This window comes from Paramormyrops kingsleyae, chromosome 5, assembly GCF_048594095.1.
Source record: "Paramormyrops kingsleyae isolate MSU_618 chromosome 5, PKINGS_0.4, whole genome shotgun sequence".
Lineage (NCBI taxonomy): Eukaryota > Metazoa > Chordata > Actinopteri > Osteoglossiformes > Mormyridae > Paramormyrops > Paramormyrops kingsleyae.
Window position 1 is genome coordinate 5,272,541 of NC_132801.1, and position 117,112 is coordinate 5,389,652.

The 117,112-nt window shown below is 49.1% G+C and overlaps 3 protein-coding genes across 5 annotated transcripts; 2 read left to right on the plus strand and 1 right to left on the minus strand.

Moving 5' to 3' along the window:
• Positions 1–25,537: 25,537 nt before the first annotated feature.
• Positions 25,538–29,453, minus strand: LOC111860613 (transcription factor Sox-8-like). Its single transcript, XM_023844458.2, has 3 exons — positions 28,794–29,453; positions 27,979–28,226; positions 25,538–27,869 (listed from the first exon to the last, which is right to left on the minus strand). The coding sequence occupies exons 1-3, from the start codon at positions 29,210–29,212 to the stop codon at positions 27,124–27,126; spliced, it is 1,413 nt and encodes a 470-aa protein (XP_023700226.2). The 5' UTR covers positions 29,213–29,453; the 3' UTR covers positions 25,538–27,123.
• Positions 29,454–31,150: 1,697 nt separating this feature from the next.
• lmf1 (lipase maturation factor 1) lies at positions 31,151–60,501 on the plus strand. 2 transcript variants are annotated; one of them, XM_072711954.1, is made up of 11 exons: positions 31,151–31,411; positions 32,118–32,427; positions 34,303–34,313; positions 42,389–42,537; positions 49,716–49,781; positions 56,446–56,613; positions 57,315–57,498; positions 57,955–58,108; positions 58,235–58,335; positions 58,695–58,810; positions 60,034–60,501. In XM_072711954.1, exons 1-11 carry the CDS (start codon positions 31,192–31,194, stop codon positions 60,310–60,312), a joined length of 1,758 nt encoding a protein of 585 aa, XP_072568055.1. In that variant the 5' UTR covers positions 31,151–31,191; the 3' UTR covers positions 60,313–60,501. The 2 variants fall into 2 exon arrangements, with proteins under 2 accessions (XP_072568055.1, XP_023700219.2); XM_023844451.2 differs by having other exon boundaries at positions 31,156–31,411; positions 58,235–58,418; positions 58,698–58,810.
• Positions 60,502–61,879: 1,378 nt separating this feature from the next.
• Positions 61,880–116,754, plus strand: LOC111860604 (ras-related protein Rab-26). 2 transcript variants are annotated; one of them, XM_023844438.2, is made up of 10 exons: positions 61,880–61,981; positions 63,069–63,274; positions 65,316–65,426; positions 75,806–75,847; positions 76,163–76,229; positions 82,890–82,942; positions 111,045–111,110; positions 111,515–111,571; positions 112,587–112,663; positions 113,168–116,754. In XM_023844438.2, the coding sequence occupies exons 2-10, from the start codon at positions 63,095–63,097 to the stop codon at positions 113,268–113,270; spliced, it is 756 nt and encodes a 251-aa protein (XP_023700206.1). In that variant the 5' UTR covers positions 61,880–61,981; positions 63,069–63,094; the 3' UTR covers positions 113,271–116,754. The 2 variants fall into 2 exon arrangements, with proteins under 2 accessions (XP_023700206.1, XP_023700205.1); XM_023844437.2 differs by lacking the exon at positions 61,880–61,981 and adding an exon at positions 62,215–62,909.
• Positions 116,755–117,112: the final 358 nt, after the last annotated feature.

Consider the following 117,112-nt stretch of genomic DNA (forward strand, 5'->3'; position numbering starts at 1 on the left):
ATCCAAGATTTTACGGTACATGGCCCCATCCATCTTTCTTTCAATGCAGTGCAGCCATCCTGTGGCAGAAGAACAGCCCCAAAGCATAATGCTTCCACCTCTGTGTTTGACAGTAGGGATGGTGTTCCTGGGGTTACAGTCAGCATTCTTTTCCCTCCAAACACGGCAAGTAGAGTTGATGGCAAACAGCTCTATTTTGGTCTCATCTGACCACATCACATTCTTCCAAGCCTCACTGGAATTATTCAGGTGCTCACTGGCATACTTCAGACAGGCCTGAACATGGGCCCTCTTGAACTGGGGTACTTTGCAAGCAATGCGGGATTTAAAATCGTAACGGCATGATGTGTTACTGACGGTTTTCTTGTTGTCTGTGGTCCCTGCTGCTTTGAGATCATTAGCGAGCTCCTCCCGTGTAGTTCTGGGTTAGCCTTCACTGTTCTTAAGATCATTGATGCCACATGAGATGAGATCATCCTTGGAGCCCCAGACTGAGGGTAATTGGCAGTTATTGTGAATAATTGCAACAACAGTTGTCACTTTCTCACCAAGCTGCTTGCTGATGGTCATGTAGCTCATTCCATATTTGTGAAGGTCAACAGTCTCTGATGTCCTTAGACAGCTCTTTGTTATTTCCTATGGTAATAAGGTTGAAGATGTAGACAGGTTGGTGACCCAAGAATACTGTATAACAAAGTAATGCCATTAAATGACAATGCTGGTTTAGTATCTGTCAATACTTAATTAAGTACTACTTGTGTTGTGTTAGTGCACATGTACTTGACCTAATTTCTTGCTGGCTTGTAGGGGATCAAATAATTATTTCCCTAGATAAATAACAAATTGATTTGTACCTGTTACATAATGATTTTTTTCTTCATTTTGTTGAAAATCTCTCTTCTGGCATTAAAATAAACCTACCAGTGGAATTACTTCTCATTTTTTTTTATAAATGGGTCTAGTTAGTAATTCCACAGGGGGTCAAATAATTATTTCCTTACCTGTATTTTCAGAGTTGTCGGTCATTGGGGGAATTGATCATTATTTGTTGAGTTGGTTAAACATGGCCACCTTCTTGATGGAAAGTAGCATAACTGACAGTGCTCACAGAAAGTCTTGGAAAGCCTGCTAAATTCAGTAAAAATATTGCAAATGTATTGGTTTTATAACAAAAAAACGAATACTTTATTAATTTGTTTACAAAAAAATGTATATATCACATTAGAAACCAGAAGTTTTAAGTATAACATTATTTTCAAGTAGTAATAAGCTGAAACCCAAATTATAGTTGTGAAAGAGCTGTTCTGAGGTCATTGCCAAGCTTTTTAATGAGGAACACCTTCACAATGACATAAAACACCAAACATCTGTGTTTAGTATCACTTTGGAGCCAATGACTTGTGAGACACAAAAATTATGTCACTTAAAAGAAAATGTCTGTGTGAACAATCTTTTCAAATATGTTAAACACTGCTTGTTAATGGCTTCTTGTTATGAAACCAGTAAATTAGCGACTTTGTTACAGAATTCAGTTGCGTCCTAAGACTCTCTGTCAGCACTGTGTATTGCTCTATGTGGGCACTGTGTATTGGTCTATGTGGGCACTGTGTATTGGTGTATATGGGCACTGTGTATTGGTCTATGTGGGCACTGTGTATTGGTCTATGTGGGCACTGTGTATTGGTGTATATGGGCACTGTGTATTGGTCTATGTGGGCACTGTGTATTGGTGTATATGGGCACTGTGTATTGGTCTATGTGGGCACTGTGTATTGGTCTATGTGGGCACTGTGTATTGGTCTATGTGGGCACTGTGTATTGGTGTATATGGGCACTGTGTATTGGTCTATGTGGGCACTGTGTATTGATCTATGTGGGCACTGTGTATTGGTGTATATGGGCACTGTGTATTGGTCTATGTGGGCACTGTGTATTGATCTATGTGGGCACTGTGTATTGGTGTATATGGGCACTGTGTATTGGTCTATGTGGGCACTGTGTATTGATCTATGTGGGCACTGTGTATTGGTGTATATGGGCACTGTGTATTGGTCTATGTGGGCACTGTGTATTGATCTATGTGGGCACTGTGTATTGGTGTATATGGGCACTGTGTGTTGGTCTATGTGGGCACTGTGTATTGGTCTATGTGGGCACTGTGTATTGATCTATGTGGGCACTGTGTATTGGTGTATATGGGCACTGTGTATTGGTGTATATGGGCACTGTGTATTGGTCTATGTGGGCACTGTGTATTGATCTATGTGGGCACTGTGTATTGGTGTATATGGGCACTGTGTATTGGTCTATGTTTAGAGCAGGGGTGGTCAATCTTACCCAGAAAGGGCCGGTGTGTATGCAGGTTTTTGCCGCCACTCCCTAATTAGATTACTAATTAGAGGACTGATTGGCTGAAGAGTCCTCACATCTGGGTTTGAACAGCTGATCGAAAGGTTATCCTGAAGACCTGCACAGACACTGACCCTTTGTGGATAAGATTGCCCCCCCCCTGGCCCTTTATGGATAAGATTGCCCCCCCCCTGGCCCTTTATGGATAAGATTGCCCCCCCCCCCCCCCCCCCCCCGGTATAGAGTTTTCTCTGAGGACAGCTTTTGGGAGACGCCTCTTCCCCTGAGTCATAGGGACGCTCAATATTCAGGCTTTAAGATTGACCCTGCTTTCGTCAGGGTGGGGTGGGGTGGGGTGGGGTGAGTCCCAAAGCAGGAACACAACTGACCTACAGGAAAATCCATCCCATGGACGTGCGGAGATCCTTCCCCCAGCTTTCTCCATTGCTAGAGAGCTGTAAGTGCTGAATATGTCAGAATTGTTCCTCACTTATCAACTTATATCTGTTTTCAAGGCTTGTTGGGGTAGATTTGGGAGGAGGTCAATGAAAAGTGTCCATGAGAATTGCAGGCTCATTCTCCTGTGATGCCACCCCCCAAAAGTGAACTGGGTCAGCTGGGGGGGGACAGAGTGTTTGTTCTGGACTGTGGTGATGCGTGATGACTGGCAGTGGGCAGTTTGGGCCGGTTTTGCTGAAACACAGCCAGAAATAGACTTCTGCGCTCCTCTGTGTGCACATGCGCGTGTCTGTGTGTCTGCGTGTGTGTGTGCGTGTGACTCACCCCCTTAGGACAGTACTCCTGCAGTCGGAATCCAGATGCTCACCCTCAAAATGCACTCCGTGTGCCGCCGCTGTACTGAGACGTGGCAGATGCAGCTGTTAATTAAGCGGGATGTGTCACATGAGGAAGCACACATTGGTGTGGCATTTCAAACGTGCAGGACATTGGGGGTGAGGATGACTGTGTGTCTCTGTGTGTCTGTGTGTGTCTGTGTGTGTCTCTGTGCCTCTGTATGGAGGCTAAAATGGAGACACTTTCCTCCTCCTTCATTAACCCCATTAAGGTCTCACAAGACAGCAGTGCCCCTCCCCTCTGCCCCCATTCTCAGAGTTGCCCGGCCGGGGCCCTCAACCGCAGCCCAGTAACCACTCACAGCCCAGGCTCTGGGCGCGTGACTTGGCCTCTCCAGACTGGTTCCGGACTTTCGCAGCCCATCTGCTGTCCATTCAGGGAGGTTAGCGGGCTGTCTTTGATACAAACATGCCCGGCGAGAGAGCGGGTGAGCTACAGCAGAGTGAGGAAAGCGATTGCCGGAAAGCAGGCTATTAGGCCGGACCCGTGACCTTTGACCTCCTTACACATGACCTGCTGCCTCTGCATTTGCTGGGCAAACGGGCTGAACCCAGGGGATCCTTGGCCACGCATCCTACATATGCTGCTGCCTTGCTGAAGATGCCGTCCCCTTGTGGGATGAGGGGAAAGATGGAAAATTCAGTTTATTTTTATATAGTGCCTTTCCCAGTGTGCTCAGCTTAAGGTGCTTAATGTCGAGTCAAACAGTAGCTGACCTTACTCACACAGCAAGGTTTAGGGTACATGGAGAGTCTGAAATGAGATTTCGATAAGAGTAGATTAGATGACCTTTACCGGTCCCAAAAGGACATTCTTGCGAGTGCAGCATCATTGAACACAGAGTACAGAGGAGCATCCATTTAATACAAAACAGACAAGGTACAAGGATGACACATATGGGGCGAAAAGGTAAATATAGTGCAAAGTAATTAAAAAGTGCACAGTACACAGAATCCGGAAAGCAGAATATTATTAAGCAGAAATGAAATAAATGTTAAGAAAAAATGTAACATTAGCAGATGGTATATTTGCAGTTAATAAATAGAGAGCACTGGACTTTTTCCTTCGCAAAAACTGGAATTGTTCTTGCTGTGAGAAAATTATGCATGCCTGGGGACCCCAATCCCATAAGCCCCCCCCACCCCATAAGAAAGAACATTTATACCCCACAAGAGCCATTGATCTGCTAGAGCACCACACACAGTCTAACAAATCTGCTACCCGATTACTGATGCCATCGACCCAAAGAAGTCCTCACTGATCTTACGGGAAATGTTGCTGTCACCGAGGAGCTCGGTGATGTAACGCTGCAGCACAGCAGGTAAACAACTCTTGGACAGTCATGTAGAAGCACCTTATAATGCTCACTGTACTGTTTCTGAGGGAAAAAACAAGCCTAGTAACAGTGTTTGTCTTTCCGTGAGAGAGAGGCCTCCTCGCACAAACATGGACCCATCTGCCACAACAGGCGACCTCATCACAGCCACACATGCCGTCTTTAGGCCTGTTTCTGTGGCTCTTACTCTGCCTTAGTTACGAAACAGGTTCTGGCCAAAAGGAGGGAATCAGGCCATATCCAAACCCAGGCCTTCACTCTGGGAGTTTCACAGTCACGTGACTCCATCTGCGTCTCCAGCCAATCAACCTCTGGGAGTGGAAGCCTGGACCAATCATTTAAAAGCTTGAAAATACTACAGAGGGCCTTATAACTACTGGGATCAGTGTTCATAAGGGAGAGAAGCAAACTTACTTTGTAACGACAGTCATACGCGCACATGCTAACGCCCAAGTGACCACAGAAAACAAATATCTGGCTGTAGGTCCTTTGGCTGACGGTCTAGTTGAATATTCAGCACTGTTTATGGTCTCACAGTGCCCTCTGCTGTCACGTCTTTGTAATTGCAGCCGGCTCATCTTCTGCCCGCTTTTCCGTGATTCATGCTTGCATGCTCTCATTTGTAAACCAGAAAGGAAATTCATTGAAGTAGTATCACTATGCACTGCAGCTTGGTCAGAACCCCAGCCTCACACCTCCAGGGTTGGGGGTTTGAATCCCACTGTTATTAAATCCCTTTTCCTGTCTTCTCAACTGTTCTTCTTACCATCCTCACGCTCAGCTCTACTTTACCCTAAACACACATCTGGCACTGTGGTTATTTATGTCTGTCAGCTGGGATGAGTCTCAGATGTTGTTGAAATGCATTGTGGGTAATCCGACTTAATTAAGCAGCTTTGTGGGCTGTGGCCCAGTTGTCATGCATGTATATTTTGGTTTTCAGGAGTTTGCAATTATTTCTACTTAAGAAATCTGAAAGATTGTTAATACCCATGAAACGGACCCTGTCACCTCTCGCAAAGGGACGTGAGGACAGCCACTCCGAGTGTGACGGTGCCGCCTGGCTGAACAGGGACACGGGCACAATGGAGATAAGCTTCTGTGTTTCACTCTGTACTCGTTCCCCCGTTTCTAGCCTGCAGCTGTGCCCCACAGAGCAGAGCCACACAAAGCCATCAGCCTTGTACCTTCCAAAGAGACAGTCGTCCCCCATCTAGGTGACCTTGACATAGACATGGGACCAGAAGCAGACCTCACTGAGATGGCATTAAAACTTGGGACTTCAGAGCAGGAACACTGAGTCTCGAGAACGTCCGTCTCTCTGTCATCATGGCACCGTCATTGGGATTGACAAGGGTGACCTGCATTAGGATAGGTGGCATTCTGGCACATTGTCAGTTAGGGGTGCAAAACAGAAGAAGAGAGTACAGAGGGGACTGTTAGAGCGGACGGCCAGTGGACAGAGAGAGGGAACCATGAGACTCTGAGATGCTGATATGCTGAGGTGGGGAATTCAGGTCCAGAAAGAAAAAGTCCAGACCAAGATTTTGTTTCAACCAACCAGTTGAGTACTTGGAGTAACTGTAAGTCTTTATGCTCAACTGGTTGGTGGAAACGAAATTTTGGTCTGGACTTTTACTCTCTACCTGAATTGGCCCCCTCTGCTGAAATGAACTGTTAACCTTTTCCTGTCTGATTGGGTTGGGAGGTTTACTGGTTTCTGATGACTATGTACGCAAATTAGAGTTTCCCTTGTCTTGACTCCAAAACGCCTGTCTTGTTTTTATTCTGCCTCTCTACTCCACTTCTTCCTCCCACCCTGAGTACTCAGTTATCTCTCCATCCCAGGTACCTCAGCACTAGTAAGCAACACTGGTCATGTAAGCGATGCCGGCCATTGGTCGAAGATTCCAACCTGCGCCCAACAGGATGGGCTCTTATAATGAATTATTATGTCCCTAGTTGCTCTGTTGCTTTTGTTTTTCATCAGTGGCCTAAACTGATGGCCACCACCTAAACAGCCACGGATTTTCTTAGGGATTTTTTGCCGTGCTGCCCCCCACCCCCAGCCCATCCACCCCTTCCAAACTTCCCTGGATCCGCCTCAACCCCGTAAACACCCAAACCCTCCCCCTACTCACTCATCCACTCTCTAAAGTCATACACAGTTCTATTGCTATATTTTCTCTCTGCTCTTCCCATAACAGACATCTGGTATATAGGAATGTTCCCAAGCTCTGAACACCTACGAAGACCCAGTTTTGAAAGTTTCCTGAAAATTTTTTTACAAAGAACAGGAAATGAAAAGTTCCGCTCGTTAACTTGGTAGCAGGTGGATGAACGGCGCTGTTTCATAACCTCAGCGTTTCCTGTCCGTGGTCGTGAGTCTGGACGCCGGCCCCCTGCTCCCTGACACTGGAGATTTCATAACCCCCATCTGATGCTCGGTAAGGACTACTTTGAGGCAGAAGATGAAGGGACTGGCTGATTTCGCTCAGTCAGTCGCAGTTCCGGTCAAGTGCCGAGGTCAGGATGTATCTTCCTAGAGGCGGAACAGTCAATGGGAGAAAAATATTCGCGTAACGCCGACTATCTGTACAATATATTATAATGCAGGATGCGTTTCCATGTCTGTGGTGAATCGCTAATAGGCAGTTAGATGATCTCTTTCTTACAAATAACAACAAGCGTGATTAATGTCTGGGTTTGCTTAGCAGCTGAGTGTATAATTAATCAGGACTTTGAATGTAAATATGACCAAAAACCACACAACGCTGTCTTTAACGAATTCATATATTTTATAATCTTTTGTGGCACGGTGTTTATGCTCTCAGCTCTGTCTCCCAACTGCTTTTCTGATTATCTTTAGATTTTCGGAAATCGTGACATAAACTTGGAAATCTCAGACTGCGCCCTTTCTCATGCGGCTCATGGACTCACACGCAGGACGTGTGCATGGGTGACACGTATAAGGCCCTACATTCCTACTCAGGATCAGAGACCAGAGGAACCTGTAAGATTTGGTTTTCCTGGTGTAGCTTATGAACGAGAAGAGCAAACAGAAACATCAGATGTGCTGAGGACCACATTCCCCACCGTTCCTAATGCTGCTGCTTTTTTCAGACGGCTTTTCTGAAATCCCACAGGTTCTCAACGTAATTTAAGGGTCGCCTCGTGATTAAGATCTTGGCCCGACTGAAAGGTGACCTTGCGACTTCAGCGCGCTCTCCGTGAGCGCAGTAGACCGCTCAGGCTTGACCGTCCGCGTGACACTGACCAGGTAATCCTTTGCATTTGGACCAAAGCATTCCAGCTCTGACCACAACATCACTGGATACATTTCAGGCTTCCTGATGCTCTCATTATTATCACTGTCACGGTAGGAGGCAGCTAAGCCTCCATGCCTATGATTGGAAGGTCGCCGGTTCGAGTCCACCCTCGACAGAATAGTCACATGTCTGCAGGCCCTTGAGCAAGGCCATTGACCTCCATCTCCATGGTCCCTGATGCTGGTGACTGCCCCTCACAGCCAAGCTTACTCTCACCCAGACATGTGTCTGTGTGTCATGGTTAAAAGGAGAATTTCCTCATAGGATCAATAAAGTGTCATTATTTTTTTTGTTGTTGCCATTCAGCTAAACTATCCATATTACTGACGGGGCACATTTTCTCCAGCCTTGGACACTTGGAGCTCGCTGCTCCTGTCACAGCTGTCCTTGACCTGCCAGTAATCTGCCACCTGGACCATCCCTTCGAAGTACAAGCTGACCCAGTGAGTGCCTGCATGTCAGGCTCATCCTGCCTCCTCTGAGAGGATGTTGTGCTTTCTGCTCCCGTCTTTCAGATCTGTACATTTCACTTACGCCATTTTCAAAGATTCCGGGTAATAATTTAATGTTGCGGATTTGTCGTAGGAACATGGGAGAATGTTCCAGTGGGAAGGTAGCTCGGTTTTTACGGTACTATGTGAAAAAAAGGAGTAACATAGTTGCAGTGAGAGTTCTCTCAGACAAACTCTTTTACTGAAACAATGGTTAATGTCGAAGAACCAAGCTATAAATTTTGAAAATCCATCCATCCATTTTCCGCCGCTTATCTGGGGTCGGGTCGCGGGGGCAGCAGTCTGAGCAGGGATGCCCAGACCTCCCTCTCCCCGGCCATGTCAGCCTAACATCAAGAGCCTTTAAGAACTCAGGGCGAAAGTCATCCACCCCCGGAGCTTCCTACCGCTGAAGAGTTTTTTGAGCGACCTCAGCCCTAGAGATGGGCAGGTCTTCCTCTGGGTCGTCCAGCTCTATTTCCTCCAAGGAAGGCATATCAGTGGGATTGAGGAGATGCTCCACTGCCACACTATATCCCCAGTTAAGGTAAGTAGCCCCCCGACCCCCCGAGTCATCTGACAGTCTGCCAGAATCTTTTTGAGGCCAACCAGAAGTCCTTCTCCCTAACCCTCACCAAACTCCTCCCACACGTTCAGGCTCCATGTCCCCTGACTCCCTCAGGAGAAAAGAGAAGTTCTCCTAGAGGTGTGAGATGAAGATCTCCCAGACGGGGGCCTCCGCCAGACACTCCCAGCAAACCCTCACTATGTGTTCAGGTCAACCAGGTCTTTCTGGCATCTGCCCACCATCGGATCCAACTCGCCACCGGCCAGGTGATCTGGTGACAGTTCAGATCTTCTCTGCGCCCAAGTGTCCAAACCATGCGGACGGAGATCCAATGATTCATTTACAAAATCAATCATCAAACTGAGCATCCTTATGCTCGAATACGGTGTTTGATATGGACCAACTGTGGTTAGCATATAAGTCCAATAACTGATCACTGCTCAGATTCCATTCAGGCAGGCCATTCCTCCCAGTCACACCCTTCCAGGTTTCACTGTCATCATCCACGTGAGCATTAAAGTCCCCCAGCAAGAAGGCCAGATATTCTGAATCAACTTTATTTTGACTTGGTCTTGTGTCGGTCTTGGACTCAAGGTTTTATTTCGAGACCACTCACCAAAACGCCTCCATATTTATCACAGCTTAATATTTGTCTGTTTGTTAACCCTTAGAACCAGACAAATGCAAAATGTGTTGATTTTCGGACCCATTAATCTTAGGCATGTGACTTTGGATAGGTACACTGCACAGACATGCATACCTTTGCAATCGAGAAAACTTACTCGGTCTGATCGTCCAAGTTGCAACATTGTGCGCTAAAATATTCCAGAGTAATCCTGTACATAATGAGACATATATTTCTTGTGATGTCTTTGCTTTGACTGAACTTCTAATGTTTTTGCTTTGGTAGTGAGCACTTGAGTAGAATGTGCACCATGATTGCTTTGGTATTGAGCACTTGGGTAGAATGTACACCATGATTGCTTTGGTAGTGAGCACTTGTTTAGAATGTGCACCATGATTGCTTTGGTAGTGAGCACTTGGGTAGAATGTACACCATGATTGCTTTGGTAGTGAGCACTTGGGTAGAATGTGCACCATGATTGCTTTGGTATTGAGCACTTGGGTAGAATGTACACCATGATTGCTTTGGTAGTGAGCACTTGTTTAGAATGTGCACCATGATTGCTTTGGTAGTGAGCACTTGGGTAGAATGTACACCATGATTGCTTTGGTAGTGAGCACTTGGGTAGAATGTGCACCATGATTGCTTTGGTAGTGAGCACTTGGGTATAATGTGCACCATGATTGCTTTGGTAGTGAGCACTTGCGTAGAATGTGCACCATGATTTCTTTGGTAGTGAGCACTTGGTTAGAATGTGCACCATGATTTCTTTGGTAGTGAGCACTTGGGTAGAATGTGCACCATGATTGCTTTGGTAGTGAGCACTTGGGTAGAATGTACACCATGATTGCTTTGGTAGTGAGCACTTGGGTAGAATGTGCACCATGATTGCTTTGGTAGTGAGCACTTGGGTAGAATGTGCACCATGATCTGGTTTATTGCTTTGTGCTCATTATTATCTGTCTTATACAGGAATATTAGCTCGTGTTTGGAAAACAGATGGATGAATGGACGAATCGGTGGATGGATAGATAGATGGTGAGACATTTTATAATATAAACAATTTATGGGTTTAAGCAGCTAATATGGGAGGGAAGGAAGATGACCATAATCAATCCAACTGGGTTTTTTAACAAGACATTCTCATTTACCATGAAATTCTAGGAACCCCAAGATGTCCTGTTAATGGAAGTTTTCTCTGTGTTCACTGGTCACGTGAACTGAACTACAGTCGTGTTTTTGAGCAAACATAATTTCCACCTTTGTTCTTTTCTATAGTAACTGTTGTGATATTGCAGCCACATCAATTTCCACCCATCCATCTTCAAATAGTCTAATAGTTACATTCATTTCCTTCATTTCGTCAAGGTCACTTTTCCCCACAAGAGGGAGCTATACACCAAAGACTGATCTACCTTGCTCTTACAATAATGTTGGAATTTGATTACCTGTAGGCCTATCTGTATGTGAACGGCCCACTGTTCATCAATCTGCTCGTCTTTGCCTAAGGTATTGTTCAGATAACCTGTTATTTTTTCAGTGGCATGAGCAAAATAATGAAATCCGTCAAAACGGTGCATGAAAAGAACGATGTGTAAGAATTCAAAATCTGCACTCTGTGTGACCTGGTGTGGTCTTGTCTTCGGTTTCTGGAAAGAACCGACCCATTGCCAGGAAATGGACACGGTTTGTCACATATTTCCCCTCCCCCATTATACACACAACATGGCAGAGTCGTATGAAGTAACCTTAGCTGTTCTGGGAGAGACTGGCAAAAAACACATTTCATTCTCTGCTGTCAGGTTAATGAGCATCATCCATGAACGGCTGACCCCCAAAAAAAGGGGGGGGGGGTGGTCTCCCTTGTGCGTTTTCCCTATGCAGCCCTGAGACATATACCGTGACGGATAAATGCAGTACAGGTGACTTTAAGGAGCGGAAGTGTAATGAAAGTCTTGATCCCGAAATGAAACCACGTCAGCGTTTTGTGATTATTGTGCACCGTTGGACATGAGCCCTAAACGCCAGAGAGCCAGTGACCAGTCAGCAGGAAGGGTTAGACCACACATCCTGGCTGTGAATCATCTCTGCGCGCTGCCCGGACTAACAGGTGGAATCTGCCCCCTGTAGCCCCACCTGTGATGCATTTGTCTCGGAGCATGACAAACACCGCCCCCGCCCCCCGTCCCATATCGACTGCAACAACACAATGTCATCCAGCTCTTTATCTCTTTTTAAATTCCGTTTCCCTTCGCCTGCGAGATGAAGATGTTCCGCATGCGAGACGTTGAACCTGGAATTGCTTTGGGGGGAATCATCATCAAACCTCTTACTTACTTACTGTTGGCTTTCCGTCTGAAATGCTGAGGGACAGTATCGAGGGTGGGGGTGGGGGCATGGGGGGCGACAGCTGTTGTTATGGATGGGGCAAACAGCTGCGCAGCCTGGAGAAAGTAAAAGTGACTGAGGAGCCAAACATTTGGTTTACCGCCGAGTAACGTTTTCACAGTCTGCTCCTCGGGGCACGAGACGGAGCCGCCTAGTTGCCACGGCTACAGCTGTACATGCGCAGCTAAGGCAGCCGAACCGCGCAGATCCGAGGTTCGTGCAGGCGAGCAGTGCAGGTTAACGCCGGAGCGCGTGGAGATCGCAGTCCGGAGCGGCTTGCATGCCTACTTACAGTCTGCTCCGGCATGCATAGGAAGGGGGCTGGGTGGTCAGCAAATGGGATACAGACCTTACTTAAGCCATTTGTATTCATTTATACAGTGCAGAATAAAATACATAAAAAGCGTATGACCTGAAAAACACGTTTGGTCACGGTGGAGGAAAACTTTTGAAATATATCAGTCAGCCGTAGGTGAATACAGAAATTCTCAGAATAAATTTTACAGTTTGATGTGAGTCAGGTCTGTATAATTACAGCGTAAGTGACTATTTCTGATTAGCATGGGAAACTTATAAAATGTGTATGTTCTGTAGCAACCAAATACAATTCATATGTATGCTGCACAAATATCGGCATATTGTGTATCTTACATGAATGAAAGTGACCATACTAAGCTTTAACGATTGTTTGAAGTGAAACAAAGTTACAAAAATAGCCTTACATTGAAATGTGTGAGGGACCATGACTCCCATAGTTCCTGTGTGTACGGGGGTGTCAGCGACTGGCAGTCAGCACCTCCTCTCTCATACTGTGGGACAGTGGGTCTAGAGTCTATCCCAAGCAGCGTAGAGCCTGAGGCAGGGGACGCACTGGACGGGATACCCGACTCTCACACACCCATTTTACACCCTGTGCACAATATAGAGGCGCAATTTAGTCACACAGGAAACCAGCAGAGCGTTTGGAGAAAGCCCACAGAAATGCGGGGAGGATGAGCAAACTCCACACAGGCGCGGCAGGAATCGAACCCGTAACACCGCAGGTGTGAGACGCGTATGTAAAACACCCAGCACTGAATATGCAGATACCAGCCCTGAAGCAGGAGGGCTTTCGGATCACAGACAAGGTGGGTGCTGACATTCATGAGACTGTTTCTGTAAATGATCTATATTAGGCCTGTATGGCAGCATCTCATGGAGTCTCTGCTCAGAAACACACGTCTGTGCCTCTCCATCTGTCCATCTAGGGGCCCTGCTGCTAATATGAATGAAATTTCACACTAACTCAACAGCATCGTTCTGGTAGGGTGGTGTGCCAGCCAAGCCCCGCCTCCCCTGGGAAACTCCACCCATCCCACCCTAGCTCGGCCAATCGCAGGCCGGGGTATGGTAATTTAACACCCAGGCAGAGGCCACAGCTGTGGCCAGGATATAATTGATTGGTGAAGGAGCATTGTCTCTCTCCAGGACACCTCAGAGAAGCGCGGGACGCAGCCTGGAAGGCCCTGGAGGAACATGTGCCGCAGGACGGCAGCCAAATTAAGGCTTTCACAGAACCGTCATCCTAAAGCAGCACGCCAGGGCCTATACAGAGCTGGTACTTAAGTCCTAATAGGGTGCCTGTTTTGACTGTTTTATAATGTACTCTGGTTAGTGTTTAGATGCAAACTCAAGCAGTCCAGTCCAAACTCGTAACTTTTTGTGTCGGCTACTTTTTACTAGTGGCCCATTCCCTACAGGGCGGTTCTGTTGTTTTTGGGGATCTACTTAAAAAGTCTCTTTAGGGCCCCCCCGGTGTAGTGACCGTTTGTGGCCAACAGGGGGCCCCCAAACCCCAGGGACCCCATGCAGATGTGTGGTTTGAGTGGTGGCGAACAGAACTTCACCTACACCTTTCTGTTCATGGATGCTGCACTTCTAAAGCACTTTCTAGTCTCTGTTGTTCCTGCCAAATTTTTGTATCTCAACATCCTTCTTGGTGTCAGGTGCCTGAGAGACAGCCAAACATCTGAGGTGAACCAGTAGGGCTAGGCTGGAGTCTGTAACCTGCGGCTCTTCTCAGAACGAAGGCCGCATTCACATAATTATGATAATACTTTCATAAAGATAAATTATTTATTTATGGGTTAATATTATTTTTCATTTAGATATTTCTTTAGCTATATGTGAATGAGGCAGTCCATCACGCACTTCTGTGATGTTTTAACTGCATCATTTACATCTTCCTCAAAGTCATTCTCTATGACAAGAGTACCTCTCCGGTCAAATGGTATGCTTTCCGGAGTTTTCTTTAGCATTGGGTGTACGCTTCAACGTTTATTGGGATTCCTAATTCTTTCATACACTTTTTGTAGTAAATCGTCACCACGTCTTCCCGGGTCTTCGTAAAAGATGATTATATTTCCTCCGATTTACATATTATAGCCAGCCGAGTTGTGACTACATTTGCGCTGCTCGTCAGCACAGCAGTAGTGAAGAGGAGAGTGAAGGGCAGACGACTGCAGAGCCGAACGAAAGGAGGGCTGAGGGTGACGACTACTGCTACAGAACTTTAACAATGTTGTAATATTAGTCACCTTTACTCTGTTACACGTCCGAGTGATTTAAAACTGAGAGCCCCCCCGAGAGCCCCCCCGAATTGGAGGGACCCAACTCTGAATTTCAGAGGCCTGGAGGCAGGCATCTCAGTGGAGAAAGACCTGGTCACCTCACCAAGTCTCAGAGAGTTCGGTGTCTCACTGAGTCTCACAGAATCAGTCAATTCATGTCATTTACATGTACATTTCCCTTTTAGCATAAGCTTTTATTAAGGTGATGTGCAATTGAGAAAGAAGAGTCAGTCCCTGGAGTAACTGGGGTTAAGGGTCTTGCTCAAGGGCCCAACAGTGAAATCATAATACAGACATAACATCAAACAAAACTAGACATCACACGTGGTCATTACACTGCAGTTCTGCATCTTGCTGAGTCACAGAGAGGCCGACATCTGACTGAGTCACAGAGAGGTCGCATCTCAGGCATCTCATTTCACTAAATTGTGTGAGGACTATGGTGGTCAGTGATCTTCTGTTCCTGTTTGTCAAAATTTCTCCCCAATATCTATATACTGTATCTCTTGACTAAAACCACACTTATTGAGTCTCTCCTACAGCTAAAGGCATTGAATGGGGGACAGATCCTGGCCACAGAGCTGTCGGTGTGCTGAGCTGTTAGTGTGTCACCCTACCATCGCGTGTGATCACCCCTGTCACCGGTGCTGTGTCATACTGTTGACATTTTCATGGCTGAGCTGTGAATAAATCAGACTGTCCTATGCTGGCACAGGGAATCATTCATGCTTTTATGGCATGTCTGGGAATGTGTGTGCATGCATGTGGTAGTAAGGAAAACATATGTTCTACATGCATTATCCACATATGTGTGAGTGCTACAAATGTGTAGCATATTTGTGCATATATGGGTTATATCTGCTGTGTACATGTCATATATCTGATAAGCATGTTTCCTACGACTGGAAGTGGATCGGAGGTGTGCATGTGCAGGATGGAGTATGGAAACAGCATGGTCATGGTCCGTATGCATGGTCATGGTCCGTATGCATGGTCATGGTCCCTATGCATGGTCATGGTCCGTATGCATTGTCATGGTCCCTATGCATGGTCATGGTCCCTATGCATTGTCATGGTCCCTATGCATTGTCATGGTCCCTATGCATGGTCATGGTCCCTATGCATTGTCATGGTCCCTATGCATGGACATGGTCCCTATGCATTGTCATGGTCCGTATGCATGGTCATGGTCCCTATGCATGGTCATGGTCCGTATGCATTGTCATGGTCCCTATGCATGGTCATGGTCCCTATGCATTGTCATGGTCCCTATGCATGGTCATGGTCCCTATGCATGGTCATGGTCCGTATGCATGGTCATTATTTTCTTCTATTTCCACCACCACAATCCTCCATCACTGTCATACTAGACATCAGGGAGTGTATAATTCAGATGTTGCCCACATTCATTCTTAGCTCCTTCTCACAGGGCTTACAAGTTACGCTAATTTGTCCAATCACCAGAATGACTAGCTATCACATGACCTGAGAGTGCTTGTTATTGGACTAAACATCCCCATGGGTCAATTTCTCCTTTTCATCAAGTTCATGAAGTAGCCAAGTGAGTGATGTGCAAACATATGTCACCCCCCCCCCCCAAGAAGAGGCATCAGTTTGGAGTTACTTTGTTCTTGGGGTACATCTGTGTTCAGGGGGGCGCCTTTGAATTACTATACCCCCCCCCCCCCCCTGCAAAAGCTCATTTAAGTGCTGCAAATGACAGATGGGCCACGTTCTTGTCAGTTTCAAGTGGCATTTAGATGATTTTATGACATAATCCCATGCAAATTAACCCCTAGGATTGTGGAAACAGAAAGCTGTGGATCTGCTCTCAGACCACAGACTCCCCGGCTCCTTGAGGCTCCCCGAGGCGTCTCTGGGGCTCTGAGGGTGACGGGACCTCAGTCGCTCTCACCCCCCAACTATCGGAATCAGTGGACAGTCTGAGTGATGGAACCCATGGCCCGTAAACCGCATTAGACTTCTGCAGTGGAGACTGCAAGCTCGCTTAGGGTGTGAAATGCATTTCCAACTGCCCCCAAGGTCAGCACAGACTCACTCGAACCCTGACAGGACACCTCCAAAGTAGCAGTACAGCCATCGAGCTGTTTCAACTCATTGGTAGCCATTAAAGCACACAGATCATACAGTGAGACTTTATTGACTGAAAGATTGTAGCGCTGATAGAGGGTGATCAATACCATTCAAACTTCTTCTGGGAAACCCCCCCCCCCCCCCGACACTTGTTGAAATAAACAGTACGGCCTTCTGACTGTTGTTTGCTATCTCATTTGCTCTTTACAGCATACAGTGTTCAGATATGCCAGTTTATTAGTTTCAAAGCAAAGCAAACCACATATTTGTCAATGAACCTTCATCACCTAATGAAAGAGGCATAAACAAAGTTCATCCTGCAATACTGTGGCCTGTACTACGAAGCGGGGTTACTGGCTTATCGGGGTAACTTGTCGGATTTAAGGTACCACAGTTTAAATGGACTTCATATTCGTTCACTTACATTTTGCCCAGACTACCTTAAATCCAACAAGTTACCCCGATAAGCCAGTAACCACTGGTCTGCTCACATGGCCAAAAGGTAATTGGATAGAATATAATGCCCATCCATCCATCCATCCATCCATCTTGCAGCTCATCCTGGGGAGGGTTTTGGGGAGACTATAACTTACAAAGGCTTATTACACAGAGGGAGGGCTGTTTGTGTTTATATGTTTATGTGGGGAAGGGGGGGGGGTTGCACTGGTGATTGGGGGTTTGATTGTACCAAAGGGTAATGGTTTGGTGAGTTATGGGAAACAGGAAAGAGCTCTGGTGTGACACTCGGGTGGTTTGCTGATGCCCCCCCACCCCCAACCCGCTGTGGAGACACGGCGCCTTAGCGACGTGCCGCGACTGACCTCACCGACCACGGTCGAGCCCCTGCGGTCTGCGCTTGCTCTCTGCTGCCGCGGACACAAAACGACCACTGAGAGGCAAGCGATTCTGCTCTCCCGGGGGCCGGCGGGGCGGGTAGGCGGAGCGAGGGGGACAGAGCCCTGGGCTTTGGGGAGGTGCAGCTTAGCCTTGCTGGAAGCCTTCAGCTGAAGCTCCTGAGACGTAAATCAAGCAGCCAGCTTTTTATTCTTATTTGTCTGTTTTTAAAGAAGTGTTGTGATAGAAATAGAAAGTCTGGAATTTATTATATTACACCTATTTTTGAGATAATATCCATCTATACATTTCCAACCGCTTGTCCCTGTGGGGGGCTGGAACCTACCCCAGGCATTGTGGGCCAAAGGCAGGGCACACCCTGGGCAGGATGTCACAAACCCACACACAAGGATCGGGTGCCCTCGTCGGCTCTGCGATTTCGCTGTGCTTCTTATCCAGAGCGAAGTGTTTGTGGATTAGAAGAGGATCGCTGTTACTGTGATTCACATTAACGCGTCCTTGTTTCCTTATAAAACTGGGCTGGCCTATTTTGATTGTCTTCACTTTACTGCCGCTTGTGCGAATCAAGTCGTCTTACACAAGCGTTTTGATTGCATCGATTCCAAATAATTCTGTACCGCAGGCAAACCGTTTCGCGTAACACATAAATCGGATTTCTAAATGGAAAGCGGGAGAATGGCTGGGTAGCTTAGAAAAACAAGCTTAACAAATGTTTCCTCCCACAACCACCGCTCCAGCGTGTGAGACAGACCGGCCGTGTGGGCGACGCAGGAACATGTGCTGTGCCGGCTGCTGAGAGCCCCGCACCAGGGACAGCGCGGCGCACACCCGGCGTCCCCGGGGCCCGGGACGATGGCGATCGCTGTCGCTCCTTACACCGCCAGCTGAGAAAAAAACACCCTAAAAAGTCCGTCTTTCAGCTTCTCAGTCGGAGCATGAAGGGAGCTGAAATGTAAAGCTAATTTTGCCGTTCCGCCCTGGCTTTAACTCGCATGACGTGAGTTAAATTAGGGTCCGCGGTCAAAAAAATAACCAGACACGGTTCATTTTTTTAATGTCGTGGTGCAGGAATCAGAAAATTTACCAAATTAGCGCCGATTGCCTAATGACTCTTAATATGGGTTCGGAGCCCAGTAGACGGGCGGATATTCAGAAATTTCAGGTGCACTATACTATTTTTATTTTTAATTTCCTAAATTGCATAGCACACGACGGCGTCTCTTTCGGATGTGCTTTATATATGACCATGTTATTACCTTGTAATTACCGAGTTAATGCCCGGCATTTCCAAACCCAAGTCCTTCCCCTCTGTATCACAGAAGCGCTGCGGAAAGGCTTTAAAAGTGAGAAAGTTACCATAGTTACTGCTGTTATCCCGATTTCGGCACAAAAGAAAGAGCAGATGATTATTCTCAGGGCAGTCGATAGCCCGGTGCCAAGAAATGAAGGCTTTAACAGGAGGACAGAAGGAGAGACGACAGCTGGCTTCATCCGTAAGAAATGCTCAGCGTAACATTGCGTCAGGGGACGGCTGAGGAGCCGCAGGGACGCGTGTCCCGTAACCGTATGGAAACGCGGCCAATATCAGTCACTCACTGTAGGGCTATCGGCCCTTTCTCAGAATCGCTCAGTGACCAATATTGACAAATTCCAATATGTTGTATTATATTATATGCATGTTCGACGTATGTTTGTATTTCACCGTCCGAGTGGTTTAGTCTTGTCGTTTTACCTGCATATTAAGCGTTGCCAATTCCATGCAAAAAAATGATAAAAACAACGTAGACTTGAGCTTGTTGTTTGTACCCAGGAGGTGACATGTGATCAGCGTGAGATCAGCTGTAAACAGTTGTTGTACATCAGATAAATTATGTAAACGTAGAGTCATTAGTGTGCCGGCGGTTTTTGCACGCGCATACACGCGCACGCACACGCAGAAAAGAGAAAATGGGTGATAATCGATAGTTCCTCATATTTTTTTCAGCTCTGCTATTTATATGTGAGGTTGGTTTCTTCATGCATGATTCAAAGTTTTCAAATAACCTGGGTCACCGGGCGCATGCGCACCATCACACACTAATAGCTAAGAGATGACGTCAGCGATATGTATGTGACGATGTTTACCAAGAATAACAACTTAAAAAATATATATAATTCAGTTAGATAAGGCAAAAAATCAAGTAATGAACTTACTGTAACGGGAATAATGAAAGTTATCAGGAGATGAATAGCAGCAAGAGGGAATTGGTGAGAAACATTTCTCCCTTTATCTGGGTGGCTTCCAAACAAAAACATTTGGGTAACTAAACACAAAAGTGAAATTAGTTGCTAATTTTTTAGTTACAGTGAAAACCAAACATTTGTGAGCCAAGGGCATATCAGTAAGAAAAGGATACTGCCTGGCCTTCATTTTAGGATATATATTCTGATGAACTGTTATATCTGATCTCCCATCACGTGTTAATGGCCTTCGTCGTTGTACATATTTTATGCAATAATCTCTATGATTTGGATGCAACTATCTATCAAACAAATATAAAAACAAATGCAAATACACAACTTTGTGTTACCTCTCCCTTTAGATAGATTAGAGGTGCTGATTGATAAGCCGTTACGAAAAGTATCAGCCTTGCTGATGAATAGCATCTTTTACATTCTCCTGATTGTAGGCAACTGGTACCAAAAGCCCTTTAAAATGCCAAGTATCCACCTTAATACCATTTTGTTTTTCAAGGAAAAAAGTTATAGCCATCCTGGGAAGGGGGGAGGGTGTTATTTATGTAACGTTTAGCACCCATTTCATTTTGCGTTAACAAGGCAGTAACTCAAAGCCGGGGTGGGGGTCTGTGGGGGTCCGTGGCCAAACACGGGCTGGCCGCGGAGGTGCCAGGCCCAATTTAGTACCTCGTTTTAGTGCTGCGGGGTGGAGGGGGGTGAATTCCTCCGGTTCCCCGCCAGCGGCCGCCATGTAGGTAAATAGCGGCCCTGTCTGGCTGTTTGTTGCCTTTGGCCGGCGGAGGGAGGGCCGTCCCAGGAGCAGATAGCGTGCCCCCTAACCACGCCAAGGTTTCCTGCTGCGTCAGGAAGGCGTTGCGGGTAAAGATGCTGGCCCTGGACTGGGTGCACTGTCTCTGAAAGCAGGCCACCGCCCCCCACAGTGCCCTCCCCTCCAAGGTTAGGGGAGACGTCCAGCTCTGTGGCTGTCCAACTGCAGTTCTGTGTAGCAGACCTGCAAGCCCTCCAATAGCTCAGCGATAATCCCCTTAGCGCTCCATGCACTGTGTTCCCTGCTGGCATGTGGGCAAACAGCAGCGTTTCATTTACAAGCATTTGAAGTTACTTACGGGTGCAGAAACAATGCGCTAATTGTTTTGTTTTTGAGGCCCAGTTATAAGTCTCATTCAGGTAGGTCTGGATTTGCATACACGTGTGTATGCCTGTCCCCTGCCTAGTGTTCCCTGAGCGTTTCAGACTTACTCTCACCCTTTAGATCTAGTTAGGTAAGCAGTTATGGATGGATGGATGTGTGGACGTATATGTGAATCTAAATATATAAAAATGGGTTTGCAAAAAAAGAAAAAAAAATGTAATGTAATATTGGAGGTTATGAATGTAGGAAACGCAGCAGCTCATTGTTACAAAGTAGGACACAGTCCCCCAGACTCTTTGGGCTGGATGATACCAGCTTTGGGCAACAGGTGGCATGATGGTTAAGGGATTGCACATATCACCAGTTAGCGGTCAGACGTTTTTATACACGAATGGGTTCCAATTCAATATATGTGGCTTTCCATCGCAAATTTATGCGTACCTAACGATGTTCCCATCCGCACTACTCAGCCTGCAGGATTGTTCTCCTTTGCAGATCCCCGGTTCTTCTGAAAGTTCCCCGTGGAATGAGTCTGTAGAACACTGGGCCTTGTTAAGCCAGGGATTTGGGCTTTGCCTGAGATTTGCCGCCGTGGTGTGTGGGCCTGTGTTCGTAAGGTCCTCCCATGTCTTTTTTCCACCTCTGGCTTGGCTCTCTTATGGTCCACCAGGCTTTCCTCGCTTATGAGAACTTTGGAGGGCTATTTCTCTTGGAACCTTAAGGTACCCAAGTTGAATTACTTCACAAAAAATGCAGCCTTGTGTCATTTCAGAAGCATAGTAGTTGCTAACCAAAGAGACTTAAGTGTCTTACTATGTGTTTACGCTTAAAGGTTGCCACAGCGACATGCATCCCGGGAAAGTCTGGGCCCGTCACCAGCTCTCCGCCTACTGTCTCTTTAAAGGGATGAACCGCAAACGCATCAGTTTAAGTTTTGAAAAACAACACTGTCAGCGACGCATGTAAATATTAAATTAATAACCGTCAGATCAGCACAGAGGAATCTGGACGCCGTAACTGTGCCCCGTGCCCCACCCCAAGTGCCCGTGACCCATCCCCCCCCCACCCCCCTGCTGCCCCACAGCTGCTCAGTTAACGATGCAGTGCCATGGCCCACACAATAACTGTAAACAAGTATCCAGCTGGAGATAGCTGGAAGCGGGACCAGAGAGCGTCTCTGAATGCTCCTGTCTCGGCTGGGGGAGGGGCGGCCATTGTTTTGTTCAGTCAGTGCCAATTGGGTTCTTGATGAGACCGGAGATCTTGGAGAGCGCGCTGTAAAAGAAGCACTCACATCCCTCGGAAAAGCACCTTTCCCTACCAAACCCACTCCGTAATGCAGAAAAGAACCATTGGTGAGCAAGGGGGAGGGTAGACGTCTCGTTGAAACTGGGGGGGGAGAGACGCATCCGTGCAATGTGTCTCTTTCAAACCCACATCCCATCTGTTTTTCTATTATTGTTACATGTCTTTTTTTACTTTAAAGATTTTCATTTCGAGGGTAGATAATTCCATTGTTCCAAACGCCGCTGTTGTTTTTGTTTACGAAGCGTCGCAACACGAAAAAGATGAGAGGAGCTGCACCGTCGTGCGCGTCTAATCGCCTATTCACCGGCCCCTTAATGACTTGTCAGTTCCTCTGCCCTGCCATTTTCTGTCCAATTAATTCTTTTCTTTCTCTCCGGATAAAGGGGGACAAAAGAACCCCTTCCACAAAAAATAATAATAATGAATCATTAAAATTCAGCGGCTCTAACTCTCCACGCTCGCTGTCCTGGCACTTGGCTTCTCCTACAGGCGCTTGGTCACGGCCGCTTGGCACCGTGCCCCCGCACCCCCACCTCGGGTCCGGACGTGCCTTCGCTCCGCTCCTCCGCCAGAATCGGCATCCGCGGTTCTCCCTCATTTCCATGCGGCTCATCCCATCCAAATTAGCGCCGTGCGCCGATTCCAGTACAAGGAAACGCGACCTGTTGCTGTTACTACCGGAACCAGCTCCGTTTTCTTTTTTTTACATACGGATTTGCATTTGAATTACAGGCCTGGCACTGCCCTTCTGAAAATGACATGCGGAACATGAATTAATTAAAGTCTAGATAAGTATCTACACCGAGAATACGTCGTCCTCACATTTTCCCTGAGTCATCATTTTGGGGCACATTTTACCCCTGACCAAAACCGACAAATATAAACACTCCACTTTGGTAAAGCTCATCCAGCGTCACTCGTCTCAGTTCCCATGCTTACAGAATGAGTTCTCACTGTGATAACCAACGTGACATGAGTTATTATAAGGCACCGCCAACCTTAACGAGTTGAGGGTTTGCGTTTCTTTCCGTGGTCGCTGTCCCAAAGCATCCTACCTAGAAAAAAAAGTCACCATCCTTTGTTTTTAATGACTTCGCGTCATTGAATTGTCTTTTTAGGTTCTTGTTTTGTTGGAAGATGCGTAGCTTGTGCTGCTATACTGCTTATTGTGACTGGGCTTTCACTGGAAGCTCAGCATAGCTGAACTAATGCTTAGTCGACAGTCGTATGTTGATAGTAATTTGTACGTCGCTTCGGTCTGCTAAATAAAATTAATGCAAATTTAATACCAATTCAATTTGTAATCTATAGCGTCCTGCAGTTCCATGTTCATCGTCTTCAAAGCTGAATATGCGCTATAATTTCACATACAGAAGAAACTGATAATAATAACAGATATAATTTACCAAAAAACTTGGATGTTAGCCGCGATCTCCTTCCACGGCGCAGTTTGTAATTTATTGCCTTATTTTGTCCCCCCGAAACACACACAAACACACACACACACACACACACACACACACACACATACACACACACACACACACACACACACTGCACTAGGCAGAGCTGAGTTATGTCGCCTGCAATGATCCTGCGGCCACTATGTAGCCCCACTGACATACGTGTCACAGAGCCTCTGACGTGTCACAGAGCCTCTGACGTGTCACAGAGCCTCTGACGTGTCACAGAGCCTCTGACGTGTCACAGAGCCTCTGACGTGTCACAGAGCATTGATTGCCAGAATGTCATTGGGTGGGACCCATAAGTACATCTCAATTAGAACCTTAATATTAACACATACACACACAGGTTTGTAATTATATCTTTGTGGGGACTCTCCCTTCATTTCTATGGGAAAACTCTAATCCCAACATGACGACCTTAACCCCTACCCAGCCCTAACCTTAACCATAAGTAACCAAACAAAACACGAGATTTTTGGCATTTTCAGTTTTTCGATTGCCGTGACAAGTCTTTGTGGGGACCTGAAAAATGGCCCCCACAACGTAAAAACAACAGGGTTTTTTTTTTTTTTTTTTTTGGGGGGGGGGCATTTATTACATTGTGAGGAACATTTGGTCCCCACAATGTAATATAAACATAATCCAAGCACACACACACACACACACATAGTAGTCGCCTACTCACATGTGTGTGGAGTTTGCATGTTCTCCCCATGTCGTCGTGGGGTTTCCTCCGGGCACTCCGGTTTCCCCCCACAGTCCAAAGACATGCTGAGGCTAATTGGAGTTGCTAAATTGCCCTTAGGTGTGCATGTGTGAGTGAATGGTGTGTGAGTGTGCCCTGCGATGGGCTGATGTTATGGTTGACACATGTCCTTCTAAGCTGAGTTTAAACTGAACGAAACCACTAGCCTATTACTACGAGCCCATACTACTACAAATACTAGTGGCGCCTAACAAGAACAAGAACAATAATAATAATAATAATAATAATAAGAAGAAGAAGAAGAAGAAGAAGAAGAAATTGTCACGGCCGAACTAGCTTGCCAGTTGTATGGGAGACCTTCGAATATGGGAAAGTCCGATTCCAAGAAGCAGCTTGACTTCCTGAAATCGAAGACAGCTGCCTGTTTGAAACCACGACAGTGAGGCAGAGACTGGGAAGGGGATCGCGATGCAGCTGTTATTTCGGAAACGCTCCGAGAAAAGACATGACAAATGTTCAGGCGGACCGCAGCAACACTGGTGCCACCTGAACTTATGAACCAAGATTTAGTTTTTCCTTTTGTAACCATAAATATGTCTTGTGACATTTTGCAAAAAAGATGGAAGCTTTGATTTCCCACCTGGCCCTTGTTGATTCAATTACTATGCACAGGTATTATAATAATAGACCATCGATTTTTACCAGCCCAATATCCATCTCTTCAGTTTATCCTCCAAGGCGCAACGTCTCCGCAAGAGTGAGATTAAATAGGCATAGTGTAACGAACGTGCATATTGTTTCGGGATGAATTAAGTCAGGGAAAGTCCATAACAAATGAACCACATCTCGGAATCAACCTCCTTAACAAGATGTTACTGGAGACCCATGTAGCGCAGAGCTTGAAAGCATCTGCCAAGGATTCAACCGCAGCCCTCACCCAGAAAGATACAAGTAATTAATCGGAAATAATATGGAAACAGACGTGTTATACATTGCACGTGTTCATTCAACATGCCATGACTATACACGCCAGCGCGCGATAAGTATCAGTAGTTAAAAGCAGCCACATGGGCGTTAAGCGCAGGATCATGCGCACTAAAATCTTTCCTGCAGCTACGCACGAAAGCCTAATTTAATTTAGCCTCAATGAGACGTGGAAGTTATCAAAAAGCCAGACTTCATTACGGATAGTTTTATGCATTTTTTATTTTTAGAAGCGGACTGGCAAAAAAAAAAGTTAGCTGCGCTTTGTGCAATTTTCCTAGTAAACAGATGAAAAACACCTCCACAACCGCCGTATTTGCAACTATACTGTGAGAAAGTAAATACATCAAAAACAAGAATTATGCTTCTCTTGAAAGTTTAAGTAATGACAAACGGTTATGCGTATTAAGGTCCAGAGCAGTTTTAGTGTTTGCGTTAGGTACGGAATGCATTCAGTATCTGACCGCTTCAGAGATTTTCTAAAATGTAAGATTGCAGAGATTTCTTTTCCATCTTTTATCAGAATATTAGAAATAATATATTACACGATGCATATGCTGTTCACATAATATATGAATAACAAAAGTAAACCCTGTATAAAAAAAACAAATATCGAAAAGGCACAATTTGTTACATGATAAAGTTATATGCACCGCATACAAAAGAATACAAAAGAATCAGTAGCGCGATACATTAATACAAACGCACGCAGATAGACGTGTTAGTCAAACCCGATAAAATCTTCACGAGGGATTCCAGTTTTTATTGTCTTAAAACTTTAATAGCCTATGGGATTTTAATGAAGTCCGCACTTTTTATAAGTTTGTCCGTGGATCCGCAGTGGGCTTCCAAAGTCTGTAAATGTTCCCGCCCAGTTCTGCGCATGGTCCAGCTGCAGGGCTCGTATCCGTAAAATGCTGTGTATCACCTTACCGGCTTCTCTTGACCCACAGATCGTGACTAATCTCTGAAATTAATGCAGGGTGTTAAGCACCTGTTGAATGCAATGGCTTTTCGTTCAGCCATTTTGGTTTGGTTGTTTTTGCATTTAATTTTGCTGGAAGTCTGGCGTTAGTCTGCATTTTTAATAGTTTTTAAAGAAAGGATCATGTACCGCAAAAAATTGCTTCTTACTCTAATACAATTTCGGTTCTCTTATTACAATCCTCTTACCAAAACACACGATACGTAACCATTTAATTAACAAACCATAAGTGTCATAAACATAAATACGCATTTAATTAACAAAAATTAAACTGAAATTAGATTACATTTCTCTCATCCACAGTTTCGGTAAAACTGGGCGGGGTCCATCAAATTGCTGAAACTGTAAGACTGGTCAAGGGGTGCGGTCGTGGCTGCTTTGGGGTGACTTGGAAATAACGATATTTGTCTCTGTATTTCAGAATATGTCCTGATAGTCAGAAATCATAGTCAGGACTGGAACAGCGGCGTTTTCGGCATTGTTCTGTATTGTCAAATCAAATGGAGCCCCCCCGGAGGGCTCTCGGGTGTGGGTTTGTACATGTATGCATATGAAATGCAGAGTGTTCTCGCAGAGGAGTTAAGCATTCAGTCTTCGTTTTTAAAGCGGAAAATTCCATTAAATAAGTAGGAAAATGTATCAAACGGGCGTTTTCTTCAAGGGACAACCGGATTCTCACAGACCCATAAAAATCAGCAGGCACTTAAGTATGTTCTGTTGAATATAATTATCGTCCTCGGTTAGTGCAGAAGTACAACGGAGTCCCGGTGGACATGGCCCCCGAAATCTGCTCTTGGCTGACGGATCACGGCCTCGTAAGGGTGGTGTACACCGGCTGCTCCCAATTGGTGGTGGGACTGTGAGAAGGAGGGATTGACAGGCTGTTTAGGATGGGGGTCGCATAGGGCCGGCGAGAGGAATGGAAGTACGGGTACTGGTAAATACTGGAGGGGTACCCGGAATACGGGTTGTAATAACCGGGGCTCTGCAGGTCCGTGTAGTCACACGGGGAGCTGGAGTATGAAGCGGCCGCAGATGATGATGATGATGATACACAAACCGGAGCGCTGTAGGAGCCGTAGTCGGAGTGGGACGGCGAGCCGTGGGTACGGTCGTTGTAGTGACTGGGACTCAGCTGCTCCGTTTTGATGTGCGGTCGCTGCTGAGCCGAATCGCCGTCGCTGGAGGGCGAGGAGGGCGCGGTGCCCTTTTGGCTCCACGCCGAACCGTTGGGCTGACCGTAGGACGCGCCGTAGGAGCCGCCCCCAGATGGACTTTGCCCATGAACCTGGTCGGGGGGCAGGGCACCCGAGGGGGGAGGTGGCGCATGACCGTTGACGGGTAGGTACTGATCGAACTCGTGGACGTCGAAGGTCTCCATGTTGCTGATGACCTCGGTGCTGAGCTCTGAGATGTCCACGTTGCTGAAGTCGATGTTTTGTCGACCGCCGTCCAGAAGGCGCCGGCCCTCGGCTTTGAGGTCGTGCTTCGCCGCGTACTGCAAATCTGTTTTAGGGGTGGTGGGGGGGGTCGGTGGACCATGAGCTTGACCTTTGTGATGAAAAGAAATATCTCAATACTTAAACAAGCACAGTGTATTAATTGTCCACTTACCATGGTGCATTCATGTGATATTTTACCAACAAAGCATGCCTCTCACCTGCATGATCCTGGTGGGTGTGTCTGTCTCCCAGGCCCGCCAAGCCGCCCATTCCGGGCTCAGCTTTGTAAATCTGACCCACCGGGTGATGGTTGAGCTCAGCTCCGGAGTCCGAATCGCTCTGGCCCGGCTTTACGCTTTTCCGCCGGCGTGGCTGGTACTTGTAGTCCGGGTGATCTTTCTTATGCTGGACCCTCAGCCTTTCCGCCTCATCCACAAAGGGTCTTTTCTCACTCTCCGACAGCAAGCTGCGTGGGGTTGTTAAAACATAATTTTCATTAACATCATTTTAAGTCAATAAAGCGAGGCAGGCCAACGGGAAAACGGGGAAAATATCCGTCTGTGATGAAGATGAGCTTTAATGCCTTAGGGGATATATGTGAGGAATCTGCGCGATGACTTGCCGAATTCGAATCGCATAAACTGCTTAAGTATGAACATAAATCTACGTTATTAGCGATGTCCTTCATGCCAGACGAATACAGGTTTACGGACATGGTAAGGTATTTTAACGATGAATAGGCGATTGCCAATAAATGCGAAGATAGCACTATGAAAGCGCATGTCAACGTGGACCCATTTGTAAAGAGATTATTGTGAACAAACAACATACTGAAAATTAGTGTTTGGTGAAGTGACAAGCTTCCAAAATAGGCTGTTTAAAAATCACAACACGCTTGGGAAATAAGGTTCCATTACTTCAGCATCTCCAGAGTTATACAGTTCTACTTATAATGATCAATGAAGTCTGAAGAAATCTTTTGATACGCGTCATTTTCAGATATGAAAAACTGATGCCGGTCCAACGGACTTACCGCCACAGTCTGCCCAAAGTTTTGCTCAGTTCTGCGTTATGGAGATGGGGGTATTGGTCCGCTAATTTCCGGCGCGCAGCCTGTGCCCACACCATGAAGGCGTTCATCGGTCTCTTGACGTGCGGTTTGTTCTTCAGCGATCCGTTGCCCCTTGCTGGCATCTGGACCAGCGACCAGTCGTATCCCTTGAGGACCTGCGACACGGCATCTCGGATGCAGGCTGGAAAGCGGTCATCTTCCACGCCTTCCATCTTCTTGCCCAAGTCGGACACCAGTTGAGTGCCGTGCCCGTCGGATCCTGCTGGGGACAGGGGGGAATCTGAATCGGAGTCACCTTGAGACATGGAACTTGTGGTCCCGGCAGGACTGCATGGATGGTCAGCAAGAGATTTGTCGTTCTCCTCCGTCATTTGTAACATCGATGAAAAAGCTTCCAAACAATGAATATACTCAGTTGACTGTGAGACTAAATCAAATGCAATGCAAATAGAACCAAATGCGTTTTAGATACAGGAAATCATATTAAATCGAAATGCCGTTCACGCTTGCTGCTGTCGTACAATCCAGTTAAATTGTATTTTTCTTATTTCGCCTGTTTCTGGTCCAGCGGCCGCCACTTGAGGCTTCGGTCCCGCACTGGGTTTCACTGGATTAGCTGTGAGAGAACTTTGGTTGGAGTTCCATCCCTCTGCTCCACCTTCTTGCCTATGATTGGTCACATCGCATCACAGTTTCTGTCTCTGATTGGCCCATTTAGTAGTCTAAATGTCCCAAGGTGACAAAGAATTAGGTGTCATATAGTGATGCACATACCGCTGGTATTTATCGGATGCAATGAAATACATCTGCTTCGTGGGGTTATTTTGGAAACCTCTGCTATATGCTTAAGGTTTCGTGTTGAATTATGGCTTCCACAGTAAATCATCTTCAAGCCAACACATTGTATTTAATTTTATGATTATAGAACCCCATTGTAACAATTTCCGATTAAGAGAAGCAATGCAAGGCGTTTTAAATCACTTTTGACCTTATACAGTGTCTATATGTAGGTATAGACTGAGGGTATGGACTATAGCTGGCAGCCAAAGAAAAGCCCACGGATTCAGGGTCTCTTCTCTCAACCAAGGATACAGGATACACCATACGACAAGTGTTGCTGATCCTTAAAAACAAGCCGTAATGCTTAAGAGTCAGCCATAAGCATGCGGACATATTTATATAATTTGTAAACTAAATGCATGACGCTGAAGATAGAAATTGTTACTGTAGCGCTCTATAATCTAAAACTAGCTTTATTTTGTTGGAACGAAATGTTAAATAAATGTCATTTTACATGAAGCATTAAACTGTTTTTCATTATATAATTTGTTTACAGCTGTTTAAATAGTATTTTCAGTTTAATGGCCGACTTCTTAGCTGTTGACACCTTCAGAAACTAACTGTACGCCGTATACCTTACCTGAACTGCAGTGAGCGAGCTGGTACTTTGCTATTCAAATAGCTTTAATATTAAACATATGCAAAATGTTTGCAACCGTCCTAAACCGTGTCACGTCACTGTGCGTTTAAATTCGTAAACAATCTTATTCATTTTAGGCTTGCGGTCTATATGCACTGCATGACAATGAATGTGTTGAATGAATGTGTTTAAATAGATATTTCTGACAATTTTATATAGTTTACGAAGTGAGTAGTTGATTAAATATAGTACAATTAATAACGTGAATCCATTCAAAACGTTCTGATGATGAAAAGCATATTCTTTTGCTAGCACAGCGATTCTAAAGGGGGGGGGGGGGGGTTATGATGATTCTAACGGCCCCCGAAAGAAAAAAATTGAAACATAATTAGATTGGTCTGGGTCGGGGGCCCAATATGATGTGCTTTGTTGGGGCCGAAAATCTCTAACGCACTGAACTATGACGTGATATCATGTGAAAGACTAGGTTTTCTTGGATTTCATAACAAATGGGTAACACTGCAATTGTAAAACAGTGCAAACTGAAATTGCCGGACATCACCTCTAGAATCCCACGTCGTGCCGATACTGAATCACTAACTCATTTATTTTGTTCCCCTCTGTTACCAGGAGTTCGGCAAAGTTAGGAGGTAAGTTTGCAATAATGTTTACTACCATTTGCAGTATATTCTCTGTAGGCCTAAATCAATACAATAAACATTTGAGTAGCCCATACAATTGAAGTATACAGTGAATTATAGTAAATATAGTAAATATCGCAACTTAAAGCATACAGTCATACATTTTACTGCCTTTTTTATTCCTGCTGGGTGGGACGTGGGGCGCAGTGCCCCGAGAGATGACGCTCTTTAGGCAGCTAATGACAAGGCGCCCTGTGCGCAGACACGCCCCCTAAACAGCGCATGCGCGCCAGGAGACATGGCAGCTTCCACAGAGGCGCTGGGCAGCCCTGGGAGTGCGCTTAGGAAAAGACGGACCGTTTCGCCGAATGAGTCTGGACACCTAACAGAAAAGCGGAATAATGGAGATGGCAATGAAGGACCTGCAGAGTGTGATAAAACAAGTGACGTCACTTTGCAGACCGGGACGTTTTGGCTGACGCGAATTGTGATTCTTCGGTCCGTGGCGTTTATTTACTGTGAGTGTGATGCGTTACCTTTAACCCACTCTGAAACAATTGAAGAATAATTACCCTTCTCGCTCTTTACTAAATGCAATAGATATAGAATAATACACTTAAAAAAACTTGGACACTATCCAGTGCTGTTGAATATAAATCCAAGCTTTCCTTTTTGGTAGCTAAACTTTGCCCGTCACGTACATTCTTTTGACTACTTGAACCCTTTTCAAAATAGGTTTATTTATATAACAGCTAGAGCAATATAAGAACGATACTAACACGCGCGCGCGTGCTTTTAAAGACCCCTAACTCTTAAGGTAAATATTCTCGGCCCATGTGACCATTTATACAATTCCCGAAACAGACCCTTCATCTCGGTAATATGAGGTTGACCAGTTTTACCTCCATAAATTGTTACAGCTCTTTGCAGACTGAGAAAAAACTAAGATATTAACTATATAGTTGGACGAGAATAGTCTTTAAATTGTGGGTGTCCTTTTGTGGCCACCACTCTGAATATGAGTCTCCACTTGCTGTTGCGTATTTGTCTACGATTGTAAATATGCTGGCATTAATGTCTGACCCTATGTCTCATGGGATATGTGGAAGTTAAAGCATTCCTATGTAAATTAATGTCATTATTATCATCATTTAGCCCTGAGATTGTGATGTCGTTGGCCTCCCATCCGACTGACCGACGTTCCTATGTGTCCCTGTGTCACAGTCGTGGCGTTTTGCGTGGCTTACAACCAGAACAAGCAGCTCATCGGTGACCGGGGCTTGATGCCATGCCAGGAGTACCTGAGGAGCGTGAAGCATTACGTGGGCGGGAAGATCGGGGCAGCCGCCCTGGCCTATGCTCCCACCATCCTCTGGTTCCTGGACTGGGCTGACATGGACGCCAACCTGGACAGCATCGCCCTGGCTGGCCTGGCACTGTCGGGCTTTGTGCTGCTGGCAGGCCGGGCCAACATGGTGCTCATGGCACTGCTTTGGGTGCTGTACCACTCGCTGGTCAACGTGGGCCAGCTCTGGTAAGTGTTGACTGCTGAAACACATGGCGGCAACCTTGAAAATATGGGTTTACGAAGTGACTCTCAAGTGAGTCCAGAGTGACTCCGATGTGACTCCAGCTTGACTTCAGAGTGACTCCAGACTGAGCCAGTTCATAAACAGAAAACACACCAGGTAACTCTTTACTTGTGGGGCCACAAACAATGCAGCAGTACTCTCTTACTTAATGTATTAATTAACCAGAAACCAGAACGTTTTAGTTGCGTACTAATCCCATGTTTGTTCATAATGGTTAGTAACTTGTGCTCCTTCCAGTAAAGTGTTACCAAACACTGCCTCACACATGATGTTGCTGCACTGAGCTCTCGAAGGCTGATGCTGCACTTAGAATAAGAAACACTGCATTCTTAATCTCTAATTCAGCCTAAGCAATGGTTAAACAAATCAGTCCGATTAAATCATGAGAATGCGCTTAATTGCATTTAATGTGACCTGTAAATTTACATCACATCCGATACAACTGGACGTTCTTTATGAAGGTGATTCAGAGTAGTTGCCCTTTTACATGGAGTCGGGGGCTAATCTTGCAACTCCCACTGGCATCCAACTGGTCCTCTGAAAACTCAACTGTCAGGCACTGGTCTGGCGGAGCGGGCTGAGTGCCGTGAAGGACTTGGTCAGTTCTTCGTGTCATTTGTGGTCAGAGTTAGAGATCTAGAGCTGCGGTTGTATGCAGTCATGAAAGATCTTGAGTGCGTGGAGTAGAATTGGTGAGAAATCACAAAGCAGAGCACTTTCGGAGGCTATATGGGTAATACTAGCTGGCAGTGTCCTGCAGTTTGCAGAAGCCTTTGGAATGTGTCCAGTGAAATCCCTCACGGCCCAGCTTTACAGTGCTCTCAGCTTTACAGTGCTCTCAGCTTTACAGTGCTCTCATTCATCATCTCTTTTTTTGTAGTTATATAAAGATTATTCTTTTGTAGAGAAATACCCTCTGAATACTGCTTTTTAAGAAAATCAGGGTTTCGAGTTTTAAGCCATTTAAGGAAATATGAATGGAAATTAGGTCCTGTTTTTGATTACCGGTGTTGACTTTGATGTCATCTCAGTTGCATGTTGATGGCTGATTGAAAAGCAGGCCTGAAGGGGTTGGGGGGGGGGGGGGCTGTCCTGTGCATGCCTTGTGGTCTGTCCCTATGGAGACTCCTGTCACATGTGAGGAATGGTTACCCGGGCTCTTGGCCTTCTGTGTGGGGTGGTCTTTAGGAGCGGGGGGAGGTCTTTACTCATCATATCTGTGTGTATTTAATTAGGGGGGGTGGGTGATGCTGTATGACAGCTGGTTTTGACTCTAATAGAGGTGTGTGTGTGTCTGTGTGGTGGTGGTGGTGGGGGGGTGATTTCTGGAGAAGTCAGTTTGGCGCTGGGACAGGTTCTTGCAGGTTTTACAGATAGCTTAACGACAGAGGTGAAGGGTTGTGGGTTTGAGTCCCCGAAGGGGCCCTGGTACATTTGAATGAATTTAAACCCACAGTTGTCTGTATTACAAAACCCACATAATGTTTTTTCTGCTTAATGAGTGCTGGGGCAAATGCCCAGACCCTTAATTACCCAAACTACTATTTGTATAATGGTGTAGTAATGAACAAGTCCCCCCTCCCAATTAACACATAATGTAAAAGCCCGGGTCTGCGCCTGTTTGGTGTGTGGGTCACCATGACGACTGGCAGGGCAGCCTCCACACTGGATTGTGGTCTGGCCTGCTTCTCACGGGGGTGGAGCTTAGGCTCAGGTTTAAAGAGGGCAGATAGGGTGAGGTGTCTCCCCCCTGCCCTTTGTGTAGTAGCTGTGCTTTTTCTCTCATTCATCTTTTTCTCCTTCCCTTTGTTTTACAGGTATTCATTTGGTAAGTGAACTTTTCAAATAATTATTATTATAATATTTGCACATTTACTCATGCATCCAGTTGCAGTTTGAGTGTCTGTACTCACTGTGAATCCAGAACACTGCACATACAGCACATATACTCACGCAGATACACACACACACACACACACACACACACACGGGTGATCAGGGTTGCATGGAAGCCATAACCAGGAACCCAAACATTTTAACGCATGCCCCCTCCCAATACCAAACCTAAGACTTTGTCCCTTCCCATGGTAAATGTGTGTTTGGGACGCAGCCGTGGCTTGCCGCCGATTTCCGCCCCCCCCCCCCCCATTTTCACACAGGCTGAACATGCCGCATCCGCTATGCGGGGGCCGCCGGGTTGGGCCCCAACTACCACGGGACTGTAATGGGGAGGGCGTGGGCCCTGCGGCAGCTGCTGTGCATTAGGCCGTCCTGCTGACCTTTGACCCCACACCCCAGAAAATACATTTAGCAAAAACAACTTAATGAGAGCTTTACTGGTCCACTTAGAGGCTTTATTACAAGATATTAGCGCGGTGGGGGTGGGGGGGGGGGTGGTTTTGCCCTGAAGGAAACAATTACAGTAAACCGTGGAGTTTGTGGACTGGGGACCAGGCTGTTTATGCATCTTATTTATTTTATTTCTTTAACCCGCTAACGCTGAAGTACTTCCAGGCGGCGTTCGCTTCCTGTCTGGCGCCCCCCCTCAGCCTTGCGTGGCGCGGGGCGGCTCGCCGTGCAGCTGGGGCACCCCGCGTTCGGGGGAGGGTGGGCGACACCCCGGAAGGTCGCCGCCGGGCCGTGTGACGTGTCCGCATGCTGTTCAGCTGACGGACATCCTGAGTGTTTCCTGGGAGACGAAGCTCATCGCCTGATTGTGTTTCTCCCCCTGGCTGATGTTTCGATCCAGGGCGATGATGTACACTTTCCTGGCCCCCTGCCAGCGTAACGGGCCCTTAAAACCCGCACTGAGTGGGGTCACCATGTCACTGTCACCTTTGATCATTATGCTGTTGGTTACTGTATCAGTACTCATCCTTACGGGGGGGGGGGGGGGGTAACTGTCTTTTGCAGGGCTTTGAAGCCCCTTCCCGTAGTGTTGACACATGCCTTCTGCCCCTGTGAACTTTCGACATACTGGATGCAAGTCTCTCACCTTCACCGCCACGCCACCTGCAGTTCATTATGTGACAGTGGTGGCCTGGGAGCAGCACACAGGCCCTTTTAGTGTGTGTGTGTGTGTGTGCTGTCATGTCTCGCATCATGGGAATTGGCAGTAAGGATCTCTCCCCCCTCCACGCGGATATGTTTTTCATCTTTTCCCTCCCCCCCCACATATGTTCCGGATGATTCTTGCGGTGCATTTGACCTTCCCAACTGTCTGCCACTTTTTGATCTTGGCGTCTTCCCATAAATCATGCTTCTCATTTGCCTCTGAATTAGACGGTGTGGGACACCATGGGACCGGCGGTGGGGAGTGGGGGGGGTCCTTTACTGGAATCGGGGACTTTTCCCGCGGTGATGAGTCTATAGACATGCTCTATCCCTGGGGATCTTTGTGTATCGCTGTACCGTGTGCGCCTGTGGTCAGTCTTTGACGCTGTTTAGTGGTGTGATTTTATTTTGTTTATTTTTTAATGCACCACCCCACACCACTTCGCAGTGGTCTCGCCCGTCCTGACACAAATGGACCCCGTGTCGATGCTTTGGTATCACCTCAAGCCACAGCTGTGGTGGATTTTACCCATAATTCCACCACCTCCCCCTTCCCACCAATCATCTCCGTATGTCATCAGCAGGAACCGCACATACAGTCTCTGTGAGTGAAAACCGCATTAAACGAGCAGCGGGGGGCAGGGGCCCAGCCGGCCTCACTCACCCTCCGGAGAAGCATGAGTCTATCATGCCCCGTGAACCCATCAAATAGACCCTCAAAACTAACATGCAAGGTATCCACTATGGGTGCTGGGACGCGATATGGTATCTTCTAGATTTTTTGTTCTGTGAAAGCAATTTGGGGGGTGGGGGGGTTTGGTTCCACATAATTTAACTGAGTTTATGTTGTGTATAACATCCGTTCCCAGAGGGTCACCTCTGAGGGTGCAACTGCAGACAAATCATATCAGCCTTCGCTCCCGTTACGTTATGCCCGTCTTTAACCCTCTCTGTCGCTCCCGTTACGTTACGGCCGTCTTTAACCCTCTCTGTCGCTCCCGTTACGTTATGGCCGTCTTTAACCCTCTCTGTCGCCCCCGTTACGTTACGGCCGTCTTTAACCCTCTCTGTCGCTCCCGTTACGTTACGGCCGTCTTTAGCCCTCTCTGTCGCTCCCGTTACGTTATGGCCGTCTTTAGCCCTCTCTGTCGCTCCCGTTACGTTACGGCCTTCTTTAGCCATCTCTGTCGCTCCCGTTACGTTACGGTCGTCTTTAACCCTCTCTGTCGCTCCCGTTACTTTATGCCCGTCTTTAGCCCTCTCTGTCGCTCCCGTTACGTTACGGCCTTCTTTAGCCCTCTCTGTCGCTCCCGTTACGTTACGGTCGTCTTTAACCCTCTCTGTCGCTCCCGTTACGTTATGCCCGTCTTTAACCCTCTCTGTTGCTCCCGTTACGTTACGGCCGTCTTTAGCCCTCTCTGTCGCTCCCGTTACGTTACGGCCGTCTTTAACCCTCTCTGTCGCTCCTGTTACGTTACGGCCGTCTTTAACCCTCTCTGTCGCTCCCGTTACGTTACGGCCGTCTTTAACCCTCTCTGTCGCTCCCGTTACGTTACGGCCGTCTTTAACCCTCTCTGTCGCTTCTGTTACGTTACGGCCATCTTTAGCCCTCTCTGTCGCTCCCGTTACGTTACGGCCGTCTTTAGCCCTCGCTGTCGCTCCCGTTACGTTACGGCCATCTTTAACCCTCGCTGTCGCTCCCGTTACGTTACGGCCGTCTTTAACCCTCTCTGTCGCTCCCGTTACGTTACGGCCATCTTTAGCCCTCTCTGTCGCTCCCGTTACGTTACGGCCATCTTTAGCCCTCTCTGTCGCCCCCGTTACGTTACGGCCGTCTTTAGCCCTCACTGTCGCTCCCGTTACGTTACTGTCTGTCGCTTCTGTTACATTATGGTCTTTAGCCCTCTCTGTCGCTTCTGTTACATTATGGTCTTTAGCCCTCTCTGTCGCTCCCGTTACGATACAGCTGTCTTTAGCCCTCGCAGTTGCTCCTGTTCCGGTATGTTATGGTCTGTTTTGGGTTGCCTGGTATCCATCGTATCTGTTAGCGTAGCTGACTCATTATGTCACACCTCCGCTGTGTGAGCCCCCCCTCACTCTCACTCTGGTGGCCTGACCTCCGCTCCTGCTGCAGATGGTCCCCCCCATACTTTTTGGATTGGAACACATCCCTTGGATGGTGGCGGGGTGGGCAGGAAGCTGCGTCGGTGGGAGTCGCGGAGGGTCACGGGGGTAACTTCCTGTTTCCTTTTACGGCCTCAGTGTCAGTATGGGGGGGGGGAGGGCTCCTGTGAGGGCTAGCATATTAGCATTTTCCTGGACATGTTTTTGTGAAGCCTGGTCTCTGTGGCGCCGGCTCTTTGAGGAGATGAAACCGCCTCTGATGGCGAGAGATGAAACCGCTTCCTGACTTGTGCGCCCTCCAGGGGAGCCAGGCTGTGCTCGTCTGCTCTTGCTTCATCTGTGACCACAAATCCCTTGGGGGCTCGAGTCGAGACTCAAGGCGTCCCCAGTGTCCTTACCGTGGTTTAGCCACCCGCGGGGTGCCTGAGGCGGAGTTTCCCTGGCCCATCGTGAGAAAGCACCGTAAGCTCTTCTGAAGAGCGTTCCGGAACACAGCGTCCCTCCCTCGGGAGCCCCCCCACCTCCCCCCAAAACATGGAGCCCTGAGATCTTTCCCCATTCTTTTTGTTTTCCCGGTGACAGCTCTGAAACCGAGAAGGAACGTTTTTAATCGATGAAACCCAAAACGGGACTGGAGGGGGGAGAGCCTGGAGGTGAGCGAGCAGGTTTCAGGAAATTGTTTCGAATTGGCTCTGGTTCATGTCGAAGGATGGGGGTCCCAGCTTTTGTACCCTTAAGAAAAGCACTTACACTAATTATGAGGTGTGTAGACAGTGCACCACTTCTGCACTTTTTCTACAGTTTTTTGCTCTAGAGGCTGCAGGTTCAAGATCAACATCTGATTGGCTGCCAGTCTGGGTCCCAGGGGGGGTACCGCTGGGCAGGGTGCGTGACCCCCAGTCGCACCCACTAAACAGGGGAGAAAAGTGCTCCAGTGGGTCAGCTGGGAGGCTCTAGGCTCTATCCGTCCACCTTTTCTATGTCTGCCCCCCCCCCCCCCCCGATTTCCCCCAATTCTGTCGCACTCCCCCATATCACTTCTGCCCCTCCCCCCATCCCCGTGTCTCTCCCTCTCTCCCTGTGCCACACTTGTGTGTGCCCGGCTGATCTGCACCATAAAGAGGGGCTTTGTGGTGGGGAACAGCTGCCGATTGCCCCCCCCCCCCCACCGACCCAGCTGAAGAGACGGGACAGCAGGTGGATCAACAACACGGCCCTTCAGAACGTTCCAGAAGGCCCCACACGGTTCCACACGCGCCGGCGCATGCGGATGCCACCTCTGACCCAGCCAAGATGCACGTGTTGACGCCAGCTTGTGTGTGGATCCGGACCCACCGGTCGGGGTTCGATGGCATTTCTTTAGTTCTAAAGAGCGGTGGGATTTCTGTGTTCCTGAAGGGAGCTTTAAGTGAATGTAAGGATGATGATGTTGATGGTGCCAACAGTGGCTCATTGGGTTAGCAATCTTTATGCGTTATCAGAAGGTCGCTGGTTCAAATCCCAGAGTCAGCAGCATGATTTCCCTGTATTTGTGTGACCGGGACAAGTGGCACTGAAAACGAATAATAATAATGATTATTCACCTTTCAACCTCTTATTTTGGCTGGGGTCATATGAATAATAACTTATATGGTGTTAAGTATATGGTATTAATAATATGTAATAGCAGCACTGCAGATATTAGAAGAGTTTTATCCAAAATTGTTGACACACTGTCGTCAGTGGATTTCCACTTTACCTCCTTTCCCGCTTAAGCCCCCCTGGGTCTGGCGGGCTTTGAAAGGGGGCGAAAGGTGTGTGAATGTCCAGCATCTCGTCTCCGGCCCGTTCGAGAGTGAGACCGGCTTTGAAAGGGGGCTAAAGGTGTGTGAATGTCCAGCTTCTCGTCTCCGGGCCGATCGGGTGTGAGACTGGCTTTGAAAGGGGGCTAAAGGAGTTTGAATGTCCAGCTTCTCGTCTCCGGGCCGATCGGGAGTGAGGCCGCCTTTCCCTCAGCAGTGCCGCCTCACCCTAGCATTCACACCGCTCGCAGACTCATGTTGGACTGGGGACGAGTGCGTTTTGCCCGACCCAAGGATCACAGGTTGCTGGCGGCTTTGTGGGAGCAGAAAGGGGGCACTGCTGTGTCTCCCAGTCATTACCGCTGCCGCGTTGGAGGGAGCAAGATGCTGGTAGGGGTGGCGGAGACATGTCTGTACACCCCCCCGACACCCAGTGCGCTCAAAGGCCCTAGTGTTTCACCCCCCTCCCCCTTAGGATCAGCACAAAGACCAAGAATCCAAGCACCTCACAGCGGTTTTATTATCAATCAGCAGATGTTTACTGAACTGGCGGCGCTGTATTTTACAGAAACCAACTCCTCAACCGCCAGGCCCCCTGCTGGTAGGGATTCTTAAGGCAGGTGCATGAATGAGCTGTGAAGCTCAGGTCACACTAACCTGTAAGCTGTCACTGTCACAGCCCTAGTGTCACCTTCAGGATTCGGCTGGGTCCCTTTTGGTCTCAGTGACCAAAGCGATACCCTCTTTTGACGCTCGGATGGCTGTGGCTGGTTTCCAGTATGGGGGCAGGGGATTCCACTGGGGCATTAATGTCCTGGGTGGGTGCAGCACTGTAGTTACAGGACTCATGGACTGGCACCGCTGGATGCCGAGTTACGTAAGAGTGTGCGGGGGGGTGGGGGGTGGTATTGTCTGCCAGCACAGAGCACTGATGTTTCCATATGAAAATCCCTTATCTGGCCCATGTAATTATGTTTGCGTGAGAGCTTTGGGGGCCTGGGGGAGGCATGGCTTACCCTGGGGGGGGGGGGGGGGGGGGGGAGGATCTATGTCAGCAGACGGTTCAGTCCTCTTAAACTTCTAAACTTTCCTGTATTTACCATGGGCTGTTTGTCCCTGTGTGTGACACTCTAAGGTACATCAGCAGGGCCGCCTCACGGGATTTGCCAGCCCCCCCTGCCCCACTGTCAGTCCTGATCCCACGTCGAGCTCAAACCTGCCTTACTGTCTCTGGATAGAAGCGGTTTAGAATTTGACGTGTGTGTGTGTCTGATCATGTAATTATCACGTTGTGGGGACCATCTGTGACTTTTACATTTTTTACTCTAAAAGAGAACACTCAGTGGTAACACTTATCATAATGCATTATGATGCCTTTTTATAAATACACTGCCCGTCCAAAAAAAAAGTCGCCATTTGAATTTATATCAGCAAATACTTAAAAGCCAATGACTAGATCATTATTACAGTCCTGCAACGTTATGCAGCAATAAAGTGAAGTCAGCTGAGAACCTGAATCTACTGAATGGCCAGGTTACACCTCCATCCATCATCAATGGATTTTTCCTTCCCTGTTGGCATGGGCATATTCCAGGACGATGATGCCAAGATTCAATGGGCTCAAATTGTCAGAGTGTTTCAGGGAGCATGAGGAGCCATTTTCACGCGTGACTTGGTCACCACAGAGTTGTGACCTTAACCTCACTGAAGGTCTCTGGGATGTGCTGAAGGAGTCTTTACGGAGGTTCAACTCACTTGTCAATACAGGATCTTGGTGAGAAATGAATGCTAATCTGGATGAAAATAAAGGATGAGATGTTGCATAAGCTTGTGGAGACAATGCCATGACAAATGTGCACCATAATCGGCCCAACTAAAAATTCAAATGGCGACTTTTTTTTTTTGGACGGGCAGTGTAGTTATAGCCGTATTCATAGTACTTTATGAATGCATTATAATGCCTTATAAAGGTATCTATAATGCGTTATAATGAAGTAAAGTGTTACCAACTCAATTTTATAAAAATTTGTGACTGCAATAAAAAAACCAATGCCAAAAGTATTTTGTTTGGTTACTTATGGTTAAGGTTAGGGCTGGTTAGGGGTTAAGGTCGTCATAGTTGGGATTAGGGTTAGAAATGAATGGAGAGTCCCCACAAAGATATGACCGCTGTCCCCACACGAACTAGGACAGCAACATTACAGACTGTCTGGATCAGGGTGGGAATGGGCCTCATTTGGTTATTCAAACCGCCAGCCCATCCCCCCCCCCCCAACCCCAACAGGCCGCTATGACCTCACCTCAGACACGCTCAGGCAGCATGACCAGCATGCAAAGCGCCATGCAAACCCCAGATTTGCATCAAGTCCATTTTGGCTGAAACTGTTCATGGGCGTGTACACAATCATACGTGTGCATGTGATGCATGTACCCAGGGCCTCTCCAGTGGTGCTGTGCCTTGTGTCTGTGTATGAGTCTGTGTGTGTGTCTGTGTTTGTTTGTCTGTCTGTCTGTGTTTGTGTGTCTGTGTATGAGTCTATGTGTGTGTGTGTCTGTCTGTCTGTGTGTGTCTGTGTTTGTTTGTCTGTCTGTCTGTGTTTGTGTGTCTGTGTATGAGTCTATGTGTGTGTGTGTCTGTCTGTCTGTGTGTTTTTGCCTGTCACTGACCCCGAAATCAAGCTCCTTTACTGATTCTTTGAGCTCTTGGCCTCTGTGTTAGTTTTAAGCCCTTTTTTACTGGGTTACCAGGTTACCATGTAAATCGGCGGCTGTCCGCTGTAATTCAGGCCTGTGTGGGTTATGTTTACAGGATTAACTGTTTGGGGCTTACAGGTGATGTCCTCCATCTCCACTACAGCCGATGGAGGTTGAGGCCTCGCTGTCGCCCCCTGCAGGCCGTAACCCCATCTCCCTGTGCCATCCTGTCCTGCCCTGTCTTCCCCAGGTTGGGAGAGCCAGCTGCTGGAGACGGGCTTCCTGGCTATCTTCCTGTGTCCTGTGTGGAGCCTGCAGCCAGTGCCCCCCCACTGCCCGCCCTCCCGCCTCTGCATCTGGACCTTCCGCTGGCTCATCGTGCGCATCATGCTGGGGGCTGTACGTGAGCCGCGCCGCACCTCCCGGCCTCCAGGGGGAGCAGAGTGCCCCGTGTCTGTGTGTGTTTGTGTCTGCACCTTCATGGCTCCTACGGCAGCAGGGCAGCCCAGACCCCCGTCTGCCGAAATTAAGGCTCGCCGCCATCGCGATCACCAGAGTGTGTTTGCAGTTAGGCTGGCGCGGACCCCGGGGCACTGGGTGTGTGTGGCGAGGACGGGAGCAGCCGGTGCCAGGGAACACTGTCAAATTAAGAGTCTGTCTAAAAAAGGGGGGGGGGGGGGGTTGCATCAGACAGTATCCCTGGACCTGAGGTAATTACAGCTTTTTTATTCTGTATAAAAAAGGTGCGAATGAATGGGCCTTAAATTGCAAGAGGATCCCTTTTTACTGCCATTGCGCTGCCATCGTATTAATCCTGCTCCGCATCACATCTCGCCGTGGCAGTGTGAAGTGCTTGTGGGCAGTCGGCCATTGGGGGAGGGGCCTTATTGGGGGAGGGGCCTTATTGCGGGAGGGGCCTTATTGCGCCCTTATGATCTGATGAAGCCTCGCATGGCCCTAACTTTAGTGAACTTTCCAACCCGCCTGTGTCGGCCCCCCCCCCAATGAGCCTCTTCCGTCAGGCACCAGTAGGTGTTGCCGTTATGGTTTCCCTTGCTCTGTGCCCCTGCCCCCCTGGTGACGGGTGACGTCACCTGGCCGGCGTCCTTGGCGAGCCCCCCCCCCGTCTTGCAGCTGCGTCTGTGGATGAGGATCTGTGCTGTAGGTTTTGTTTATTTGCTGCGAGCTGACCCCCCCCCCAGCTGGAGATCACATCCGTGTAGGGGGGGGGGGGTGGGCTAGTAGTGACGTAAGCTTCTCGAAGTGATCGAGACGCCAGGGGGTCATCTAGTGATGATGGTCCCCAGATAAATAAAATAGAAGAAAATAAAGTCAAATAAATCAGTGAAATCAGTGAAACTGCCCCCCCCGGTGACCCATAGTTCCCCCTGCCTCGTCACTCTTGGTCATTCATGGCTCAGAGGGTAGGCTCCTGCACCTGTTGTTAGGAGCCTCCAGGGGGCGCTGCATGTGTGGGTGGGGTGTGTTCAGGAAGGGCGCAGCACTGTGAAAGCCTGCGACCACACAACGAGAGCCGCTGGGCCGCCGGGCCGTTCCTGAAACACCACCCTGCTTTTTCGTGGGGGGGCCTCTAGCTTTATCCCACTTTCCTTTCCCAAAAGGAAAGCAGAGCCATGAATCCCCCCCCCCCAGCACCTATTCAGCGCTCTGGGACAGCTTCAGTTGGGGGGTCCCAAACAGATTTCAGACGGCCGGACATCAGGCCCGGCCTCTCGCTGCCGCCTCTGTTTCCGTTTATACCGTTAATAACCCCCCCCCCCCCACCCCGCTAGTGAGATGCACGGGGTGCTGAAAATGTGAGACCTCACACATTTCGTCTGACTCCCTCCCATCTTACGGCTGCTGCAGTTTAACCCTCTTAGTGGAGATTTGGGTAACTGTATCCGGCACGTTGGCGTGAATCACATTCCCTGATTCTGCCGGGGCGTGTCCCCGAGATGCGGCCGGGACGGGACTCCCTGTCCTCTCGGACGTGAGTCACGGTCCCGCAGATGCCATGTGACACCAGAGGCGGTTTCGTGCGGTCGAGGCTCACCTCGCTGTGCTGGTGTCACTGCTCGCTAGTTTGGGAAAATCCAATTAAGGGTGCGATTAAAACGGCTTTATTTTTCATAAATAATTAAAGCGGCGTCGGATTGAGTGAAGCTGCTCGCTGGCGTCACCTCCCAGCAGGTCCTGGTGCACGACACGGCCTTGAGGGGGAACCTGGAGCCTTGGGTGCCAGCGCCGAGTACCAGAAGAGTAATAATAATCATGAAGGAATGATCTTTATCTCTGGCTAACACGTGCAAGAATTAAGCCCAGCTTATGACTTGGTTATGACTGAATTAATTGGCTGCTGATGTCATAGAGGGTAGCCGTGACAACTCTCCATGGCGATGGTGCGGTCTGCGCTGGGCAGGGCCCCGAGTGTTGAGCATAGCCTGGCCATGCTAACGATTTCCTGAGGGCCTGACTAGGGGGCTCATGGCTGGTGGGCTAATGGTCCCGGAGCTGGGCTGCAAAAGGGCTTTATTGTCCAGCCATCGTGCCCCCCCCCCCCCCCAAACCGGTGTAAATCTTTCAAGAAGATCAGGGGCTTCCTCTGCGGTGGGGGGAGGGGGTTAGTAACTGCAGTGTGGTATGAAGATGGCGGTATTGCATGATAAGCGTGTAGTAAACACATAGTAAGTGTGTAGTAAGCACATTGTAAGCGTGTTATGTGGCCCGCCTGCTCTGCTGGTCCCCGCTGCTGGTTTGCCCAGAGTTGGCATCCCGACAGCCATGCATGTCCAGCATGGTGTTAATGTAACCCCCCACCCCACCCCAACTCGAGTATATGAACCCAAAACCTGCTTTGAATCAGGGTGACTTGTACTGGTATAAGGAAACTGGTCTAGTCAGTACATATGGGACAGTTTGTAAATGGAAACAGAGAGAGTGTGTCTGTGTGTGTATGTGTGTGTGTGTGTGTGTGTGTGTATTTGTCTGTCTGTCTGTGTGTATTTGTCTGTGTGTGTGTGTGTATGTGTATGTGTATATGCATAGCGGTTCCTCACTGACTTGCTCTAGGATCCCTGCCCTTTTACTCCGCTTACTCCCAAACAGAACACTTCCTGTGCAGGATGTGATTCAGGTCTCCCGGTGCTTCGTCAGGGTAAAGGTCAGGCAGCTCCCCCACAGTGCCCCCCCTTTGGCAGTCCCCGCGCTCCAGCCTGGTGGGGCTGAGGAGGAGGAAGGCGAGGCTGCCTGTCAACTGAGCAGCACGCTTTGGATGTAGCTGGAGGTCTGGCGCCGATGTGCCACCTACAGGGCGGATACAGAACAGCGATACGTCATCTGGGCCGCTTGGCTGCTCTTCACGCCTCAGGCCCCTCGTGTCGGGCCTTCTGGAGCGGCCTAGCGGTCCTCACCGGGTCCTGTCCCCGCTACCTTCTAGGGGGCCCTATCTTTTGCCCTCTTGGGGGTCGTCTTGTCAGCGAGCCACACTGTTCTGTTCCTAGGACTTACGTTGAACTTGGCTCAGCTTTCGAGACTTTCTGAAACTTCCAAAAGAAAATGAGAATCTGCTTTGAAATGCCTGTCGCCTCTGTATGGCGGCAGGTTATTACCCCTGACAAGCAGCACTCAGCTCTGTTGTGGTCAGAGGTGCATTTTTTTCTGCATTCTGGAAGCACTTTGCCGACGTGTCTGCATTCAGCAGGCTCCTGACCTTGAAGGCCGGCATGGTGTGGGTTCGAATCCCACAAAACTGTGACTGAAATTAAATAAAAACTAAAAGTCCCGGTGTTAGTGGTGGTGTGTTTGTTGCAGTCAGTAAGAATGATCAGTGGGGGTGAAGTGTGGGGGTGGGGGGCATCCTCACATTAGTGGGGAGTTACATTTTTGAAGGAGGAAAATCGGCATTCCAGGCCTTGTCATTCGATTATCCCTAACGTGCTAAATGCAGGAATGTCCTCCCATCTGCCGCCTTTGTTTTTCCCGTCAGCAGAATCCCCCCTCCCCCCCCCCCCCCCCCCATTTACGCGCATCTCTGTGCATAATTGCGCTAATTTGCTTCAATCGCATTTGCTGCGGAATGGTCTGAAGAAAGGGGCTCTATATGCACTGTTGCCGGGGGATGGAGGGGAAGGGGGGGGGCAGTCTGGTGCCCTGAACCCCAACCCCTGAACCTTGACCCCGTCCTCCCACTCCCACCCCCCCACACGCATTCCCCAGTCCCCCTCCCCGCTTCTGCGTGCTCCCCTGCAGCTCTGCCTTGTTTTCTGGAACTTTCTCTTTTCAAGACACAGCTTTCCCTTGACCCTCTACTTTACCAGGAAGTGACAGGACGGTGTGCTTGTCCCCAGTTTCTCCCTACCCCCCCCCACCCCGACTCTTGCCTGTTCGCCCCTTGGCTGGTCGATCAAAGGCCTTCAGCAGACAATAAATGGGGAATCATTAGATCACAGAATTTCACCAGAAGCGCTGAGTGTTTCCAAAAGGAGGAACAGTGACCCCTTACAGAACGACTGCATTTGATTTCCATTCTCCTCCGAGTCTCAGCGTGTGGTTGAATCCGTTTGTTGGCTGAGCTCTGTGAGTGCAGATTTCTGTGTGGATTTTTAGGGTCCTTCATCAGGATTCTGACTGCAGGGTTTGCTTTCACTGCCATTATTATCAACCTAGTTGCATCCGAACAGAAGATTGCCGGTTGAAATCCCAGAGTGATTTCAGCACTGGGCCCCTCAGCTAAGCCCTTAGCCCCTTAAAACCTGGGATCTCTGCATCTTGGCTTGAGTTCGCCACCCGTTTGAAACGTCAGTGCTGTTAATTTTGCATTTTTAATAAAGAGCCCAGGTACCATTTGCAAATTTTCACATTCACAGAGATCTTCCACCTCTATCCTTTGCAAATGTCAAGGGGAAACTATATTTTACAGATTCTTTTTCTAACTGCAAACACCTAGACTTAATCTATGGGGCATTATCTAGGATGCAAACGCATGACCTATCAGTAAAATGGCCAGTTGTGTAAGTCCTGGAGCACGCGGCATACCATTCCACAAAGACCATATTATTTGGAGAATGAGGTCGTCGTCTTAAATGAAATTTGGACACAGAGTTACTGAGAAACAGTGTGTATCCTTGGTCACCCGTAATTACAATTACTTCGTTAATTAGGCCTCTCTCGCTGTGCCTTGGCACCTGATAATTCTCCGCTAATGCGGTGAGCAGCCATTGGACGTGTGAACTTATTACGGTACTCTTAAAACAGTTCCAAGGAGGACATTTCATAAACAGTGCCATGCAGAGAAGTGTAAAGCGGCTTTCAGACCGAACCGGGCATTATTTTCTATGGATTCTGCAGCGTGAGAATGGCTTTGCACTGCAATTGCAGTGCCGTGCAGCACAGGAATGGTCTCACGCATCTCTCAGGGAGCTTATGTCCACCTCGTGGTCAAACTTGAACTTTGTTGAGCTTTGATCGCTGCATGCTGTGACGCATTGTTGCGGCGACCAATACAAGCAAGTCACCGAATCGGGCACAGACATCAGAATGGAGGAGAAAGTATCGTTCGTGTCCGAGTTCCCAGAGCTATATGACACTAGCTTGCCATCCTTTAACATGCGAAATATACACCGTCATGAATGACCGCGAGCCGGGACAACAACGAAATGACAGCACTGCGTTTTGAAAACCACGCCTACTTTTTGCACTGCGCCCTGCAGCGAGCGCAGTGCATTGAGCGCAACCTGCTGTTTTTTCCAGTCTGAAAACCCCTTAAGAGTCCCTGGACTGTGTGAAGAGGGAACCAGGGTGTGACCCCAGAATATACTGGCCCAAGGTTCCTGGTGTGGCGAAGTGCTGAACATGTCGTCTTGGTTTCTCACACAGAAGATGGCAATGGAATCCCAAAAGTTTGAGGAATACTTCAGTACTGCTTAGTATGGGTTAACAATTGAGAAACGCCCCAGCTGGTCATGGTTGGGTGGAGATTTCTGGGGGAGATGTTGCCCTGGGTGATGTTATGGTGCTTTTTCCCCAATTCCTGGCTCGGTCAGCCAGTCCCTGGAGCAGTTGGAGGTCAAGGGTCTTGCTCAAAGACCCAATGGTGAAATCATTCTGCCGAGTCTGGGATTTGAACCAGCAACCGTACTTGTGTTCCCGCGTACCCTTTTTACACCACCTTCCATTGTTGAAGATCAGTTCCAATACTCAAGAACAGAAGTACGGAGGAAAGTAAAAATCCCCAGATGTCGTTCTTGCCCCGCCCCAAATATCAAGGATCCATCGGTTCCTCGCCAAATGATCCCAATCCCATGATTCATTGCGCCCCAAGTTCGTACTTGGGAGGCAAGTTCGCTAAGACCACAAGTACGGTATTCATGTTCATCACGTTCCTGGTATTAAGAAACACTCCCTGTTTTTGTCTTGAGATGCTCAAACAGTTGTGTGGTTCTGCTGTCCCGGTTTCTGCGCAGGGGACCGTGGAATGTCACGTAGACCCAGTTAAGAGGATACATCCCCCTCTGTGTTCTAGACAATGCTGAAGTTTGGATGGGCTAACAGGCCCTTTCCCATAGATACACGTGACCCCCCCCCCCCCACCAGGTATTTGTCGTATGTGAGATATTTGTCTGCTCGGGTCAGGCTTGGAAACCTCGTCCCTCCTCTGTGCTCAGACTCTGACCCTCTGCATCCCCCGGCGAACGCCAGTGCCGGCTGCATGTTTGCTAAAGTCTTTACCAGCCGCTGGGAATGTAATACAGCTGTCAGTAGCGTCTCTGGAGATGCCTCTTGCTGTAAGAGTTAAGGTTGTTTTACTTGGCAGCCAATTAGGAGGAAGAGGGGAACTGAATGGTACTGGGACGGAATGGTACTGGGGTAAATCCAGGTCCAGCCCATCATTGGGGTACTTAACCTAATCAAGTTAATTATATCTGCTGCGTGCCTGTGACCAGGATGGTGTGGGTCCAATGCTAATGCTGATTGTGCCATTTGGAATCCTTTAGGGTCAATTAATGAGAGCAGAGATTGATCCTAGAAGAGGAATTCAATTTTCAGCATTATAAAAAGAACTCCTAGAGTAAGAGCCCCCCCTCCCCCAAAACAAAAAAGCAAATAAATAACAATACAGACAAACATACATGCATAAACAGACAAACAAGCAAATAAATAACAATACAGACAAACATACATGCATAAACAGACAAACAAGCAAATAAATAACAAACAGCAACACAGACAAACATTCATGCATAAACAGACAAACAAGCAAATAACAACACAGGCAAAAATTCATGCATAAACAAACAAGCAAATAACAAACAAACAGGCAAATAGATAAATAAGAATATGGACTGTCTGGCAGTGCAGACCATCCAGAGTGTGTCCTGCCTTGGACCCTGTGCTTGTGGGACCGTCATCCTGAGCTGGATTAGCGGTTATGAAGATGGCTGGGTGGTTTTCCTGGTTCATAAGGATTTGGTCTGAGCTGAAAGTCGAGCTCATAGTTGGGGAGGAGAATGTGTTTGATTGGTGATGTGGTTCGTGGGTTCTTCCAGTTTCATGTAGTTGTTTGTTTTATTCCACAGGGACTCATCAAGGTGAGGGGAGATCGGTGCTGGATGGACCTGACCTGCATGGATTATCACTATGAGGTGAGAGGGCCTGGGTCTGGCCTTGAGGTGGGTTTGCTTCACAGCTGAGAGCCTTAGTTTGGGTCAAAGCCCGACTGAACCACTGAACACATCAAAGGAACAAGTGGTGCATGATTAAAGTGAGATTCTGTGAGAGTCTGACCTTGGTTGATCCACTGCAAAGATATGAAAGATTTGTCCAGTATTTTAATTGTGGATAGAGGTCTCTTGTTGGTCAGTCCGTCCTGATCATATGCAAAGCCTTTCATTGATTGGTCTGCTTGGTTTAGATCTGAGATCTGTCTCAGTGAGATTCGTGGTACGTCATTGGTGGACCATTACTCATTGAGAAAGTAGGTCTGTCTGTAATGAGTGGTATCTCTCTCTCATCTTCAATGGTGAGATCTCCCAGTGTCTCCTGCCCCCTTATACAACTTATGTGAGTGTCTTTGGTTTTGTCTTAGGTTGTTTTTTGTCTGTGGAGCAGCTTTTGCCGTCTTGACATAGTGGTTCACACCTCTTTGGTTTAGAAGCTGTAGTCTTCTAGGCTGATAGACCTCCTTAACTGCTTCGCCACCTGCTGGCGCGTGAGCTCTAAGCGCTGGGCATTGGCCCTTCCGTTCGGAGTCCCCGGCAGAGTGTCCTCCAGCAGTGTGTCACTCACGCTGAATGCGAGGAGAACACGCTCTTATAAGCAGAATCGCTCCAGTCTTCAGCTTCTTCAATGACCCGGGGGTGGGGGCATTTCTGATAATCCTAATGAGAAACGCACTGGAAGGAAGGCGTGCTGTAGTAGACTCATTCACCCCCCACCTCAGTTCTTCAATGAATAACATTGCTGGTGACCTATAGGCTGCATTTCTATGGTCCAACTCAATGGGGCTGAATAAGGAAGCTTCTATCTGCTGGCCCGTGAGTCGCCCGGAGCCATTCGTCAGGGATTCAGCCAATTAGCAGAATGCATAGTGCTGCTCATTGGCCGTTATTGAGTTTATCACGGTCGATTCACCACAAAACTGACCAGTGACTAATGGAGGAGTGTGGAGTGGCTTGGGGAGGGGAGAGCATGTGTGTGTGATTGGCTTCTTGTAACCTTTTTGCCCACGTTAGTGTATTTTTAAATATGTGCACAGTTACAGCATTTTGCACAGAACATCAGCTGGTTGGAAGCCTGAAGGTTCATTGATGCAGATCAGGAGATGGGGGGGGGGGGTATTCAAAATATGACAGGCTTTACGGGCCAAACATTAAAAGTCAACCGAAACAAACTGACCAGCAACTGAATTTTCCAACGAGGCAGCGGTGGACCGAAGTCGATCGCTCGATAAACAAATGGATTCACAAAGGAGCAAGCTGAGGTCCATCTAGATAGTGCCTTTCCCAGAGTGCTGTGCAGGTGATCTTCCAAGGAGAGGAACAGGAACAGAACAGTATTCCTTGTGAAAACTGTGTATATCTACTAATGCACCATGGAGAGGGTAACTGTGCTGCCGGGCTGGGTAACACGCACCGGAACACACACATACATACACATACAGTCCATGTATTCATACCTTTATGGGGACTCTTCATTAATTTCAGTGGGAGAATCCCTAATCCCAACAATGGCGACCCTAACCCTACGCCTTGGAGGGCAGTGGTGGCCTAATGGTTAGCGAAGTAATTTAAAGGTTGTTGGTTCAAATCCCCAACAGCCAAAGTACCACTAAGAGACCATGAGCAAAGTACCACCCCCACTCATTGCCCCCCAGGTGCTAAATACTAACTGCCCCTTGCTGTGTCACAAGTGGGTTAAATGCAGAGGACGCGTTTCATTGTTGTTTCACTTCACTACCCTGCTCTAACCTTAACCATAAATAAAATACAAGACTTTTGGCATATTTAGTTTTCTGGTTGCAGTCATAGATTTTTACAAAATTAAGGTTATCTTTGTGGGGACCCAAAAAAGTGTCCCCACAAGGTAAAGTTTTTTTTATGCCATTGTGGGGAAATCTGGTCCCCACAATGTAATAATTTCAGAATCACGCACACACACACCTGTCCAAGAACAAACTGGTGCATCATGGGAAGTCAGTGACTAAACTACATTGCTTAGACAGGATTTTGGGTGGAAAAGTCTGCTCCTGTTTCATAAAACCAAAAAAAATGGCTTTAAATTTCATACCATATTAATATGTAAAAGTTTGACTGAAGTCTTTTTTGGCCATATCCTGACTGGATTGGCTGGCTTGGCTTCTAATTGCTCAGCTGCATGGGAGTTGGAGTACAGAGCGTGGGGGCCTCACCCCTGATCCTCCACCAGAGGGCCTCGCTGAGCTGCCCAGTCTGCTTCCCTGGGACGGGTACCTGCAGCTGCTTATAAAGCTCCCGGCCGTCACGGTGTTCCTCCACCCATCCAGTCGTGGTGGCGAGGGGAATCTGGACCAGGGTCCTGCATTTTAATGGGTTTTTAAGTTTGTGGGCCTGAAGCTGAGATCGAGCCCAGTTTTGAACAAGGACCCCAGCTAACAGAAGTAATAAAACCGTAACTTTTTAAGAGGATTCATTACACGTGACGATCCGTCCAACTGCTGAGCGTAAAAACGGGGCCGGTAAATGGCTGCCATCACTCATAAAAGCCCTAATTTCCCTCCCAAATCAGCTCCTCTGCTGAAGAGATTGTTTTCATATATATTTTTGTAATATTAAAAATCCTGTACCCAATTTCAGTTGATCTCACTATTCCCAGGAAACACTTAAACTTTGTGTTTATCATATTTTAATAGGATTTAAAATTCCATGTTGCCGTTAAATCCCAGCCGTTCTGGGCCTTTAACTTTAAGGCGAGGGGGGGCTTCCATGCTGGGATTTTTCCTCCTGTTATTTGGTTTCCTTGTTTTTTTTCTTCCCACAATCGGACCTTGTGCTTTTGCATGCTGGGTGCAGGGGCTTGCCGGCTGATTCAGTGCCTTGTGTCATCTTTCTGCACACTTCCTCTCATAAAACGCACGCCAGGCGTGTTTCTTAGCCGTGCTGATGATGAGGAAGCTCCTTCACTGGGTTTGCGTTCCACTCCGCTGCGTGATGGTCCCCGTCCCCATCATCCCGGCCACCGGCCTTAGCCTCTCATTGGCAGCGTGAGGGACAGGCCCCACCCCCACACAGATGCTGATCGAGGTCGTGGGGAGGGGCCTGAAGGTCACCTGACCACGCTGCGGTCATCCCGGTCCGGCCACGATGGGGGGTGGGCGTCTCGGAGCCTCCTTACGCCTCCCTGCAATTCTCCTGTGGCTCCTTCCCGAGCTGCCCGGCCCCTTTGCTCACGTACCACCTTCCAACCCCATCGCTGGACCCCGGGCCATAGTGACTCCGCCCCTTCTCGCACCCGCATCACACCAGGAGATAATGAGGCCCGGTTTGGTCACCCCTGTCAGTCTGAGCGGCTCTCGGCGAGGCGGTGATGTCACGTCGTGAGGTCGTCCACTTCCTGTGGTGATGTCATGCCGCGAGGGGTAGCGATGTCGCGGGTGGTGAGGTTACATAGCACACTTCTCGCATGAACACACTCCTTGCACCCGGGAAGGGGGGGGGTGGCTGACGTGGGCTGAGGCAGCTGCAGGAAGTCGGGCCGTGAGGGAAGGTGCTGGAACACGAGGAGAGGCCTGGGAGGGGGGAGGGGTGGGGGGTCGCTCCTGTCAGCACTGCCTGTCTCCCCGCTTCTCTCATCTGGTCCCCTTAATTCCTCTGCAGCAGCAGCATTTCTGCCTGCCTGTCAGAATGTGGCCGTATCTGAGACAGCCGGGGCTGTAACCGGGCTTGGGATGGAGCTTGGCTGGGGCTTTGGCCAGTGCTGGTGGTGGGAGGAGGTGGTGACAGTGTGAGATCACCCACCTTAAAAGAGGCAGCGAGATTTTAGTCCAATGAATCCAGGTCTTTTTGTCCTGGTAAATAACAGGTTTGGGGGTATAAATCTTTGTAATTATGTTTCGTGTGGAAATTGAAAGCTTTAAAACCAACAGCCAGAAAGCTATGTGAGAGGGTTTAGTGTGTATGTGCGTGTGTGTGTCTGTGTGTGTGTGTCTGTGTCTGTGTGTGTGTGTCTGTGTGTGTGTGTGTGTTTCTGTGTGTGTGTGTGTCTGTGTGTGTGTGTGTCTGTGTGTGTGTGTCTGTCTGTGTGTGTGTGTCTGTGTGTGTGTGTGTCTGTCTGTGTCTGTCTGTGTGTGTCTGTGTGTGTCTGTGTGTGTCTGTGTGTGTGTGTGTCTGTCTGTGTCTGTCTGTGTGTGTCTGTGTGTGTGTGTGTCTGTGTGTGTGTGTGTGTGTGTTTCTGTGTGTGTGTGTGTCTGTCTGTGTGTGTGTGTGTGTCTGTGTGTGTGTGTGTTTCTGTGTGTGTGTGTGTCTGTGTGTGTGTGTCTGTGTGTGTGTGTGTGTGTCTGTGTGTGTGTGTGTCTGTCTGTGTCTGTGTGTGTGTGTTTCTGTGTCTGTGTGTGTGTGTGTGTTTCTGTGTGTGTGTGTCTGTGTGTGTGTGTCTGTCTGTGTGTGTGTGTGTGTGTGTGTGTGTCTGTGTGTGTGTGTGTGTGTTTCTGTGTGTGTGTGTGTCTGTGTGTGTGTGTCTGTCTGTGTGTGTGTGTGTGTGTGTGTGTGTGTCTGTGTGTGTGTGTGTGTCTGTGTGTGTGTGTGTGTTTCTGTGTGTGTGTGTGTCTGTGTGTGTGTGTCTGTCTGTGTGTGTGTGTCTGTGTGTGTGTGTGTCTGTGTGTGTGTGTGTGTCCCTCCCCATCTCCCTTGGTCTGCTTGGCCCCGCTGCCCAGCCTGTGTGCTGAGTAGTGGGTGTGTGTGTGCGTTTGGGGGGAGCTGCACATTTGCCCCCCCCCCCTCCCGTTCTAGTAGTGCCTCCAGGTGCCGCAGCTAGGGGGCGCGATGACCACAGATCCTGCTTATTACAGGATCAAACTGGTTTTGCCAATGGTGGCCCTGGGTGTGGAGGGGGAGGGGCCCAGATGGACCACCGTCTCTTATCCATGTCGCTCTCTGACGCGGCCCTGACCCCCCCCCCTCCGCTGCCATCTGCACGCGATCCCACAACACCTCGCAACACTGCCCCCATTCAGCTGCTGGAATGAAGTAGGGGGGCGGGTTCAGCATGATTGAGAGGCTCTAGCTGTTTTTTTCTGGGGGGGTGGGGGGCACACAGAGCCCTCGTTCTCCACCATGTAATGCTCTGACTATGCAATACTTCATTTTTGGATTAACTACTGGTTGGTCCAAGAATTCAGAAATGCCTAAATTTCCATCAGTGTTAGTAGGCGTGGAACCGTAAGGAAGGGAGAGATGTGCAAGGAAGGGAGAGATGTGTAAGGAAGGAGAGATGTGTAACAGTTCGATGAACACGCGCAGGGACAGACTTGTCACTCTGATCGGGTTACGGGTGACAGCCCGCTCCTTATCAGGCCTAGTCCCTGGGCCTTGACGCCCTCCTGCTTTCCTCTCCTGACTCCTCCACCTGTTGGGTGGGGTGGGATGTGGGGGGGGGGGTGAGGGCACTAATCCACCGTAGCCTGTTCTACACGCAGAATGCAGCTGGGGAGCAGGTGAGGGGATTACACACCTCAATGACGCCCATGCAGACTGTGGGAAGGAGACGTGCGCTTCGGCCTCTTGGGGCCTGTTCACGCCGCCACCGTATCACGGAGTCTCACCTGAGCTTTTATTCGAATACGTGTACCGATGTTTCTTTTTTCCTAAGGGGGTTAGGTCAGGCTAAATACTCCTCTGTATACCTCCCTTGCCAGATATGACATAAGTGGGCACTGCCCCCCCCAATGCATTCTGTTCTGAGATCAGATTAAAAGCTTCATGCTCCTCCACTTGCTCTCCCCAGCTCACCACCATCAGTAGATGAGGCAGTAATTAAGGTGAGCATCCCTGACACATAGCAGCAGGCCTCTGTTGACCTCACTGGGACGGCCTGACCCTCCCCTGTGTGGTGACCCCGCCCCGCTCTTCTCGGGGGCGGGCCTTCCTGCCTCCGCTCTGCTCAGTGGACGGATGCGGTCGGCAGGTCCCCGGAGCCAATCTCCAAGCAGCTTTATTAATTCCAGGCCTGTCTCTGCTCTTGTGGGACGTAAGAAAACATCGTGAATGCTGGCAAGAGATGCTACTCTGTCCCAGCCAAGGGCTCCAGGGGGGGATGTGGGAGAGGCTGTGTGTGTGTGTGTGTGTGTGTGTGTGTGTGTGTGTGTGTGTGTGTGTGTGTGTGTGCGTCACAGTCCATGCTCCACTTCTCTGTTTATTGTGGGGATCAAACCCATCCTTATGCTCTGGTCCAGTGGTTCATTACAAGAAGCTCTCATCCTTTGGGTGACCTCGATTCACTTGATTAATTACCTACACCATCAGTCCAAAGCGAAATGTAAACATTCAGTTTCCCAGGCCGTGAGCCAATGACCACGTGGTCAGACACCATTGGTTAATTGATGGACTGATCGGCTGCTGTGCTGCGGGTGCCATGGCGGGTGGGCTGGCAAGCTGCCTCTCCTAGATGCGGGTGGGGGGCGGTGCGGCACATTGGGGGGTGTTAACGAGCCCTGTGGTGCTTCAAAGCGTGTTGAATCTGAAGGGTGCCATTTCTGAAGGGTGTCCAGCCCAGTACTACCAAGGTGTAGTACAACCTGAATGACGCCCCTGCTGTCCCCCCCCCCTCCCCCCGCAGACCCAGCCTGTGCCGAACCCCATGTCCTACTACATGCACCGCTCCCCCTGGTGGTTCCACCGCTTCGAGACGCTGGTCAACCACTTCATCGAGCTCATCGCGCCCTTCTTCACCTTCCTGGGCCGCCGCCTGTGCATGGTGAATGGTGGCCTGCAGCTGTTCTTCCAGGTGGGGGCGCCGTGGTCTGGCCTGGGGCAGATTCCAGGGCTGTGACCCCCCCTCTCAGTGAGAGTGGCTGTTGGTGGGAATTTAGAGCAGTTGTTACTGATGACGTCGCTCTCTTGGTGGGGTGGGCGGGGGGGTTTAAGTTTTGAATTAAGTGGTTCTTGACCCTGTTTCCGCTGTGTACTCTGCTTGCTGATGAAGAGTGATCACATGACCACACCTCGAACCCAGTGATAAGGGCTCTGCACTGCAGTTTGGTGAGACAAACGCTCCAGTCGGTCTCCGTTTAAGAGAGCAGCCTTAGGTGCTGAGGAGCTGGTAAATGCTTAAACGCTTCACGTTCTGCCCCGTTTCCACACCCTCTGTTCAGTTCAGCTGAGTTCAGCTTCTCTCTCTCAGGTGTCTCGTAGTCACTGCAGACGGATCAGCACCGCCTAGGCGAGTCCATTCAGTGTCAGACAATGCAGTGCTGGCTCTGTCCCACACTGCCACCCAGTGGCGGAGATGGGCAATACTCGCTCTGACTTTGGCATATTTGCTGGGGTCTGACTGAGATTTGTCAATTTGCACTAAAGTCCAAAGTGAGATTCCCTCCCAGCCCTCGTTGGCACTGGCCACACTGGTCTAGGGGGCTGTTTTGTGGCATAAAATGAGGTGAAGGGAACTGAAGAGCCTCACTTCCTGTCGGCTTCTGGGTCTCGCAGGCGACGCTCATCGTCAGCGGCAACCTGAGCTTCCTGAACTGGCTGACCATGGTGCCCAGTCTGGCGTGCTTTGACGACGCCGCCCTGGCCTTCCTGTTCAGCTCCACCCCAGGCGGCGCCAAGCGGGCCGTGTGCAACATCCAGAGGCAGGAGGCTGCAGGGAGGGCGACACTGCCCACAAAAGGTGTGGGCTGCGGACAGAGACGTACACACACACACACACACAGACAGACACACACACACACAGACAGACACACACACAGACAGACACACACACACGCACACAGACACGCACACAGACACAGACAGACAGACAGACACAGACAGACGCACAGACAGACACACACACACAGACAGACAGACGCACAGACAGACAGACGCACAGACAGACAGACGCACAGACAGACAGACGCACAGACAGACAGACAGACACACACACACACAGACAGACAGACACACACACACACAGACAGACAGACACACAGACAGACACACACACACACAGACAGACACACACACACACACAGACACACACACACACACAGACAGACAGACAGCGAGTGGGGCGGGGGAACTGTAGTGTCCATCCAGTCTGAGTGAGGCTAAGCAGGATTGGGGCAACACCTCCCCTTCCCACCAGGCATGCTGGTCCGTCGTGTCTTGAACATCTCCCTGGCTGTTCTGATTGGCTACCTGAGCATCCCCGTGGTGCTCAACCTGCTCAGCTCCCGGCAGGTGATGAATACGTCCTTTGACCCTCTCCGCATCGTCAACACCTATGGGGCCTTCGGCAGGTAGGCCACACCCCCCGCGGCCCCGCCCCCTGCCAGTGTACCCAGTCTGTTTGTATGGTTGCGAGGTAAATTCCATCCTGAAAGAGATCCGGTCCTTAATGCCAGTCGAATTCCTACAATCCCCAGCATCACCAAGGAGCGGACGGAGGTGGTGTTCCAGGGCACGACCAGCGCTGATCCACAGGACCCAGCGGCATTGTGGGAAGAGTACGAGTTCAAGTGCAAGCCGGGAGATGTGAAGAGGAGGCCCTGCCTGATCTCGCCCTACCACTACCGCCTCGACTGGCTCATGTGGTTCGCCGCCTTCCAGGTCAGCCGCCCCGACCGGCCTCTAAGTAGCTGGTACAGCGCCAGCCTTCCCTGTCGGTACCGTGACGCCGTGTGCCAGGAAGCTTAGCGTGTTACATGCTAGTGCAGGCCAGCTCATGCTGGTTAGTTTACAGCGTTTCCTGCCGATGCAATAGGACCTGCTTAAGACCTAGTATTTATCGTCCCCAGTAGAACAGTCAGGTGTATAAACACTGTATTTTAAGAGTGACTCTCTTTGGATGAAAGTTCTAGCTTGTTAACCACGGCGCTTCCTGTGCAGACCTACGAGCAGAGCGAGTGGGTGATCCATATAGCCGGCCGGCTCCTGGCCAACGACTCCAGCGTCCTCTCCCTGCTGGAACACAACCCCTTCCAGGGCAGGACCAACCCCAGGTGAGTCTGCCGGGACCTGGCTGCCCGTCGAGTGCCGCTCTCCCGGAAGGGCGGCCAGTTAGATACACGTTCCTGCAGTAGCTCTGAATGGAAAGGCACTTTGTTAATAATTAATCCGCGTAATTATTTATATGTCACGATGGAGTTTGGGTGTCGTGCGCCCTCATGTGGCAGCCAGAGGTACTTTGCGTGGGGTGGGGCAAACAGGAAATGAAGTGTGGCACTTTTATTTAAGAAGCGGGGCTCTCACGTTATGATGACACGGCAGTGCTGTGCGGATAGTTACTGGTTACCTAAACTGTATGTAAAACCGTTTTTTAAACTGGGCCCTGTTAGCAAAACTGGGTCCACACATGACATGCTTCAGTTGCTCCTGTCCTCAGCTCCGTCAGTCATTATTCAGATTCAAATGCGGATTTGAAGGCACACGTGGCTTCATCTAACATATTAAAGGTATTTTCAGGTTTTCAGCTGGTTTTCCTGCTCCGTTTGGCTAACAACGGCGTGTAAAGCACGTAAGAGTTTATCTAAAGTCACAACTTTTCAGTGGTGTAACTTTGTTGTTTGGCCTGTTGGATATGAATGGAGGTGTTTACATACAGACACACACACACACTCACACACACTCACAAGTGACTCGTTTTCCAAATCCTGTGGGCTTCCTTCACTTTCCCTCCAAAATGTCCAGCTGTTGCCGCAGGAGACAACTGCGCGCTCAGCGTAACCGATGCCAGCTGCTGCGTGGATGTGAGGGCCTCAGGGTGAATGGCTGGCGAAGGCAAGGCCCCCCGAGGCCCTAATCCCATCCCCGCGGCGGGGGGCGGCACAGCTGTCACCCCACATCCCGCCCCGACCCCCACCTTTGCAGGACATGATGACATGACGATGACACACTTGATTTTTGACTTAAGATTTTTCTTTATTGTTTTTGACAGGTAACCTTAGTATAGAGAATCAAGGGCTGGACTTTCAGGCAGTTTGAGGTTTTAGTTGTGACTGTGTGTCGCCCCTAAATGTCAGCTTATTTAGCCTCGCTAACAGAGCCTGGCGTTTTGTTGGACTGTAGTGCCCTCTTGTGGCGGCTTTTCATATCACAAGTATGTGATCCCACAATGAGGCAATCCTTCGCAACCTAGTGGGTTAACAGTGCGGGATTTTTCCTGCCCCGCAGACGCTGCCCGTGTTGCCCGTCATTCCCTGCTCCCCCTGTCCCCAATGTCCAGGTGGGTTCGCGGAGAGCACTTCCGCTACAAGTTCAGCACGCCCGGCACTCCCAGTGCGGCCCAGGGCAAGTGGTGGATCCGGAAGCGACTGGGGCCGTACTTCCCCCCGGTGGACCTGGCAGGCCTCAGGAAGTATTTCTCATCCCGCGGCTGGCCCCACCCAGACATCAATTAAACTTCCAGAACGGCATGGACATGAAGTGTCCTCCAAGCTGTACCACAAGTGGAATGACTCACAGTATGAAGACTGGGTGGGCCGAGCCCATCCACATACTATAGAGGTCAGCTGGACCTCCGTCAGTTAAAGTGGACCATCTTATAAGTTCTGCGAGACGCTGGACAGAAACACTGTGGTCTTCAGTTGCCCTGGCCCTCATCCTGCAACCACACCAGTCCTCCTTTCTGTTTCTTCTGGATAATGTTTGTGAAAAAATATCCAAAATATAATAAAAGCACATTGATGGCCGAGCTCTGTGTGCCCAGTTCTGTGCCCCAGCAGCCGGGCTGTGACTGTTCTGAGGTTTATGCCCTTAACAGAGAGGTGGGTGACGTTACTTCCCAAGATGAAGCCTTCGGCAGAAGCATCCCAGCTTATTATCTTCACAAATAAACACGTAGCTGTTCCTGTTAAGTGTGAAAGTGCTCAAATTACTACTGTTTCACATCTGTAGCTCAGTTTCATTCGCAGGTAACTTGTGCATTTTCTCTGTTCTTTCCCCCCCCTCCCTCATGCTTTTGCCCAAAAAGGGCTCTGTGTTTTACAGCTTCTGTAGTAATTAAAGCACATGAATGCACGGCCTTCATTTTACGAGTTACAAGGCCCTGTTTTCACCGTGTTGATAGGGGAAGATGGGAAATGAATGGAACGCAGGACGACGGAGAAACTCAAACACTGATTGAATCAATTCCTCTAAAGCTGCAAATCAAAACTGAGGTTCCACCCTGAAGCGTCAGGTGTGCTTCCTTTGGGGGATGATCCCTTTTGTGTTCCGACGCCCTTCGAATTGAGCGAGATTCATCTGGTAGCGAACAGGATGCGCATATTTTGGTTGGAATTATGGTTTTCGCTGGTTGTTTTGGAGTGTCCTAACAAAGTGGTGTGACCTCTGTTTCACAGTCCAGTGAACCGTAAGTCTTGTTGGAGTCTTTAGGTTTGAAATGCTCTGTCTGTCCAGCGTGATCAAGGTGATTGATAGTTACATCATGGGTTGATGACCCGAACAAGAGATCTATTAGAATAATAAATCTATTAGAGCCTCACTATAAAAGTGCAGCATGTTTGGATTGGTTCTAAGGAGGGAGAGGTCGGGGGCATAAGGATGCTGCCCCATTCATTACCCACAATGCAGCTCTCTGTCTATGTTACTAATTCCTGAGGTCCCCAGTACTTCTAAACCAGGGGTGGCCAATCAAAGGGCCGCTGTGTGTGTGTGTGGGTTTTCGCTGCAACTCCCTAATTAGATTACTAATTAGAGGACTGATTGGCTGAGAAGTCCTCACACCTGGGTTTGAACAGCTGATCTGCAGGTTTTCCCAAAAACCTGCATACACACCGGCCCTTTGTGGATAAGATTGGCCACCCCTGTTCTAAAGGCAGATAGCATCTCTTGATACTTAACGTTCAGTTCAGCAGCCTTTTGTGCATTTTTGCAGAGGGATCAAAACCAAAATCTGCAGAAAATCCCTATTCAGTCTTATGTTACATACTTCTAGATGATAAACTGTATTGGTCATATTTTTTCAGGTTATCACTCAGTAAAATGTGCAAGTTGTGCAGTTTGGCGTTGAGTTTGGCTCAGGTTAAACATTTACCTGTAAATGGTTTAAACAGGCGCTAGGGGGGAGTGCGCTCGTCATTGAATACTTACAAAACCTGCTGCTGCATTTTAGTCTGACTTGCGTCTCAAGCCCTTGGTTTTTCTAATGCGATAACGTGCCACTGATTCCGGTAAGTCTCTATTTTGAAACGGACCAAATGTTTTTGCGCAAAAATGCCGCCCCGAAATAAAAAGGGACATGGGTTTTAGTCGCAGATAGGTGGTGTTTGCAGGAGATACTCAAGTTACGGTGCAGCGGGGCACCGCCGGCCGCAGATTACGCGGAGCGCTGGGACGCGCGTGCGCATGCGCGAACCTAACCTCACAAATGCACTTGCAATTAATGTACCACACATGCATAGTATTATAGGGATGGTAATTGGCGTGAAACCCTACTGTAACAGGCTGGGTAGTACTTTGTCCGTTTTGGCGTGTTTGTTTATATAAAAAGACAACCTCTGAATAGAATAGAAGTGTTTTGAGCTGTATTGTGTGCAACATCACAGTTTTCTGTCGCCAGAACTAATCGAGTTGTCCATGTTATGTTAAGTCTCTTTCAATATAAGAAATAATAGGTCAGTCCTTAAAATGTATAAATCTTTTTTTAATAGTATCCTTTCGTCCACTGGCTGCGGGTCCCTCTTTGAGCGCCGCTCGTTATAATTAGCCTACATCTCAGTTGCAACAGCACGGATTGTTTTACATTTAACTAATGTTCATATATTGATTGTGCGCATCACAGGAGGACGCAGGTATAAATGTTTATCTCTCTTCAGGGCAGGGTGTTCTGAAACGATGGCGCTACACCTTTAAAGCGCCCGCTTTCCAACAAGTAGCTTCCCGCTGCTCCCAAAGGTGCTCTTTCGCTTCCCGGCGCCCGACGTGACAGAAATCAGTGGCACCGGCTAGACGCTACGATTAGGAGCCGTCACAGTGGAGCTGTGAGCGTTAATAAGCCCCATCCCCATCCCATCCCATCCCCATCCGTCCGTGCGCCATGCGTGCTGGAGCGAGGCAGCTGCGCCCGGAGTGAGCGCCGTGCATCGGCAAAGGTGGCAGGTGAAGTGACACAGAGACAGGCACCGGAGTCATGCTGAAGATGCAAAGGGGACAAAAAGTCCCTTTGCGCTGATCTGCAAAGCGAGAGCACCGTCCGGGAGCGTTTTTAACCGAGTAAAGCACATTATCTCGTCCTGTCATTTTTCTTTTTTTTATTAGCGTGAAGCAAATAGTTTGCTGGAAACATGTCCAGGAAAAAGGCAGGCAAAGCGAAGAGCAACCCGAGCGCGTCGCCCAAAAGCAGGGAGAGCGCTAAGCGCAGCGGAGGCGCTGGGAGCAGCGGCGATGCGCAGCCTGACGGCGCGGTCCGGCCGAGCAGACCGTCACTGAGCAGCAGCGGCGAGTTTTACGACCTGGCGTTTAAGGTAAGATGCTGCTCCTCGGTCACCTCCGGCGCGAAGGGTGCCGGAGGCGCAACTTACTGTCAGGGATCCGGGCAGCAGGCTTGGAGCACGAAGCGCAGGCTGTACCGCGATCTAGGGAAATATGCTCGTATTAACCTTACGGGAAAGGTGCGCCTCTTCCCTCCCCCGTACGCACCCTACATCCTTTGGCCGGGAGGGGGGTCCGGGCAGCACGTTTGCGGGGACACTTCGGGCTCACCTGATCATACCTCGGGTGCCAAGTTTGCTTCATGAAGCGTCCGGAGATCTTGGCTTTAAAATCAATTAATTACGGCATTCCTACAAAATGTCATATACAGAGTGATTGGAGTAATTTGCACATTTTATAACTTTTATTCGACGCAATTTTTTTCATGAAAGCAACTAGTGCACTCGTGACGTGTATTTTAATTAAATAAAATAAAGATTGGTGGGGGGACTCGCCATGCGTTAAAAGCCGATGCGCACTGTCACTGTGGCGTAACTGAATGTTACTAACTTGTGGGACGATTGTGGTAAATAGCCGTTACGTTATTGCTCACACAGTGGTAAATATACATTTACTATGGATAATGTTATTCGACTGGCTGTCTTTATTATAACTCGCTTCTTATATGCGCTTTTTTAAATTCAGAGATGAAATACCGTAACCCCACGGAGACCTGCGCGTCTGGGGGTGGGTGGGGGGGAGGTCGTCAGCAGAATGTCCATATAGCGCTTTAAAAGTGAGTCGTCGATATACAGCCAGCGAATCCTCCGAGGGGTTAATTATGCGCTGTTCACTGTTAGCCCGTTGGTGTGACCCCCCAGGCGAGATTGGGGTTGCTGGTGCCGGACTCGGGTGTAGCCTGTGCCTTCTGCGACGCCCACCGTGCAGGTGTACATTCCCAGTGTAGATACCCAATCCCACCCCCCCACTTTCCGGGGCTTTGCTGGACCGGGATCCCGGTATTCGGGCGCGTGGCTCCCTCCCTCCGCCGCCTTCTGCCGAGGCCTAATTGCCGTCCATTATGATGACTTTATTAATGCAGAATTATCTATATCTTCCCTGCTTCCCTTCCACCTACTTATTGAGTATTGTTACGCTTCATTTATACACAAAGTGACTAAATTAAATATCGGTAGGTTTTTCCTGACCTTGAGGTAAATTTCTCCCGGGAGAGAGAGATTTAACTGGCTGAATTAAAACTTCATTTTCAGAAAAGGTGAGTAGATCAGGCAGACCATAGTACTATTTTCCCAAGAGCAGATAAAGGGAGAATAGCCCATTTATTTTCATATCACATTATGTAATTGATTTATATGACACATCTCATTGTGCCTGTAGTGCTGTAATGATACAGTGGCGAGACCGAGGTGCCAGTCAGCCTCATATTATCATGCTGTTGGCAGCGCCTTCCGCTTCCTCTCCAGGCGTGATGTTTGGGCTCCTGCGGCTGGGCAACGGAAAATGGAACGTTCCGGTACACCTAGCTAAGTGTGATGAGGGTGATCCCAACATCGGCATCTGCCCGGTTCATTATTGAGTTCCTCTAGCGATTTCTCTCCTAATAGTCACCCCATTGTGGCTCTCAGGTGTACGATGCCTCTTAATTTGTCTGTGGGGGGGAGACAGCAGGGGTCTTGTGTGTGTGTGTATGTGATTAAGGGTGGGGGGTGGTTATTGATTGTAGGCTTGCTGACATTCTGGATGGTCCGTCGGTGGCTTATAATCGTGTCCCGCTTTTGATTCCCCAGATCTGCCAGGCGTGCACTCTCATTGGTTGGTGTCGTAAAAATGCACAGAGTGAGATGGACACCAACACGGTTAACATACGCCATGAGACATTTGCACACTTGTAGGAAATTTGGAGAGACGCCCCCAAACACACAGAGGACCATTTGAAACCCTGGAGATTTGCGGAATCTTGACGAGTTTCTTGTTCTGTATGCCGCTGTTCGTCATGCCGAGGTGTGTGCTGCATTGCGGCGCCCCCTTGTGGCTGCACTTGGGGTTGATTCTCTCCCTTGCTCCCGTCTGCAGGTGATGCTGGTAGGGGACTCTGGCGTGGGCAAGACGTGCGTGCTGGTGCGCTTCAAAGACGGCGCCTTCCTGGCCGGGAGCTTCATCTCCACCGTGGGCATCGACTTCAGGGTACGTGACGCACTCGGAAGCGCAGAAGGCAGTGCCCACTCGAACGGGCGTGTGTCTGACATCACCGGGACACTCGACCAAGCAGAGAAGGATGCACAAACACAGGCACATGTCTGAGATTGCAGGGATACTCGCACAAGCAGAATGGGATGCACAAATGCATGCAGGTGTGTGCTCGCTCGCTCGCTCGCTCCGGCAGCTTCCTTTGCCCCCCACCGCTCTTCCCAGCTGGACAGTATCGACCCCTTAATAAGCGCACGCCTCGTCTTTCTCCGTCGGAGGTGTTTTTTCCTGAGCCAATCATAAGCTTCACTTGGAATGAAGGCGGGGCCAGCCTGCCCACAGAAGGTGGTTGGTTAACGCGTGGGGTGTTAAGGCAGTAAGTGACAGACAGGTGGTGGCTCCCTGTACACAGCTGTCAGCTTTAACGTTGGCCCCGTGTAATGTGATGCGGTACAATGAGGCACTGAAGGAAAATATCCTGTTAAAATCAGATTCTGCTGAGCATATTGTAGCATATGGCATGAGTAAAAGCCCTCTGCCTCTCAGAATGGTGGCACATGTCTGCAAATACCAGCGAAAGGGCATCGATTCACGTCCTTCGGCGTCTGCACAGTCAGTATTACTGTGAGACTCTAACTTTTCCAGGAAACGAATTGAAGAATTGCTAGTGAACTGGGTAGTTTCTGCTTGTGAGGTCTGTTTCTTACATTCTATAGGTGAGGTTTTTATTCCCATAATGCTTTGAAGGAGACCTAGTAGAGGTCTCTTTTTACTGGGTGATCATAATTTCTCATCTGTTTCCAAAGCTTGACTTTTACTATAGTAAATCAAATTACTTTGTGTCACTGGGCTGGCCAGCCGTCACACGGCTCATCGTTGTAGGGAAGGCTGCAAGCTGTATGGGGGGGAAAACTCGAAAAGTAAGTCTGATCTAATGGTAGGTTTGGTGGGGTGTAAACAGACTCCCCCTGGTGGTCAGTGCATGTCAGCGTCCTGAGGTCTGAGCACTGAGGCCAGTTAAATAACAGTAAGTAAATTAAGTGCTGCTACGTGTCATTTTCTGTGTGTGCGTGACGTCGCTGTGTATTTCCCTGTGTAAGGACGTGTGTGGCACCTGCTGTAATCCGTCTCCTTCCACTCTTCCAGGGCGTGTCTGAACGCGCCTCGTCCGCTGTAGGACCCCCCCCCCCAGGGCTCATTTCCACGCTCGTGTTCCTCCCATAAACAAAGCCACCGCCTGAGTGAGGTGTCGCTTCATCCCGTAGCTGTAGGGGGCGCCGTGCCACACAGAAGCTTCTGGCCTTGTGCTCGGCGGTCGTCCCGCCACCCGACGGGCCGTTACACGGCGTGTGCGTTCAGAGTGACGTTCTTCCTCTTGTCACTCACGTCACACCAGGGGTGTGCACCCGGCAAGTTGCAGGTTTGTGTATCTGATTGTGTGTTGCTATACGAGTGTCCACCAGGTGGCGTGGTGGTTAATGTACCTAGAAACGTCTTGGAATATTAAAGAAATTTATCAACATGTATAAAAGGATTCTGCTGCTTGCTTAATATTTGCAGCGAAACTGATATAATAGAGAATAACTGGAGAAACAGCTGGTGAGAACCCAGCTGAGTAACGGTGTTAAATTTGTTTGTATGATGGAGGCAATAACATTAATGATGCTGAGATTGTCTGACGGGTCGCTCCCCTTAATTAGACCTCTGCTGCTTCATGCATCACAACGCCACAGGCACGAATCTCTCCTGTTTAACGAGGCTCTGGATGCCCCACCGCATCGTGGGCTGGGAACTGTCAGCACCGCTCTGAGCACCGGTAGGGGTGCAGTGAAACGGATCGGCAAGCCCCCGGGCTGCGGGAAACCCACCGTGAGCCGCGGCTGTGAACGGCAATCCGGCACTGGTGACTGAGCGACGGCAAACATCATCGGGTGATCTTTGTCGCCAGGTGTGTGTGTGTGTGTGTGTGTGTGTGCGCACACACGCGTGCGTAACGGAGAGCAGAGCGCGAGGGCTGGGAAGTGAGTGCCCCCGCAAATGTTTACTGCCAGAACGATGCCGAATCTATTACGCGGTGAGAGGCTCCGCTTCAGCCCTGAGGGGATCCAGAAAGCCGTCCTCGAACCCACTCCTGAGCCGGGATGCTGCACGGAGGCTCAGTCACGGAGATGGAAATCTGCATGTAGTTGGGCTGTAAAAGCCAGCTTCCTGATAGGATCAGTGCGAGGTGTTCATGCTGTGCCCTACGGTAACTCTGCAGTCCCTTCATAGCACCCTCCAGTGAGTGTGTGGAGCATTATAGCCCTGCCACACCAACCCCCCCAACCTACAGTGACTCCGCAGTTCCCTCCTGGTGCTCTCCAGTGACTGAACAGTGAATTATAGTCCTCCCCAGTGCCCAACAATGACCCTACAGTTCCCTCACAGCACCATCCAGTGACTGTACAACGCATTACAGCCCTTCCACAGCTCCCCAGTGTCCTACAGTGATCCTACAGTGAACATTCAGCAAGTTACAATGATTCTCCTGCAGCTCAGCAGTGCTCCACGTCGTACGATTGCATTCTGACACGTCTGGTCGGCATTCGACAGCAGCGTGTATTTATGGGATATTCATGCGTCGGAAGGCGGAGATCCGCTTGAGCGCCGGGTTTCAGATGCAGTTCTGGATCCACGGCCCAAAATAGACCTGTTATAAAAAAATAAAAAAAAAAAAAGCAGAAGAAAGAAGTGGGCCATTCTGCATTTTAAACGGCTCCTTTCCTCAGACGAGCAGAGGAGTGAAGCACCTGCTCTTATGGAGCGCCGTTATCTGAGTGGAGCAGGCCGGGCCCTGCAATGCTTAGCCGAGGGGGCGGGGCCTCTCCATGCCATCACACTCGGCAGGTGGGGGGGGGGGCAGGGTCGGTTTGTTTCTGTGGCCCCAATAAAAAAACAATTCTTCAGGGCCCTCTGCGCCCCAAGTGTAGTGACAGTTTATGACCAACAGAGGGACGACGGGATTGAGTGGCGGGTAAACGGCACTGCCTGGGGAATCGAGCCATCCTGATAGGTGCCACACGGAATGTTTGTTTTCCTATTTTGTCCATCCTGGCTGGATGGTGGGGGTGGGAGTGGGGGTGACCTGGGGCAGTAAGGAGGGGGCGTCTGTAGCGGCCATGACTTGTCCTCCATTGCGGGAGGTGAGATGCAGCCTCTGCTCAGACACACAGGCAGTTTGCGGGAGCAGAGCTGAGTGATTTGAGGTCAGGAGAACCTCAGTCGAGGTTCTCCTGACCTCTCCTGACCTTTTGGAGGGATCCCCTCCAAAACCAGCATCCTGCGATCAGAGAGCACTGAGCTCGCGCACACAGACACAGACAGACACTCAGTCACACAAACACTCGCACACACACACAGATAAATGCCTTTTTGTTTTTCTGTTTTTGTGGGCACTTTGCGGTTTCAAACCACGTTCCAACAAAACCCTGGTGACATTTCTCTTTGCGAAAGAGTGGATTATAAATGGTGGTGATTGTCTGTCTGAATAAGCCCACAGAACTTTTCAGGGTTTAACACCTGTGGGAATGTTTGTGGAAAACGCATCGACACAACTACAGCAGACCCTGCCCCCACGCACACACCCGCAGAAATCCACACACTCCCATCTTGCGGTGACCATTTTGCTTAGATTTTGCCAGTTTATGGGGCGATATCTAAAAAGGCCACTGAACTCGAACTTGAAAGCCCAATTTCAAAGCCCCCTCAAGTCCCACCCTTCTGCATGTGAAGTACCAGGTGAGGCTGTGACCTCCCCTCTCTGGTCCCGGATCAGGACCGGGTGGAACCCCAGAACTAGAACTGATGCGAGTTCTTGGTGCAGTGGAAACCAAGCCGAAAGGTTCCCATGGTACCAATGTGGGTTGTGACACTTTTACTAGTTGGTTTGATTCTGATTTTGGGATTTGTGAGAATAAGCCAGCGACAGAGTGTAGCAATTTTCCAGAGCTAGGATTTGAAAGTGCTGTGAATAAGAAGGTGTCTTTAGTAAAGACGGATTTGTCACAGAAAAATACCGCCTGTCCCCGTGTCTATACCCAGGTCTGTGTCCCTGTCTGTCCTCCTGTCTGTACCCAGGTCTGTGTCCCTGTCTGTCCCTGTGTCTGTCTGTACTCCTGTCTGTACCCAGTCAGTATTCCTGTCTCCCTGTGTCTGTCCTCCTCTCTGTACCCCTCTGTGTTCCTGTGTGAGTGGTTTCCATGCTGCACATTGAAAGTTGCAGCGGTTCAGGGTTCAGTTCTTTCAGTTATATAAGTGCTCTGTCTCTTGTAGACCTCACTCATTAGTTTTTGTAAAATGTGATAATTTCCTTACATAATGAACAATTACTCGCTTTCTTCCCTCGCTGCCAAATCGGCTCCCCGCCATCAGTCTGGCCTAAGTAACAGACGATCACCAGCCACATGAAGTGACCGCCTTTCCAACGAGAACCCCGTAATCCGCGGGAGACGGACGGTGAGCCTCGTTGCTGTGGCAACCCTCTGTGTCGATCGACTCTAAGAAGTGGTAAAGTGAATCTCAGCAGTGTGATTTGCAGTCGCTGACGCCCATCGCCATGGATACAAAGTGGCCCTCCTTTGTTGTGGACCGTGACCCTCGCTGGTGTATAATGAGAGTACAGTTCATGCTCTTTATGTACGGCTCAGGTCGTCACAGAGCCAACGCGGTAATCTTTCGATGGCCACCTGCTGATGGTCCTGTTTGCTTCAAGAGCTATGATGATCATTTGGTTGGTCCTTCTGCATTCGAGTCTGCCCCTTGTCTGAGCCGTGAGGTACAGCGCCTCTCAGATTACTGAGTTCCGTCTTCGACTAGGGATGGAAGCGTGCAAAGGTGACGTGATTCCAGAGGGTGGAAGAGGAGGAGAAATATGGGCAGGATTTTCGTCATGGTCCATGTCGGCCTGCGTCCGCTGCACCCTGACCTTTTCTCCGGGGTCTGTGTGACCTGTTATCCACCTTTTGATTATGTCATGGCAGGGAAATGAGTCCCCCCCCCCAGGCATTGATCTGTTCCTCCCCCATCTCTCCATCTTGATGCTTCCTGACTTCTGTGTCAGCTTGTCCCTCATTTCGCATTTGCACTGACCGTCCTTCCAGCTGTAGTGACTCCCTCCTGTTGTTCTCATTGACTCAGTGCTTGTTCTAGAAATTTCTGGAAGTCCAGCTTGCGTGGTTTGCCTGTCATCACTCCCCCTACCCTCCCTCCTTCCGACTCACTCTCTAAACCCCCACTTCCAGCCTCCATCGTCACCGGTTTTTGCTCCCCATTAGTCATTTTTGTCCAACAACCCCCCCCCCCCCGTGGTTTAATCGAGGTCCAGGTATCGAATGGCCAGAAGCACAGGCTACGCCTCTGCTTCCCGTCGGCTGGGCTGTGTTCCTCCAGTGGTCCAGCGCACGTTCTCCTGTCAGCTGCATCTCCTCCCTCCTTGCATCTGAGTCATGAGGCCTCATTGCCCTGTTCTACCTCCGGCACGTAACCGGCGGGGGACCTACTGATGGTGCCTTGATGCCCCTTGTGGTAATTTGCCCCAAAGAAGTGGCCCCTAGGGGGCGGACGTGAGCATTGGGTAGGGACATAGAGTAATTAAAAGGAAATGGTGATATGGAGCTGGGGCGGCCTGACTGTACCCGCACATGTCCTCAGAGCGCCCCCTGGAGGGAAAGTTCAGCTAAATGTCACTGGTTGTTTCTCTCGTTGCTGAAAAATGGGTAAACATGAAAAAGCAGATGATGTGGGGAGAATGACAAATACCCTATATAGCAAATGTTCTTTGGGGTGCGTCTGTCCTCCTCCCCGTTGGATTAACGTGTAGGGACACTGCTGAGCCGTCTTCATTCCTGGACACTCTCTTCAAGGGACTATGATTTCCTGACACCCCTGGGGGCAAATGTGACACCCCTACCCCCTTCCCCTTTCAGACAAACATCTTAATCCAGGACTGTTGAAGAATATCCTGTAAGAGGTTGGAAATAATTGAATTTACTCTGGACTGAGTCCAGCGTCCTGATGGAACTGTCAGGAGAACTTCCTGAATGGGTTCCCAGAACAATACACACATGCTATACAATGTCATTAGTATGGGCCGGTGGCGCCCCCTCCTGGCCAGCTCAGGAGGTACCTAGGGATGTCAGATGGGAGCCGGAACCTGGGCTCTCCCCTGCACCCCCACCACGCTGTCTTCTGTCATGTTCAATTGGGGGAACTCCGAGAAGCTCGGGGGGTGGAGGGAGTGGAGGAGGTTATGGGTTTGCCGCCCCCCTGAAGGAGACCTAACCCTAACCATCTACCCAGCGATACCCTGAGTAGTAATCACAGTAGGTTCCAGCTTTGTCTTATCTTTATGTTGTACTCATTATGAACATCATTACTCATTAGATGTGGTTTATTTCGTCAGCTGTACTCATTCTGAACATCTGTATTCATTAGCTGGGGTTTATTTACCAAGTGGTACTCATGAATACTGATAATATAAACCCCAGCTAAAGAGTATCTTCCTAGGTTGGCTCATTTTGAAGATTGGTGCTCATTAGGGTTGGGAGGTCGAACTTTATTTGCATAAAATTTGAATCTTAGAAATATTTTTAAATCAATGGCAAAAATCAACTATTGAATTTTTAAGGATTTATATAGGTAACTACACATCTCACACATTTCCTCAATTTTGTTTTGCCTAATGGCCCTCGTCACTTAATGTAGATCTGGCACTAGGGGCCGACAGCCATAAATTGAGCTATTAAAAATGTATGAAACTAACCAGCAAGAAAACTAGTGAAGTGATGTGTGAATCAGAAGAAGAATGTGGCAATACAGTAACTCCAAGAAACCTGAAAAGCTCAACTGGAAACTGTTTTGGATTTGGCCAGCAGTCTTTGGCCAGCAGTCTTTGTCCAGCAGTCTTTGTCATTGCCTTAAAATTGCATTTGATGGCATGTCTTTTGTTTGTCTTAAGATTATTTATGCATGTAAGTATATATCAGCTGTCCTGTGTTAATCGATACTTTAATTTCATGCTGCAATTTAAACGACTGGAGTGAGAGAAGACGGGGACGGGAGATTAACAGACGTCTCGGTGCAGCGTCGGCAGTGATGTGGACGTCATACCGTTCTCTTGTGATAAAGAGGGAGCTGAGCTGGAAGGCGAAGCTTTCAATTTACCAGTTGACCTACGGTCCTATGGTCATGAGCTCTGGGTAGTGACCGAAAGAATAAGATCGTGGATATAAGCGGTCAAAATGAGTTTCCTCCGCAGGGAGGCTGGGCTCAGCCTTAGAGACGGGGTGAGGAGCTCAAAGTAGAGCCGCTGCTCCTCCGCATCAAAAGGAGCCAGTTGAGGTGGTTCAGGTATCTGTCTGGGATGCCTCCTGGACGCCTCCCAGGGGGAGGTGTTTCGGACATGTCCAACAGGGAGGAGGCCCCAGGGCAGACCCAGGACATGTGGCCGGCCTGGGAACGTCTTGGGATTCCCCTGAAGGAGCTGAAGGAGGTGTCTGGGGAGAGGGAGGTCTGGGTATCCCTGCTCAGACTGCTGCCCCCGCTACCCGACCCCAGATAAGCGGCAGATAATGGATGGATGGCTGGAATTTGACCTTTTTGCTGTTGCTGCTGGTGGTTTTTTGTCCTTTGGGTAGTTAATAAAAAAAAAATTTATGTTATTGTCTCATTTTCCTCGCATAAGTCAATAGTAGAGTAACCCTGCAGGGCCCTCACCCTGCCGCTTGTGGTTTAGGCTGAGAGGTGGGCTGAGTCTGTAATACATTAGTAATCAATATTATAATAAATCTTATAAAAATTCAAATGCCTTTTTAAAAAGTGTCCCCTCCCTAGTACGCATTATTTGTAGTTTATTTCCCCAGCTGTACTCATTTTGAATATTGGTACTCATTATGGCAGGTCATGTGACCGTTAACCAATGAGACAAGCCCTTGGAAACCTGCAGCGGTGCATCAACGGGCCTCTGAGACTTCCTGTTACACATGGGTGCAGGTGTCGCTTGGGGGGGGGGGGTTTACATTAACCCGACGCTTTTGTCTAACGTGACGCCGAAATGAGGCAGGTCATACATCTCAGGCTTTCAGCTGTCAAGGAGCCGGCTTTGGTAGAAGAGTGACTGGGAGGAGCTTCCTGCGACGGACCAGGAGGGGCCTGGTGGAGAATGCCCCCCTCCCACTGCCTGCACGCAAGGAAGAGCTCGCAGAATACGGTGTGAGAAAATGGATTGATGTTCTCTGCCTTCCTCAGAGCACTGTTCGGGGCCTTCTTTTAATGAGGGATCATCGAGTCACACTGGCTGGGCTGCCACCCGCTGGCGCCGCCCTACTGGGCTATAAAGGAAGAACTGCAATCATCTTGTTTGTGAATCGGAGTGGTGCTGATGTAGAAAACACATGATATTGAAGCCATCGCATGTGGCCACCTCTCTTGAGGGTAGGATTGATGTGCTGACTGTGGTCCTCTGCAGCTGGTGGCTGATTGAATGACCTTGGCTGCCCTTCGCTTTTGCCACGACGATCTATATGGCCCATGTAGCGTTAGCAAGAGTTAGTGCATTAAACCTAAGATCTGTTTGTAAAATCCTCTGAGTGTGACAGGAAAGGAGAACAAATGCGTGTGTCTGTACATGTATATGTACGTTCTTTTCTAAACGGGGGGCATTTGTGGGAAAATCACCCCACGAGGACAGTGAACTCTAAATCTGAGACTGCAATGGGATGTGCCCAGGTGTTAAATTGATCTGAGCCTGGATTCCTTTACGTTCTGCTCACTGGGGGCATTCGCCCCCCCACCCTGTCTAACCAAGCCCTACAGAGGCAGCCATCTGTGACGTTTATGCCTCGTCGCTCAGCCAGGGCATATGCACATGTACCCAGCCCCCCGGGCCTGAAGGACTGAGGCACGTGCTGGAAGCCCCACCTGTGACATCACCGCTGAGTCACAGCCACACACCTGCGTGAGTGCTCTGACTCTGCTCTGACTCTGCTCTGAATCCGGGAGCAAAGCCTGCATCTGAGACTCATGGCTGCATTTCTACTGATGGGGGGGGGCGGAATTCAAAGGCAGCCGGATAAACGTCGCCCTGCTGGTTTGAAAATTACAAAAATGAATGCGGAAAGACAACAAATTTTAAAACAGTTGTTTGAGGTGCTTTGGAAAAGAGAACATGAAAGGCAGAAAGATTTTTTATATGCTGGGTAGGTCCTGTTCTCACGTTTGGGTATTTAGGCAGGCATTTGACTATCGTGCTTCAGTTTGACTACTTGGCTGTCTGGTCTGATTTCCCTGCCTGTGTGAATGTGTGTACGTGCTCCTGCGTCTTTCCCTCCCTCCGTGTTTTTTCATTCTTGTCACAGCTGTTTGTTGTCTGAGGTGACTTGCAGGTCAGCGGCTGCAGACACGCTGTGTAACGTACCATGAAATGCTGTAAACGAGTATCAGCGTGAGGTCAGCCTTGTAACAGCAGCGTGCGGCACGACTTGCTAACCTCCCAGCTGAGTTTCAGGTACAGTAATATGAAATCGAAAGGGTGATTCGCGTCGGATGTTAATTACCACCAACCACCCGCTCCTGTTTGGAATTTGCAGTTCTCCCATCCACCACATGCACCCACCTCACCCAAGCCGTAAGAATAACCCCGAGGCTACTGCCTGTGAGCTTTGGGGGGGGGAGGTGTCTGTGAGCTTTGGGGGGGGGGGGAGGTGTCTGTGAGCTGGAGGGTTGTAGGGTAACGGCAGAGACCGGTTTAAATGAGCTTGTGTGTCACCATGGCGATTAATTGCTATCCTGGGCCAGCTGACAACAGGTAATGCACTTGATTGGAGCTGGTCACGTACTTGTGCGGGTGCAATCAGCGGGAGCCGCTCTCGTGTCCTGAGTGTGATGTGTTCACATGCTGGGGAGCAGCTTGTGGTCCTTTAAGTTCACCGTTTCGGTCATTACTGTATCTGAGCCACAGAGGCCAGGGGAGGGAAGGGGTGCAGCACAGTGCAGTAACTGCTGAATAGCAGCCGTCAGGCTTTGTTATATTAATATATATTAATAAAGTTTGCCTTTGGGTCCAACCTGGTCCCCACTCACCACTGCCCAGCCGCAGCAATGCTCATGGTAACTGGGGCAGAATTACAGGTCTCGGGGGGGGGGGGTCTGTGGCATGACCAAGACTGAGGAGGCGGGGTCACTGCAGGGTGGAACCAGGTAAGACGCACTGCACTGCCAGTGACATCATCTCCACCTGCAGCCAATGAGAGAAGGGCCCAGCAATCTAAGATGTTTTACCTCATTATCTCCTCGGTGACCGTTTTAATCCAACGTGCTTTTCTGTTCTTTTTTGTTCCCAGAACAAAGTGCTGAACATCGACGGGGCAAAGGTGAAGCTGCAGGTGAGGATGGACGGGAGGGGGTCTCCGATCTGGGGCTGAAGAGCCACTTTGTTAGACACTCTGGGGCTGAGAGCCTGGGGGGCAGAGAGGGAGGATGTGGGACTCGCTGATTAGCGGGGGGGGCACCTGACCCCAGCAGGGCCCTCCGTCAGCCCATCAGAGGGCTAGGTGACTGCGTTCGGGGGCGACTCCCCCAGGGGGTGTTCTGGTGTGTTTAATCGCACAGCTGGAGCTTTTTACCCTGTTTTTGTGTTTTTTTTACCATGTTTTTGTGGTTTTCACCCTGTTTTTGTTCCTGTTCCCCACTCTCCACAGATCTGGGACACGGCTGGACAGGAGCGATTCCGCAGCGTCACACACGCCTATTACCGTGACGCCCACGGTGAGCCTGCTGCCGGACCCCCTCCCACTGCCCCCCTCCCCCATTCCTCCCTGTATGACTGTGTATGGGATCCCATTTCCCCACCTGAAGCCATCCCCACACACACACACACACACACACACACACACACACACACACACACACACACACCCTCAGCGCCTGTCACTGCTCTGAGCCCCCTACCCCCCAGTCTGGCACCCAGCCCTCTGAATGCTATCTGCTCATAATAGCGCCCCCCTTTGTGTGTAATCAGCACTGTAATCCTGCCTGAGGCTCAGCCATGATGGCAGCATGCTTGCAGAGTGACAGAACACTTAGCTCCCATTGCAAAAACATTATGGATATTGGAACATAGATCCAGATTGTGAAGAGCAACTGGTTTGCCTTTGTCGGTAGAGCTAGTAAGTCTAGTTTTCTATATCTATACCCCATCCATACACGCGAATGGCATTTCTAACCCATTCCACTGAGGATAATTAACCAATGGGAGTGAAGAGGGCGTGGCCTTGTCCCCTGGGAATCGCCATGGCAATGCAGGTATCTCCCTGCGTCGGCTTCATGGAGAGGAGAGAGTCACTGAGAGATGGGATGCGAGTGGTGGGGGTGGGGTGCCACTGCTGCCCCCCTCCTGCTGAAACGACATCTCTGAATCCGCGTTAGCATCCGCGCCTCGTCCGCGTGGCTGGTGATGCCCAGCAGATAAGCTCGATTAAAGCCAGTCAGTCGGTTTAAGCCATTCATCTGCACGGTGGAAATCATCTGGCTTTAATTCAGCCCCAACTGATTTTAGAGCCTGTGGAGTGAAATATTTACTGCCTGCGTGGCGCTTTGGGGGGCCGTTGCTCGTTAGCGTGAGCGAGTCAGGAGGTGCACTGAGCCTCATCACTTCACACACACACACATTCTGCACTTTAAAGGTATTTGCATACATTTCGGTTTCACCATGTAGGAACTGCAGCCCATTTTATACATAGTTGGATGTTCCTGTTTGAAGTCTGCGATTCATGGGCATCTCCAGGTGCTGAGAATCCTCCCTGTTCCGCAGCGGCCTTCAGCTCCTGCTTGATTCGGGGGCTTGTCCCCATTCCGCTTCCTCCTCAGCAGATGCAAGGCGTGGCACGGTCCTTGGGGGTCAGGTCAGGTGACTGACTGGGCCATTACTTTCGCTGTATGTTTGAGGTCATTGTCTTGCTCTAGGATGAATTTGGAGACATTTGCTTGAACTTGAGTCGGTTAGATGTTTCTGTGCACCTCAGAATTCATTGTGCGACTGCCAGACTGTTCAGTGAAGATGTTTACCGGAGCCTGTGGCAGTCATACACGCCTCGGATCTTGGGCGGTTCCTTTTCATCTCTACTCTTTCTTCTTGCCATCACTCTGATACGGATTAATCTTTCCAGAATTTTGCAGACTTTTGAGACCTGTAATCTGACCGTCCTCTTCTGGCTAACTACTGGTTTGCCTCATGCATTGCAGCCTCTGTGTTTCCGTTCCTAAAGTCTTCTGCAGATATTAGTCTCTGACAGACACACTTGCCTCCTAGAGACATTCTGATCTGTTGGACCGGCGTTTGGGGATTTTTCTTCTCTGTGGTGCAGATTCTTCTGGCCTCCCAGTCCCTTTGCAGTTACTGAGCTCTGCGCTCCTCCTTCTTAATGACATTCCAACCAGTTGTTTTTCAGCCTTATGATGGCTTCTTTGACTTTGACAGACAGACCTCTGGCCCTCATAGCAGCTGGGGACTCCAAAGGTGACCGAACGCCTAGCAGCAAGCCTGGGTAGCTCACGGCCGCACCGATAAGGCAATTAAACACGCCTGAGTTATCACAACAGCTGCGAAGCCAAATGGCCCAAACATTATGTAGCCCTGAAATGGGGGACTGTGTATATAAAGGGCTGTAATGCTTTCATGGTGAGACCGAAATGTACACGAATACCCTCAATTTATAGTCTAGAATGTGCACTTTAATCACAAGTGAATTGCTTAATTTAGAAATTTTAAACTTTTGGAGCGCAGGAGTAAACAAGGAAAAACGTGTTTTTGTCCCAGTTGCCGTGGTGGGGGTTGCATGGCTGATTGTATGGTCGGTTTTGTTTTCCTTTCTTGGCCCTTAGAATAACCCCCTTTCCCAGTGTACTAACCCCCCCCCCCCCCCTACCTTTTTATTAACCCCACCCCTAACCCTAATAGCTTAGGGTTCCCATTGGCTCCTGCTTCCATTTCAGTGGGGCGGGGCCTCGCTTCTCGACACTGCCGGCCCATGCTTGTTTTTGCCTAATTATAATGGTGTCGTGATGAGATCAAGGTGCCGTGAAAACGGGATCAGCGACTCGACGATTAATAGGCCTTCGCACCCGCAGGCTGACATTAACTGAGGTCATGAGGTCACTCAGCGCCAGGTATGCCCCCCCCATACTCCGCCCCCATGTCACATTCATCCATGCCCCGCCCCCATACCCAACCCCGAGAGGGGGATGGGAGTAACCGCAATTGAACCAAGGAACCTGCCCACTGCCTGGGTCACCCCCCTCCCCCCCCTGATATTGAGCCCAAAAAAGTAAGCAGCTCTGCCTGGAGGAGATTTACCTCGCTGGCCTGGGGGGTGTTCTCTTCCCCAACACTTAAAATGAAGATTCACCGCCTTACTGGTGCACGGATGTCAGCCGCTGGGTAGTGAGTTTCCCCTGTGTGCCCCAGTAGTGACAGTGACAGGCACTCGTACCCGTGTTCTTTGCATAGGGAGTCTCATGTTCCCTCCACCCCCCCGACTTCCCTGCCGCCGTCTGTGCCCCCTTGAATGCAGATTAATTTAATTTGCATCACAGGCATTAATAGGCGCCTGTTGTTTCACCAAATCAAAGCGCCTTGGAAACAATCAGAGCAGAAAGGTTCTAAAAAGCATCGCCGGAAGGAGGGACTTGTATGCAGCCCTCCCATATCCTGATGGAGTTGGAATAAATGTGCCTGTGATCAGAAGGTTGCTGGTTTAAATCCCAGGATCGGCAGATTGATTTGACCTCCTGAGCAAGGCCCTTAATCCCAGTTGCTCCTGGGACTCAGTGCCCCTGATTATCGATTGTACCTTGTTTTGTATAAACCCGTCTGATATATTACATATATTAAATGTGAATATTGGCATGCATTGCTGAATCGTATATGCTATCTGGACCTCAGAAGGCTGCATGTTTGAGTTCCCTGCTTTGGCCATCCCAACTCCTTTTTGTCCCCGGGTCCCACTCAAGCTTGCCGTCTGTTCTTTTTTTGTCCACCCATAAATTTTGTCCCCAAGGTAGAGCCTTAAAGGGATGGGTGGCTGTCTGACCTGCCCCTTTAAGACACCTCCCACAATCCTCTCTGTTTCTCTCATGGTCCCACGTTGATGCCAGTTTTGAATCCATCATTCTTCCATGACATGAAGCGGTCACGGAGCTGTGACAGACATCACGTAACGCTGATGGCTGTGAAACATCAAGAGACAATTGGTGATAATATTAATGACTTTCATACGATGTAAGGCAAACCAGCACGATAACAAGGAATCCGTTGCTGGCAATAATGGTTTAATGGGATTAGCATATAGATCATTCTCGGCAGGCTCTAATTTGTCGATTGATTAACCTCTCACTCACTTTGCTCCGTCTGAATTTTTACTCTGTTAGTGTTTCCTGTCCTTCCCCACAGGCGAGGCAGATCTGACCCCCACCCCACCTCATGCAGCGTATATGTGTCCTGGAGGGCAGAATACATTGAGGTTATTTCCTGTAAAATAATTGTTTTATTTATAAATCATTTCTTTCTTGTGATTGGCTAGCACCAGGGCTTCCCTGCAAGGGATTGGCTAGCTCTGTGCCCCATTGTGAGTGAATCACCGGCATGAGAATAGGCCGTAATGGACCTTGGAGCTATGTTCTGATTAACAATGGGCCACTGGAGCAGGTGCTGATTGCTTTGAATCTCACGTGTCTGTGTGTGTGTGGGGGGGGCGTAGGGGGGGTGGGCGTACCCTGTGTTCCTTACCAGAAGCTGCCGTCGGGGGAATGTTGGACATTTTGTACCCTAGTTCGCTTGGGAACAGTGGAGACGGTGATGAGCAATGTCAGCTGGTGTTGCGAGGGATTTAGGGGTCCCGCCTACAAATGAGCGGGGGGGGGGGGGGTCTTATCTACAAATCCACTGCCAGGTTGTTTAGAATAATAGAAATGCCTTATTAATTAATCCCCGTAAGGAAAAATTCTCTTTTCGCCTCCCCCATCTCACCCTCTAATGAGACACACAAACGCACATACAGGTCAGAATAAGGTTGGGGGTCACAGCACAGGGTCAGCCAGCATGCAGCAGCCCTGGAGCTGCGGGTTAAGGGCCTTGTTCAAGGGCCCAACAGAGGCATCAATCTGCCAGCCTGGGGATTTGAACCAATGACCTTCTGATCACAGGCACAGAGTCTGAACCCAATAGGGCTGGGCCATGCATCAAGACACAGCGATAAGATTACACTTCTAGGTTCTCTGTTCTAGCTTCAGTATCAGTGCAGAACCAGGCCCAGGTCTCATGGGTCCGGTCTCAGTCTGGGTCTCAACCATTCTGCCTCCGACTGCTGCTTCAGAAAAACGTCCAGAGACACACTGAAGAGCAGACACTGAGCGCCATGCTTCCTGCGGTGTTCAGGAGGGAGGAGAAGCCTGAACAGCCGACATCACAGGCGGGACTCTCTGTGAGTGACGGAAGTGAGGTGACTGACTGGCAGTAACACACTAACCCCGTGAAGGGTGACCAGTTAATGAAGCTCACTGATTGCCTTCAATTAGAGATCACTGCACTCTTGCATCGTTTAGCCCTGGAGAGGCTGGCCTGTGTCCAGGTTGCCAGGTAACACAAGATGAGGAGCCTTTGCAAATGAACGACCCCCAGCGGACTAATTAACGGAAGCGGGTCCAACGCCCAGGGGAGTCACCCACCATCTTAGGCTCTCTTTTATTAGCCTGCTGTAGCATTGGGACATTGTGTCTATCATCTCCTCACACCTCCACAGCTGGGTGTTGGAGCCCGCCCCCCTTGTGTGGGCGGAGCCTGCATTGCGTTCTCTCCCTGGGCACCCTGGCTCCCTCCCGCAGTCCATGACGTGCAGCTGGGTTCACTGACCATGCCTGTAGTGTATGCTGCCCCCGTAACCCTGACCAGCATGAGGGCTCGAAATGTGAATGGATGGATGGATGGATGGATGTTTAGTTTCTGTCACTTTCTATCTTTTCTCTCCTAAAGTGCCATCCCTCCAGTTTTTGTTTCCCTTTGTTTAAGGCAAAAACCAAACACAGTGTAGTTTTCCTGGTGTTTCTGCCCCAGTCGAGTCCCAGCCTCATGCGCCAAAGCCCTGTGCCAGCCTCGTGCCCGGATGCAGGATGCCCTGTGCCAGCCTCGTGCCCGGATGCAGGATGCCCTGTGCCAGCCTCGTGCCCGGGTCCCCTGTGCCAGCCTCGTGCCCGGACGCCCTGTGCCAGCCTCGTGCCCGGGTCCCCTGTGCCAGCCTCGTGCCCGGGTCCCCTGTGCCAGCCTCGTGCCCGGACGCCCTGTGCCAGCCTCGTGCCCGGGTCCCCTGTGCCAGCCTCGTGCCCGGGTCCAATGTGCCAGCCTCGTGTCCACCCCCCCTCCTGTCTTCCTGATTCATCACATTATACTTCCCTCCTTTTGTGGTTCAGTAAGCGTTTCTTATAATGACCCCACCTGGGACCGAAATTCTTTTAGCTGCAGGCTCTCTCTGTTCCAGTTCAGATACACAATAATGTGCATTTTTGGAGGTGGCCCCATCAGAGGGATGACTAACTGCAGTAAGTAGCATACAGTACCAGTCAGAAGTTTGGACACACCAAGCCACCTAAAAAGGAAAGGAATCGTGTTGTGTCACATGACCTGGCCACCTGACCCAAACTCAGCAGAGATGGTTCTGGAGGAGTCTGACCAGAGACTGAGGGCAAAGCGGCCACTGAGTGCTCAGCGTGTCTGTGGGACCTCCTTCAGGACGGCTGGTAAAGCATCCCAGGAGGCCGCCTCATGGAACTGGCTTAGAGGAGACAGCAGGGGCAGCCAGTCCCTGGGGCAGTTGGGGTTAAGGGCTCAATGGCGGGATCATTCTGCCGACCACGGGACTCGAACCGCCAACCTTCTGAGTGCCAACCAACAGAGCTGCTCCCCAACTTTTTTATATTTAATCCTGTTTTGCTCAGTGCATAATTCCACACGTGTTGCTTTATAGTTTTGATGTCTTTATTCTAAAATGTAGAGAATTGTTCAAATAAACCTTTTGATGGGTAGGTGTGTCCAAACTTTTGATTGGTACTGTACATACAGAAACAAAGTCTGAGAGACGTAGATGAGGTCGGGGGTCCCCTGATCCCGAAGCCGGCGTGTGTGTTCGTGGCGAGTAGCCTGGTAACGCAGCAGCTCAGAGATAACGACCCGTCACACCAAAGGAAGCGGGAGAAGGAGAGGACCCAAGCGTCTGAGCTGAGCACGTGATCTGTAGGACGGCACGAAGTTGTTGAGCGTCTGTGTTTTGTGACTTGTGGGGTCGAGGGGTGAATTGTGATTCCCCGAGTGCCTGTGCCTTTCAGTCTTCGTCTCGCTCGCGGGCCGCGCTTGTGACTCTCGCTCTCCTCTCTCCCCAGCTCTCCTGCTGCTCTACGACGTCACCAACAAATCGTCTTTTGACAACATGCAGGTAGGACGGGCACTGCCTAGGGGCTTGACGAATGGGCCGCGTCGCATCGCTGCCCCCGCAGGCCGGGGTGGGTGATGCCTGACAGGATGAGCTTTTTTTTCCTACAGAAACTTTCAGGGACAAATATGAACACTTTTTCTAACAGTATTAACTTTTACAGGACTTCCTGACCCAGACAGTATAGTTTTCCTGCTAGATATTCCGCTGGTAGTCTTGTAGTATGGTCTAGGTGACTGTGCCCAAAGATTGGTATCACTCAGACATGGGACACCACAAACGGTCCCACCTGTCCCCTTTGGTTCCGTATTTGTTTGTGTGCTTGTGGCTTGATTGTATGAAGAACCTGAACGAGATGCCGGCTAAATCAGGTTCGCTTTTCTAAACTTCCCGTCCACTGAATGCTGCGGTGAGCATCACCCTGACAGAGTGCAGTTTACAAGTACAGCAGCCATGCATGATGATCCATCGTGGTTCCTATGGGGTCACACTGGTTATGGATGGGTCAAGATGTCGGTTGCCAGATCTGGCGCAAGGTGATAACCGTGATGCAGGCTTCTCTACCTGACTGGCTTTGGTAATAGAGGTAAACACTGGGGTATCAGTTACGACACAGGCGGCTGCCTAGGGTGCTATTCTCTGAGGGAATGTTGACTTAGCAAGCCAATTTCACTTAGTCTCCAACAGGGGGCGCCGGTGGTGAAACTGGCCCTGGGCGTGCGTGCGTGTGTGTGTGTGTGGGGGGGGGGTCCTACAGGTACGCCGATCTCAGTCCAGATGGCCTGCCGGTGCCATATGATCTGTCCGGCTGCGTGCTTCACTGCATTTCCCACCTGTGATGGGTCGGGCCTCCGAGGCGGGTGAGTCAGACGCTGACTCTGCTCTGCCGGGGCGGCCTCAGGTCAGGCCCGGGCCTCCGAGGCGGGTGAGTCAGACGCTGACTCGGCTCTGCCGGGGCGGCCTTAGGTCAGGCCCGGGCCTCCGAGGCGGGTGAGTCAGACGCTGACTCGGCTCTGCCGGTGTATCCGCAAGCTTCTCCTGAAGATCGGCAGTCTGCTCCCGTATACTTCTCTCTCACTGACTGGGAGACATCTTGGTTTTTTGGATGTTGAGTGAGGTAAACATCTCCCCCCACCCTCCCGGGGTGTCTCCCAGGCCCATGCACTTTACCCCCCCCCCCCCCCCCCCATTTACAAATATTTCACACCTTCAAGGGGTCAGCAAAAGTGACCAGACCACAGACTTATATATGGGCGTGCCCACAGAGGCACTGGCCAGAGCTGAAAGCTGATTGGCCCTCCGAGTGCCCATCCTCCAATCAAACACTGATTCAAAACACATAATTAGCTAATAACTTGGTCATTCTTATGACCTCCACCTTTAAAAAAATAAAATAAAAATAAAAATCCTGGAGTTGCCGGAGGTTAAGCATCTACACAGCCTTCGGTGATGAGATGTGGCACTTCTTAGAATTTAGTGATCAGTGATGACACAGCACACAACAACGAAATGTGTCCTCTGCATTTAACCCATATGTGACATCTTGACATAGCAGGGGGCAGCTAATTCAGCACCCAGGGAGCAGTGCTTCGGGGCGGTACCTTGCTCAGGGTACCTCAGTGGTACTTTGCTGGTCAGGGATTCGAACCAGCAATCTTTTAATTACAGGTGCGCTTCCCTAAGCATTAAGCCACCTCTGCCCCGCTTTGAACCCTTGTCCCGCATCGCCTCTTCCCATTACACTGTGCGCGCCTCATCTTAACCATATTAGTAGCTTTCCATTCCCAGATTCCAGCATGGCTGTGAAATCTAGGAAATCACGTGCACATTTTTCATTAGCATGCAATGAAATGCATATACAGACAATAAGACGTAGTACTGGTTTGAAGTGTTCCCCAGCGACTGTCAGATTTTAGTCCAGTGCTGTGTATTAAAATAGTCCTCGAGTTTGGCCTTATCTTCGCCCCTCAGAATTTGAGATTAACATCTCTGAACAGCTCAAGGATCAGCAGACTTGTTGAAGTTTTTCTCATCTCGCTTGAAGCGTGGCTCGAGAAAGTTGCGTTTTATCTTACTCCATCGTCGCCGGGTTTGTCCGTACCCGGTTCCGAGGGCCAGCGTAGCTCACTGCCTGACACTGTGTGTGTGTTTGTGTAGATTATATTTATATTACATTGTGGGGACCAAATGTCCCCCCACAATGTGATAAAAACCTGTTATTTTGATGTAGTGGGGACCATTTTTCAGGTTCCCACAAAGATCTGTAAATGCAATCAAAAAACTAAAAATTTTAAAAGTCTTGTGTTTTGTTTGGTTACTTATGGTTAAGGTTGGGGCTGGGTAGGGGGTTAAGGGTGTCATGTTGGGATTAGGGTTTTCCCGATAGAAATGAATGGAGAGTCCCCACAAAGATATAATTACAAACCTGTGTGTGTGTTTCATCGTTATAGTACGAATGTGGCCCCCATCGCCAAACCTGATTGGTCTGTGTCGTTGAACCTGATTGGCTCCCGTGCTGTTCCCACTTTATTCAGCTCCCTTTCATTTCCAGGCATCTGCAGCTATTGAAGTTTCTGAGGATCTAATTAAGTGCCGTTATTTCTTGTCCTGGCCTGGTGCAAGCATGCGCGCACACACGCACACACACACACACACACACACACACACACACACACACACACACACACACACACACGCGCACGCACACACAGGTGGGGGCATTCGGAGCCCGGGCTAGCGGATCTCTCTCACTTCCCCAGGCAGCAGGAGAGACATCTGGGAATGTCGTTCTGCGATAAGGCCGCATTATTATTTAAATGTCAGGTCGAAGCCCCCAGAGGCGAGTGATCAGAGTGTGTTTGGCTGGGGGGTACGGACACCCCACCAGGCATAGCTGCCTGGTCCCCCCCCCCCATTTTTCTTCCTTCTCCTCCTTGCTGTTTCCATTCTGTCATTGGTGGCTATTTCGGAATCACGGAGTGGTTTTGCATAACAAGTCCCCCCCCCCCCCCCCCCACAATGGGCGGGGAGTGATGGAGGATCGACTGAATCCCAGGCCTCCTGCTGTTTGAACGGAAGCCAACCCCCCCACACACACACACGCTCGCACGCACACACACACACACACACACACACACACACACACACGGTTTCCATGGCTCCCGTTGTTCCGCTAGTTTGGAAAGCAGAGGTGCGAGTCACGTTGCTCGCCGCATGACACACTCACGGGTTCGGTCGCCGTCGGAAACGGGGCCCCGCCCCTCTTTCAGCCGAGTGCTCTCACCCTGACGATGGAGGCTTTGGAGGGAAATGTCACCTTCTCGGCATGATTACAAACAGGTGACTTAGTGTTTAAGGAAATGTCAAGGCTGTGGGTTCAGTCAGAAGGTTTTGGGTTCAAATCCCAGAAGATCACTGAAGTAGGATGGCAGTTAACCTGACGTCCCACCTAGACTGTACACAGTTAAATATTGTCAGATGGGGAGAGGAGTGTGGACCATTCCTGTATGGGACAATTTCCCATTCAGTGTAATTATCAGTAAAATAAAGCAGTGCCCCCCCCCCCCCGAAAACCTCTGTCCTAGCTTGGTAATCCCTGAAAGATCAGCAGCTGACCCTGCCTGCCCACCCCAATCCTGCAGATGAGGGCGACATGGTCCATCGCACGCTGTTAATTTGGGGGCGGCATCGGATGTGTCTGTGATCTTCTGGGGCCCTTGGAGGAAGGATGTGGCCCAAGCCGGCGGGATTTACAGAGCAGACTCTCCTGTGGCACTCTCCTCCTCCTCCTCCTCCGAGTTTTGGAGTGGATGGGACTTATTTTAAAAGCCGCCTGCGTTGTATGTAATTAAAATGCCACTGGATACGGGGGTGAGACTCGAGCTGGAGCTGCGCAGCGGCGCCTGAGGTATCGGGTTTGAATCGCGGTGTCGTCTGCGCTCGAGGAAGAGTCCTCCAGTGAATATGCTCCGGCAGCAAGCCTTCTGGTGAATCTCGCACTCACACAGAGCTGTGGTTCCCAACCAGGTCCTCCACGCCCCCCCACCTGCATGGCCGCGTGATCAGGGGCGTTATGATTAGCTGACAGGTGAGGTTGGGTGCGTAGGTGGTGGAGAGTCCTGGAAATACGGAGGGGGGGGGGGGGTTGGGATCGTGGGTCCATCTGTCATCAGGAGCTGCTGGGTGTGATTCCCGATCTTCCGGTCGGGATGGCAGCCAGGGAGAGACATAGCTGCCGGCTCCCCCCCCCCCCCCGTATAAGGCCTCAACTGGATTCACATATGGGGCAGGGGCGACGGATCGGGAGGTTGGAGCTTTATTTGTCATGGTGCATGTGACTTAGAGCACAATATAGAAGCAGCTTCCATAACGTATAAATAACTTACAGACATTAATACATACTTGCGTATTTGCATACGTTATAGTAAGTGTGTGTGCGTGCGTGCATGTGCGTGCGCGCAGTCGGCCCTCTGTACCCACGGCGGATTGGTTCCAGCCCCCCCCCCAACCCCCGCAGATACCAAAATCCGCAGCGAATGCTCAATCCCTTATTACAAATTGCCGCAGTATTTGCATATGAGTTGCTCCCATTCTCCTGTATAGTTTAAGTCGTCTCTATATTACCTATAATCCCTAATACAATACAAATGTTTTGTACATTGTAGTCATACTGCAATGTTTGTGGAATGATGACAAGAAAGACATCTGTACCGACATATCATGGACTGTCGGTCTCTCTCACATGCGCACAGACATACTCATCGACACCCAGAACTACAAATCACTGAATGAGCATATATTGGTCCACCCCCAACCCCCCACCCCCCGCCCCTTTTTTTGTGACTGATGACATTTTAGCCTTGGAGGAAAATAAGAGAGTATCCTTGTGCTTTACAAATAAAATTATTATTATTATTATTTATTTTTATAGGTGGACTATGTATTTACTCATCAGTAGACTGTGTTTACACATCACTGACCTCATTTACTCATTAGTAGATTATATTTACATTTTAATGGGCTGTGTATTTTTTCATCAATAGACTTTGTATTTGCTCATCAGTACTGCGTATTTACTCATTAATGTGCTGTGTATTTGCTCATCGTCACACTGCGTATTTACTCATTAATGTGCTGTGTATTTGCTCATCGTCACACTGCGTATTTACTCATTAATGTGCTGTGTATTTGCTCATCGTCACACTGCGTATTTACTCATTAATGTGCTGTGTATTTGCTCATCGTCACACTGCGTATTTACTCATTAATGTCCTGTGTATTTGCTCATCGGCACACTGCGTATTTACTCAATGTGCTGTGTATTTGCTCATCGGCACACTGCGTATTTACTCATTAATGTGCTGTTTATTTGCTCATCGGCACACTGCGTATTTACTCATTAATGTGCTGTGTATTTGCTCATCGGCACACTGCGTATTTACTCATTAATGTGCTGTGTATTTGCTCAATCGGCGCACTGTGTATTTACTCGTGCTGTTTATTTGCTCATCGGCACACTGCATATTTACTCATTAATGTGCTGTTTATTTGCTCGTCAGTAGACTGTGTATTTACTCGTTAATGGACTGTGTATTTACTGTAGTTATTCCTCCCCAGACAGTGTGTACTGTACAGCATTCAGAAGTACATCCCCTTCGTCCCTGCGCCCGCCCGCATGACCCTGCCCGTCCCTGGCTTAGTGATTAATCTGATCACGGTTAGCTGGGCTCAGGCCGGACGGCTGGCGTTAAATGGATCACGCCCCCACTGCCCCCTGCCATTCCGCAGTGTTCGTTAGTTTGGCAGCGCAGGGTGATTGCAGTGTGCGCGACACCCTGGGGGGTGTCCGAGAAACACAGCGGCGTGGGACTTGTTTACTTATGGAAGTTTGCAGGCGCTGAGCTCCCCTCCAGTCGCACCCGGGGCCGTAGCCCTTGTTAGCGCAATCCCAGCAATAACCAGCATGAGAGCCCACACTGCACGTACAGCCGGTCCACCATAAGCGCCTGGTCTGCAGGTTTAGGACAGATGGGGGGGGTGGGGGGCAAGCAGAATGATTGATAGACTCGGTGCCACTTGGCGTTTCTTCGTTTTTTCTTAAATTGACAGGGTTTCTGTCACTTTGATTTTGTCTCAGTCCCATGCAAGTGAGATAACAGCTTCACGCCTCAGAAAGTTTGCTGCGTTGAACAAGTATTTATAATTTGCAGTTTTTTTTTCTACTTTTCTTTCACCAGACAGAACATTCTTCCTTCATCCCCTGATACCATCCCCTTCTCCGTATCGCTACCTGGGATGCGGTGCGGATTGGACTCCGTGGCTGATCACTGGACCCGTCTTTACCGGTGCCTGATTGTAAAGTCAGAGCCGAGGGCATCTGACTGATGCCTGTTTCGTTGCGTTCATTCAGACTTCCCTCCTTTTCTTGGGTCCTGCCGTTCTCTGTTTCAGACTCAGGGTCACAGCCACAGTCAGCGGGGAGACACTTTACGCGTGACGTCAGTGAAACGCCACTGTAATGCTGCTCTTCAATACTGTAATGCTGCTCTTCAATACTGTAATGCTGCTCTTCAATACTGTAATGCTGCAGAGCAATTACAGTAGCTGACACTCGACAAGTAAACCTCTACTTTGTAAAACAGCTTCAATCCTGCACTCATCAGCAACACAAACAAATTCAAGCCTTTTGATTCAGTGGCACTAGTAGTTTGTTTAAAGACTGACATTGTCCCTGGTCGCGATATTCCCTTTGATGCCGTCTGTCGTCTTATGTGCTGAGCAGAGGTATAAAATGTGCCAGCTGACTGCACTAATGTACAGACATTCCAAACTATACACAAGGAGTCCCTCAGCATATAAACCTCAGCTATTAGGGTTGTTCCTGTGCTAAATCCGACACGCGCTCACAGACACGCGCTCACAGACACGCGCTCACAGATGTGTGCACGGTGATGTACAACATGGCCTGAGACGAGGCGGACACCTTCAGGGCTTCGTGTCACCAGGATGGATGGATGTTGGCTGAGGTCCCACCCACAGTGGCTTATCTATCCAATAAACACCAAGCGCTTATCTAAGGAAACCAATCAGAAGTGAGCAGCCACCACTGAAGGATGCCAGTGGAGACGGCGTTATCGGTTAGCTTAGCATGCCGGCCGCAGCGCCGCGTTTTTGCAGAGAGCGATTACCGCGTGGCAGGGTGGCTGGCTGCAGATCCGGAGCGTTAACCGCTTTGACTTTTCAAAGTTTGCATTGGTGCTCATTAGCTTCTTGACTTCCCCGTGCATATGCATATGGGCTGTCCGTGGGTCAGTTAGACCATGTGATAAACATCAATACTGCATGTAACCATCTTACCATGAACAGCATGTGCGCTAATGTGAATTTGTTATGGTTTGAACTGGCTGCTTAGGCAGAGAGTACTGCTATTCCAGTGGTGAGGGAGTGTTCTATTGAGGCGGCTGGGTGAGTTCGGGGGGGATCCAATAAAGAGACCCTGCCTCAGAGATACCTGTCATTTCCTGTCTTTCCCAGCTGCTGGTCTTCATTGAGGGTGGTGCTTTCAATATGCTTTGGTTTGGGACGGCTAGAGGACGTGTTCATCACGGAGACAGAATGCATCGAACCACAACCGTAGGGACATGACCGTTCAGCAAAGGGACCATGACTCCGCCTCCTTGAGTCTAGGCCCGCCCACCTATGACATCACCACGTTCTGTGTCCATGTGCCGGGGCTGCTGTTCACGCACAGAGCGGCTTTGATGGCGAGACGGTGACCCGAGCGTGGAGCGTGACCCGATGCAGGAGCGTGGAGAAGAGCGGGAATCGCATGGGGGGTGGGCGAGGAGCGCGTCAGCCAGCTGTATAAGATTCTAACAGGTCTGGATGCTGTTCAGCCAAACTTTCGCTTCAAAGCCCTAATTCAAGAATCTGCAGCCACATTTGGAAGCTAGTGAGGCTTAGTTTGGATCTGCGAGAGAGTCTGATCAACGGGCTAGTGCAAGATAAAACCTTCAGTTCCTTCAAATCTGAACTTGACAAGATCCTGCCAACTTTAAATTATTAGTTTGATTCCCTCCAAGCGAGCTCGATGGGCCGAATGGCCTCCTCTCGTTTGTAACTTTCTTATGTTCGGGCCACCGACACGCCCAGTGTGACGTGTTTTCACCCCAGCGCCCATAGGGCGCCCCCTGCTGGCGCGGCGCTGCCCTGCTCACCTCGGTCCTCTCTACCCCGCACACACAGTAATACACAGAAACATAACCCCCCCACTCTGATTCATACACTGTTTGAATTCCCCCCCCCCCCCACTTCTTTACACCCCCCAGAAATAAAAACTTTGTTTGGCCTTGAATGCCTGAGTGCTGTTGTGGAATAATTAGGAGATCTGTGGAGATTTCTGCAAAGACCATCTTTATTCATGTGGGGGCGTAACAGCCCCCCATGCCCACTGGGAGTGAACACACCTAGAAATATTTGTTATAGATATTTATACAGCGGGAAGCACAGATCAGCAATGTGACCTAACCTAATGTTCCGTTACTAGGGGCGACTCTCTCAGAACACAATGTCCTTGTAAATAAAACAGTATCCCAGTCGTAGTTACAGAAACCCAGCACTGCCAGGGCTCGTCCCGGCTGGCCTTGGTACCGTCTCCCCACTGTCTTTTCACTGCTTTCTCTCTGTTCTCTTCCTCCTTTCCACGTCGCTCGTCACTCAGTCGTGTCTTTATGTTTCGCCTTGTTTTAACCATTTACGCTCCCCTGGAGTGAAGCAGATTATCATCCGCGCAACCCTTCTAAAATCGAATCAGTTTTATTTGGCACAGTCAGTTATACAGTGTGCAGTGAAATGTTCGGCTGCCTAGATCCAAGCTATAATGTGTTAAGCATAAAGAGACAAAACATCAAACAATCATAAATAATGTGCAGTTGGCAGTAAAGTGTCAGGTCATGTAAATAAGTGTTTATATATGTACAGTGAGTGCATGTGGCGATGGGCATCGCTACGCAGTGCTGCAGTGATGTGTGTTGCAGTGGTTAATTCTGTGTCTGATCAGATTGGACCCCAAGATCAGCAGCATGGTTTCCCTGTTGGGCCCCTGAATGAGGCCCTTAAACCCCCAATTATTTTCTCAAAAAATATGTTACTTTCATCCAAAGCATTTGCTAAAGAAATGAAATGTGATGCAACATGTAATTTTTAAGCATAGATCCGAGGGACTGTCCTCATTAAGGATACAGATTCGCTGGAAATTGAGCTCCCCCCACTGACTGAACCCCCGCCACCCCTGAAACACTTATGGGTCAGATCCCACACCTTGCTGGGACCTGTTTGCAATTCATTGCTCTCCTTTGTTTCCCATTTTCTTTTTCCCCATTTGACTTTTTGTCAATTAGGAAAATGGATTTTCTGTTTCTCTTGTTGTCCCTCGTCGGGAGGAGGAGGAGGGCTGGGGAGGAGGGGAGGAGCAGGAGGGCTGGGGAGGAGCAGGAGGGCAGGCAGGAGGGCTGAGGAGGAGGGAGGAGCAGGAGGGCTGGGGAGGAGGGCAGGGAAGAGGGCTGAGGAGGAGGGCTGAGGAGGAGGGCAGGGAGGGAGCCGGTGGATCAGCCGCCTGATACGAGCGCTTTGGCTCACGCCGCTCACTGTCCTCTATTTGCTTTCTGCTGTTGTTTTTCCTCTTTCTTTGAGGTGACCCCTCTGACCCTCCAAGATGTCACGTCAGTCCTTCCTGGCTCTTAGAAAGGTCCTCGTTATCATCCCTGACACAAGTCCTCTTCAGTCAGCCCCACTGCAGTGACATTTAGGAAATTGCCATCGATTTGGACGATGGTACCAGGTGCAGTTTTGATGGCATTTGGTTTGAGGCTTTGCACCCAAACTTAAAAACTCTTAGTCATAGGACTGGTTGGGTCTGCATTTCACACTGCCCCCTGTCTGTTTGTTGGCGTAACTGCACCATTCACTGTGGTGCCAAGGGAGACGGAGGAGGCTAGAGGTTCGAGGCCCAAGTATGGAATCATCAACTAAGGGTCTAAATGCTGGATGAGTATAACTCCATCCCCTCCCTGTTTCCGTACCTCTAATACTCGTATGTCAAGGGTAGCATCATGTGACCAGTAGCCCAGCCAGTGCCTGAAACCTAGAATGAATGAGTTACATTATAATTAAGGAGTCAATACCAGTGAAATTTCAGGATTTCCGATACCCGATTTGATACCATGGTGGTAAATCAAAAACAAAACAATAAATCCAACGAACTTCAACGTTCAGTCCTTTGTTAAAAACATCAGTAACACTTTACTTGTGGGAGCACAAATAATAGCATTATGCTGTTACTTATGTAATAAATAACCACAAACTAAGTCTGTTATATAATGATCTTGCGTTCGTTCATCATTAATGAATCATGATATTTTTTTCAAGCAGTTACTGGATTTATTACTGGATTTGTTCATTTGGTAGATCTTTGTGAACCACCGAAGGAACAAGTCATGAATAACACAAGTGAAATACTGATCTCATGTTTGTTCATCATTAAGAAATCGTAACATATGTTTTGCTCATGATTTGTACTTCAGTAGTAACTAAGTATTTGTCCCCTGTCAAGTAAATTGGTACTAAAACATTGAGCAGCATATAGCCTTCAGTTATTTAGAACAAACAATATTGTGTTTAAAATACAAACAACTTTTATCACACAACATTCCAGTTGCAGTACCAGAGACATGAAAAAAATAATAGGTATAATAAAATGAAAATAAACATTAAATAGAACTAGATAAAATTAACATTTTATAATAACTGTTAACATGTAGCCTTCAAGTATTTAAAATATTACTGTGCATAAAATACAAGCAATCGAGTTTTATGGCGCAGCAATAGCAGTGTCCAGCCGAACCGTCAAACAAACAGATAAATAAATCAAACAAACAAATAAATACAGAAGGTACAGATTCCAATAAGAACAGCGACCAGCCCCGAGCTGCCATATAGCCTTAAAATAAGAGAAGTGGAGGAACTTCCGGAAACGTCTCGCTCGAACTATCCTGCTGTACATAAAAATAGCAACACAATGCATCAGTATGATTATGTGCTTCCATTTTTATGGGGATGGCAGATTCCTATAAGCATAGCATCAGTTTTCTTTGGCAGTTGAAGGTTTTTAGAAAGGAACGTCATGAAAGAACGAAGAAATGGCATTTGGGGAGTATCCCGGCTAAGCGAAATGTTTTTAATAAAACAAAGCAAAATAAACAAACATTATGGCATCCCACAAACTATACAGTAAAGGTAGTTTTTATGTGCGCAAGTAACACTTTCAGAAATCGGTTTGTGATCTATTAAAATTTTGTGACTGTCAGGATTTAAACCAGACCGTGTTTATGAGCGTAGCACAGCTGGTTCAGCGGGGGGGGGGGGGGGGGGGGGCATTATAGAGGGGAACTAGAACACTTGTAGGTGTATTTGCTGATCCCTTCAGGTCTGGAAGAAATATCCCCGGTTGGAAATCCGGTGCCGCCATATTTTAAGAATTTTCGCAGTGGTTAGTACTGTCGCGTCATACCTCTGGGACTGGGGGGGTTTGAATATATGTGGACTTTGCATGTCCCCCCACGCCCCGTGACGGCGTCCTGTCCGGGGCACGTCCCCCCGCGTGACTGTGACTCTACTGGATATGTACTTACAGAAGAGCAGCAGAAGAATTAGATCTATTATTATACAGCATCAGCCGTCTACTGGCGTCTAGTGGTCGCTTTTTATGGGATTATTATTATTATTAGTCTTTTAATGTCAGAGTATGACACAGAATTCTCAGAAGGAGCTAAATGTTTTGCGTGATTTGATGTCTGGGTTCTGCCGTGTTTAAGATGCTAGATGCTTCGCATGTTGCGTTAAGCCCTCGACTGAAACACCGCTGTCCTGCTCACCGCCGATTGGTCCGATCACCCTGCGAATCCCGGCGCTGGTTTGGTCCAGTTCCTGCCGGCATTTTCGGAGGGACAGTCCCCGTCATCCTGCCTCCCAGGACAGGAGAAGCATGTCCTCCTGGTGGATGGATTTACCTCCTCTCAGGATGAACGAGAAGGTCCCTCCAACCTCTGCAATTAGGTTTTAGGAGAGTGTGTCCCCCCCCCGCCACGAGGAAGAGGAGCCCCCCGGGTTTGAGAGGAGCGTGACCAAAAGCAGACAGCAGTGCATGCTGGGAAATGAGCCCATTCCCGCTGAGACGGCGTGGGGGTTCGAGGGCTGAGCGGCAGCTTGGAATCTGTCAGTGTCCCTCCGTGGTGGTGACGCTCGCGTGGGTGGGGTGACAGCGGGGACAAGCCAAGGCGTGTGTGTGACAGACAGAGCGCCACATGGGACGGTCTTATTAGTGAATGACATGAAGGTTCGATCTGCATGAGACCCTGTTACCTCCAGGTCTCCAGGCGAGTGCCCGGCAAGCAGTTAATAAAGATTAAAATTCAAATTAACACTGATTTCCATCCATCCATCCATCCTTCCATCTTTTCATCATCCAGCTGCTGTACTTGAGGCCTCACTTAGTGTAGTGGTAGTTTTTGGCCTATAGGGGCCGCCAAACCTCAGGGGCCCCAGGCAAATGGGTGATTTTAGTGGCAGTAAACACCACCGGTGCCTGGATAAGGGGTGTGGGGTTTAACATCGATTTGTGTTCTGCTATTAAATGCAGTTTCCAGGTTTCTCTGGCAGAATTGCTTGGAGAAATAAAGTGAGCCTCTGGCGTTATCCGTATTTCTGCATGACTGGCTCCTAAAATGTGATCTAGTCTTCATCAAATTTATAATTAAATAAAGACAGATTTATTTAGCCAACAACCATTGCAGTCCGCAACAGGCTGCTGTTAAGGATGATTAATTAGGGTGAGACTTGATGGGGGGCCTGTACAGTCAAACCGGGATGCTCCTTTGTGTGTGTGTGTGTCTGTCCCAGCAGATTGGGGATCAGCCACCCCCCCCCCCCCCCAGGCCATTGGACGCTTCATTTGAAGCCCGGGGCCCCTGTCACTTTTCGCCGGGGGGGGGAGCCTTCGTCCACTGTTTAGCGACAGCGGACTCATCCCAGAACATCCTACGGGAGACGACCTAGATTCTCGTCGTTTTGTTTTCTGTGCTGTTTTTGACGTGTTTGTCCTACCCAGTGGAAGACGTTATACTGTGAAATTCTGACTTTTTCATACATATTGATGATGTTCAGTTTTTTCCTTTTATAGTTTTATAGAGTTTTGCGCGTAAATATGTTCTCTTGAGCTCTGGGCTCGCTTGATCAGCCTGCTTGAGAAACTCTACGTGCAAGCCCTTTGGTTGTGCCATCATCTGAGCACAATACATTATTCTGAGTTGAGTCTGCAATTGGAGGCTGTTCTTCCAAGCTGACTTGCTCTGGGATCGCTTGATTAGCCTGAACAGGCTCTGAACTTGGATCTCATATTGTATTGCCTTGCTCTGGGCTCGCTTTATTAGCCTAAATGACAAAGCATGTTAACATCTGTGCACAATTGATTATCATGAACAGTATCAGAGACTGAAGGATGTCTTGCCAATATGTGGAGGTCCGGGCTCGGTTGATTGAGTTCGGATCTCACTTCACATTACTGTGTTCTTGGCTCATCTCATCATCCTTCGATGACAGTTAAATTTTAGACGACATGCAATGCAGTCATGCTCTGGGCCCATCTGATTAGCCTGAGCTATTTATGTGACAGAGGGATCCGGTAGGTGCCTATGGGTGGTTAGCCTGCCTGGGTGCTCCACACGATGGCGCTATGACAGCACTTCGCCTACGCTGGCGTCCTCTGCTCCTTACGTCCACTTACGTCTCCCCTCTGTTCAGTTTCTGTTTTGCCAGAGACATATTTTTATCTGATTCCGTGAAACCTTCACGATCACGTTCCTCTGTAATTGCGATGCTTCTGACTTTCCTAGTGCCTTTTCACATCTCCACGACACTCCCATGCACGCCTGCTCCACGACACTCCCTTGCACGCGCGCTTTTGTTCCCAGAAGTGGTTAGACGGCAGATGTGGTTGGGGTTAGCAGGCCGCAGTAAGTAAACTTTACTTTTTAAGTGCCTTTCGCAGACAAAGCAGCCACGAAGCGCTGTACAAAACTAAAATGCAAAAACAAAAACATAAAACAAAACAGAGAAAACACATAAAACCTATTTAAAAAAGACAAAACACGATTTCACTAGATCAGCTCACATTTTACCAAAAACCTGAAAAAAAGCTACCCTTTAATACATTCAACAGAATCTGCAAGACGCAGCAATGGCGGAAGATAACTTTAAATGGCGGATCACTACGTGTTTTAAGTTCTGTTTGAGGAACAACAATGAGTCCCTGATCAGAGGAACTTAGAACACGACCAGCCGAATAGGGATGTACCAGGTCCGTTATGTACTGCGGGGCCTGACTATGTAAGGCTCTGAATGAAAGGACCAATACAGTGGTACCTCAGTTCTCGAACTCATTAGAACTCGAATTTCTTAAAAGTTGAACCAACCAGTTCGGAAAAAAAGTCTCAGATCTGAGTCTCAGAAGTCAAACCGTGAACGCCGACCTAAGATAACATGTGCGCACGGAAATTAGTCACGCGGCACGTCTCTCAGCGGAAACAAAGAGTAACGCTTCAGTCTCAGCCTCGCATTCGCTGTGATAGCATCGTGCATGTTTACACTAACTGAATACATATATTTAGACAGTAAAAATACATTTAGACAATGATGGACAGTAACAGTAATTATTATATAATAAAATACATTTAAAAATAGATTTCTTATTCATCCATCCATCCATCCATCATCTGCCGCTTGTCCGGGGTTCGGGTCGCGGGGGCAGCAGCTTCAGGAGAGGCACCCAGACCTCCCTCTCCCCAGCTACCTCCACCAGCTCCTCGGGGGGGACACCGAGGCGTTCCCAGGCCAGCTGAGAGATATAATCCCTCCAGCGAGTCCTGGGCCTGCCCCGGGGCCTCCTCCCTGTAGGACATGCACGGAAAACCTCTCCGGGTAGCCGCCCAGGAGGCATCCGTACCAGATGTCCAAACCACCTCAACTGGCTCCTTTCGACGTGAAGAAGCAGCGGTTCTACTCTGAGGCCCTCCCGGATATCCGAACTTCTCACCCTATCCCTAAGGGAGAGCCCAGACACCCTGCGGAGAAACCTCATTTCGGCCGCTTGTATTCACGATCTCATTCTTTCGGTCATTACCCATAGCTCATGACCATAGGTGAGGGTAGGGACGAAGATGGACCAATAGATCGAGAGCTTGGCTTTTTGGCTCAGTTCTTTCTTAGCCACAACGGACCGGTTAAGCGCCTGCAGAACTGCAGACGCCGCTCCGATCCGTCTATCCAGCTCCCGATCTCGCCTACCCTCACTCGTGAACAAGACCCCGAGATACTTAAACTCCTCCACTTGAGGCAGTACGTCTTCCCCAACCCGAAGAGGGCAAACCACCCGTTTCCGGCTGAGAACCAAGGTCTCGGACATGGAGGTGCTAATCCTCATCCCTGCCGCTTCGCACTCGGCTGCGAACCGCCCCAGTGCCTGCTGGAGATCCCCAGCAGATGAAGCCAACAGGACGACATCGTCTGCAAAAAGCAGCGAGGCAATCCTGAGGTCACCAAACTGGACACCCTCGACGCCTTGGCTGCGCCTAGAAATCCTGTCCATAAATATGATAAACAGGACCGATGACAAAGGGCAGCCCTGGCGGAGCCCAACACGCACCTGGAACCCGTCCGACTTATTGCCGGCAATGCGGACCAAGCTTCTGCTCCGTTCGTACAGGGACCGGATCGCCCACAACAGTGGACCCCGGACCCCATACTCTCGAAGCACCCCCCACAGAGCACCTCGGGGAACCCGGTCGTAAGCCTTTTCCAAATCCACAAAACACATGTAGACTGGATAGGCAAACTCCCAGGCCCCCTCCAGTACCCCTGCAAGGGTATAAAGCTGGTCCAGTGTTCCACGACCAGGACGAAAACCGCATTGTTCCTCCTGAATCCGAGATTCGACTATCGATCTCACCCTCCTCTCTAGTACCCTGGAATAGACCTTCCCAGGGAGGCTGAGAAGTGTGATCCCCCTGTAGTTGGAACACACCCTCCGGTCCCCTTTCTTAAATAAGGGGACCACCACCCCGGTCTGCCAATCCAGCGGCACTGTCCCTGACCTCCACACACTGTTGAGAAGGCGTGTCAGCCACGACAGCCCCACAACATCCAGAGCCTTCAGGTACTCCGGGCGGATCTCGTCCACCCCCGGGGCCCGGCCACCACGGAGTTGTTTAACCGCCGCGGCCACCTCAGCCTCAGTGATGGACAAGCCCCCCCCCCAGCACCCTCGGGCTCTGTGCCCTCAGATGTCTCAAAGGCAGTGTGCGTAGATGTATTTGAGGCAGGGTTGAGGAGGTCCTCAAAGTATTCCTTCCACCTCCGGATGATGTCCCCAGGTGAGGTCAACAGCCCCCCCCCCCACTATAAATAGTAGGAACCAGTAGCTGCTTCCCCCTCCTGATACTCCGGATGGTTTGCCAGAACCTTTTTGAGGCCGACCGAAAGTCACTTTCCATGGCCTCACCGAACTCCTCCCACGCCCGGGTTTTTGCTTCTGCGACCGCCCGAGCCGCGTTCCGCCTGGCCCGCCGGTACCCGTCAGCTGCCTCCGGAGACCCCCGGGCTAATAATTCCCGGTAAGCCTCCTTCTTCAGCTTCACGGCCCCCCTCACCTCTGGTGTCCACCATCGGGTACGGGGGTTACCGCCACGACAGGCACCGACCACCCTGCAGCCACAGCTCCGTACGGCCGCTTCCACAATGGAGGTCCGGAACAGTGTCCATTCAGACTCAATGTCCCCAACCTCCCCCGGCATGCAGTCGGAATTCTGCCGGAGGCACGAGTTAAAGCTCCAGCGAACAGGAGCCTCTGCCAGACGTTCCCAGCAGACCCTCACTATGCGCTTGGGCCTACCAGGTCTGACCGGCTTTCTCCCCCGCCACCTGAGCCAACTCATCACCAGGTGGTGATCAGTTGACAGCTCTGCCCCTCTCTTTACCCGAGTGTCCAAGACGGAAGGCCGCAGATCAGATGATACGATTATAAAATCGATCATCGACCTGTAGCCCCGGGCATGTTCGTACCATGTCCACTTATGGACACCCTTATGCTCGAACATGGTGTTCGTTATGGACAAACCATGCATTGCACAGAAGTCCAATAACAGAACACCACTCGGATTCAGATCAGGGAGGCCGTTCCTCCCAATCACCCCCTTCCAGGTCACACTGTCATTGCCCACGTGAGCGTTGAAGTCCCCCAGCAAAACGATGGAATCCCCCCGTGGCACACCAAATAGCATACCGCTAAGGGAATCCAAGAAGGCCGGGTACTCCGAACTGACATTCGGCGCATAAGCGCAGATGACAGTCAGAGACCTATCCCCGACCCGAAGGCGCAGGGAAACAGCCCTCTCGTTCACCGAGGTAAACTCCGATGTTAATGCACCGAGCTGTGGGGCCACCAATAGGCCCACCCCAGCCCGGCGTCGCTCACCCGCCGCAACTCCAGAGTAAAAGAGCGTCCAGCCCCTCTCCAGGAGATTGGTTCCAGAACCCAAGCCATGCGTTGAGGTGAGCCCGACTATATCTAGTCGATACCTCTCAACCTCACGCACAAGCTCAGGCTCCTTCCCCACCAGAGAGGTGACATTCCATGTCCCGAAAGCCAGTTTTGTCAGCCGGGGATCGGACCGCCAGGGCCTCCCTTGGCCGCCACCCGATCCACAATGCACCGAACCCCTGACATTCCCCTTGCGGGTGGTGGGCCCACCTGGGGACAGTCCCGCGTGCCTCTTTCGGGCTGTGCCCGGCCGGCCGGGCCCCACGGGCCAAGGCCCGGCCACCAGGCACTCGCCAACGGGCCCCTCCCCCAGGCCTGGCTCCAGGGTGGGGCCCCGGTGACCCTAGTCCGGGCGAGGGAAACGGGACTTTAGTTTTTGACCTTTTCATGGGGTTCTTTTGGATTGCTCTTTGTCTGGCCCCTCCCCTGGGACCTTTTTGCCTTGGGAGACCCTACCAGGGGCTATTGCCCCCGACAACCTAGCCCCCAGGTTCACGGAGGCATGCAAACCCCTCCACCACGATAAGGTGGCAATCCAAGGACTTAGCCTGTCTACACTGGCTTCCGGATTCCGGACTAATACACTAATACATTTAATTATAATAACATTGTTGTAGCGAGCGGGGACGGAACGGAGACAAAGGTGCAGACATCAGGGTATCGGGGAATATGGGGTTTAATTACAGGTAAGGCAGGCAAAACGCAGACGGACAATACAATGACCAGACTGGGGAAACAAACTGAAATGCGGACGAAATACAGAGGACTAATGACAACAACCAGAAACAGCTGATCACACGGGGATTCCACATGAGGTTAATGAGGGAGCGTGGCACACGGAAGGAGCAGATGATCGGGGCAGGACACATTGTTTGGATACATTTATTTTCTTACTTTACAAATGACTGTTTTGATAAATATGCTTAGATGGGTTTAGTACAGTATATGCTCTTCTTGTTTTATCCGGTTCATTTTGTGTTTAAATGTTAAAAAAAACATACTTAGGTGTAATTTTTTGGGGGCCGGGAACCAATTAATTGGTTTTCCATTATTTCTTATGGGGAAAATTCCATCCGGAGTTCTGAATGGATTAAGTTCGAGGTCTGAGGTACCACTGTATCTTGAACTCGATTCTAAACTGGACTTGACGGTTAAGTGCCGCTTCTGCTGTGGAATCTGGCGTTTACCTTAAACCTGCATCAGTAAATACCCATAAATACGTACAAGCTCTATGAATGATAAAGTGAAACAATTCCTTTTTTATATGCCTAACATGTCCATAGCCTCATATCACAGTGAGTGGTATTCTTTTGTAGTAAAATTTCCGAGCGTAGCTTGTATTCCAGTGGAATATCCAGTTAAACACAGCTATGTAGTTCTGTGTTTTCACAGCAGGATTTCCTGAGCATGTCCTTCCTTCTAAATCCTGAATGATTAGGAGCAGAACACCTTTTTCACCTGAAGTGAAACCGTTTTAGCTGATTTCTCGGTCCACAGCATTCTGGGAATCTCCTGTCCTGCAGAAGCGTAATAGCTGATCTCCGCGGGGGGGGGGGGTCCATTGTCCGCCAACAACAGTCCCAGGGATGGGATGCCCTTCGGTGGCACAGCAGCTCTGATCAGCTTTACCTCCCCCCCTTCACCTGTGGGGGGGGTTACAGAGAACCTGGGGGGTATGGTCTTCACTGCAGGGCAGAAGGGGGCCAGCTCAGCTAAGCCCCTCCCCCCCCATGCCACGGGATGTCAGTCAGGTCCATGTGGCTTTGCATCCACTGCAAAGGCCCGGCTCGACCCGCAAGGGTGGCGGTCCGGCACAGAGCAGTCAGGAAAGCTGGGATTCAGAGCTCCGGCATAAACAGCACTTTTGGGAATTCTGATCCCTACCATGGATCACGTGGGCTGTTCTTTTCAAAGGGAAGCCGGCACTTTAAATTTTCTCAAACTGTAGACAGAATATGCAGGTTCCCTGAGGGACCAGGGGGGGCTGTAATCTGCCAGGGAGGAGAACGCGAAGCGGGGGGTGGGGCGGCACAGTGCTAACCTGGCATACGGATGATCCCCGACGCCAAACCCACACGGCGTTGGCACCAGGATTCACTTGCTCTGCACCTGGCGGGAGAGGAGGATGGAAACGTGAGCCCGGCTGACTCACCCCCCAGCCCAGCCTCCATCATGGCCCAGAAACAGCAGCCTCAAGCCCGTCTGGATCCAAACACCAGCCGGAGACGGGAGGAGGCAGAGCGAGGCCTTGGGGTGGGAGATACCAGTACAGCAATGTACTGTCCTGGCAACCGACGTCGCTGCTTTGAAGCTGATGTAAGCAGCAGGATTACTCCGTGCTTTGGGTGTAAATTAGTGTCTGGTGACACCACCGGAGGCCATTCTATGATTTTTTTTAAGGTGGGGGGCATAAGAGGGGCCATAATTCACATAGAGGGGCAACCTTGTCATTAGTCAATGATACGTTTTGAGTCGGAGAGTGACGGGGGAGGGGCCACTCGAAGGTCAAATCAGCTTTCAGCTGGGGCCAGTGCCCCTGTCCACATCCCTGGACACCAGGTCACTGGCTTTACATGACTGTGACACGTGGCCATGTAAGTGTCACCGCCGGCATCATCACTGGCCTCTGGAAGCAGCAGTCACCAGAGAACCTGTCACTGGCTCAAAAAAACAGACACTTTGTCTGTCCTCCATTCCAGCATTATCTCCTGCCGCACCATTCCATTTCCCAGTGGAATAAACCATATTCCTCCCATATCCCAGTTAAACAGTCATAACGTTCCAGTTTCTGCCATCATCTCGGCTACACTCTGCTCATCTGCATCGTTCTGATCTCGCTCCACTGATCCCAGTTATATCCCAATATCATCCCAGTATCATCCCATTCACGTTCCAGTACCATCCCGGTTACATCCCAGTATTATCCCATTCACGTCCCAGATTAATTCCAGTATTATCCCAGTATAATCCCAGTATCATCCTGGTCTCCTCCTAGTTATATTCCAGTATTATCCCAGTCAAATCCCAGTATCATCCTACTTACGTCATAGTATAATCCCAGTATCATCCCAGTCATGTTTCAGTATTATCCCAATTATATCCCAGTGTAATCGCAGTCACGTCCTATTTGAATAGTAAGTAAACTCTGTAAAGCTCTTTAAAAAAATGTTAATTGACCAAAATCCTCTACAGAGTAAATAAATAACAAATAATACCATAATAAAATACACACATATAAACAGAAATTCCCCTCTTGAATACTTCTTAAGCCTCCTCAAAGGCTAAGGGGAAAAAAAATCAGTTTAGTTTTAAAATCAGAAACTGTAGAGGCAACCCTGATATGGATGCTGGGTGCTGTTACTGCAAATGCAGTGTGACCCTTTGATCGTAACGTCACCCGCGGATCAGCCAGGAGAAGCTGCTCACGTGATCACAGGGATTTTCTTGTGGTGGGCTGACAGAGAAAATCTGCCATATAGGGAGTGGTCAGTTCATTTAGGGCTTTAAAGGCAATCGATAAAATTGAATCCGGAAGCCAGTGTAGACAGGCTAAGTCCGCAGACATATGGTCCCTCTTTTGGGTGCCAGTTAAAAGTGGAACAGCAGCGTTTTGGGCAACGGATGTGATGGAGATGACTGACTGACCCCAATGCATAATGAATTACAGTAATCCGAACAGGATTAAATAAAAGCGTGAATGACTTTCTGTAGATCTGGGAAAGAGAGGAGAGCTTTTCTTTTGCCGATCATCCGGAGCTGCAGAGACCAAGCCTTCACAGCTGCGTTGATTTATCAGATTTGAATTCTGTTGCAAAGTGTCTCTACACGATATTTACTTTATGGCTTAAACATAAAGTTCCAACAAGTCTGGTTTTTCTAAAAATGTGTGTGAACCATCTGTTTTTTTTGGACACAGTCTGATGTGAATTTTATCTGGTTTAAGTGTCCACAGCCTTCAACACAATGCACATCGCAGTGCGTGATGTTTTTTGTATTAAAATTTAGCTTTCATGTGCACAGTCTCCAGACAAACACTTGTAATGCTGTGTTTCTGCATGTGTTCCTTCTTAATCTTCTTAATTGATTAGGAACAGAACGCCTTGTCCTGAATCTTAATTGAAACAGGTTTAGTTAATTCCTTGTTACGCTGCATTCTGGGAAGCAGGAGCATCCGGCCATCTTTCTGTTTGGTAGGTACAGTAGCAGAAAACATAAATGAAATGAAACGTGTCTTAAGAACAAACCCCCTTCAAAGCCCGCTGACATAATGTAACGACTTAATGTAATTCAGAATCATCAGAAATGAGAGGAACCTAAATGTAAATAAATCCCAGTTAGCGTGTGACACTGTCATCGTCTACGCCCCAGCCTCCAGCAGGCCCATCAAATCTCACTCACATCCAGTGATACTCCAATAATCTCCCAGTTGTATCCCGGCAGGATTTTTCCAAAGCCACCTCTTTGTTTATCCTCTGACGATATTGCAATTTCTTCTTAATTTTCATCGCAGTTTCAGCACCCTGACATCGTCTAGGCTGGGAGATTGTGCCCGTGGTCTGTTTCAGTAAAGAATCCATCAAGCCTGCAAACCTCACTGGGGGAAGGTTTCCAAGACATTTCCAGTTATTTTAACTCACAAAGAATCAATTAAGCATTGGTATTTTTAATTACATTTTAAATCAACGAAATGTGCTCTGATATAACAAATATTGATCAGTGAGCCTATTATACACTATAAAGAACACACTTACACGCTCGTCCCACACTCAGGGGCCCGGATCACCGCATTGAAGTGTAATTGTGTAGCCAGTACCTGTTAATCGCTGTGTAATCGCATTTAGATGAAGGGCCGTCAGCTCGCTGTGGATCATCACGATACTGTTTGCCATAATAGCTGCTCTCTGTGATGTTCCAGTATCAGTAAAGTTCTGTTGATGTTCCATTTAGAACCCAAATTTCATGAGTAGATTTATTAAAGCAAGTTGAATATCTGCTGACATTTAAGAGGAAGTCTGAAATGCAGTGATTGTATATATATATTCATGTCTGAAATAAAGACACCTGACAAAATGTCTGGACTGACCACCTGGCATACCGGGCTTTTTCCTGGCCTGTATCGCTTTGTAAATCCCATAGGGGGCGCTCTGTGCTCATTCTCCCTGGTGGATTCCATGGCTCTTCTGGGTTTTGTTTTTGAGCAGAAGTTTCTGGACTCTTTGGCAGATTCTCAGTAGATTGCTGGTCAGGACCGCGACAGGGCTAATGTGGAAGAGGAGGCAGCTGTCCCGCTGCATGCTGGGAAGGCTGAGTTTCTTCAACACAAAAAGTCGCACAGTGATGATGAAAGCGTGCTGGGGCCCAGAAGGGGAATGTGAGTGTAGATCAGCAAGGGAGTGGGGGGGGGGGCAGTCGTACTCGGGCACGGTTCAAGGCAACCGGGCCAAGTGTGAGTACACTATACCAGGCTATGAATCACTCCCCCGATTTTCACCTGTGGTTGGAAAGAGACTCCTCATCCTCTCCCTCTCATCCTCTCCTCGTACAATTTCATCGCAGTCACCTGTCTGGCCTCAAATGCTGGTTTGCAGTTAGACGGTTATAAGGCTTCCTTGGATAAAAAAAAGTAACAGCTGGCTACACTCAGGTTATGTATCGCCCTCTGTTCCTGATTGGCTGCCTTGATTGGCATGTGTGTCTGACCTATCACGGTGCCATGAGTTTTCTTTTCCCCCACAATTCACTCAGCCACCTCTCTGGTCTGCTGCAATGTGCCTTGCCATTGGTTAAATATCTTTTCTTTCTGTTTTATGTAACAAGCTTATGTAATAAGTTTTGCTAATGTGCAGTTTGATAAGACCCCCTCTTTCCCTCTTGGGGGAGGGGGATAAATTATGTCCTGATTAGTTAGCAGACCCACAAGCTTTAAAAATGTGCAGAATTGGTCCAGTAATTGTGTGATACAGCTCTTTGTTGGCCTCTAATAAATTCTTTTTTTTAATCTTCTCTGTGTCTGTCAATCTCAGTATTTACCCATAATTCTATGCTGCCTATGCATATATATACTGTGTATATACAGTATACTGTCCAATTTTGGTGAGCTCGTGCAAATTGTAGCCTCTTTTTCCTATTTGTAGTGGAGATGAGTGGTACCCGGTGGGGTCTTCTGCTGTTGTAGCCCATCCGCCTCAAGGTTGTGCGTGTTCTGGCTTCACAAATGCTTTGCTGCATACCTCGGTTGTAACGAGTGGTTATTTCAGTCAAAGTTGCTCTTCTATCAGCTTGAATCAGTCGGCCCATTCTCCTCTGACCTCTAGCATCAACAAGGCATTTTCGCCCACAGGACTGCCGCATACTGGATGCTTTTCCCTTTGCACACCATTGCTTTGTAAACCCTAGAAATGGTTGTGCGTGAAAATCCCAGTAACCGAGCAGATTGTGAAATACTCAGACCGGCCCGTCTGGCACCAACAACCATGCCACGCTCAAAATTGCTTAAATCACCTTTCTTTCCCATTCTGACATTCAGTTTGGAGTTCAGGAGATTGTCTTGACCAGGACCACACCCCTAAATGCATTGAAGCAACTGCCATGTGATTGGTTGATTAGATAATTGCATTAATGAGAAATTGAACAGGTGTTCCTAATAATCCTTTAGGTGAGTGTATATACTGTATATAGCTGTTGATTTCATTTTCAGTACTTAATTAAGCACTTCTATATTTTGACAGCTGAGAATGAGCTGCTTTAATTTCCTCTAATTAAGACTATAATTATCCTACTTACCCCAGTGCTTTTAACCCTTGGGAGTCAGCGGACCCGCTGGCGGGGACATTTGCATTTTTTTCTGGTAACCGTGAAAAGAACTTAATGCACTTCGTCAGTCCCAGTTAAAAATTTTAAACCAGAACTTGCTTTCTTTTTTTGGCAAGTTCTTTGATTCGATTTTTGTGTTTTTTGTGTTCTCTGAATGTGCTTCTAGTTGCTTCTGACACCAGGGTTTGCTGGCATCTTGCAGCATCTCCTGTCATCTAAGGTGTCCTTTACAGTCCTTCTGGACCTGAAATAACACTGAGCTGAAATACGGGGGTTCCCCAGGGATCTGTCTTAGGTCCTGCGATTACCTCGATCTATCTTAGAATCCAGAGACTTCCTCTCACTGTAGCTGTGTAAAGATGTTTATTAAGATTGTTATTACTATTTTGATGTAGGGTGGCAACAGGGGTGACCACAGCTTAGATCTGCCCCTGGATGAGACTTTGTGGGGTCATCTCTGTAAACAGGAGGTATATTAGCGAGAAGAGTGACACTGCATTCTCAGAAATGATCCACTCTATAGGGATACAAAAAACGAAACTACTTCCATTTCTTCCATTTTCCCAAAACATTTAAACTCTCAAGCCTTCAGATGTTTCGGATCACAAACCAGTCTCAGAGTAGGGGGTGGCACCCTCTTCTGGGCCAGTGGGGCTCCTTTTACTCATGGAGGTGTGTGACCTTGGAGGGTTATCTGTGCTTATTTATTGCAGTGTAATGTTACCTTGGTTACCATGTCCAGTGGCAGACAGGACACTGTAAGCCTGACTGTACTGTATGTGCCTGGTAAGGAACAGGGCAGTGGGGCAGGTTTACTTCACCTTCGTTCCTGCTTGGCCTTAAAGCTTCCGTAAAGGTGAGTTTAGTCATCTGCAGCTGGGGGAAAAAAACATTCTGTCAGTTGACTTTTTATTCATGTTACTTGTTTTTGAATCAGATCCCTTGATCAAAGGTCATCGGCAGTGGAAATTATGTGGTGAAACGCACACCTGCACACTTAGGCCCCAGGCAGGCGTGTCCCTCCTCCTCCTCCTCCCCCTCCCCCATCCCCTGTCCCAGGTGTGACGGCTTTCCTGTGAGCGATTGGCACTAGATGACGTTTTTCCTGACAGCATGAGGTGTAGAGGATCATATTGTACAGTTGAAATGAAACTCCGCACCATTAAAACTTGATTGCTTTACCAGGCCGCTCGTCATACATCACATTTATCGCATTTATTACTCCCATAATCACCCAACCCACAAATATGGGCCATGTTTTTCCAACCATAAAAGCCAGTGACGCGATTGGGTGCTTTAATCAACATCCACCCTCGTACTGATGTGTTGATATGACCCAATGTTTCATTGACAGTGCTAGCAGGTGACATAACATACTGTGACAGGCGCCCCCCATAGGCCACTAAGCTTGGACTTGCATTCTCTTTGGCCACGCCTCCCGAATCGTCATTGGTCGTCAAGTTTCCATGGCACTCGACTATTCCCCATCCCCTCTTCACGTCTTTTGTGAGCCTTTGAAAATAATGACGGACTCTTGAAGCTGGGGCTTAGTGTTGCTGGGGTTTAAACACAGCCCCCCCCCCCCCCCTCCAATTCCCTTCCAGCCATCTGATTGGTGCAGAGCTCACTTTGTCCAAGAAAATGAAAACACAGATACCAAGGCCATCTGGGAGCAGAGAAAATAAGATAGAGGCCAAATTAATATAGCGTGAGTGGTTTGTGATTTAGCTGTGGGATGCTGCAGTGGCCAATTAAACTATTATGGTAATTATGAATGATAATGCTCCTGCCTACGCTGGCTAATCTGTAGTTTGGATTTGAATGGAGTGTTTCTTTTCTCTTTCTCTTTCTCTGTATGTCAACAGCACTTTCGTTTGGTCTCTTTATCTCTGATTCCATGTAAAAACGCACAAAGAGCAACTCGAGGCTTCACTTAGAGGCCATTCGGAACCACTCGGGCCACGTGACGCTTGTTCCCGGTGTCGCTTCCTCCCAGCCCTAGTGAACACAGCTGATCCCCCGAGCCCAGTGGCAATGTCATTTTCATGCTGGTCTGCATTATGCTCCTATTTCACCCATCCCTGCTACCTCTAATATTCCCATCCCTGCTACCTCTAATATTCCCATCCCTATTGCATCTGATACTCCCATCCCTGCTGCCTCTCATACTCCCATCTCTGTTGCCTCTGATACTCCCATCCCTAATGCATCTGATAGTCCCATCCCTGCTGCCTCTGATAATCTCATCCCAGCTGCCTCTGATCCTCCCATCCCTGCCGCCTCTGATACTCCCATCCCTGCTGCCTCTGATACTCCCATCCCCGTTGCCTCTAATAATCTCATCTTGACTCCTGTTCCTACTTTTTTCTCCTGCCCCCGCATAACATGGTCACTGACCCATTCAGAGCAGGACTTTTGTAAAGTACGGATCTGTTTTGTGATTTGTTGCGCTTCAGAGAGATGTATGCTACCCAGCATGTGTGCACACTGATTTAAAGATGGCCAGCTATCACCCTAGGCTTTCAGCTGTGGTGCCACTTCCACATGTGCCTGTCACTGCCTCCCACAAGCCATGGCCTTTCATGAACATGGGTGACATTTCCGATCACTGTCACCTGAGATTGGAAGGCAGAGAACGTCTGTCATAACAGCTGTCTGATGGCTGCTTCGAGGGGACAGTGGGGACTGCAGTGATGTGACTGGGAAGTGACAAACATAAGCAACACTTCCATTTGATGCCTAAAATGGCAGTAGACATCCACAAGGCAAAGAGCAGGAATTGTTAGCCGAGAGTCCGCCATGTCTCTAGGGGGGGCTGTTATGTGGTCTTGTCATGTCATAGGCACAGTTTGGGAGATTGTGTAACTTTGAGGGATGGGATCATGTGAGGCTGCGTATGGGGAGTGATAAACAGCTGCTGTGTTTCTGCTTCATACCCCAGGAGTGGGGGGTACAGCTGTGCCGTGTCTCTCAGCCCTGTACTTCATCTCCTTCCACCTGAATAGAGAGGAGATGGGGGGGGGGGGTCAGGTGAAGTCCAGTGAGCTTCGATGGCTTGTGCAGTGATGTGGTCTCCCTTGGTTGCTGAGACTGCCGTTACAGTAACTGTGCTGTACAACGACATTGTCTCTCTGGGTGGGACAGCACCCCTGGGGTGTGATCTTTAGGAGTATGTCAGGGCTTCCAGCCAGTCCTCACCCAGTTCCGAGATCCAGTCCAGATCTTCGACAAAACTAGCCACCCTTCCCCGATCATCTTCACTGGTTTGCTGGCTTATTAAATCCACCTGTTAAGCATTTCCTGTGCAATTGGGTAAATACTGCTTGTTGTCCTCATTAATTGTGAGGTATTGTGAGTTCCCTGGGCATTTCTCCCTCTTGGACTGATAGTTGCCGTTCCATTCTTGGCCGTCCGCCTGCTTCTTGACTTTGTTCTGAAATTGTTCTGCCCTGTTTTGGTTTCCTGGCTGATTCCCAGTCGACGACTTTGAGTTTTGGATTCTGTTTTGGCATTGATGAATAAACATCCGCGAAAGCCTGAACAGGTCGTCCTGTGAAAGAGCTTGTAAAATTCGTAGGTGTTATTACTCGGGGTTTTTAATGGGCCGTGGGCGTCTCCATCACCGCGGCTCTTTGTCTCACGCAGGCTTGGCTGACGGAGATCCATGAGTATGCCCAACAGAACGTGGTGCTGATGCTGCTGGGCAACAAGGTGAGAGGCATTATGGGAGATCTCCCTCATGTAAATGGGAAACCGCGAGCGTGCGAATGAGGGACCCTGGTAAGTACTCCGATCGATGCAGGAGGAGGGTCAGCAGTTTACTGTGCAGCGGGAGATTGATGCCCACGGCTGGGATTAGTGCAGGAGATTTAACGAGACCAGGCTAGATCCCAGGGGTGGACGTATGAAGCTCTCTGCCGTTTAATTAATTTGTTAATGTTTCTTCATTTAAATGTACCCTTGATTATTATTCAGTCGCAGAATCCTTCACTGTGTATTGGCATCATTGTGTGGCCAAGTCACCCCAGCTGTCCACCGAGAGAGATAACGCAGAGCTTCTGTGTACGGGGAGGTGCGAGGGTGTGGAGGATGTAACTCTTTCTGGGCTCCTTCAGGCCGACGCTGCACACGAGAGGGTGGTGAAGAGGGAGGAGGGAGAGAGGCTGGCCAAGGTGAGTTTGCCCTCATCTGATTTGTTTTCACTCTGCCCATCTTATCTGCCTTTCCCTTTGCGATTTGCTGCTTTAGCTGTAGTGTTACAGCAGCGTGATGGGATTGGCCCGAGTCAGCCTCACCTTGTTTTAGCTCCGCCCCCCCCCATCACAGGTCCACATGCCACTCCTCCTCACTGACTGCTGACCTCATTCGCGTCTGTTAGGTAACTCTCGGGGCTCATTGAGGGGCACTTTGCAATATTGTTGTTCCACCAAACTCTCCACATCATCAGCACCTAAGTCAACTGCTCCCATCTGCGCTACATGTGAAGCGTGATGTTTTACAATAGAATAGTGATACTTCATTCATCCTTATCTTTTCCGTATCCCAGCTTGCTCTCTGTGAGATGTTTACACTTAAGGGAAGTTTTGGGGTCACAGTGCAGGGCCGGCCAGCGTCCAGCACCCCTGTAGGCAACGGTGGCTTAAGGGCCTCTCTCAGGGCCCCCGATGATGACATCACTCTGCTGACTCTGGGATTTGAACCAGCAACCTTTTCATGACTGTCAGAGCATCCTAACCCACTGTGTCACACGCAGCACCGTTGCTGTACATGAATTATCTCTTTAGTATATATTATTTGTATATTATTTGTTTATCATGGGGTTTGGCTGCGCGAGCACACATTCAAACACGCTTCATGCACTTTGCAGTAAAAACATCTCGATTCTTGGATCTTGTGTGTCAGCTCTGACGTCCGTCAGTAGGACCCAAACAAGCCCCTGAACGCTTCAGCCTGAAGCTGAGAGTTGAGCAGAGTAAAAACCGGAGATCACTGGGGGAGTTTTCCTCTACTGGATGAGAGAGGCCAGCCTGTGCTTCAGAAAGCAAAGCAGCCCTGCCTTTCTGTGAAAGTTTCCTCTGCAGAGCTGCCTCGGTCTCCTCCTGACTGCTTCCTTCCATCACCCAACCAGCTGGACTTGAAAGTGGTTCTTTCTCTTTTTTCTCCGCACCTTGTTTTTTGGGGCTGTAGGAATATGGCGTTCCTTTCATGGAGACCAGCGCCAAGTCGGGCATGAATGTGGAGCTGGCCTTCACCGCCATCGCCAAGTAAGTCAGCCAAAGCCTGGGCAGGCCAGGGAGGGCAGTACCATTCAGATTCCTCAGACAGTCTAACGGGCATGTTGGCCGCAGTGAAGTGGATCTACCAGTAGGGGGCAATAATGAGACAATGGGTGTGGCCTCTGCTGTTCCAAGGTGGCCCAGTATTTTTCTTTAAATCCCTTGAGTGATTTCCTGGTAGCTCTCTGACGTTTAATTAAGTTAATGTTTCTAAATTTAATTAAACCCGTTATTATTGTTCAGCTCCAGAATCGTTCATTGCTTGCTGACACTGTTGTGTAAACATGTTAACCGTAGTGAGCTGGATTTACCAGTAGGGGGCGACAGTAATGAGACATTGGATGTGGTGCTTCAGGGTAGCCCAGGTCTGTCTTTAAATGAGCAAATGTAAGTCGCCCTTCTCAAGCGAATGTTCCGGATCGCGGTTGGAAGACCCCGCGGGATCCTCCAAATGACCACCTTCCCCGCCCCCACACGCTCCCGCACATGCAGAGAGCTGAAGCACAGGACCATGAAGGACGAGGGCGAGCAGAAGTTCCAGCTGCAGGAGTTCGTCAAGAAGGAGACCAGGAGCACCGGCTGCTGCGGGTTCTAGGCCCGAGGAGGCGTGGAGCGTGTGTGTGCAGAAATGTGTGTGTTTGTCACCCCCCCCACCTCCCCACCCCTGGCCACAGATGTAACTCTGTCCCTTCCAGAATTTGGATGATGGGCTTTATGGGGAGACTGGTCTGTGAAACCCCCCCCCCCACCCCGCTTGCCACACACTGTCAGCACTCAGGCTACCCCCCTTCCCAGGCACCCCTCACCTCCATCTCCATGGGCTGGAGCGGGATCCCCCCTGAGAGGCCGGGGGGGACAGAGCGGGGTGTGATCACACGCCTCGATGGCCGTAGCAGGTGTGCATGAGCGTGACGCACTTCACTGCCACATTGAAGCTGGACCTCGTCAGCCTGTGCAGCCCCCCCAACCCCCCCCCCCCCCAAAGGACGTTAGACGCCTGCATGGTGTAACCATGGCTGCAGGCTGAGGGACTAGTTTGTGTTATTGAACCTCTATGTCCCTCCCTTGCACTGTTTCCTGAGAACACACACACACACACACACGGGTATCAAGCATAACCCTAATCCCAACATGACACCCCTAACCCCCACCCAGGCCTGACTTTAACCATGAGTAACCAAACAAAATTCATGTCTTTGGGCATTTTTGATTTTTATTTTGATTTTTTGATTGCAGTCACATATTTTTATAAAACCGAGTTTCCCCTTGTGAGGACAGAGAAAAATGACCCGACAAAGTGAAAATAACAGATTTTATTGTACATGCCCCCCCCCACACACACTAACACACACACACACACACACACACACAAACTCGAGCTACTTCATCTTTCCCAGCCAGATAAGCCAGTTCCCTGACACACCAGAGACGGCGTAAACTCCACCACAACCACGCGTGACTCCCACAGACCAGCAGACATCATCATCATGCTCATGTCATCCACACTTACCTCATATGGCTCACAATCCAGGCCCCCCCCCACAAAGACTCCCCTGCAGTGAGCCCTCCCCGTGACTGCCCCCCAAACAGACATAATCGTTAATAGATTGTAACTCCCTGCTGTGACCTGTCAGACCTTTAAGCCATAGTGTGTATATCGCAGATGTCCCACCTTACTGTTTTTCCCCTAAATGTCCTGAGTGATCCTTGATTAGAAATTATTTGCCCTCACCCCCCCATTCCAAATCACTCAATTATATGTTAATGATTTTTATTTAAATGCGACCCCCTGAAATCACTCCAGTCTGTGTAACATATCCGAGAATGTATGTAAGTATTGTATGTAGTCTCTGGTATGTGAGTCACAATGGCCGCGTTTTAAGGCTCCTGGACGGAAATCCGGACACAAACTAACCGCGGGCCTCTTGTCCGCCTCTCTGAGACCGTCAGCCGTCTTTCTCACCGATGGACTTTAAGTGTTTCTGTGCTTCTGTGTTGCTGATAGATGCTTCATTTTAGAAAGACCAGGAGTTACAGACTCTCAGCATCTTAGGAAGTAATGATTGAGGGGATCTTTACTTTGGATGCTGTGCAGAAAGAAGGGAGTGAAAATGCATCACGGACCACTGCTGACGGAGGGATCAGCGGAGCTGACAGTGGCTGGCTGTTAGCATCACTGCGAGCCCCCGGGTGCAAATCGGCATCTCCAGTGTAAATGTGCAGTGATTAATGAATACTGCGGATAAAGCAAACGCCACGCTTCATTACCCGAAGTCCAGAGGTTTTAAAAAGTCATAATTACGAGTTAATGAAGTTCGGTGATGTTACCTTTGCCAGGGTTTGGTTGTTTCTGATGTTGTCGCCGTAAATTATGCTGAGTTGACCTGTGTATTTGTATGACATCTTCACTCAGGGAAAGGGCAGCGTTTCCTGCAGGTAAGTCCGACTGTGAATATGTGCTTTACATCCCAAAACGATAGTGTGGAGCTGCAATTATTTCAATGGATTTCATTTTTGTCAGGTTTCACGCTATAATCCGTGTAAAAGCTGGAAAAAATACTATTTCCAATGAAAGGCAGCCATTTTCTAAAGGCGTGTTTAGACGTCAAATGTAAATGACATAGTAATCAATAATATTTGATTTGGTTGCTTTGTACCCTGCAAACTAATTTCCGCGAAATTAGAAAGCTCTATTTGTAAAATGTGTTTAAATAGGCCCTAGATATTTTCCCAGCTGTCTAAAGTCCAGAAAGTTCATTTACAGACCTACAGGCCTAGATTATGGAACAGTAATCGTCTCTGCAGCCCTGTGCCCATGGTTAAGGCCATAGCTGTACGAATCTTCCAACTATTTTCCATATTTGAAGTGGTAACTCATCCAGCGGGTCATAAAACGTGGATGTTGATTTATCTGAAATATTGAAATTAAGTGTTTAACAGTCCAACTAGTACTAATACATTCACGGTTGTATTCACACTCAGGTTGTGCTGCATGTTACTTGGTCAGGGCGGGGGGCGCTGAGGCTGTCTTGGGTGACTGAGACTCCCTGGGTGCTGAGGCTCTCTCAGGTCCCTGAGACTCCTGGGCACTAAGACTCTCTTTGATAACTGAGACTATCCGGGCACTGAGACTCTCTTGAATCATTGAGACTCTCTTGGGTCACTGAGACTCCCGGGTGCTAAGATTCTCTTGGATGACAGAAACTACCTGGGCGCTGAGACTCTCTTGGATCACTGAGACTCCTAGGCACTGAGACTCTTTCGGGTCACTGAGACTTCCGGGTCACTGGGACTCCCAGGTGCTGAGACTTCTGGGCCAGTGAGACTCCCCATGCACTGGGACTCTCTTGGGTCACTGAGACTCTCTCGGGTCACTAAGGCTTCCGGGTCAGTGAGACGCTCTGGGTCACTGACTCCAGCATGATCTCCTGTCTCGTGAACTTTTCGTGTTCCGGATCCATCATCAAGCATAACAACCAGACAACTTGTACTTAATACATGGAAGCATACCATGTGTGGCTCTTCGCTTTAGTGATGTAGAAGAAGCAGACATTGCTGTTAGGAACTTTAGATGCCTTTAAACCACACATTTAATAAGATGAACTGGGCAGTGAAAACGCTCAAGCGAAATGTCATTTAGGGAAATTAAGTGTTAGTGTGTTGTCTTTTGTGAAATGTGTCTGTGTTGTACAGGAATTGGTGAGGGTACATTTCCCCCCCAGTGTATCTAGAGATACAGTATTAATTTCTTAATTTCAACAAGTATTAAGAGCACACGATTGTAATATAGGTGTAGCGATTTGCATTTAGTTTTAATCTTTCAGTCATATTCTTTCAGTCGTCTTTTGTCTGTGATTTGGAAACAATGTTAGTAATTTGTTTTTGAACACATTTTGGCCATGAATTTCGTCCGGTATGCGGTTACACAGCCCACCGCAAATCGCTTTGCTGCTAAGCGGGGACGAATTTCCGTTTGTGCTCAGTGGAGTAATGTTCAATGAAAATACTTGGTGTAATGTTACGTTTCCGGAGTTTTTAAATGCATAACTTGTATGAAATAAAATGTATAATGAACTAAATCCTCCTTTCAGTGTTACGTATTCCGGATCTTGTGGAGTTGTATAAGATGGTCTATAACCCAGATGAAATCTTAAACGGTCTAATTCAGATTAAAGCGGAATGATTTGGTTTTGACGGCGTCTGAAAAACATTTACATTATACACATGTTATGTTTTTAATTATAATATTTCTCTTACTTTTGCAGTATTTAGACGGTAGAGACTTACATGCTTAGTAACAAATGCATCCGTTGCCTATTTTACTTGTAAATCCACAGATTAAGCAACGACGCGAACCTCACGCTTCCAGCGGCGAAAGTGAGGCGCAGTGCCTTGAAGCATACGCACGTTGTGTTTTGGAGTTCAATCGGCTAAATA

Coding starts and splice junctions, on each gene's coding strand:
- LOC111860604 (XM_023844438.2), top strand. CDS start 63,095: ATGTCCAGGAAAAAGGCAGGCAAAGCGAAGAGCAACCCGAGCGCGTCG. Junction 82,943..111,044: donor CGTCTTTTGACAACATGCAG/GTAGGACGGGCA, acceptor TGTCTCACGCAG/GCTTGGCTGACGGAGATCCA. Junction 111,111..111,514: donor TGATGCTGCTGGGCAACAAG/GTGAGAGGCATT, acceptor GGGCTCCTTCAG/GCCGACGCTGCACACGAGAG.
- lmf1 (XM_072711954.1), top strand. CDS start 31,192: ATGGCAGCTTCCACAGAGGCGCTGGGCAGCCCTGGGAGTGCGCTTAGG. Junction 31,412..32,117: donor GTCCGTGGCGTTTATTTACT/GTGAGTGTGATG, acceptor CCTGTGTCACAG/TCGTGGCGTTTTGCGTGGCT. Junction 57,499..57,954: donor GGCGACACTGCCCACAAAAG/GTGTGGGCTGCG, acceptor CCTTCCCACCAG/GCATGCTGGTCCGTCGTGTC.
- LOC111860613 (XM_023844458.2), bottom strand. CDS start 29,212: ATGTTACAAATGACGGAGGAGAACGACAAATCTCTTGCTGACCATCCA. Junction 28,227..28,793: donor ACTTTGGGCAGACTGTGGCG/GTAAGTCCGTTG, acceptor AACCCCACGCAG/CTTGCTGTCGGAGAGTGAGA. Junction 27,870..27,978: donor CACCCACCAGGATCATGCAG/GTGAGAGGCATG, acceptor TTCATCACAAAG/GTCAAGCTCATGGTCCACCG.